Source organism: Haemaphysalis longicornis, unplaced genomic scaffold (genome assembly GCF_048455015.1).
Source record: "Haemaphysalis longicornis isolate Haplotype H1 unplaced genomic scaffold, Haemaphysalis longicornis Haplotype H1 scaffold_13, whole genome shotgun sequence".
NCBI classification, from domain to species: domain Eukaryota; kingdom Metazoa; phylum Arthropoda; class Arachnida; order Ixodida; family Ixodidae; genus Haemaphysalis; species Haemaphysalis longicornis.
The window spans coordinates 6,124,170-6,247,482 of record NW_027526233.1 but is presented as its reverse complement, the minus strand read 5'-3'; the positions used below and the strand labels follow the sequence as shown (position 1 = coordinate 6,247,482).

The 123,313-nt window shown below is 47.6% G+C and overlaps 3 protein-coding genes across 9 annotated transcripts; 1 reads left to right on the top strand and 2 right to left on the bottom strand.

Annotated features, from left to right (window-relative positions):
- Positions 1 to 2,998: 2,998 nt before the first annotated feature.
- Positions 2,999 to 45,679, bottom strand: LOC144164226 (uncharacterized). Of its 3 annotated transcripts, XM_077694741.1 has the most exons (10): positions 45,389 to 45,678; positions 37,681 to 37,794; positions 33,939 to 34,040; positions 31,747 to 31,839; positions 29,918 to 29,995; positions 28,177 to 28,218; positions 24,389 to 24,553; positions 15,274 to 15,455; positions 14,365 to 14,423; positions 2,999 to 6,849 (listed from the first exon to the last, which is right to left on the bottom strand). In XM_077694741.1, exons 1-10 carry the CDS (start codon positions 45,398 to 45,400, stop codon positions 6,602 to 6,604), a joined length of 1,095 nt encoding a protein of 364 aa, XP_077550867.1. In that variant the 5' UTR covers positions 45,401 to 45,678; the 3' UTR covers positions 2,999 to 6,601. The 3 variants fall into 3 exon arrangements, with proteins under 3 accessions (XP_077550867.1, XP_077550868.1, XP_077550869.1); XM_077694742.1 differs by lacking the exon at positions 28,177 to 28,218 and having other exon boundaries at positions 45,389 to 45,679; XM_077694743.1 differs by lacking the exon at positions 37,681 to 37,794 and having other exon boundaries at positions 45,389 to 45,675.
- A 4,817-nt stretch (positions 45,680 to 50,496) lies between these two features.
- On the bottom strand, positions 50,497 to 93,399 carry LOC144164223 (glutaminyl-peptide cyclotransferase-like). Of its 5 annotated transcripts, XM_077694739.1 has the most exons (10): positions 93,121 to 93,258; positions 89,044 to 89,091; positions 75,000 to 75,030; positions 66,302 to 66,451; positions 65,280 to 65,438; positions 61,718 to 61,828; positions 59,802 to 59,987; positions 55,624 to 55,723; positions 53,472 to 53,591; positions 50,497 to 50,705 (listed from the first exon to the last, which is right to left on the bottom strand). In XM_077694739.1, exons 2-10 carry the CDS (start codon positions 89,085 to 89,087, stop codon positions 50,560 to 50,562), a joined length of 1,047 nt encoding a protein of 348 aa, XP_077550865.1. In that variant the 5' UTR covers positions 89,088 to 89,091; positions 93,121 to 93,258; the 3' UTR covers positions 50,497 to 50,559. The 5 variants fall into 5 exon arrangements, with proteins under 5 accessions (XP_077550865.1, XP_077550863.1, XP_077550862.1 ...); XM_077694737.1 differs by lacking the exon at positions 89,044 to 89,091 and having other exon boundaries at positions 75,000 to 75,014; positions 93,121 to 93,399; XM_077694736.1 differs by lacking the exon at positions 89,044 to 89,091 and having other exon boundaries at positions 93,122 to 93,399.
- Positions 93,400 to 112,898: 19,499 nt separating this feature from the next.
- LOC144164294 (uncharacterized) lies at positions 112,899 to 115,698 on the top strand. The gene is made up of 3 exons (XM_077694796.1): positions 112,899 to 113,253; positions 113,687 to 114,657; positions 114,832 to 115,698. The coding sequence occupies exons 1-3, from the start codon at positions 112,899 to 112,901 to the stop codon at positions 115,696 to 115,698; spliced, it is 2,193 nt and encodes a 730-aa protein (XP_077550922.1).
- The last annotated feature ends 7,615 nt before the right edge of the window (positions 115,699 to 123,313 follow it).

Genomic DNA, 123,313 nt, shown 5'->3' with positions numbered 1-123,313 from the left:
AGTGCGCATGCGTGCCGGCTCGTTAGCCCGACAGAGTGCGGCGAGAGAGGCGAGAGGCATGGGAAATTCAGAAGCGGGAGCGAGATTGTGTCAGCACACCCTCCATCGCCCTTACGGACAAAGAAATCAGTTATTCAGCCAGCTAGCAGAATCCACGTGCCTCCGATATGTGGTGGACTGTTTGTGCTGGTCTGCTTTAGCTGTGCTGATTACTGTGTTTAGATTGCACGGCATTTTGTTTTTGTGTGTGAAACATTTTTTGATAAGTCTAGCGTCGCGTGTCACCCTCCTTTTTCCTATTTATTGCTGTCCAGCGATAATAAAACTTCAGTTGTTAGTCAGCGCTGTGCGAGTCTACTCCTCTGTTGTCCCGTCCTTTCGCGCTGTTAATCTCAGAAATATGTACCAACTGGCCCGCCTACAATCCATGCTGCAAAAAATAATGCATCACCCCACGGCCTGGTTGGCCAACTGGAAAGCTCTGATGAGATCTCTGGACGCATGGTGCGTGCGTGAAAATAGGCTTCTATTGTGTCAAATCAGTTACCTGAAAAGCGTGAAAAAGGAGTGGTTCCGGATAAAACAAATACACGCATCCATCATGAAGGAGTACAATGGCATAGCTTTGTCTCACGAACCATGTATCGGTATACATTTACAGTAGAATCTCGATGATACGAATCTCGCGGGACCGCGAAAAATATTCGTATCATCCGAAATTCGTATGAACCAACACAGACCAAAAAAATTGAGCGCTGAAAAAAGTTTTCGTTTATTTCTTTTCGTACTTTCGCGTGAACAAATCCGTGATTTTTTCTGCTTTTTTTAAACCCCCGCGTCACAAAGCAGTCCTTTCTGGAGCGCGTAATGCTTCGCCTAGCTTCGCGCTTGTCTCCTCACTTCCTCGCTACACGCCGCAACAGTCAAGCGTGAACGCGATTCGCACGCCTCGGCTTTGCGCGCGCTGTATTTTCACGGCCGCATTGACAATTTCGCGCCCGCGGTATCTCCGGTATCTCCTACCTCGGTCAGAAAAAGACGCTGACGACTTGCGAAACGATCGAGACAGCCCGCTGGCTCCGCCCGAGATGTTTAGGCTTAGCACTCAGGCAGATATTTTATGGGCGCTTTCACTAGCGGCGCGGATGGTGTTTTATAGTACCGCTTTCGCCAACGTTATCAGCTCCTTTACTGCACAAGAAACTTCGTGTCTGCCTTGAGCGGCATTTTAAAGAGCGGCTAGAAGCAGTCGCTCAAGCGGCCGTGCCACTTCGCGGCCGAAGCCGCCGCCATGTTGCCGCCGCCGGCCGCGGCGCGCGCAGCGTGCGGGAGGTTTCGCAGCGCGCATGGGGCGTGCGGGGCGCGTTTTCGCGAGCAGAAAACACAGCCCGGCCGTTTCTGGAGAAAGAAGAGTGACAAATGGGGCGAGAGAGCCGTCACTTGCTTGTTCGGCACTCGGGCGCCTCGCCGGCTCGTTCGTATCATCCGCCGGGCCGCGCAGGTCCGTTCGTAACAGCCGAAATTTTTCCCATTGCAAACAATGCAATTTTGCCGGGACTTTTCAGAAATTCGTATCATCCCGAAATTCGTATCACCCAGAATCGTATCATCGAGATTCTACTGTAGATTGTTTGTAGATGCGTTCACTTAGTGTGAAAAGTCGTCGCCTGGTTTCGTTGCTTCTTTGCCATTTGGGTCTTTCAAGGGTTGACATTTGATTGGACACCCTTTTGGCGAAGGCTGGACACTTCTTTTAGCTTTCACGCTTCTCTTTAAAAAAAAAAAAAAAGGAATTGTTTTTTTTTTTTTTTTTCACCTTTTTGGTCTTTTGCCTGAAAACCGTTGTTCTCCGGCCATGAAAATGGCTGCAAGGGTAAAGATAATAGCGCGGGTGTAAGCCGATAGCGCTCGAACCCAACTTGCCAGAGCAGCAGCCCAAAGCGATACCACTGTGCGATCTCCGCTATCAGTGCAGACCAAAAGGTTGTTGCAGTTCCTTTATTCATGGTACGTGGCCACTTGGGGGATTGTCCGGTAACCGGGAGCTTTGAGGGGTTAACGCGCCCGCCTCACAAAACATTGGAAATGTCAAAGCTGCAGGACAGGGCATTCTGGGCGACACACGACACCAAGTGAGTAGAAGAAAAGACGGCCGTCAAAGTAATTTGCGCCAAAAGACAAAAAGAAAAAGAAAGCAAAGAGATAGAAATGCAACCTAGGAGTAGCATGTTTTCACGGTTTCGTGTTTTCAGCATGTTTTTAATGCAGGTGATAGAAAGCGACCTTGCCTTTAATTTGCGAGTTTGAAAAAAATCGAAGATGGCCTGTTTTAATTGGCCCCCAAAATATACCAACATGCATTACCTAACTGCAGTAGTGCTTTTTTTTTTCAAATTTAACCCTCTTGATCACACACTTAAATTGGCAAGGAGCAAGGATGGAACAATAAAACGGAAAATTGTCAACTACCTAGCATGTTTAAAAAAAGGCCCACATTTGGGCAACTTTTTAATTTTTTTCTAATTGGCGATTTTAGAAGGAATTTGCTCTGCAGGCCAACACCAATTTGTTAAATTGTTGGAAAGTATGTATAAAAAGAACTAGTGAAAGAACCATTGTAAAACACAAACTACTGCAGTACTTTGTGTTTTACAATGAGAAGTTTCAAATTTTTTGCAAGTTGCTCAACACGCCAGTGGGTTTGGGAATTTTTTTTGAGGAAGGGAAACTTTTTTCTTGCAAAAATAGCTTCAAGTTTTCTTCTTTGTAGGAGGAGGTATCAATAAAATTTTCGTCAAAATTAAATATGTTGACCAGAGATGCCTGTACACTCTCGTGTTTTTCGAAGCATGTAAGCAGGCCCCAAGGATTGCTTTTGTTGTTGTTCGAGGCATAAATACCATTCTGCTTTCGTAGAATAAAACACGTTGTGAGCAGGTGCTCATGTTTGCTGCTGAGCCCCTCATCCCAAGCAGCAAGGAAGTCGCATACGCAAATGAGCCATGACAATGCTTTATTTTGCTACAAGGCCAGCACTCCGCAGCTCTCAGGAAACATAAACAAACAAAAAGGTCTGGCAACTCCCACCTGGAAGTTGCCATTAAATAAGAAATAAATATGACCAGAGAGACGTAGGAACCGTTCACCAAATCATTTGGGCACTGTGCCAACATCCAGTGCAAACTGTACACTGGCTTGAACACTTCACGCTTCACCGAGACTGTCCCTTCAAGACACTTACTGCCTTCCCGATTACTTCTATGGAGGATTAATTGCTTTGATACTGCGCAAACATGGGCTCCAATTCAAGTCTGCCCTGAATGGGTGACACCCTCGCTGCCTTATGCGACATAGCCTGCCATTGGCAAGCACCATATGTTATGTACAATGACCGTTCCCTTCTCCCAAGCCTCGAGTGTGAAAACATAAATACGAGAAATCGGCAGCAGCCAACCAGAGCATCGCAGTCATGAAGGAAACACCACCTGCATCAGTGTGGGCCTTATCTGCACAAGTGGTTGGGCATATTGAACCACACATAGTATCCGTTCATTTTTATGGAGCTTTCCGTTATTGCAGACATTATGAAAGCACTCGATCTTGCGGGAGAATGAAAAGTTTAACTTAAGGGGAGACGTGGGTCTTGAAATGAACTTTTTTATTAATTGGTCTGTGATAATGAAAATCACTGTGCATATGTGTTTTGTCTTCCTCATTTCAAATATGTAATCAGTTTTCAAGTGGTAGAATTATTTTTTGAGTTATAAAGAAAACACTGGAGCCTAATTAAGTAATTTCTTACGGGCCTTTAAGGAACTTTTTATTCAATTTTTTTAAAAATAAATGGTATGGTTGAGTAGCTTAAGACTTGCCATGCATGCTGAAGCTATTTATATTCCTGTAAAGATAGTTGATTGGATAGAATTAATCTAATTATGCCAAGTACAGTTTTCTGAAAACTTAATGACCTCTAATTATAACTCATAACATTTATTTGAGGCAAAATGAGCCAATTAAAATAGCTTCAGCATGCAGTTCATTTTATCCCGAATTCAACGGTATAACACTTGTAGAAATCCTTTGAAAAAAACTACCTCAAAACCCGTGTAAGGCTAGGCACATATGCAAAAAAAGGGAAGCTGAGAAAATCGCAGTTGAAGTTTTGATAGAAGTGACAGTTTTATCTATTGAGCATATGAAAAAAAGAAAGGTTCTAGAATGTAGCTCGCGTTTCGCTCAACACAAGCATACCAAGTTTGCTGAAATCAGTTGGTGGGAAAATTATGAAATCCTCTGTCTACAGATATCACCTGGCAGAAAAACTGAACAAAAGCAAAGCCAGAATGTTGCTCCAATTTTTATGCTGTTGGCAGCGCGCCGTCTCTCTTTGGCGACTAGGGCTGATGTGCCGAGCGTGCACCACAGTTGTAAATGTTTATTTTGTTATGTTACTGCTTCATTTGTAGCAATCAAATCGGATTTGCATCGCGTGAAGTAAGTTGCAGCGAAGGGGCTGGTAACGGAATGCCCGCCACTGTTCTGTGACGTGCATGCGCTTGGCTAGGTGGGATAACCACGTTTTCGGTTGAATCTACTCGTATATCGCGTCACCAACGCACATTGTGCACAGTGCGAACATTTATAATTCTCAAATCGCTCATCTATATGGTAACCTGCCGACGAGGAAGCGCACGCCGGAGTGCGGGCCGACCCGCCGCGGCATCGTTGATAACAGAATGAACACACTTCCCTTGCGACGTCGGCATGCGGCATCCTCCACTTTATCATTTCTTTTCTTTCTATTTGCTGCTGATCGAAAGATAGACGCACCTTAGTGCCCCCGCAGGCGTAATCATATCGCTACGCTATCGTCTCGGCGGCCCGCGCGGGCGCTAAGCCTACCTCCGTCTCGGCGCCGTTCTCGCGATAAGTCGTCGTCACAGGAGCAGAAAATTTTACTTCAGGTGCTTTTAATAATGCCTGTTCTTCCTTGCGGTTATCGATGGTCATTTTTACTTTATTTTTACGCCATGCGGGGCTTTTACCGGTCCTCGCATAGACGAATACATGAGACGTTGCACTGTGATGGAAGTGCCGAGCAGACGACCCACGGCGCCCAGCCAATGAGGTTGCGCCCTGCAGTCACGTGCAGTCAGTAGCCAATTAGGCGGCGCGTTCCGTCTCTTTTCTACCCCGGTTTTACTCGCAACCAACGGACGAAACGGAGTGGTTCTGGCGGGAAATTGAAAACGAAAAGACGCGCTTTCGAATGAGACCAAGATGGACGCCGTGGCGCATGTAGAACCCGAGAGGCGAGTCGTCGAAAAAATGCTCCTTTCGCGTCGAATCTTGGCCGATTTTAGCGGTTGTCGATGCTATAAATTGATAATATGGCTCAAATACGTACTCCTGGGTCTGGATATTTTGCTAACCGGTAGAAAAATAGCTCTACTTTCCGAAAATGGCGATTTCTAAAAATCGATTTTTTGGCCAAATTTCGGGATTCCAAGACCCGCGTCTCCCCTTAAATTGAATAATTTCTCAGTGAAGAAAGCATCATTCACTTCCGAACAAGCTGTGGGGGCACTGGAAAACATGAAATCTTTCGAATAAAACAAACTTGCATTTTGTCTCCATGGCCCCTTCAAGGGGGCCCCAATGGGTCTTTGGGACCAAACAATTGTCCAAAATTGATTTTTTTTAGGTATCACTTTTCTCTTGATTTGTGCAAATTTTCCTCGGGAAATTCCATACTTGGAACAGCACCAGGTACTTATAAAAGAATAATTCCCCACTTTCTCCGCCAGGAGCACTATCGCAGTGGCAGGAAATTCTCACATCACAGCATGTACTGCAGATAGAAAGATCATTTCTTTTGCACTGCGAAGATGAATGTTTAAGCCATCCAATAAGGGAAGCAGATTTTGCATTTTGTTTCAGTAGTTGTTTAAGTAGCATTATTTTTGTATGGCTAGAAGGAGTACTGTGAATGTAGAAGGTTGAGTTGATGTGAACTTGTATCTGATTGCAAAAAACAAACTGCTTCCCACATGTCATTCTCCACAACTTCACGTATCTATTCATGCCTTGCGGGTAATTTTTTGCTGAATTGTATTTCCATATTGTTCTCAACAACAATAAAAAAAAAGCATCCTTGTTTGCTGTCTGCCTTTCCTTATCAAAACAGATGCATACAGGCTCGCTGTGTTTCTTCGATCAAAGCCGTTGAAAGTCACAGCACTCGTGTTGTTATATTCTTCCTTTTTGTACGTGTTGTTCTGCACTGCAAACTTTTGCGTTGCCTCGAAATTAAGTTTAGGACCTTTATTGTGTTCGACTGCTTTGGAAGCCACCTTATGCAAGCAGCACGCACAAAGACACTAATAGCCAGGTACATTAAAGCGGCCCCTTGGCCAACCAGCACCAAGGGCGAGCCTTCAGAAGACATCACAGAACACCCAACTGCAAACCCAAGGAGAACACTTTTCCTTGAAACAAACCGTTCGTCAAACAAACCACCACTGTGAGCAGCCACAGAACCTATTGCAAGGGCAAGCTTTTCAGGAAGACCGACAACAGGGCCACAGCACACACACACAGCTCAGCCCTCTCCCTCCTCAGCTGCTTCTTCAAGATTCCCCTTGGCAGCGGCAGCAGCGGGAGGCGTCTTGGGGCCGTCCTCCTTGCCGGCTTCCTTGGAGGCGTGGGGGCGTCCCGACCAGCGCACGCCGGCGGCCGCCACTTCGCCGCCCTTCTCTGGCTGTCCGGCCACTCGAGACGCCCTCCCCCGACCGGCAGAGCCGCGGCGCAGGCGACGGCCAGCCACGTCGCCCCGAAAGTAGCCACCCCCTGCGAGTAAGACCCAGCATCAGCCACAGAGCTCCGTACTGCAGTCGAATCCCGCTACAACAAAATTCACGGGACGTGCGAAAAATTTCGTTGAAGCAGAAATTCGTCCAGGCGAAATCTGCCCCAACACACCCCGGAAAGCAAACAAAAATAGCCCCGTAATTATCCGCAACACTGACCACATGATGCAATGTTTAGAGAACGGAGTGACACGCAGTTACGTTGTGTTTGTTTGGATAACAAACGTACCAGTGGTTATCTGTTTCTTTCCAGCACGTAAAGAGAGCTTTACAGGGGTGGGGTAAAAATGCAGTCGCAACACATATTGCTTTACAACACAGCACATCTACTGAGCTGATTACTTGCCGATAGCTGCTAGGACACCCATTACCTGATCCTCTAACTTCTTATCTTATCCTGGTTGGCCAACAATCTTATCCTCTTACTTCAATGGTTAGCTGACAGGAAATTGGAAATATTTTGTTGATGCGGAAATTTAAGCAGTGCTCATTGCAGCGGGATTCAACTGTAATTATGTTCTCCGAGTAACAAATGCTTTACAGTTGAACCTCTTTATAGGAGACACGTACGTGGAAGCAGTTTTTGTCTCTTATATTAGATGTCTCTTATAAGCAGGGTACCACGTTTTCCCTTACTGATCAACCTCTAGTTAAATGTGGGCACCTTATGATTAAAATAAGCCCAAAAGAATGCTACAGGATGTTGCAAAAGGTTTATTTTTTTGTTTTTCACCACGTTTCTACAACATTCACTCATGTTTTCCACCACATTCACGTTTTGCAATTGCAAATAGTCCCCAATCTTTGTTTGCTTGAAGGCTGCATTCACACTGCTCTTCACAACAGCTTCTTCGAGTTGTGTGACGAGGCCAAGAGCTTCAAGGCCACTGGGCCACAGCTGTATGTGCTGGCGAACTTGCTGAAGTGGCGACATCACCTCTCCAGAAGTCCCAATCACCTTCGCTGTCTGACTCCTCAGTGGCACTATCTTCCCCGTCTTGCTCACGCACCATTCTGACAATGTTCTCGTCAGAGAGGTCTTCTGCCACAGGAAGATTGTCATCTGCTTCAACGAAGCCCTGGAAAGTGCCGCACTCTTCAAATTCACTCTGAATGAGCGGCCAGTGTTCCGGCTCATCGCACCCGAAGTCAGTTGAACAGCTCAGCTGAACAGCTTTCAGAGGCGGGGTCTTTATATGGGCTGAACAGCTGTCCAGAAACAACAGAATTCTCCTGTTTTTCCTGGCCATCTTTTCGTCAAAACTTGACAGCCATTTGTTAAAAATGTCGGCTGTCATCCATGCGGACTTGTTTGCGGAGTACTCTACTCCAATGGAGCAGTTCTTCAGGCAGCGTGGGTTTTTTTTACTTTCCAATGACCAGAATACGTTCTTTTTCTGTTCCGTCCATGTTCGTACAGAACATGGCTGTAAGGCGGTCTTTAGACTTTTTGCCTCCGCTACAGTCTTGTTTGGCAAAGGCAAACGTCTTCCCAGGGAGAATTTTGAAGAAGATCCCTGACTCGTTGAGGTTGAAGATGTCCCGTTTGTCCCATCCTCTTAGGAGCACTGGCAACGTCTCGCTTTTCCACTGCCTTACGGAGTTTCTGTCGGCAGCATTACTCTCGCCACAGACAGCTTTATAGCTGGGGCCATTGTGACACTTAAATCTGTCAAACCAGCCTTGACTGGCATCAAATTGTATGTCAAGAGCGAATGCAAGGTGCCTAGCTTTTCCTTGAATTAAAGGCCCGCTGAGCGCGACGTTCTTGCTGTGTGCATCTTTAATCCCCAAAAGAAGCGCTTCTGCTAGGGCAGGATGGGAGGACTTACGCAGTTTCAATCTGCTTTGGAGATCTGCTCTCGCTTCGCCCAAATCCCGCTGATGGTCTTTCTGGACAGCCCAAACTTCCTGGCGATGTCCGCCTGCTTTGTGCCGCAGTTGATGTCCGCTATGATATCCAACTTTTTAGCGACAGTGAGGCCAGTACGGCGCTTAACTGAGCAGTCCGCCATACTGGCAAGGCTGGCGGTGACACCAGTGACGCGCTAACGGTGTTCACAGCCAGGCGATGGTGCACGATCACAGAGCAAGAAAAATGTGCATGTTGGATAAGGCCAGCGTCGCTACGGCTAGCCTGATGTGAACCGAGTGAACTAAAAACAACCATGGCAGCATGCATGGATACATGGAGGCTTGAAGTCGATTAAAAAAAAAAGAGTGGCGATGATGATGGGTAAAATGCGCAAGTGGCGTTCTCTGCCCCTCTTCAAGGGATGCTTGCTTTGGTCTTGGCTTGGCTATTGGCTTGCTTCTTCTTTGAGGTTGGCATAATTGCCGACGCCTTTACTCGCATTTGCCAATTAGTCGTTAATGGAACACAGCGCGAGTAATGGGCGCAGTGCGCTCTGGCTATTCATTAGTGCTGTGGATTCGACATCTGCGGTGTTCTAGATCGGGAGCTACGCGATCGAAAGACCCCATCGCATGCTCTCGGTACTCTTGGCTCGCGCAGTAGCCCGCATGCGCAATCGCGCTAGTAATCTTGGCGGTAAGCTTTAACCACTTCTGTACGTTGCGTTTGCATTGGCAGAGCTTCTCGTCGTCGTTTCATAACTGAGCCACTCTGCATTTGCTGGAGCTATAATAAATGGCCACTGCGCGTGTCTGTCGTCCCCCTTTGTCTCCACAATGGATGCAACTGCAGTTCACGACTGGCGGCACTGCATCGAAAGTTAAAATGTCTGTTGCAAGCGAGATTGTTGACCAAAATTCAAGGATAACTTGTCTGTTATAACCGACTATCTGCTAAAGCGGATGTCTCTTATAAAAGAGGTGAAATTAATGGGAAAGATGGGGCAGCCAGCAATGTGGGTGAATAGTGCCTCTTATACCCGATTGTCTCTTACATCCGTGCCTTACATAACGGGGTTAAACTGTATTCTCTAGCGTGGCTACTTGAACTGCGACAGGCCACATGAGTCGACTCACTGGTGTTCTGCCTCAAAAACCCCGTTCCGTTTCCTGCAGCCACCACCTTGAATTGGTTCCACTCTCGTCTACCTGCCCAGAGCACACAGCGTTAAGGATTGTCCTTTCTGAAAGATGCCACTCCTTGACAGACTTAACAAATGACTAAAAGAAAATCCCACCCATGCTTTCCCGTAAATTCTCAGAGAATGTGTGTAGTGATTGTGCATTCCTGTCGACCTAGCAGACGGTCGCCACAGTACAACAGTGGCACATGTCTTCAACTAGCTCCTTCCACCAAAATCCTGCTCAAAAATGCCGTTTCGGGGGCGGCAGTGCCCTCTTTACTCTGCCGCACACAACAGCACTTGAACTTGCAAACCATTCTCAGTGCCCGTTACCAACACAGATGATGTGTGCACCAGCAGGGTGAAGCTAAAAGGTGATGACTAGCCCTCTCACTGTCAGGTGTTTCCAGCCCTGGCGCACCCCCAGTGTCTGCTGGATTTCCGGACTATTGGGGAAGGAGCATCTGGAGCGTAACGCGTTGAAAGGTAAGAGCGTGGGTGAGAAATCAACTTATTTCTAGATATTTCCAGTTTGCCATGCACGTTTCCGGGGCGATGCCCGCGCCGTTTCAACATCAGAATCTGACGCTATGGAACTTGCACCGCTTCTTCGGATGATAAACTCTGAGAAAGCGAATCAGCTCGGCTCGTGTTCGGATCGGAACCGGAAGGGCCATCGCCCCTGTCCGCAGTTGAAGGCCCCGCGTGGTGAGCGATCTGAAAGTAACGGCGCGCATGGAGCGAGCACTTCCAGCAGCCCGCACAATGCACAGAAATGATGCGTCCCGAAATCGTGATGGCAGATAGAAATAAAAAGCGGATACAACATTGATACAACCACCTCGCCTGCTGCTGACAGCAGCTGCTGAGGGCGCGGCGAGCGAGCGAAAGCCGCGACTGAGTCATGTTTTGGTCTATTGGAGCTGGGCTAACCTGGCGCGCCGTAGCAGGCGCAGGAACAGAATAATAAAGAAAACCTAGAAACTCGTTGCGGATGGCACAACAACCCTTCCACTCGTAATCACACACACACCGCATGGTCACTCATACCGACAGAGTACAGCGTGCGGAGCAACCATGCCCCCCCAGCAACGAAGGGTGGGCGCAGTCGCTCCGTACTCTTCAATATACCGTCGTAGAGAGAGCTTGCGAGTGAAAACCTGAGCTACTAGAAAGATTCAACGGATGCCGTAAACAGTCCAGGTGTGCCAGCTTTGTGCCATGGCGCGTATTTTTGAACGCACAATGGAGAACGTGCCGGTACATCAGTGACACTGCGGAGGGGAGATGCGAAAATGTACCAGTACATCAGTGACAGCAAAAACGTTAAGAGACAGGATTGTAGGGGAATGACTATTTTGTTCCTTGCATTCCTATTGCCTAACTTAGATATATGCGCATGAATTAACAGGGTTAACAGGGGCTTTTATGGTGGTATTACAGTGCCTATAAATGCCTATTTTGATGTTTCTGCCCACATGCGTATAAATGCCTATGACTGCCCGTTTCCAAAATTGGCAAATACCGTATTTACTCGCATAATCCTCGCACTTTTTTTTCGGAAAAGTCAATGCAAAGTTAGGGGTGCGAGAATTATGTGGGGAAAAAAAAAAATCCGGTGCACAGTGTTGCCAATTTGCCTTATGCCAGTCCCGCTAAATGTAGCGGTCGTTTTTTGTATAGGTAAGCTCAGTGTTGCCAACAGCAGCTATTTCTTTTTATTTTATTATTTACAACGTAAACAGTCTCCCGTCGATCAGCGATCATGAAATTGCCGCCTTTGCTTTCTGGCGCGCGCCCTATCTCATCGTCGTATGTGCGTGCCCTGCTCCAGTAATGCACGTTGAAGTCGGTGACGCCGAAGTGCCTGCCTGCGGCACGGTTGCCGTGTTCGATCGCGTACTCTTTCGCTTTCAATTTGAAAGCGGCAGTGTAGCTGGCGTTCCTCCCCATGGCGAAGCGGCGCTAAGCACAAAACAATTAGATCAAAAAGTTCTCAAAACGGCAGCGAGCTATCCACCACTGACGCGAATGACTCATTGACTGCTGCCGCTCAACGGCGGGACCACGACGGCAACACGACGACACGACAGCGGGCTGCGCGAACACCGTGTAGTTGCGCGCACGCGAAACATGCGCGAAACCGGCTCAAGGACAGTGTGAGTAGCGTGTTAGGGCGCCTGTTAGGGAGTAGCCATGCCGCCTCTCCCGCCGCCTCTCCGCCGAACAGAGAGGCGGCGGGGGAGGGCGCGCGTTGGAGAGCGCGTGCACCATGCGGGTTTCGCGAGCAGGCAACTTTCGCCGCTGCAAAGTTGGGGCAGTTGGGGGTGCGAGGATTATGCGAGGAACCAAAAAATTCAAGTTTTGGTGGCTCACATTAGGGGTGCGAGGATTACGCGAGTGCGAGGATTACGCGAGTAAATACGGTACATGACCACTCTTTAGGCTCAAGTGTAGATGTGGAGTGCAGTTTGAGATGGTTATTCACGTTGCCGAGCAGCTAGCATTGACTGTTCGGAACCCTAGTGGGTTCAACTTAGAGGACAACTTAGTCCTCTAGTTCAAATAACTTCCAAAAGACAACCACTAGCAGATGTGGAATGTGGCACACAATCTCAATCACAAGAGGCACTACTTTGAATCCAGAAATCTGGATATAGTGGTACTTTGCTATTCCTTCCACAATTTTACAGTGATTCTTAGGCTACATTCCACGTACTCTCCAAACATGTGCAGTCGCATCCTCATTTCTAGAAGCATAATTATATCCAACTCTATTTCGAATGTGCCTTCATTAGCAGATAACTCTCAGGCAACGGTGAAACATCTGTAGTTGCAATTTGTTACGCCTTAAAATTCACTCTGCCAACACGCTTTAAAATACGCTTTGCCATCAAAAAACCTGTCAGCTGCTCAGGAGCATGTTCAGGAGTGATGTGACATCTTTCCCGTACAATTCGGACATCACGGTGTTTAAGAAAATTGCCAGAGCTGTACCTAACAGTCCTCACATAAGAACATGTTCATTACTTTATAAATCGCCGTCTCTTTTGTGTTTTTTTTCTTTTGTTTTGTGTTTTTTTTTCTTTTGTTGTGTCGTAGTTTAATTGTCAGACGGACATAAAGTAGCGCTTTTTAATCACTATTCCCGACTTTCAAATATTACTTTTCATTCCTGTTTCACCATACGGGACTCTCGAGCAAGCGACAATGCCCACTGAACGTGAAAGTGAGCAGTGCGATTGCTGAACTAAGCCAATCGATCGCCACAAAATGCGGCAGTGTTAAGGGGCAATCGAACAGCCATGTTCAACTGCTGGAGCCTTTGTGTCATCATAAAAAATAACATTTTTGGTTTCCTTGTATAGATGCAGGTTGTGGAGGCCTTCATTTGAAACTATTTGCATTCATGTAAACGTTTATGGCGCCTATAAGCAGAACCTCGTTACAAGCGACACTTGGTTATGAGAGACATTTTGAAATGGTTTGGTTGGTTTTCCTGATGATGATGATGACGGTTGATGTTTAATGGCGCAAGGCGACAAGGGCAAAGAGCGCCAGAGAAAAGGTTATTTAGTGGTGGATGAGACCGTAAATACTAAGACCTGTGATTAGAAGTAAAAGTTTCCTATCCTCCTATGTTTTCTATGCTCACCACGTCTAATGTTTTCATACGGTATTCCTATGCTCACCACAGTGGTAACATTGCAAACGAGAGACATGGTTACAAGAAGCACTCCGTTACTAAGGGCAACTTTTTCGGGTCCCTAGAGTGAATTTTTCCCTATTTGAAAAAGGGGCCTTATGTGAAGGACCTGGTGGAAAGCTGCCCTGAAGATGAAGCTGGGGCCTGCATCTAAGAGACCGCAGGGGTTCCAGAAACTTCTGAGGAGTTTGTGCCTGCAGATGTGGACACTTGTTGTGTGCTTGAGGAGCCTGCAGATCGTGCTCCTCGCACAATTAAATGCTGCCCTAGAAGCTTAGCAAGATGATGAGGGTATTGTAGGACAGAAAGTGTCGGCAATTAGGGCTGACAACTGCCTAAAAGCAACAGGAGTGCTTCAATGGAAGCTAATATCCCTAAAACTACCATGAATGACTTTTTTAAAGCCATAGTGACAATCTTCGTGTCGACCGGCCTGAATACGCTTTGATACTGGTTCACAACAAATGGTCGTGCTCGACTCCGCACTGTTTCTAGACCGTGTTACAAGAGACCTTGGTTACAAGAGACACGTTTCCTGCGTCGTCCCTCGAGTGTGTCTTGTAACGAAGTTTTGCTGTATTTATGACATTGGAGGCGAAAAACGTTGTTTTGCCTGCCTGTTTGTGGCGCCTACAACGCACTTTTTTAATGCCCAAAAATCCGGCCTCCAGTGATGACCAGCTGTGCACAATAAAGTGATCCACAAGTGTCCCCCTTTGAACTGGCAGGCGAGAAGTGGAGAGGAACGTACTCTGCGCGGGGCCGTTGTCGCTGCCCGACGTCTGCCGAGTTCGCTCCGGCGATGGGCTCCTGGAAAGGAAGGGACGAAACAGAGACCGGCGCACTTGTCAATTCATGCAGGCGTTTTCGAGGCCCCGAAAATGCTTCGCACTTGGTGGTACGAAAGCTGAAACTGCCAATTTCTGGTGCCGACACAAAAAAAGACTCATCTAGAAGACCTCTGCACCATTCTCCTGCAGCATGAAACTGACAAAGAGAAGCCAACCTCCGCTTCACACTTTTGTATCGGGGGCGCCAGGCGTCATCAGGCAGCCCAGCAAGCAGCGTTGGTCGGGATCCACAGCAGAGAAAACAAACAGCTTCTTATTCTGCTGACACTACATTTCGTACCATCTACCATTGTCCCCGAAGAAGAAAGTGTACGACAGCTGCATCTTACCGGTACTCACCGACAGGGCAGAAACTTGGAGGCTGACTAGAGGACGACTCAGCGAGCAATGGAACAAAAGATGATACAGTGTAGACCATTTATAACGTAACCGCTTATAGTGCGGGACCGGATATAACGCGGGTTTTCGTGACCCGCAGTAAAATTGCAGTGCCACAAAACCCAGCCGGTGAACGTCTCTTGTACGTGTTTCTTCTCTTTCAAACCTTTATGAAAAGCAACACTGGAAGCTGCTGTTGAAAAGCTGGCAAGTAGTAGCGCCTTTTTTGCAGAGAACTTGATATTTCATTGCAATTTGCGCAACTTTGCTAATCTCATCTTGAAATATTTCCCGTTAATGAGTTAATGTCAAGTTAACGAGGTATTACTGCACATCTCCCACTGTTCTGGTCAAGAGTGCTTGGGTTGGGCCCTCCTCGTTTAGGGGTTTCCACACACTCCCACCACTGGTCCCTCCCAGAAGGCGCTCACCGGGAGGAGTCCCTGAGGTGTGCCTTGTGCAGGTCCCACTCTCGCACGTAGTTCCCCTGGGCGTCCAGCTGCCGCTGCAGCCGCTCGGCGTCGATGGAGCTCCGCTCGCTCTTCCACTCCTCATACTCCCGGCGCTGCCTGCCCGTCATGCTCAGCTTCGGGGGCAGCACACCCCCGGACTCCTGCACGCACGGAGGGGAGCCCCCAGGGGCTCGCTTTTACGCCTCTCCTGTTCGGGGGAGTCACAACACTGCCCCATAACATGCACACCAAGACCCCGGCCCATTTGCTCTCTTTTTACGCTCCCAACTTGCGAGCAGAGAAACTCGGGCAAAGTGGTCAGCTTGGGCTGCAGCTATCAAAAAACAGTGAAACACTCATGAGCAAGACAGTATGAATACACGAAAAACCCGAGACATCAGCTTACATGTGGGGGGCGTGAAAGTAAAAATACCCTTAAAAAATGCCAGTGTTTTTTGCACCGACACAGGCTTATGCCTGTTGGTCAACTGTTTATATGTTCTTCCTCATAAACATATTCCTCACAGCCATCCATCAGCGCTCATGCTTGTATCCTCTTTCGATCACGTTTTCCGAGGTATTTTTGACCAAATCACGGGCGCCCGACTAGCCGAACATCAAGTTTCGGCACCTTCCACCGAGTGCACACTAGAGACAACTCTGCAATCACTTTTTACAACTACACCACACACGTTCCAAGCTATGCAATGGAGCTTGTGCCAGCAGCATTGCTTACAAACATTTCACAGCCCGGGCACTGCCATACGTTACATGCACACTTGCGCTCTACGTATACAGACAGTGAAACTGGAACCACAGCTTTCATTTCTAGCCCTGCCAGTGCAAATATCTGTACTGCATAGAAAGCTGGGATACTGACTTCAAATAAGCAACAGAATGTTTTAAGCCCGTGCAGATATTCTGCATTTTTGCACATATACCATGTTTTCTGGTCTATAATTTGCACTTTTGTATAAGCTGCACCCCCCTCAAAATGGCAGTTTTTCGAAAAAAAAAAAAAAAGAACGTACAGTCTAATCCCGCTACAACGAAGTCCGCTTCAACGAAATTTCCGCTTCAACAAAATATTTCCAATTCCCCGTCAGCTAGCCATAGAAGTCAATGCAACAAAGTCCTCGCCACAACGAACCATTTGTCTGGCTTGCTTTCGCTTCAACGAAATTTTCGATGAATTGGGCTGGGTTTGAACAATTATTTCACAATAAAATAAGCATAGCGCCAGCTATTTGTAACTCTTTAAACATTCAGGACGCTTAGTTTCACCGAAAACATGCACGGTGCGCCCACGCCGCCACCAAAAAAAAAAAAACTCATAGGCGGATGCCATTGTTTGATGGTGATAACGATGTGGCTGGCCGTCTTTGCATGAGGAACAGGCCCGGTTCGCCAAGCCGGAGCTACAGCCACTACAGCCAATCTGTTACAGCCACTACAGCCAATCTGTATCCAATTGAAATCGCACGAATGTGCTCCGCTGCTGGCGCAGCGCCGTCATGTATGCGTTGTGGCTCGTGAGCAGCTGTCCTTGCCGTTTTCCTTCTACCATTCTTCATAGCCAAGAGCAAAAATCATGTTTGCGTGTTTGGTCTTGAAGCCTAGTCATCCTATCTTAGTCGCGAGCGCGCGGTCATGTTTAATGCAAGCGCGCGTGTCTTGCCTGCCAAGGTCAGTAGCTGCCGTGCCGTCAGAGGATAAGATAACGCCACTGCTCCTAGCAGCTATCTGAAAGTAATCAGCTCGGTAAGGCTCGGCAGCAATAGGTTTTCCGCCTGCATTTCTTCACCCCCCTCCGTAACGCGTTCTTTGCGTGCAGTGAACACAGATAACCATTGGTATGTTTGTTATCCGAATAAACGTGACGTTATTGCGCGTCACTCCTTTTTCTAAACATTGTTTTTTTGCTGCCAATGATGCGGAAACATACGGGGCTATTTTTCGGGCCTTTTCGTGGTGTGTTGGGGCGGATTTCGCCTCAACGAATTTTTGCTTCAACGAAAATTTTCGCTCGTCCCGTCAATTTCGTTGTAGCGGGATTCGACTGTATATAGGTCGCACCAATGTAGAAGTATGTACAAAACGCACTTGTTAATCAGGTAAACCCGTAGAAGATCAGTTCGTTAGAAAGTTCAGCTAAAGTACATGGTTGCGGCGGCCGCCACCTCTGAACGCATCCCCTGGTATGCGTTGCTAGACATGTGCATATACTGTCCATAGTCTAGACAGAACTTCTCAAAAATGGTTTATTGATACGCACAGATGGCATGTACTTACAGACGGCATTTAGGCGAAACAATCGAAGCCTTCTTCCTCTGACTTGATAACAGATAATTCATTCATCTAAACCACAGAGCTGTGTCTCTTAACGTGGGCTGACATCACGCAGCACACAAGGCACCTTTTCGAGTGCGGACCACGTGTAGCCGCCGCGTACCATAGTAATTCTATACATACAGTGGAATCTCGGTGATACGAATTCGGTTGATACGAATTTCGTTGTGATACGAATTTTTAAAATTCCCCGGCGAAAATGCATTGTATGCAATGTAAAAAAATTCGGATGATCCGTACGCATTTATCCCCAGGTGCGGGTGATACGAACACGGGAGCCGCGAGCAGACGACAGCGGCGTGGACGGGAGGCGGGAGAGTTGGTATGGCCGTGCGGCCTTGGTTGAGCGCGGGCACAAAAGCATGGAGCGTGAATCGCATGGAGCGTTTTCTGCTCGCGAAAACGCGCCGCGCACGCCACAGGCGCGCTGACCCTGCCGCGTAACCACCTGCACGCGCCGCGGCCGGCGGCGGCAACATGGCGGCGGCTTCGGCCGCGAAGTGGCGTCGGGAGCTCGAGCGACCGCTTCTAAGCGCTCTCTAAAATATCGCTCAAGGCACGCACGAAGTTGCTTGAGCGGTAAAGGAGCTTATAATGTAGAAGAAAACGGTACTATAAAACATCATCCGCGCCGGTAGTGAAAGCGCCCATTCAATATCTGCTGGGGTGTTAGGCCTAAACATTTCCGGCGGGGCCACCGGGCTGTCCGGAGCGTTTTCGAACTGCCGCCATGAAGAGCGCACCTCGCCATTGGCGCAAGTCGGCAGGCTCCTCCCACTGCCGCGCGCGTCGGCCGTAATTTTCCGAGCGAGGTAGCATCTGTCGCGGGGGCGAAATCGTCAACGCGGGCGTGAAAATAATGCGCGTTCAACGCCGACGCGCACAAATCGCATGCGGTTCGCGTGCGCACGTCGCGTCGAAGGTGAGCACGCGTTCTTTTGACTCCCGCGTTGACGATTCGGGCCGGCACCTTGGCGCCAGCCTCTGCTGGGGTGGTTTCTGCCCACGGCCGGGCTAGAGCGGCCGCGTGCGCACGTTGGTATCGACAAAGCGCGCGTCGCCGCCCTAGCTCGGCCGTGCTCAGCCTTGGTTGCCGCCAACGTTGCCGCGAACGGCAGTGGGAGGAGCCTCATGACTTGCGCCAATGGGGAGACGTGTGCCTCATGGCGGCAATTTCGACAGCAGCTGGCTGGGCCACCTCCGCGGCGCATATTTGGCGTGGATGATATTTTATAGCGCAGTTTTCTCCCACTTTATGAGCTTTTCCCCGCATGAGCAACTTAGTTTACACCTTGAGCTGCGTTTTAACAAAAGGTTACAAGCGGTCGCTGAAGCTACTTGCGCCTCTTCACGGCAACAGCCGACGCCATGTTGCCGCCGCCTGTCACATGCGCGGCACAATTCCATTTTTTCTCGTTTTCTGATGATACGAATTTTCGGGTGATACGAATATTTTTGCCGCCCCTTGAGATTCGTATGACCGAGATTCCACTGTAAGTCGCACCGGTAGATAAGACGCACCAACGAAAATTTCAGAAAAAAAACTGCGACTTATACACAGGAAAATACGGTAGTCCACACGGCACCCACAGAGAAAAAGAATGTCTCCAGATAACTGTAGGCGCGATGCAACCTTCAGTTATTGTAATAATAAAAAAAGGAGTACCATGCGAATGCGTCCCATTTACACCCATACGAAACACTCCAAAGCTGCATGTAACAATGCACAAGACCCCCACCACCACCCCTCTTTCAATAAAAAATTGGTGCAGCTTGCACTGATGGGGCAAAGCTTGAGAAAGTGTGGAGCAGGGGATCGACCTAGCCTCTTTCGGTGTTGCTAAGTTTTACTAGGCCTTGCTAAATTTTTTAGGTTTCGTAATGCTCTTGCTAGGGCCGGCCTAAGTGTTAAGGGGTAAGGCCAAGTTTAGCCACATTTTACAAGGTTGTTCCAGCCGGTCCCAAACACTGACAGAGGATCCCAGGGAGGGAAGTAGCTAGGTTGGCCCCAGCGCCGCCATTTTTCCAGCCTTGCACCACTAATGCAAGTTGCACCAATTTTCCTGGCATTTTAGTAGCCCAAGAAAGACTGCCACCTTTAAAAGGGCATAGTAAGGGGTGCCCATACACATGTGCCCCTTGTGCTCACACTCGAGCAGGTGCGAAAGCCGGCTTCACTGTTATAATACCCTATCTACGGTGATGCACCCTTTACAGGGGGCAGAGTTTTTTCTTGGTATTTTTTTTGCTAACGCCACCGGACCTAGCTCAAGCTTAAACGACTCCTCTATTAAAAATATCACTAACCACTGCTGGCTGACAAGATGCACCTTTTGAGGCGATCACTTGTACGCAGCAGCCAGGATGTGAGCAGCTCCCTGCTCACTTGCTCGCAAGGGTGGTGATCTGATCCCGACCCCCACTTCCACTGGGTGGCACCCGACTTTCGGGCAGTCATCAATCACGCTTGCGATAAAGATGGGAAACAGCACCGTATCCCGGACTGAACTACAAAACTGCATTCGCTTTTTGCTTTTGACATGTGGTGGAGTGCAATTCAGCTGCGACGATGCCAGCAGCTCTTGGGGGGAAAAAGTCCCGCAATAACCGCAAGCGCCCCAAACTCTCGAACTGGTGGCAAATACATGCACGAAAATGTGGTACTTGTTACATACTCAAATTCAGCAACCATCACTACACAAATGTCATTCGGCAGCAGTTGTAGGTCCCAAAATGTTTATAAAAGCTAGCTTTGGAACAGCAAGGCAAAATGGTTCTCGGAAACACATGCAAGAAAATTTCAGATCATGACAGCCCCCCAACAAAGAGTATTTGCCGCAGGACTTTTATATCTCAAACACTCCTGCTGCAGATGACAACAAAGTGTGCCGAGAAGAGGTGGAAGAGGGCTTGGGCCTTTCACAACAGCTCAGGGAGCAGGAGCAATGCTGTTTTGGAGCATCTTCAGAGCAGTAAAATGGGAGTTCTAGAGCAGCTTTTCAGAGCCATAATGCTAATTTTGGAACAGTGTAAACGTACGTCCTCACTTGCGGCGCAGCGCACGCGCAGGGCCGCACGCGCAGGGCCGCGCGCGCAAAAACGCCGCCGCTTTTTAGAGACCACACTACTGGGAGCGCGCGTGCGCAAAGGCGGCGGCGGCGGTGGCTCAAACCGGTCCTCGCCCTCTCCGACGGTGTAGCAGGGAAGAACGTTTCTGCGCGCTCGCCGGCTGTCCGCGCCGGCCCAGCTCCCCGAGGAGAGCACTGACCTCGCTCACGTGACCTCGCTCACGGGACCCGGGCGCTGATTGATTCGTTGAGTTTGGCGCAAAGCGCCTTGCCGCGAAAGATGGGTCCCGGCGCTATTTTTTTGTGGCAGAGGAATTTTGCCGCGAACGGGTATTTTGCGGCGCCGCTTTTTGCGCGCGCGGCGCTGCGCGCGCGCGGCGCCGCAAGTGAGGACGTACCTTAAGTCTGTTTGGGAGCAGATTTCTAGAGCAAAAAATCCTTTATTTGATTTTTTTTATTTTACTTCTGGCAAACACACATACACACACAAAAAATATTCAAATTGTTTTCACTCAACATTTGATCAAAACTGGGCATACCACTTTTTCGACACGTTAGAAAAATATACGTTCCCAGAATTGAAGCATCACAGTGAAAGAGCAACCACCAAGAAAAAAATACAAATAGGCGATGCTTTGAATAGCTGCACCTAACTAGACTTGATAAAAGTGAAGCATAAATGTTCCTGTTATTTGAGCATCATTGCAGCTGTGACAAACAACCCAAACAATACCAGAGATCGGCGAAATGGTCTCTCTAGCACCTAAGGTGAAAGGTTTACTATAATTTGACACCTAATGAGGCTCTAGGCAAATGAAAAAACAAAAAACAAAAAAAACACTAACAAAAACTAAGACAGGAAGAAATCGTGCGAAAAATAAGCCAACGGGAAACAAAAGATAATTTGATGCACTGCATGACTAACCCTGACTAGACTCTAGAAAATTAAAAATAAATGCTCATGTTCACAAAACAAACAAAAAAAATATCCCAGCGTATATCCCTTATGTTTATCAATGTAACGCATAAAAAATAGCATGCAACTGCGTCATGCTTAATCAAATAGCTACGTACCAGTATTTATCAACATTTTCTCGATCGTGAACAGCGGGCTTAGCGGACGAGGGTTGGGGGGGTAAACAGGAGCGAGCCCCCTCCCTCTCTTTCCCTTCCCCACAAAAAAGCAGTGCTGGACGTCAAGACACACCTATGGAGCTGATTACTCGCAGGTAGCTGCTAGCTCCATGGAATTTCCCGTCTAGACTGTTATCTCGTCTGTTATCTCGTTCCGACGGCGGCGTCACACCTTCGGAAAGGCGAGCACACTCGTGTTAAAGGTGTTGTGCCACCAAATTTTAAGTCTGTAAAAAGCCTGCTGTAGGCTTCCTCTGCATGCAACGACCCTCAACACGAAGTGCTGGGTACAGCAAGCGCTTAATATATATTTTAATTCGCTTCTAAAAATTACCTAAATGCTCTTCTGGAAATCGGGACCCATCGCTAGCGCCACTAACCATGACGTCAGTGAATTGCCAGCGCAGCAAAGTTTGTGACGTAATACAACGCTAGCTACTCGAGCGACGTGAACGTGAACTCCAGTTACCACAGTTTGTTTGGTCGCTTGGTCGTATCGACACACTATACCGATACGACGGCGACGACGACGCGACGCCGACGAGTCGTTAAAACATCGGCCAACTGCCGAATTGCCAGGCCGCGTTGTCACACCACGCCGACGGCGACACAAACACGTCGGCCGATGGAAAGTCGCCGTAGTGTGACTGACTCGCCGACCGAAGACGCGAACAAAACCGGTCGCCTGACTGGTCGCACGACGCGTCGTCAATCGACCGAGAAGCGAAAACTGCGCCCCGACAACATTCGTGCCGCAATGAACGCGGCTCTATTTTGTTAGTTTCTGGAGGGTAATAAACTCAGTAAGTTCCATGAAGCCCATACAACTCAACACTAGCGCTAATGCGATCCGTATTTTGGCGTTCGACGCTTCGGCCGTGCTCTTCGGCGACGCCGCTACCCCGGAATGCGTGTGCGATCGGCTCGCCTGTAGAAAATATAAGGTCAGTTTCGTGCAGAAGAACAGTTACGTAGGGTAATTTGGGTAATAAGAGATCAGTATCGGCAAAGGTTTTTAACGTAAAACGTAAAACCAAAGTACGGCAAGCACTATCCCTTCAGTGCAAAATCGCAGTCGCAGCCGGGCACACTTATTTTTGCGAGCGCTTTCGCAGAAGAGCAGAGTTGATGGCGATAAGCTGTCGCGGGGGCTTCGCGGAACCTTGCTGCGCAAGCGCTATTTAAAAAATGTGAGTTTGCAAGCCAGGAATTCTGTAAACTAGCTAGTAAACACCGACGTACGACTCCAAGGATGGGCCTCCATCTAGTACACCGGCTATATCGCGGAATGAAATCGTTTGTTCGCTGGCTTAGTGGTCTCGCGCGTTCCGCCCATCCGGTCAACGTTGCCGGTTCGATTCGCGGCGGGGGCAGCTTTTTTTTTTTTTTTTTTTTTTGAGCGTTTTTTTAGCATTTTTATGGTTTGCAAATCCGTGGTTTTCATTTGTCTGCATCCGAGGATGCAGACAAAGAATCCGCGTCGGAGCTGTCGCGGCTTGACGTGATGAGTCGGCGTGTTTACTTCCGTGGTGAAGCACGTATGTGGGGGAGCAGACGCCGCAGTAAAGTCGCAACGTACCGCAGCGCCGCATGGTAGACACGCGTGGCAGAGCGTCCGCGCAACCATAGCCTCCTATATAACCTACTAAAGGAGGCTATGGCGCAACGCTGTGACGTCACTGCTTGAATCGGCGCCCAGAAACCGAAACCGAATCCTGTTCACATGAATCGTGCGATAATAAATTCTTTACTCAGAATATGTGCATGTGAGAGCATGTATCATGCTTTCTAATGAAATATAAAACGTTTGCAACAAAGAATGCACAAGCAACAAATTTGGTGGCACAACACCTTTAAGATACAATGGCGAGGGTCTGACTGAACAGTAAAGTTATTTGACTTTTTGCTTTTGACAATAAGTGGGACGACTGCAACGACTACTCGTGACGGCACATGCATTGCGGCGCAGTGTGCCGTGCGCCGTGTGGTGAAGATGTAGATAGTGGCAAAGTTTGTGCACTGCCGGCACCCCAAGTTAACTCCCAAGTCCCATGAAACTGCGCCACCACTTCGAGACCAGAAAACTACGATGAGTGAATCTGAGCGTCGGTCCCTTACACCGGACTGATGGCCACACATTTTGTGGCCACACATTTTGACGGTGGCCACACATTTTGTGGCACCGCTTGGGAGAAGTGTCGGCGCAATACTGCCTTTCGGAGAAGGATGGCACAGGAAAGGCGGATTGGCGCAGCATGGCACAAATGGTGCAGCACTTCCACCCTGGCCAAGTGGCTTCAAGCACTGCCAAGGCAGATGTAGCTGCCACAGGCTACATCTGTGACTTCCTATTTCTTTTTTTCCCATAACCCCGCAAGTGCAGTCCCCAATGTCGGTGCTAAGCAAAGCAGTTGGCAAAGTGTGACCTTCAAGCAAAATATCAGCTCAAATGAATACACAATTAAATTGAAAAGGCTAGTAGAGAGTGACACACCTTGCGGGATACCACACCACTCTGTTGTGAACCGCATGATCCCTCGTACCTTCTGCAAGGCCCTGTCGTGGCGCATGGCCAGCCGGACGTTCTCAAAGTCCTGTCCCCCGTAGTTGTCCCGGTGGCGCCGGCTGCCTCCGCGGTCCCCACCCTGCTGGTCCCGCAAGCGGTCCGCCAGGAAACGGAAGCCCGGGTCCGGAGGGGGGCCCTCGTCCTGCCAGGGGGACGGGGAACGGCCGCTGCTTTGCCATACCGTTCTTCTTCAATGGCACGAAGCAAGAAAAGACGGATGTGCCCCATTTCAAAAACCCTTCGCAGTAATCCCACCTTCAAGCCCACTGTGAAGTTGGTACGGCTTTGACACCACAGTACCACAGCAAATCACACAAAAAGCAATGCAAACATGAAAGCCCTAAGCTCAATACAATTAAACCTTGTTATAATGAGACAGGCTATAACTAGATAACGAATATAACCAGCAAATTGTAATTCCCCTTGAAAGTCCTCATAGAAACCAACGTATTTAAAACCTTGTTTTAAAGACGTAAAATTTGCCCGTTACAGGATATAACAAACAAATTTCACTAGGAAATAGAACTTTGAGCCAATTTTATGGCAGTGTCAACGCAGATGTGAGGAGCTGCGTAGCGCGGCAACTGTATTTTGGCGTTCAAAACTCCCGCAATGCGTGCAGAGCTGGATGGCACGCCATGCTGCACTGCACCCACGAAGCTGTTCCCACTTTCCTCTCGCTGAAACACGGCATGCGTCCAAAGCACCCACGGCGGCGGTGCACCTAGCAGACTGTTGTCACTCGCTGATGTGCACCGCAGGAGCCGCGTCGTTGAAGTTGAGTGCGGGTTTCTTTGAAAGCATTTCAGCCTCATCTTTTGTCGTGCTGCGTCATTTGAGCAACTTGAATGCGCCAGTCAGGAAGTGATTGACTGATTATGGGGTTTAACGCGCCAGTGCTTCATAGGCAATGAGGCGCGCCGTAGTGGAGGGCTCCGGGTTAAATCTTGACTACCTGGGGATCAGGAAGTGAAAGAGAGATTATAATGCTAGACCAGAAGGCGGCTATGACAAAAGCCGTCTTATTGGGCACAAGGCTGAGCGAGCCATCGTTCGCATCGGGAAGACGCATCGATGTCTAATTACGGACTCCTCTGCAGCTAAGTCTGTCTGATATACGAGTTATGTATTGTGAACTGCAACAAAGTAGGCGTGCGACTTTCCCTTTTTACCTGCAGAATGTGGTTATTTTGTTGTGTACCGCCATGCAGCGAGATGCGATTTCGCCCGCTATTAATGAGCAAACCGCGGCGCCCCTTCAATAATGCTATAACGAGGCTTAACTGTACTACAAAAGCTATGCGAAGGTAACATCGAGTTTTTCATTTGGATGCATAGCCCCGTAAAAGGACAACTGAAGTCACTAAACCTCACAGCTGCTGCTGGTGATAACATGAGTACGTGCTCCCCTCTCGTGGTGGCACAAGGTACCACAATGGCATTTCAATAGATTTCCACATTTTCTTTTGATTGAATACTTTTGATAAAATTCCAGGTAAGATTCATAAAATCGTACGGCAGGTCAAAATTCGTGCATTTTATGGAAAGTTCAGAAGAATGGGCAAGTGTGCCACACTCCCCAAGCACACATTTGCAAAGCCCACACTCCACGCAGCGACACCCTGTTCCCCGCTGGGCATTCAGCAAGCCAGATATTTTTCAGTGCAGAGCACTTTAGGGGCACGCCTTGTTGTCGTAGCTCGCTTGCTGTAACGCTGTTCGATGTCAAGCGACTGCCGGAATCAGGTGGCGCAGCGAGATAACGGACCCAAGTAGAGCAAGGCGTACCATCGTAACGGCGTCCCACAGAGGCTTTGTAAACCAAGAGGTTCATATAGTCATAACTGCTCAAAACTCATAAACCACTGGCACTTTTCATACATCTCCCCAATGTATCGCGCAAAGAAAACTGTAGGTACATTTGAGGCAAAATATACACGTAATTACCGTAACTACCCGATTCTAACGCGCAGTTTTTTTCCGGAAAAACAGACTGAAAAATCGCATGCGCGTTAGAATCGGATACGAAACCGAAACTGCCGAAACAGCTGAAATTTCATTTCACCCATCGCCATCGCCATCTCAAGATGGCGCGCCAAAGCTTTTAGCAACAATTTTTCGGGTTTAGGCGCCTAGTACGCGTAGGGTTTTCTATCAGCGTTCACACAAATCGTCAAATTGTTCCACTTGCGCCCTTGATAGCAGCAACTGGAGAAGCGGCAACGAAGGTGCGCCGCTTCCACGGCTTGCGAGCGGCTCCCACGCGTTCACAGGGAGCGGTTTGCTGAAGCGTGCGCCTTCTGAGAAGCTGGCGGGATGGGCGTGCGAGGCGTGGGCCACGATCCCATTGACCATGGTTGAACATTCGTTCAGAAGTGTGGCATCGCGACGCGCTTGACGGCACCGAGGACGAGATGTCGCGGTCAGCGAAAGGCGACAAGGAGCTCTCGGAGAGCGACGAGGAGTGAGATGCGCGATATTACTTCGGGAAATAAATCGCCCGTTTCTCTCGCATTCGTTTTTCTTGCTCACAAAGTTCCGTGCGCATTACAATCGGAGGTGCAAGTTTTTTCATTTTTTTGCCTGGAAAATTGGGTGCGCGTTAGAATCGGGGGCGCGTTAGAATCGGGTAATTACGGTAACCGGCAGCGCCCGTGTTCATTTAGTTCGGAACGCTCGTTGGGTTGGTTTTTACGACAGTAAGCAAAAAAAAGGTGGCAGCGCAATGCCGGCACGTGCGGGAGGAAAACCAAGCACAAAAAGAGCACAAATGCCGCCGGCACAGTTTCAGGCAGGGAGCGCGCGATCACTGCGAAGGCGGGAAATTCGAATCGCACATTCACCAAGAGAGGAGTGAGACAGGGCGGCGAAGAGCACGATGGGTGGTATAGCAGTGAGCGAATAATGGCGCTACAGCCGATCATGGCGAATCACTGCTCTGCACTTCCGTCACCGTTCCGCAAGGCCGTTTCACACTGTGTGGAACGGGCTTAATTTTTGCTATGCTCCCACTATTCCGCTGAGCTGCCACTAAGGTAAGCTTGTTGTTCACCCCTGCAGCATGGCAGCTGAGCCCTGGGTTTTTACGCTGGAGGCCCAGGTTGAAGCCCCAGCCAGTCTAAAGACTTTCCCTGTGAACTATCGTGAATCTCTCTGTGTTGAAAACGTTCTCTCAGATCAGTTTCAGGCACTGCTTAGGTAAGCAGCATTCCCTTGCCACCTTTTTGGTGTGGCACACAGCCTGTTAGCTCACTTAATTAACCAGTGTTGCGTATTGCACCCAACAAGCTGGGCTTGCGCCTACCGATATAAAGTTGCTTCCGCACAATGTGTCGCCATTTCAGTTTTGGCCACTCCATGCTTCCCGCTACAGATGATGGAAGGTGAAGCAATGTGTCCTTACACTCGGATGAACCAGATCACCTGGCCTCACAAAGATGCAAAACAAAACAATAAACAGTGTCAACCATACGAAGCCTGCCAATCATGGGAAAAAAAAAAGGATGCAGACAAGGCCAAGGAAGGCACTCGTCTTTCCTACGCACTCTGTCCAGTAGGTTGGCAGGTTCCCCTGCACAGCCCCCACAGCCGCATTCCTTAGCACACGATTACCCCTACAGCTAAGTTACTGCCCCAGAGAGAGTTCTTTCCATGATGCACATTTTACGAACACTCAACACTGAATGGCTGCTGCCTGGAAAAGGCAAAAACATGGGGCCATGCGGAAAAAAAAAAGAAGCAGAGACGTGTGGGGGCGGGTCTCACAGAGCTGAGCCTCTGCTGCCGCTGCTGATCAGTGGCCTCCCTCTGTAAGAACAAACAGAAAAGGGGGCGGGGGGAAAGAATGGCACGGTCAGCACCAGCAAGAGCTTTACCCGCAAGCAAGCAGCAACCGTGCGGTGACTGCATCCTCAAACAGAGCGTCGGTTTGCAGACACTGCTGTGCCTGCAAATATCAGCCTGAAGAAGTGAAGAATAACAGCAGAGTAGGAATAAATGTAGAATAACAGACTGCTGAGGAATAATAAGTGTAGCAGAAGTGTAACATAATAAGTGTAACAGAAGAATAAGTGTAGAATAAGAGACCGCTCCTCCCCACACAGTGGCAATCAATGAGTCAAATAACTGGCTACATGCCCAGCAGACGGGGCCGGATTGCGCGACTTGGTAGTCCACCTTAATACCACACTGCGGCAAAAGCAGGGACAGGCATGCAGGACGAGTGCTGCATTAAAAAAAGCCACATCGCAGCGGGGTTTCCAACCTGCTCTCCACGGCCAATCCAGCACTTTGGACCCCCAGCGTTCGTCCTCTGTGCCTTGCCTTTTCTCCTTGCTTTTGCTGCGCTGTAGTATTAAGGTACATGCACGGAATTTTTTTAATCTTTTCCATCCACTGCGCGTTTCACGTGCACTTCATACGCACACGCATCAGCAATGACAAATTTATACAGCACGTGCAGGCAGCACGGGCTTCAACAACCCCATGCTGGCCACATGTGGAACATGGAGGCATGCCACACAGCACGCCACATCTGCTCCTTACACACACTCCCCACCCCCGTTATAGAAAGAGATGAGTTGAAACCTAACCATGCACAGTGGAACCCCAATGACATGTCCCCCGGTTTCACGATTACCCGCTTCTCACAACAGACCAGCACAGTACCAGCACACCACCCATAGAAACAATGCCTTAAAAAACCCCGATTATGAAACGCTTGGGCGCACACGGCCCACTTCATACGACGAACCCTGGCAGGGATAAACCGGCATTTTCCCCACCTTCCCACCAATCGGGACGGGGCAGCCACATGGCTGCCCCGTCCAGATTTTTTTTTATCCAGATATCCGCAAAGGATATTTGATGGGAGCTTTCGTAAGCAGCGCGTATGACATTTTACAGTGAAAATTTCGCCCGCGTTATCCGCTTTTTTTTCTCGCTGCCCCTCTCGTTTGCCCCCCTGGAGTTGCGTTTCGGGGAGCAGCTAGAAGCGGTCGCTGAAGCTACCTGCGTAGCACCAGTGGTCTCTGCAGCTGCATCAGCGCGCCTGTGGCTTTTGGGGCGCATTTTTGCGGGGGAAAACACTCCATGTGGTTCACGCCGATGCCCGCGTAGACAATTAAGCTCTAACAGAAACAGAAACAGTGCACCAGCCGTGTATGCGCACCACGTTTTCGATTGCAGGAAACACTTTACGCGATGAACACTTCATTACAACCACAAATTTCAATGTAGCGAAATTTCAATGTAACGAAGTAAATTACGAATTTTACGGACTTCGTTACATCAAGGTTTAACTGCACAATGGTCACAGAGGTTCTTTGAATTTCAACGCATCTGACCGTCCTTTTTCATCTTTGAAGTTGCTCGTGTGAAAGGTATCATACACAGATCAAGTCCATAAGATCGTGACGCAGTGACGCGCACCTTGCCCCATGTGGAATGCCACTGACGTTCCCAAGTTTCCAGAAGGCCTCCCCTGTTTCACTAACGAGGTACTCACCGGTGCCAGGGGCTTCACCCGAGGCTCACGCTTGGCCGGGGGCTTGCTCTCCACGGGCGCCTGGTCACCTCCGGCTGCCTGCGAGGGCATCGTCACAACACGTGCCGCGAATTTGGCACAGCTGCCGACAGTTTGTCCCAGATTTATTTATTTATTTATTGATACTGCTAGCCTCAACTCTGGAGGCTATTGCAGGATTGGGGGATACATGAATAATAAGCCTGCTCTTTTTGAACAATTCACAAAAGCAGAAACAAGGGTCACGGTTAAAACAACAATATCAGCCAAATAGACTACACACATAAACACGAGGCAATTCAAAGGATAACAATAACAAAGGATAACAATAATGAAAGTTACAGCAGTAGGGAGTGCAGAACAGATATCAAGAAGGATTATTTACCAAAAACTTAGACAATTTAGAAGCATAACTATCAAGGAATGAACTAATAACAATTTCATTAGGAAGCCAATTCCATTCTCTTAATACGCATGGAAAATAAGAGTATTTAAAAAGGCTTCATTGTGGAACCTGTACTCAACAAGATGTTTGTCGTGGTTTGTTCTTGTAGACCTGGAAACAGATGGATTAATGAATTTCTTACAAGGTATTTTTAGGCCGCCATGGATTAGTTGAAACAAAAATTTTAGGTGTAAAATTTTGGCGCATTGACCTAATGTAGGTAGCTCAGCTCGTCTGAGTAATTGTGTGTGGGAGTTGTAGCGTTTATATTTATTGTAGATTACAGCTGGGAGAGCAATGCCAACACAGGCACATCAACTGCCACATTTTCTGGCTCTCTCGACGGCACAAACAGTGCAGTAGTGAAAATCTCATCGAACCACGTGTGGAGTAATGTGTTCATTGTGAAACTTCGAAGCACTGACTCGGCATCGATTGTAGAGCATTTATTTATAGCGACCAGGTGACCAACGGCCAAGCTATGTCCCACTTGATGCATGGAAGGGGCTCATGTGGCCCAGACAAAGTGCCTGTGTTTCTCCACCAACACGGCACGGGAAATACCTTTCACTGAAAATTGGCGCGAGAACGCAAACAGTGCAATTGGTAGAGAGGGGTTCGTTGAATGAACCATAGGCTGCCCTTCTACAGTACAAATGTGCAAAGCACAGATGCAACTGCTGCCTACACACAACAGTAACATCACGACGGTTGCATAGGACTCTAGAGCGAAAAGGACACTGGCCAAATGAAACCCAGGTGAACTGCCGCACGTTTCCTGGTCCCTTTAGGTTCTGCCATACACTAGGGTGTTCGACATGGACTACGGGCAGTGCATCCAATGCTCCCACCCTAGTGCCAGGATAGAAAGCAGTCCAAGTCTGCACCCTGCCCGGCTCCAATGCCCAATCTAGCCCCATCAGTGCAAACAGACCCGCTCCACACAACACTTGAGACCTCATGTCAGGCCTAACACCAGCATTTCTTCAAAAGCACAGCTGTGAATTGCTGACAATACGACAAGCGCTGCTGTCAGAGTTAGAGCCCTCAACTTCGCAGTCAAGGAATTTGCACTTCTGATTGATCAAGGTGCGCACATATTTCCGTCCACTAGTGCACTTTCTAAGGTCTTGCTGTGGCCTGCAAAGCGACTAGTGCCTTGTTTCTTGGGTACATCCCTGTTTCGTCTGTGCCGCCTCTTTTTTTTTTACCTGGTTCCAATTTCTACGCTAACGGTACCCCCACCCAACAGTTGGAGGACATGCCGGCCTGGTGACTCAACAGGGCCCCCTTTTCGAGCTCAAAGTTCTGCAGGAGCACTGCTTGAAACTCCCAAAGGCAGTGCTGGGAAGAAGTAAGGACTTACGGGCGGTGCTGTTGCGGCTGTCTTGCGCGAGCCTGAATCCATGACTGCCGTGCTGCTGAGCAGGTCTGCGTTCCTTTTGTCCGCTTCAATCTCCTGCACGCAACCAGGGGGGCTTCTCTTGTACAAAGCACACAGAGGAAAAGTCTAGCGCTGAATGCAGAGCAGAGCACCCACGCTTTCTTTCTCACGCTTTGCGATGACGATACAGATCACTGGATTCTTGGAACCTACTGGTGATGCTACTCGGTTGACAGACGAGGCACTCCCTCTTCTGCACTCTCTAACCTTTCCGAGAATACGCACTCAATGCAACCAACGCAAAAGCTACTAAGCTCGCAAAACCTTTGCTTTGGGTGCAACCAGACTTCACTCCATCAATGTGGTGGTCACTCCTTGCCAGACTGCATCATCAAATCATCAGCCCCACCTTTTCCCGAAGCGCAAACTATTCCACTCGCAGCGAATCATCCGCAAACACAGTTCCCCCCTTCCAGCAGCCGTGAAATCATTGCCGCATTACAACGGCCAGCCTCTTGGTTAGCTCACCCGGTTAGCTCATTACAAAGAAGGCACAGCTGCAGCAGGACAAATCTCCGTTCAGAGCTTATTTGCTTTCAATTTTCGCGGGTGTATCGCCATGCACACAACCATTTCCTCTTCGAAGTAGCAGCACTTCGCACTCTAAGTAGAAGCTATTTGCGGGATTCCATTTCCACAACTACGACTTACGTTAGCACGGTACAGAGTGGATGCGACATATAGCTGTTAGAAGCAGGTGCATTAATCGCTGCTCAAGTGCGTCCCACAGCCCTGGGGTCAATGCTGGCCACAGTTCTAACGCGCATGCTTTTTCGCTAAAAGTAGCCTTCAAATTTGTGTGCGCATTATACCTGGGTGCAAACCTGAGATCAGCTTCAAAGCATCCAGTGGCAGCGCCGTAGGCACAAACTCCTCCCAAAATCCAACTCAATCCAATCCAATCCAAGACCAGCTGTCAACGACAGGCGAGTAAATATTGCCGTACTTACCTTCCATTGGGCATACCTCATCCAGCTGTTGCAAATATTTATTTGTAAGTTATTTTTAAAGATGATAGTCTTACTTGGGCTACTTAAATGCACAAATTCTGGTGTCTGTCTCTATGCGACTTTATTCAGCCACCCGGCCAAAGTGAAACAGAAGCTGCACAATAGTCTTTTACCCACAGCCAAATCTAAACGTCTAAGTCCGGTGTCAATGTTCAAACTTGTCAATATTGTTGAACAAGAACAAGACATTACACAAGCATATGGCAGAAAATCAATACAGAAGTGATACTTGCAGTGTTCCTTTATTAAAATATTTATGGACGCTTGGTTTTTGTGATGGCAAATGAAATGCTATGCAGCAAATGAAAGTGCAGCAAATCGTCGCTTGCTGTTGCCCACGCTATTATAGCCCCTGGCGGCATTTAAGAAATCAAACAGCAATAGCAATGAAAGGTTCCACTAGACAGGCTCCATATTCCACTTGAAACGCCCGTGGAGTAGGGCAAGACGGTTCTATAAAGGTTGCAGTAGGGTGCCTCGATTCAAGCGCGTCTCCGCCGTTAGGCAGCGCTGGCATCGAGGCACCCGACTTGGAGCAGTTGAATGCAGCAAATTTACATTGACTTGAGCAAATCTCTAGCGTGTTTATCTTTGGGAGAAGTAAGATGGGAGAGCAACAGCATGAGATGTGAGCGGGAAAGAGATGGGAGGCATTTACTTGGCAGGGGCACCAGTAGACTACCATCTTTCGTAGACATTTGCAACGAAGGGAGCCGATATGCAGCCATTTTTTAGATTAAATCTTTTTTCAGATTTTCGTGAGTAAACTTACTGCGTGTTACAATCGTGCAAACAGGCTACTTAGCGTACCCACTGTTGTTGTCACGACGGTTTTGGCAGATGCCTCTGCACTTGCGGCGCCACAAAACGATCCAGTGAAGGGAACCGTGCCATCCGTGCACGAAATTAGAAAGCCGGTGCATCTGCACTGGGTGCTGGCCTCTAAAGCCCACCAGACACAGTGGTGCTCGAAAGGTGCCCCAAAGGGAGTTGCCCAGTTGGAAGACACGCACAGCTGAATGGCAGCACAAAGACTCTGCAGCGAACAAGACGCCACCCCTCTCCCATCCCCAGCACCGCTTTTCGGAAACCGGAGAGACTCACGGCGTGCCGTCGGAGCAGCTCTTCGTTCTTGATCCGGATCTGCTCCATGCGCTCCTGCAACAGCCGCTCCTTCTCCTCCCGCGACAGCTCCCCATTGGACGGCTGCAAGCAGCAAGAAGGCAACAGCATCCCCTCCTCCCCCTCAGGGTACGCAGGGCTTAAAGTGTTCATGCAGCAAAATAGAAGTTTGTTTTGGTTGAAAGATTTGGTGTTTTACAGTGCCCTCAGCGCTTGTCCGACAGCTTTATTCACCGAAAAATTAAACATTCTTAGCCGAAGTTTCAATTCTCCCGCTATATTGTGCATTTCCGTGACGTCGATAATGACGTATCCAGAGCAGGGCCTTACAACTAAAGCTGGCCTGCTGACCAGGGCTGCTGCCACTTCACGCACTGCCATTTGGTTATCTTGTTTACCGCACACTTTCATAGATGGCGCTGCAATACTGCTCAAGTGCCAGTGTTCGCACTTTGCTTCTGGCCGGACTTCTATACCTGCCGTATTTTTATTATGGTTCATACTGGTAATTGTTTTCTCACACTTAAGCTATGACACGACAAACATGGTCGTCCAAGCGACCGTGCCACTTGTGTCCGTTGGTCAGTGTTGTTTCAGAAAAATCCAGCGCATCCAACGGCTGTGTTAGGCGGTGTCAGCCGGCAAATTCGCGCACTAACTGCTCCGGTGTTAATGTGTTCATCCGTAGGTTTAATATTTCACCCCCAAATTCACCGCAGACGAGAACGGTCCAACATCCAGTTCGTCGTCGGTTGTCCTCGGAGTGCCTGAGTGATCAGGCTCCTTGGACAGCGCATCCTTTAGGGGGCGCTTTGCCTGGCCCGCAACCGCCGAGTGCTTCAAGACGCCTCGGATGGCGCAGGCGGTGTGGCGGGGTTGGGAGCTGCCACGGGTGCCTCCGTCTCCATCTCCTCTGTGCCCTCGTGTGTGCTTTGGGCCGGTGGAGAGGAAGCAGTGGATGCAGCGGCATCCCCAACGGACGTGGTTACCACCACAGCTGCTGCTGGCTGAACAGGCAGCGTGGTGATGGGTTGGGCTGCCCGGGGCAACCTTAGGGGGGGGCGGGGGTGGGACCAGGTCCGACTTGCAGTACTGGGTCCCCGCCGAAACCAGACGCCGCTCCGCCTCCGGCGTACCTCCCCAGAGGTACGCTGAGGCGAACCTTTTTTGTGCCTCTGGGAAGGTGATGTCCTCCATGACCTTGATGTTAATTATCTTTTTTTCAAGCTGAAATCTTTCGCGCTTTCGGGAGTATGCAGCTTGTGGTCCCTGGCAGTTTGCATAGATGAGATTTTGTGAGGGACAGTTCTCTGAGGGATGATCATGTTGTGCCCATTTCGCGCATGTTAGTGGACCACGGCAGGTGTTAGTGCCATGCCCAAACCAACGGCATTTAAAACACTGGTGCGGGTTGGGGATGTATGGCCTGACGGGGCAATGAATGAAACTTGCATTTACCGTATTTTCCGGTGTATAAGTCGCGGTTTTTTTTTCTGAAATTTTCGTTGGTGCGTCTTATCCACTGGTGCGACTTATGTATGGAATAAATCTGGTTCGCGATGGCCGCGCGTGCCCAGCGCACGTTGAGACACAGCTCTATGGTGTAAATTAATCTCAAGCCCACCGTTACGGCATTTCTCATAGCCCATATGTCGCTTCGGGACGTTGCACCAAAGAATTTACAGCTTTTTCTAGTCAAAAACAATGATAATGGCCTGCGACAACCACGCGCCACTTTAGGCCATGCGCAGTAACTACAGTTCAGAATAAATTCAAAGTAACATCAAACTGGGTTGCAAAAACAAAATGCAGCTCATGAATTATTACAGACAGTTACTCTGAAGGAGGTAAACGTGCTGCTAATCTTTAAAATGACAGCTTGGATATAAGTTTTGATTTTCGGGCCACTTCCGGTAGCGTCTACTTCAAAGCTACTTTTACCACACCAACCCAGCCGGAAAGTTAATATCATCTGGACTCCTGGCCATTCCTCCCTGACGGGCAACAACTTTGCTCATCAGCAAGCCTGCGCCCTTTCTCTCCAGGCTTCCGAGGAAACCACATCGTTAATCCCGCTCGTAACGTATCAGGACATCACTCAATATTACCGGTCCGACAGACAACACTTCCCTCCTCCTCACCCTGCACTATCCAAGGAAGAAGAATCGCTGCTCCGCAGACTACAAACCAATACCTTTCCTCACCCAGTTCGCCTGCATCGTATATTTCCAACTCAATACTCTGCTATATGCCAGTTTTGTTCACAACCCGGAACTCTAGCTCATGTTATAATACAGTGTGTGTGCAATCCCAAACTTCCGCCTCTCCGATCCCCTCTTCCCACCCCTGAGCTGTGGGAGAACCTGTTGACCAGCGACCGTCTGGACGTCCAGCAGCTCCTGGCATCCAGAGCAAAGGCTCTCTGCTCACTTGATGGATTCCCGGACTAGGGAACCACTCCCACTTTAGAAAGCTCAAATAAACGCTCTCTCTCTCTCTCTCTCTCTCTCTCTCTCTCTCTCTCTCTCTCTCTCTCTCTCTCTCTCTCTCTCTCTCTCTCTCTCTCTCCCATCCGCCATGACACCTTTATTGCGCTGATTTACGACAGCACGCAAGAGACGCGCGACGTTTGGAGAGGGGGCCAAATGGGTCTCCGACTCTTGGGACTCCATTTCTACAAAAATAGTTGTAGCTGGGTTGATAAAGGCCGGAGTAATCCGGTCCGCCAGTGGTAACAATGTTGGCGAAGAGGACGTCAGAGAGTCGGAGGACGACAGTGATGCGCCGTAGGAACTCCAACTGACGATACTGAATTGTTAGAAAGTCTGAGGAAAAAGACTTCGATGGTTTTGCCTAAACGCCGTCCGTAAGTACATGCCATCTGTGTGTACCCATAAACCATTTTTGAGAAGTTAGTTATGTCCAGACTTTGGATGTTATATGCCCGTGTCTAGCCCTCCTTACAAGGGGATGCGTTAATAGGCGGCGGCCGCCGCAACCATGTACTTTCGCTGCACTTTCTAACGATCTGATTCACTATGAGTTTACCTAATTAACAAGTGCGTCTTATATACCGGTGCGTCTTATACACCGGTGCGACTTATATACGTTTTTTTTTTGGAAAAACTGTCATTTTGACAGGGGTGCGACTTATACAAAGGTGCGACTTATAGACCGGAAAATACGGTACTGATTCAGGAATTGTGGAATGGTCGAAAGTCAATATTAGATATTTTGTTAGGATTCCCTTTTTATCTCTACAAATCATGATACGCCTCACTGCTGTCACACCTTGGTCTTTAAGGCCTTCCAACAGATTGGTTTCAGTTTCATTCATCAGATCCGGCTCAGAGATCACACTCTGGGAGCTATTAAGGCTGCGATGCGAGTTTGAGTCAAGAGATTTGTAGCTTGTTATTGACTTCTACAATAGCCTCTCCGGTTCTAAGTTTTTTGGCTTTGTAGGATTGACCAACAATTCCCTCAACAAATTTGGAGATCAGAAAGACAGACTTTGTGGCAAGGGGGTTCGACGTATCAACAGATTCCATTACCGAAAACCTAGCATAGTTTTCCGGCTTTGGGAAACTCGTCGTTGGCAACGGAGGAAAGGATACTTCGGTGCGGCCCCTTTTAGGGGGCCGATCTTCGGATTTAGAAAATTTGGATACCATATGGCATGTAAAGAAACAGGGGACGGGGGTACTTTCTTTGTCAGCCTTACCCTGATAGCTGAAGAGGTCCCGGAACTCCCTGCCTGGTAAACAGACAGGGAGCCCACCTGCTGGAGCTTGACCTGGGCTCCGACGGCCACCGTTTGAGGTTTCTCACCCTCCACCTATAAACACATCGCCACGGTTGAATACAGTTTATGTTTGGGGTCTCGGGGTCCGCGGTGTCGCCAATACTGTCACCAAGATTACTCAAGGTGCCCTGTGCGAGGTGTATGTTGGTTATAATGAATTTCATAGCTCACAAAGGCGTTTTTTGGCGTGACATTAAATTTTGTACGAATAAAACTGGGCGGCACTGGCAACACCAGAACATGGCGGGTGACCGCGGAAACTTCAGCTGCTTTTGTTTGAGAATTGCAGTGTAGGTCGGCGGAACTCCTTCCAGTTTGAATGGAATTCCAAATTTCAAAGGGCATTCGACTCAAATGTCCTATCAAACGCTCGTGTAGGAAGGGCATTATTCTTAGAGACAGTTTTTTCAAGCCCAAAAACAACCACATGCAAGAAGTAATACAATTACCCAAGTAATCCGTGGGTGACGAAAGGTTTGCTGGAATGCATGGTAAGAAGGAAAATGCGTATAGAAACTCAACGGAGATTCTTCAAGCCGTCTCATGCTAATCACTGCAAGAACTTTTGTGAAATCACAAATCCATTGCAAAGACGGGCAAAAGGCACGACCGAACAAATGAACAAATTCAAGAACAATCCAAAGAAAGCAACAGAACAAACATTTGCCACTAAAATTTATTGCACTAGTAGGACCTAATAGCAGCCAATTGAAATTGCTAATGCTTGAGCAACTATTTCTTCACTCGTCCTAAACCAGACTGAGGCCCCCCACTCCAACGCCTGATAGACCAGCCTGCAGTAAATTTTAATACACGTCATTCGCCATAGTACTTGGACTGTCCCACGCACCTAAACTTATTCTATGATTTTAAAACTTGTTATGCCTTCCTTAGACTCGGATAACGCCTGGGCCAATCATTAAAACTTGTTGCTCACTGCATTCCAATATTGCCAATAACTTATTCGCACACAGCCTTTCCCCGCGCTTCTTGAAACGACCTCAGATAGTTTGCATTTAACTTCCAACTGCAGACCAATATCTATCCCTGTATGTCTTAGCAACATCATCGAGAAGTTGCTCCCCTATCAACTGAATATTTTCAAAACCCATCAATTTGGTATTCATTCCAGGAGTTCAAATAAAAATGTGCAACTCACAGCTATTTATTTGCAGGAAAAGAGGTTGCCTTAAAGGGACACTGAAGTGAATTTGTCAAGCTCCCGTTTTTGCTTGCACTGCGTAAACTGGCTCAAATTAGCACACTTTTCATCGTTTATCCGGTTGACAAATCGGTAATTATTTTACAAAGCGCGAAAGAAGAAAAACTACCATGCGCGGTTTGCGGCGGCCGCACCAACTAAGGCTGTGATGTTGAGAGGAGGGGCGCCGTGATTGGACGATGCCCAAGGTTAGCAATCAAACAAGTTTCGGTTTCGGTTCTGTAAAACATAACCAATGGCGTTGTTGGATGGGCATTCTCAATGTCTCAGTAATCATCGTACCGCGCTTCTGCCATGTTGGCGGCTGTAAAATGCACAAGATAAGCCTCCCAGGACGGCTTGTAGTCGTAGCATTCAGTAGCCGAGACCTACGCAGTGCATGAACGCCCTCCGCGTACCCGCAGACGCCCAAATGTCATGCGCTTTTCCCCCATATTTGGAGCTTGCCTCCCTCATGCCTGTATCGTAAAAAGCGTGTTCGCACCAGGCCAAGGGTCTGTTCATTCTGGCCTGTGCCCACTGCCTGCAAGCAGTCGGTGCTTATGGCAACAGCACGCCAACGAGAACTCGCTAGCGCGTCAGTGCCAGCCAGCGCGTGTTTTGTGAACTAGTTCGTGTACACAACGTTGCGGCCCAAAAAAAGGTGAACTCAATATAGAAAACATCGGCGGAAAACAAAAAAGTTAACTTACAAAAAAAAAAAGCACGTACCCGCGGAGATTCGAACTCGCGACTTTTAAAACACTTGCGGTGACACACCTAGCGCCCCAGACCACTGAGCCACGGAACGGGGCGCGAAGGCCTTTCTAATATAGGGTATATATTGCACAACCGGTTTACACTTTTATTTAGTTTTGGCATTTCAAGCAGCTTAGGTGACTATTTGTTGTACTGCGCTCGTGCAGTAAGCGTCGCCCGAGTTTCCACAGTAGCTCACGTCTAGCAATTCCATTTCGTAGACGGAAAAGCGTTCGCAGATGCGTAGTCGTGCTGCTGACCGCTGTGCTTGTTCGCCCAGCGCAAAAAAGTGCTTCCCGCGCCCTAGTTTTACGCTGTACGGTAAAAATATCAGTTGATTTTATTTCTTTAGTACCTATATTAACTTCGCTGACTCTTCTCCCGCCTTCAAGAGGCCTTATATTTTCCTACTGGCGTACCAGTTAGCGAAGCGTCGCATGTGCGCTTGTGCAGCGCTTGTGTGAAGCGACCTTGACTTGGAGCTAGATATAGTGTACAAACAAACCAAGTAAAGAAAGGCACATTCTTCCATTCACAAACGTGTCCTGGCTTCGTTTCAACTAAGCGAACGAATTGCGACCAAGCAATTTGTTTTAACTGCCTTGATTGCGACGACCCGCCGGCGGCCGGCGGACGAAACGCTGGGCCGACTGACTCTGTCTGAAGGCCGGGGAGCCGTGCAGTAGCGCAGCCGTGGCGCAGCCAATTGCCAGCTCATCCCCTCCTGACGTCACACGAAAACGCCGCAGAAAATGGGCGAGCGTAAAGAGAGGAGGACAGCATTTTCGAATTAGTTTTTCTACTAAATAAAACTGCGTAAACGCGCCTAGAGTGGTCGAAACATGGCCTGGGGACTCCGGACTACAATTTGCGCTAGTAATCCCGCAATGTTTACATATCACTTCAGTGTCCCTTTAAATAGACTTTGACATACACAGAAAAACCATAAAAACCAATAGCAACAGCGATAACAACACCACAATACTCATTGTCCGCCTACCGCATGCTGTCTGGAAAACGGAATGCATTGCCAAAAAGTGATAATAACCGTTCACTGATGTACCCCTCGCGATTTTTTTTAATTGAAATACACTTCTGAAAGCTCATGTGCCACAGTGTCACGGCTTCTGTCAATGTTCATGCGGGAAGGAACATGCCATGCATTACGTGGGATGCAAAGTTGGTATTGTTTACCAGATACCGCTCACCACACAAGTCATATAATGGGCAAAGTGGACATTGCTTAACCCTTTCAGCCACGAATTATTATATTCACTGCAGAAAAATTCCATACTTGCAGGTTTAACAGTGTCAGGTGCCTATAGGTAAGAAATAAAGTTCAGCATCTCTAGAATACTTATTACGCAAATGGCGTCGCATCCTCATACGGAGACACCATTACTCAATCCTGCTTTTCCAATAAAAAATAATAAATATCCTGAGGCAGTTTACAAACAACGCGGTGAAATAATAATTTCTGCACATGAAAGAGGTGTTTTTAGCCTTTATTTAGCCTTTAGCCTTTATTCAGCCTTTAGATTTACGCCACAGTAAAAGAGAACTTAGGACGGCAACACACCGGAGCTCCCACAAAACTTGGTGGCGTCCATTTTGAAACAATGTTTATAAGTGCGGTTCCGCCATTCCACATCACATGGTGCTACCTTTCACTTCCGTAGGTTTCGAACATCAACCGCGCCGCTCTGCAGCATGAACTCTTCATTTTCACGAGGAAAACGACGAAGAAAGTCGCGTCTCCATATGGAGACACGGTGACTGAAAGGGATAAATGATCGCCTCAGCGAACACGATTTATCAATAAACAACAGCAATGGATCCCACTTGCCCATTCATTGTACTGATTGTGGTTCTACACTGCGCCTCAAAGAAACTGCTATCATTCACAGAAGCCAAGACACTGGTGTGTGAGCTTTCAGAAGCGTACTTCATCTTAAAAAAATCACGAGGGGCGCGCCAGTGAACAGTCATTATCACATTTTAGCAATCAATTCCGTTCTCTAGACAGCATACGGTAGGCAGACTGAGTATTTGCAGGGGTGCTATCGCTTTTACTATCTGCTTTTATGGTTTTATGTTTATGTAGAAGCCTACTTAAGGCAACCTCTTTTCCTGCAAATAGATAGTTAGGAGTTGCGCACTGTTTGTCTTCTTTCCCCTGTATGTCCATTTAGTGCAATTTTCGCAAGGCAAAAAAGCAGTTGTGCATCCGCGCCTCTAAGCACAAGACAGCTCGCGCTACAGACGCCCAGTTCGCAAAGCCGGCTGCAGCCAATTCTTGCGCGTGCTGACAAGTTCTACTTTGGGAGAAATGTGAAAGCATGCGGACAAAACGATCCGGGCCCGCCAGTCAGGCTTGAGGAAGACGCTGACACAGATGGATATGACGACGACTGCTACTGCCACAGTAAAAAGCGACAACGGAACGTGTAAATAAACAATTTCTAAATGAATGCAATGCGCGGTGGTGCGTCCTTCAGAGCTTACGCAGAAAGAGATCATCCAGTTTCACTGTGGTTCAAGCCTTGCGCGACTTAGTGGAAAGCTCCAATTTTTTTTTCTTGTTTTTCTTCGCCTCAAAATATATTTAATCTACCAAAAGATGCAACTCATTTCTATGCTGCCGTGCCTTTTGACCTAAATGAATAAGCTAAAACTACAAAAAGAAAAATGCCACAAAGTGCGAAGGTGCAAATGCACTCCCATGTTTAAGCAAAGCAGCTTTCTGGGCAGAAACCGCAGAAGCATATTTTTGTATCAAGAAGGCGGTTGAAAAGAGCATCACTACTGGAAAGAGAAGCTGACTTTCCAGAAAGGGTCTGATTAGAGCTTAACACTTCATCTCATGCGTTCTTGAATTTTTTCACAAGTCCTAGCTGAAGTGGCACTTTCTGTGCTGCGTTTGTTTCTTCTTTCGTCTGCGTTTTCTGTGCCTTTCAGTTTTCTAAATAACAGCTTCTAGCATGCCATGCTTTTTCACTTTAGAAATCTTGTGTTTTCCTTCTCTCATTGGGAAACCCGTGCTGATAACGTCAACTCCATCAAACAGGCACTTGGCAGCCAAGGCTGCAATGTAACAGACCAAAGGAGCTTCCTTGCTCTATGCCCAACTGGGTCACCACGTTTGTCCCCCACTTGACGTGCTGAATTTTGATTTGGATTGTGCTGTACTCTGTCCTGCAGGAAAGTGCACGTAGGGCAAAATTAGGGGCTGTATCAGTGAGCATGGTGCATTTTTTAGTGCCTGTGCGGAAGATAACTTTTATGCTGGTGTTTGAAGAATCTGGTGTCAGCATCGGCAGGGAGCATTAAATGCAACGGAGGCTTTTTAAATCAACAAGCCTGGCTAGATGACGACAGTATACCCTGTACTCCAGCTGTTCCGACTCGTAAAAAGTTAACATTCCAGATTCTGCCACTATAGCGCATGCATTTAACGGTCTTCAGAAACAGTGCGTTCATTAACCCTTTAATACCCAGCAGTGCCGAGGAGCAACCCAAACATTTTTTTTTTTCTCGCAGGCTTTGTGGGGTTTTGGACTTTTAACACCTTATGTGGACAGACGAGGCTACGCGGATCTTCAGAAAGTGAACAAGAGGGGGCAGCACCTACTTTTGCCCACTCGAAAACCAAGTTAGGCAGAATCTGAGCCAGTTGAATCATAACTGAGCAAATCAAAAGTCAGCGTTGGTGCTTCATCTTTCGCCTGTGTCCTGAGTTAAATTTAGGCTGACAGGCATTTAAATCAATTAAAAAACCAAGCTTGTTTAGGCCTCGACTCGCATTGAGCCCGGCAGCTCAATTGACTTGTGACAGGTAAGCAAAATCGTGCCATTTGGCTGTTAATACAAGCAACACCAACTTTACGTTTATGGTCTCCACTTGAACCATAAACCATGCCGATCAAGATAGCATTCTTGTTCAACTGCTAGATGGAGCCGCAAATGTCCAATGTTCCACAGGGCAGACACCACATTGTGTCCATCTTAATGGAGCTCATTTTTTTTATGACTTCACTTTTGTCATGTCCAGTGTCCGCTAAGATCATCAAAATCATGACCTTAACCAAAAAATTAAAGTTTTAGGCGTCAAATGTTTAAACGCGGTTGTGACTGGTGAGAAAATTAGAGAGCGACTAGGACATCGACAACTTGTCGCCGTTACCACACTCTAATCTTTTTCATTAAACATGCGCACCAACTTGCCCAACAATATGTTGTGCGTTTGCGAGTATACAGCGTCCAACCAGTCTGCTCAGCTCTCCCTCTGGTGTCTGTTCAACTAGTGTTACAATACTAAACAATGCTCGACAAACAGACCCCAAAAACACTTCTTTTTTTTTTCTTTTCACGTACTTTGGAGCACAAATGGGGCAGCGAAGCCCCTCAAATTCTGGGTGTGCCACTTTCGGGCAACGTTCCTCAATCTGGAATATGACAGAGGCGAAGTTAATGGACCTTTTTCCAGAAGCGATCTGCGCATGCGCGGGCTGCCAGTCCGCCATTCTTGGCAGGCGCCTCGGGCAAAATAAACAAAAGGGCGAAGCGACTATACTGTCCAGCGCTGCACGTTTTCTTTATTTCTCTTTCGACACCTCGTTGTGGGTTTATACGCGCACACAAAAACGGTTTTCTAAGAAACTTGATTGATTCTGGGGTTTAACGCGCCGACGCAACGCAGGCGATGAGGCGCGCCGTAGTGGAGGGCTCCGGATTAATTTTGACCACCTGGGGATCTTTATCGTGCGCCGAAATCTCGTACACACGGGCGTTTTTGCTTTTCGCCTCCATCAGAAAAGCGGCCGCCGCGGCCGGGAATCGAACCCGCGACCTCGTGCTCAGCAGCGCAACGCCTTAGCCACTGAGCCACCGCGGCGGGTGGTTTTCTAAGAAACGGGGCAAAGACGTTTGAGGCTGACCATGCTGCGGGCGCACATGGCTGCCAGTGAGGGAGTAACGAAACTGGAAAAAAAGAAAAAATTTAAGGGAGCATAGACCACTGCTGATTAGTCACGGCAACGTGCGCCTGCTACCTAAGGTCCCTGAAAAGGGACCTTACTGCTACCGTGACATTCACGCGAAAAGTATGGGTGACGGGTAAGAGCGGAAAGGACTGCAGGACCAGGATATTTTGTGCACGAGTTCTCCGAAGCGAAACTTTCTTGGGGGTGTGCCCTACTGTAGTTTTTAGTTCGCCGTGGCGGCCACTAGCGGAACCGGTAGTGGAAAAAGGTGCATTTCGTTGCGCGTTATAAAATACCCCCCCCCCCCTTACTTCCCCGAATTGCCACAGAAAAGGAAAATATGAAGAGAAGGCATTCCGACCACAGGGGCGATTCATTCAGTGAACGCCGCGTCCTTTTCGCTGAAAGTGCCTAAGAGAGTCGTCATTCGGGCGAACTTTACTGTCACCCATACGCAGCGGAACTTTCAGCCGGGGAGTCTAGCCAGCTCAGTAACGGTTTAATAACTAGCAATGACTACAAGACGAAGGACCACTACAAACCACTCGACGATGTGTTGCGAGCACCTTCCCGATTCGTTCTGTTGCGAGCGTTGTTTCGTCAGAGGTACACGAAAGGCGCCTGGGTCGTCTATTTCTCGGACGTATCACCAACTCGCCGAACTTTCAATTCTGTTAACTCCTACCTGTGCCGACATCGCGGGCCGCCTCCTCTGGCTTGCTCGACGACGCCGCTGGAGGTTGTTGACAGCTGAAACCGCGGTCTTTTTTCCTTTCCAAAGATTGTTCCCAAGCACTCTGGGGTCTAGATGCGAATGAAACTAAGTCTATGCACCTGGAAATGAGGCACGAAAACGAACGTTCACGTCTCGGACGCTTCGAGCGACTTGGCGTTCCGAATTCAGCACTGCAGAACAGTTCTGAATAAGCTTAAACAGCACGTTTCTTACAAACCATCATGCAAACCATGCTCACAAACGTTCTCCGTTTGCATAATATTGATGATGATGATTAGAATGCCTTGTTCGAGACATTTCAACACAACAAAAACATTCAAATGTTTACAAATAAACTAATGAGAACAATAAAAGGCAGAAACCATACGCTTTTTGAGTGTTATTAAACCATCGCTTCCTTATCTTAGCCCACTGCTTTCTGCGCATGCGCCATAATGTAGGCGCGTCGTCTGCTTTCAGGCCGCATTGCCGCGCGCCGCGGCCCCGATGAACGGGAGGACGCAGCACATCTCCTCCTGGCATGTGCGGCATAGGTCACTCGTGTACACGTCCGGGCACACGTGCTTTATAGGGCTGGGGTGGGTAGCGTCCCCGTCTGGAGTTGCCGATATAGTACCAAAAGTTTCCAAAAGCACCGCAGTCATAAAAAATATACCTGCTAAAAAATCAGAAAATCATAAAAATAAAAATCACCATAAAAATAATATAATAAATGCGCAGATAGGTTTACCAACATGAGTTCGCCGACATACTCTGCAGAAAAGGCCAACTGCATGCACTCAAAATGTCAACCTCTTGAAAACGTTATTTTTGTATACTCTGCCTAAAAAGACTGCAAGATACAAGATATTGCAGCTGAAATACGCGTATCCGCGGTGCAAACGACCATCAAAAATCACACATTTTGAAACCGAATTGAGCGCGGCCATTACGGCCAGGCTGACGTGACGTTCCAGCCGGCCAAGCCAGCGAGCGAGCGGTGGCAAACCTGCACGCAACGTTTCGCCCTCGCCGCAGTTCTTAGAAGAAGCGCGGCCAGCGGCCTCAGCTCGCCCGGTTCTTCCGGCTGGCCACAGGAAAAAGCGCAGGGCCGACAGCAATGTCACTTCCGCTTCATGGCTGTTCGGGCGATCCGCCGGCAAGTGCAGCACCGCCGGCGACGGAGCTATTTCGGATGCTCAATGAACCGCGCAGTCCACGGGGCTACCAGTCATGTCCGAGTATGTTTGGTTGTCCGTTCATATTAAATCTGGCCGAGGTGAAATTTGAGCGCAGTTTTAAAGTACCTTGGGGCTTCGCCCTTGCCATCAGTCCTGCACGACAGTCTTCAGTTACTTGGTAGCAATGATGTCAGAGAGAGAGAGAGAGAGAACCACTTTATTTACGGCTGGGTCAGGGGGAGGAGGCGGCGGGTGCCCAGAGGGTCTCCGCGATCTGTTGGGCCCTGGAGACGAGGGTGGCCTGGGTCTCCAGGGTCGAGCTCCACAGGGCCTGCTTCCAATGGGTGGGTGCGGGGAAAGGGGAGCGCGGGCAGTCACAGAGAGTGTAGTTGATAGTCTCGGGCGCCGCAGAGTGGGGAGGGGAAGAGGGAAGTGTGTGAGTGGGAGAGGGACGCTGTGCAGGGGAAGGAGTGCGTTTGGAGGAGGCGCCAGGTTCTGGCCTCCTCCTGTGTGAGGCTGGGGGGGGATAGTGGCGGCGGAGGAGGCGAATGCTGCGTGATCTCCCGGTACGAGATGAGAATGTCCCGGGAAGGCCGTGCTTGGTCTCCAACAAAGGGCCTGCTCAGGCAGTCATGGCTCGAGCTTCTCGGTTGGCCGCCTCGTTGGCACCTATTCCCGTATGGGCGAGAGTCAACGTGAAGGCGTCCTCCAAAGCGAAGCGGTCAGAAACGACCCCATCATTCACCTCCACGCTTCTTCAAGGCCAGCCCAATCGTCTTCCTCAGCGCAACCGAGTGTATTGGCAGTGAACGCATCTCCTTCATTGCCCTACGTGCTGTGGCGTTCTTTGGGTGCACTTGGTGATACAGCCACATAACTCTCGAATCCCGACGTTTCGAAGCATTTGGATAAGCCGTACCCCCCATGTTGCTAAGCCTAGAGAACTATAGGCTTAGCATTGCGGCATACGTATATAGTTGGCTGCCCCATTTACTAGCTGCGGCTGGGTGGCAATCCATAATGCATTTTTCTTCGCGCTATCATACCCATTTCTTGTAAATTTATTTTTTGTCGGGGTGCTGCCCACAAGCTGTTCTATAATAAAACCGGCCCAGACGGCAAACTAGCCAGTTTTCTAGGTTTCACATAGAAGGATGTTGCATGTTGACATCAGGCCCCCTTGGCTTTACCATGAACCTCAATCAAGTGCTCGAGAAGTAATAGTTGTAGTTTTTCATCACTATACTGAGCGCAACCAAGACCAGCGATCAGGGAGAGAGTCGAAGGCAAGTGTGCCTCAACTTGCACTTCTGTGTAACTTTTCTCTATAACAACGGAAGCAGCAATTTTCCACCAACCGTGGCAACTGTCTGTTCCCCGTTGCGACTGCATGCGTACGTTTTCTCAAGTGGAGATAAAACGCCGCAGCATCTAGCACAGAAAATTCTCAAAAGACGAACAGCTAGCCATAAGAATTTGCGACGAAGGTTTCTAAGGAGACTCCTTACTTGTTGCGAATACGAAAACATGAATGTATGCCGAGTGCTTTTGACCCCTTGGTTCCACCTTGCATTTTCAAACGGCCTTGTAATCTTTCCACCAGAGATGCTCTGCTTTGTGGTGCTCCATCACGCTTTTGAATGGCTTTGATCTGTCTCCTACGCGTTGTGTGGCTGCTTGTTTCTGCTGCATTGTGACAGGAGAGTTGGCGATGGTGACCATGGTAAATTTCACTGTCTGCTCACTCATTCAGCTGCATTCTTAGTATGTGGTGTACTGGCATGGATGGCCATCTGTCACTACTTTAAAGCTCACGCTATGGAATGCCTTGTGCCTTGGAACGCTTTCCATGTAGCCATTCCATTGTTATATGCCAAGGCCAACAATGATGCTGGATTTTTCACTCATTGTGTAATCTCAAGTTAAGACGGGAATTCCTTCGCTCAAGGTTTCTCCACCAATTGTTCAGTAAGCTTGGGTTAGACCATGCTGCCTATCTTAGGCCCCTTCGAACAAGAAAAACCCGTTACACGCGTGGCCTTTCTTTAACCCCGTTTTTTTGCCAGAACTAACATAGTCAGGTTCTCGTTTCATCGCTTGCACCATCGAAGAATACAGTTTGAACTCAAGCGTCACTGTCCCAGACTGAAGTTTGCAGCGTTGATACGGTTGTCTTGTGAATTATCTAGCATTCTTTAACTCCTACCGTGTTTTTCTTTTTGCTGTGCCACTGTAATTTACGTGTTTCAAAATTCACGCTACTTTTTACCACTGTTTTTACCCTGTATTACTGTATTCCTTTTTTCAGTATACTTTTGCACAGAAGTGGCTTTTGTAAAACTGTACCTGTCTTGCCGCTCGTGCTCGGGCTTTGTAAGCCTGCAGTATTGAATAAATGAAATGAAATGATGCTTTTGTATTCAAAACAGACAACAGTAACCAAAATGCTGTACTTTTTCAATGCCAGTGGTGCTAGCTGCTGGTCTTGGAACTGCGCACAAAGCATAAAAATGTGCTGCTGGTTTAGTTGGCACATATTGCTTCAAGAAAAAGGGTGCTAAAAAACCACGACAGAAAAAAATGGAGGATAAAGAAACGGGTGCGCTGTCATGGTTTTTGCTTCAAGTTTTCGCTTCATATTGCTTCAAGAAAAAGAGCGCTCAAAACCATGACAGCCTACCTGTTTCGTCGTTCTTCATTTTTTCTGTCATGGTTTTTAGAGCCCTTTTTCTTGAAGCAATCAAAAACCGGTCCACACCATGCCGGCGCATGTGTCGTCGTTCTTTGTTTTTTCTGTCGTGGTGTTTAGCGCTGTTTTTCTTGAAGCACTTTGGCCCACTGCTCTGGGGCCAAACAGGGGTAAGTTGACTAGCCTGCCATCTGTCGACAGAAAGTTGAACTAGTACTCAAGCACTTGCGGCTGCTTCCGCAAGTCAGAAAAGAAACATAAGTGAAGATTACCTAATTTAATGTTCGGCAATTTGAAAAGCAAGCATTATTTTGTGGTAAATGGTTAGCTGAGTCCAGTTTATGCCCCTAACTGGGGGCCAATACACTTGCTTGTCAGCTTCATCGAACCAGGGCTGCTTGCACTGCTTGCATTCCGCAGCAGAGTTCCAGAAGTGCTCTACTACTGCGTAAACCATTTATAACATAACTGCTTATAGTGCAGGACTGGATATAATGCGGGTTTTTCTGACCACCGGTGTGCCTCCAATAGAACTCAATGCATAAGCATACTGCTTAAAACACAGCTGGCCGAAACACAATACCGTTTGCAGTGTGGTTTTTCGGCGAGTCCTCCGATCGGCTGGCGCAGCTGGGGCAACGTTTTAGCGTCGTGAGAAAGAAGCAATCAGCCATCTGACACACAGCGCGTGTTCCTAGCTCTCCACGAACTTAGACATATAAAAAAAAAAAATAGTGTGCGTCTTCCGTTTGCACTCACGTGATAACCACAACTGCCCTTTGGTTGATGCACCTTGGAAGATAGCGGGAACCCGCTTCCCCTCCCCCACAGGTTAAGTTGTTTCTGTCAGAGCATTGCGCAGGTGATAAACAAACACGCTTTTTCCCTTTTTGAACATTTGGAGATAGTGAGCCAAGACGCCGAGGTTATACGTTGTGCAGATAAGCAACTGTCTCGGAATCGCAGACGCAAAGTGTGGTAGAAAAAAAAAAAAGAAAAGTCTCACTTGTGTTTTTTGTCCCACAGTGTCCGTCCATAGACGCTAAGAAATGCGGCCGTGCTTCCTGGAAACACGAACACAAACGAAGTTAAAGCTGTGTTCGCCTTTCGTAAGACTGCACTTGCAGCTACATTCTGAGAGGTCTAGACATCTGCCATACGGAATAAGTGTTCGTGCAGAGCAAAGCACGGGTAGTGGCAGCCGGGGGTAAAAACGTAAACGCAGCTTTAATACAAAATAGCGACACGTATTTATAAATAGCAGGTGGGCTTCACAGCTGCAGGTACTCGCTGACAAACGCCTTGAAGATCTTGTTCAGGTTGTTGATGGTCGGCTGGTGCAGGTTGGCCTCGTTGTCGTCCAGCGTGTGCCACACGTCCGGGAAGGGGTTGGGGATCACGTGCACGATGGGGACGTCTGCATACAGAGGGGGACAGCCGACTGAGAACCTCTTGGGAACCTCTCAAAAGGGACACTCACCCGTTCACATTCCCGCGAGACTAACCACTTCACAACCCATCGTGCACTTATAAGAAAGGTTTTGCGGCCCCTGAAGGTCCTCCAAACAGCCTAGTTTACTTACTTACGAAATATGTCACTTGTTTACTTAAATAGATAAATAAATAAGACTTGCTGGACAGCTAGCACCACCCAGTGACAGGCTCTGGATAAACCAAAACGTGTTTGTTGTTTATTTTTTTATTTCAACAAAAAATTATATTTTACAAAGAAAAAAAACTAGGCCATTGGGAACATTTTCACGCATCTCTGAAAAATTTTGTGTCTGTACCCGATGCTTTTCAAGGCCATGGGTGATGAACATGTAAGGACCCTACGAATGTGGTGAGCTGAGTCCCCCTTAAACACAAAAATTTTGGCCTGTCTGTCATTGGATTCAGCTGCTGGGCCAAACGCTTACAATTCATGAAAAAAGAAGTGCATATGGGCAGAACCAATCCAAACAACTAAAGCTGCTGACTCTAGTTATACGTGTCCCCATTGAGGCAAAATGTAAGTTAACATAAACCGGAGCTCCTGTGCTTATTTGACGGGGTGGGGGGAAAGAGACGACGCATTAAAATTGGCACCGAAAGGCTCCAGAAGGTTCGAGATAACAGCAAGCACAAAAGGAACAGAGCTCTTGCTCGCACTGTTGCAGGCGCAACAAGAAACAAAAAAAATGAGAAAAAGGTTGCTCCCTGTCCCAAAAGCACAAGCAAGTGCGGAGGCAGCAAAATGGCTGAGAAACACTGGAGATCCAATTGCACCAATTGCAAGTGCAACTGGTCCAGCCAGAATCGCAACTGTACCAATCAGAAGCACAACGGGTGTGATATGAAATGACCAGTCCATTTGCTCCTCCCAATTGGAAGCCCAGTTGGTCAAAAAGGGACCGTTCAATTCCAATCAGACTTCCCAGGGCACGACACCGCGTAATGCATTCGCAAGTCGGCCCTCGTTACAACAAAGTAGCATAGGGGCAGTAAATTCGTTCGTTATATCCAATATTTGTTGCAACAGCAGAGGTAAAAATTGGCTTGAACAAATCGGCAATCTCGGTCATGCAAAAATCCTGAATACTAAGCGCATTATAGCAGGCTTCAAACCCGCTATACCTGAGGTAATCCTTAGCTGACTCTTTTTGGCCTTTTCAAACTAAATGGACTGGAACATGGCAATATTAAATTACGACAGAGCAAAGTGCGTTTGACAAAATAGGCCTGTGTTCTAATTTATTTGGAGGAACCTGCGATGCTCGCCTGGCGGCTATTCACAGCCCTGCGGTATGAAGTTTTCCACACTGTCCATGCACCAAAGGGCCTTGTCGACTTCTGCAGTTTTACAAACTGTTATCCTCCACTTTTTATATTCTGCTTTTTTAACCTAACTACCAAGTTAAAAGCCGCGCGTGAACCAAATATTTCTTCGCTAGAGCCGACATCACGCGTGGCTCTGGCGGTTTCGGCTTCCTTATAAAAAAAAATAAGTGTCGCTGAAATAAAGTGTGGCCAACCAAAGGTCGTATTTAGTTTGCCGTAGCTGGTAATTCGCTATATCAATGTTCGTTATACAGTCGAACGCCGCTACAACGAACTCCGCTTCAACGAAATTTCCGTTTCAACGAAATATTTCCGATTCCCCGTCAGCTAGCCGCAGAAGTCAATGCAACAAAGTCCTCGCCACAACGAACCATTTGTCAGACTTGCTTTGGCTTCAACGAAATTCTCGACGATTTGGGCTGGGTTTGAACAATTATTTTACAATAAAATAAGCATAATGCCAGCTATCTGTAACTTTTTATACATTCAGGACGCTTAGTCTCACCGAAGACGTTGCGTGGTGCGCCCACGCTGCCATTTACTTGAGACGCAGGCCCGGTTCGCCAAGCCGGAGCTACAGCCAATCCGTATCCAGTTGAAATCGCACGAATGTGCTCCGCTGCCGGTGCGGCGCCGTCATGTATGTGTTGTAAGCAGCTGCCCTTGTTGTTTTCCTTCTACCATTCTTCATAGCCAAGAGCAAAAATCATGTTTGCGTGTTTGGTCTTGAAGCCAAGTCATACTATCTTAGTCGCGAGCGCACGGTCATGTTAAATGCAAGCGCGTGCGTCTTGCCTGCCAAGGTCAGTAGCTGCCGTGCCCTGTCAGAGGATAAGATAACGGCACTGCTCCTGCCACAAGCAAGAGGGGGGCTTCCGACGGCCTTGCAGCTATCTGCAAGTAATCAGCTCAGTGGACATGCTTTGTTGTGCAGCAATATGTTTTGCGCCTGCATTTCTTCACCCCCCTCCGTAACGCGTTCTTAGCGTGCAGTGAAAAAACAGATAACCATTGGTATGTTCGCTATCCGAACAAACATGACGTCGTTGCGTGTCACTCCTTTTCCTAAACATTGTATTATGCTGCCAATGATGCGGAAACATACGGGGCTATTTTTCTGGCCTTTCCGTGGTGTGTTGGAGCAGATTTCGCCTCAACGAATTTCCGCTTCAACGAAATTTTTCGCACGTCCCGTCAATTTCGTTGTAGCGGGATTCGACTGTAACAAGGCTCCCAAAGTGCTCCGCACTTAAAAGGAAAGAAACAAATGGACGGTTGGCCCCACCCTAGACGCGAAACGGACTAGTGTAGACACAAGACGTTCCCCGGAGCGGACGACAGCGCGAGCACAGTGGGTACCCACTTTTCCTGAGGAAGGGAATGTGGTCGTCCTCAATGAGCGCCAGCTGGGAGGAGTTGACGAAGTAGTTGGTGCGGCGACCGTAGCTGGTCTCCATGGCCCCCGCATCATTCAGGCGGTTCTCTGAACAACGAACAAGGGAAAGAAAAACCATCCTGTGGTCAGAGCAAAGTTTTCGAGCGCTTTTTACCGTATACAACTAGGATACAGCAGATTCTCTCCCGCTTAGACTGAGCACTATAGACCAACAACCTTAAGCACATGAAAAAACATTCACAAAAAATAGGGAAACGTTTTTACTAATATAAGAGGGCCGTTAATGCCCCCAAACAATGTCTTTCCAGCAATGCGTTTGTGTTCAGAGGTGAAGCCAACTTTAAGAGGACTATGCAGACAAAACACAAGTTTGGTTCATTTCAAAGGTTGCCTCGTTAGAATCGTACTGACACCACTTTTAACGTAAAATTCACCGAAATAAGCTACATGACCAGCAAAAAGGGGATGGCCATGCAATCAACTAGCTCATTTCCAGCAATAGAACGTATGATGTCATATGTGCCAGCTCTGTGATTGGCTGAGGCCGGCAAAAGCAAACGAAAATTAGGCAGGGCCTATAAGCTTGCCGAACGAGCTATTTGCGTTTACATTTAGGGTACATTATTGCTATAGCAGTAAAAATGGTCGAGTAAACACAGTGGAAGTTACGAAAGTACACGTAAGCATAGAAGTACTGATGCGTACTGCTGTTGGTACTGTGTGCACTATGCTTGTTTTAGTTGCAAAGCAGTCCAGCGCTTTGGAGTTGCCTCAGATGACACTGGCCAATCGGTGTAAGCAACATTGCCTTACGTGACCATATTTGCCGAGTGAACATCATGTTTCCCGAAAACAATTATTTTCCACCATAACAAAAACAAGCCACGCACAAATATGGTCAAAAAACAAAGCAACGGCAGAAAACCGCCTGTCACGGTATGGTGGCGCCATCTAGGTTGACTAACGGTAAACAAGGCTCCACAGCAGCTTCAAGACCTGCTCTTGTGATGTCACTGCAGACGTTGAAAACACACGATTTGGCGGGAGAGTCAAAGTTTCAACTTGATTACTTTCTCAGTGAATACGGCATCGCCTGCTTCCGGACAAGCGCTTGGGGCACTACAAAGCACGAAATCTTTCGTATAAAACAAACTTTCACTTTGTCTGCATGACCTTTGATCTTTGTCTGCAAGCTTGATCCTTGCACGCTGGCTTCCCCACATCCTGTGTTGCACAGCCACTTACGGGGAGGGTATGGTTGCAGCCCCACTCTCCACCACCATGACCTTTTTCCCAAGCTGTATACCCCTCGCCACATGCCTCCCCTGACACAACGCGGCCACCTGTACGGCCACTGGAGTCGTCACTGTCCCTACCCACCAATCGCGCGTCTTTTGTCTGCTATGTAGAGATCCCAACACTCTCTCTTATAATTCCACCCATTAAAATCTTCCTTGAATGTTCTTAAAAATAGGAAAAAAAACTATTCAAGAAAAAATTACCTCCAAGTCATGAATACGAGAAGCTGTGGGGAATGAAATGTGGGAAGCAGGTGTTTTTTTGTTGCGCAATCACATACAAGTTTACATCAATTGTAATTCTCCTGTTGACCAATTAAAAATAACGCTTATTGAACAACTACTGAAACAAAAAATGCAAAATGTGCTTCCCCTGTTGGATAAGCTAAACATTCAGCATGACAGTGCAAAAGAAACGACCTTTCTAGCTGCACTTCATGCTGGGGAGTACCTCTCGAGAATTTCCTATCCCTGCGATACAACTCGTGATGAAGAAGTGGGGAATTATGGAAAAATTATGTTTTTGTTGAAATTGGGCCTGTATGGCATTTATAAGTACCCGGTGCTGTTCCCAGTATGGCATTCTGAGAAGAAAAACTGCAAATAAAAAAAAGTCATACGTAAAAAATGCGGTTCTGGACAATTTTTCGGTCCCATGTGTCCCTTAAGCGCGTGTTTGCAAAATTCCGCCTTAGTCCCTAGCTAGGTGTCATGCACATACACTTGCCCTTAAGCCTCAATAAAGCTTAGACAGCCCCATGTTCTGAAGCAACTGGTAAACACGGAAGAACTCTGAGAAAGTGGGAGGCCGTGCGACCCACCTATGTCGACGAACCGCTCGTAGACGGGCCTTGTGTCGGCAAAGTAGCTGTAGAAGCGTGGGTTGGGGGCGCCCAGAAGGTCCAGAAGCACCAGGACCTCCTGCAAGGGAACAGCATCCTTTCAGGGATAGTACCTCACAAGGCCCTTACAGGGCAATAGCGGTTCAAGAGCGTGAATTCAACAAAAAGAAGCAACATATCTGCTCGCTTTGCTGCAAATGTCGTCGGAAGACAATCCCATCTTGCTAAATTCAATTTCCCCTGCTCTCACACCTTTCAAACCAGTTGTTGCTGTTGCGAGCCAGAAGCCCTCCTTGTATTTTTGGGTAAATATATATATATATATATATATATATATATATATATATATATATATATATATATATATATATATATATATATATATATATATTTTAGTTTGGGTTCAGGCTAGTCGGTATCAATAATTCATGGCTTCTATATTTTATGACTGATTTGCCAATGCGTATTTTTTATTTACTATCACAAATATCAAGTACACACTGATTTTCAAAATTAAGAAAACACTGTGCATTTCTGTGTTGCATCATATACGACTGATGATATTTTTTTTTGCTCAACAATTTTGGGAAGTTTGAAAAGTGTGTTTCCACATTCAGCGGTTCGGAAAGCTTTTGCCACTATAAACGTCTTGTTCAGGAATTCTTTTCACTTTGGCTGGGTGGCTGAATCGGGGGACAGACAGGCAAAAATTGTCACGTTCAAGTAGTCTTTAACCCCTTAAGGGCTCATTAAACGAAAGAATTATATTCTAAAATGGGCAATTTTTTTAATGATGTGATATGCTTCAGTAACATGTTCAAAACAAAAAGATATTATATAAAATATTTCACAGCACATGATAGTTTTATTGCTCATTCTCCACTCCATATGATACGCTATACCTGGGGTATATCAAATGTATTCACAAATAAATTTCTGCACTTCCCCAAAGTGAAGGCTGGGTTTCAATTGCCGCGCAGATAATGCACTATTCCTCGATAGTTCACCTGAAGCTAGGTGAGGCTAGTATCTGCGAGGTAGCATTCAGAGCGCGGCACTACGCAGACCAGACAGCCTCCTCAGGGTCTATGCGGTACTATTCACTGGAGCTTTCCATCGTATCATAGCGGCTGTCTTCCCCTTCGGAGTCGCTGTCCATAAAAACGTCATCGCTATCCTCTTTACTTGAAGAATCAAACACACAGCCGATATCCTCATCCCTCTCACTTTCATCTTCTGAAGAAGACAGACTTTTCGCACCAGGACAGCGCCTGGATGAGGCCATGTTTGTAAAACGTGCGAGAAAGAAACCACCCGTTCCGCTATCTAGGGTGGAAACTCATTGAATACAAGCACCAGTGGTGGAACCCGTGCTGCCATCTATGTTGTAAATAGAAAAGCACCGTTTGACGAGCAGGGCTCGTCAAAAGCCTCTTGCAGCATCGCAAAAGACCCGTGACGAGCACAGCTCGGCATAAGCAAAATACTGGCAACTGCTCACGACGAGCTTAGGTCGTCGTAAGCCCTTAAAGGAGCCATGAAGAGAAAATGCAAGTTGGTTCTATTCGAAAGATTTCGTGTTTTATAGTGCCCCCAGCGCTTGTCCGGATACAAACGGTGCTTTATTCACTGAGAAATTAAACAATTTAGGTTAAAATTTTGATTTTCCCGCTCAATCGTGCGTTTTCGTGGTCCCAAGTGACATCACAGGAACCGACCGCTCTGCAGCCTAGAGTACCTTCATTCACGCATCCGCCGTACAGGGTAGAGACACGTAACGCTGGCGCCGCCATGTTCGGTTGCTCGCTCGCCGCCGAAGCAAGTCATTGTGTCAAAACCGCGCTAAAATTATCGCCGCAACGCGGTTTACTGAAGAAGTTTGAATCATATTGTCTGTTTCGCGTTGCTAGGTCTCGTGGGAAACGAAAAGAATAACGCGTTGAGCCCGTTGGCCCAATTGCGGCGGCACGGGACCGTTCAAAGGTTGTCTCCACACTGTACAGCGGTGTGGTTTGTTCCCGCGTTTCTTTACGTTCCGTTACCTAGATGGCGCCACCATACCGTGGCAAGCGTTTGGTTTGTTTTTGTCCGCATTTAAACCTGGCTTGTTTTTGTTCTGGGAGAAAATATTCGTTCCCTGAAACAGTGCTCGCTCGACAAATGGGGTCACGTAAGACACCGTTGCTTGCGTCAATCGGCCAGTGTCGTCTGAGACAACCCCAAGCCCCATAGTGCTGTGCAGCTAAACCAAAGCATGCTGTGCGCAGTACGAACAGCAGAACGCATCAGTACTTCTATGTTTACATGTGCTTTCGTAACTTCCACTGTTTGTCCCATAATTCTTATTGCTTTGTAAAGAATGTGCCCTAAATTTAAGCGCAAATCGCTCGTTCGTCTAGTTTGTAAGCTCTACCTAATTTGCGTCTGCTTCTGCCAGCCTCCGCCAATCGCAGAGCTTAGCTCATGTGACATCACAAATTCTGTTGCGGGAAATGAGCTGGTGGGTCGCATGACCATTCCCGTTTTTCCTAATTATGTAGCTTATTTGAGCGAAGTTTACGTTAAAAGTGGTATCAGTATGATTCTAACGAGACAATCTTTCGAATGAACCAAACTTGTGTTTTCTCTTCATGGCTCCTTTAAGGAGTTAAAAGTGAGACCAAGCAAGCAGCACATGCAGAGGGTCCAGAACAACAACAGCAAACACGACAGCCACAACGTCCACTGCATACACCCCCCAATGTTTGTGGCCTGTCTGCAAAAAAGCTTGCACGGATTCCTAATGTAGTTCCAGATATGTTTAGCACTGGACCCTTTCGTCACGCAGTGTATGCATAACAGGGCAGGACTGAGAGGCTCACACTGGATGCCAAACAGGATAAGCCTTCAACCACCAGCTATTAGCGCTCTGTGGTCCGAGTCGTCCAACTCACAAACTGAGTCAAACTGTCTCCTAGCACAAAAGCAACCTGCTCGTCGTTGGCCTTCACTTTCCTGGGAACAGTGCATTGCGCCCCCTTTGATAACAGAACGCTTGGAGTGGAACGGCATTACGCCATCAGCCACACAACTGAACAGCAGCAACGGAAGTTGCTCCCACGGCTCTTCCTCTGCCTGGTGCAAAGAGTGCGTTATACAGCGAGCATGTTGAACGTGACACGAGTCGTTTCCTCAGTTTTTTTTCAGGCTTAAGTGGGCAGATGGGTTTTTGCGGCCGAAAAACGGTCACAAAAGCGTTTTCTGAAATATGGCATTTTCGGCATCCACGGCCGCTTTTCCATCAGTTTGGGAATTTTCTCATCAAAAGGCACCATATTTTATTGTAAATAGCATTTTAAAGTGCACTCTACAGTTCAGTTCGCGCATAATTCGATGGCAAAACGGCACTTTTCCTGTAACACAAAGCTAGCATTTTGCCGGCTGTTATCTCGGCACCCAGAGCAGGTACAATTGTAATTATTTTTTGCTTCCGATACCTAAACGTGTGCAGAATACAATGTTGGAAACAAATTTTCAGTGGAGGCGTTGGAAAGTTATTATTGCGTTCAACTGACACCACCTGTGAGCCATTTCTGGCAGAGCAGTTCAGTATGCTGTGAAACGATGAAAAATGGCTAAATTAAAAAAAAAACATACATTTTAGTGATATTTCTGCCCAGCAACGTGGCAAGTACTTATTTTGTAGTTGTGACACAAAAAAGTGAAAATTAATCATTAATTAGCTCAGAAAATATTCACCTTGCACAAAAATATAATTGCAGATTTCAAATCAGCACAGAAAACTCCATAATGCTGCGCAGTTTTATTGCTTAGTGAATAAAAAACGGCTTTAAGACCAGTCTGTCCGCTCAATCTGCTCGCAAACTACAGCAGCATCGACAGACAAGTTATGCAAGAATAAATACACCATGTCAAGGGTTAGGCACAATCTCCTTTCAAAGTGCACAAACACGTTGACTGAAAGGTTTGCAAGTGCTGGGCTTTCCAGCACTGCGGAGCCATCGCGTGGTGAAGCCAACTTTTCCGCAGCTATCATTCGTAGTTTCTCGTGCCAGACGCACCCCCAGATGGCGCCACGCGTCACTTGGCTGCGCTTGCTAGGGACCTGATAGTCACAAGTGGGGCGGGGGGGGACGAGACCGAAATAATGGACGCACCATGCGGTCGATCTGAGTGGTGATGTCAGCGTTAAGCAGACAGTTCTCCAAGGGATGACCCTCGGTGCTGTTACGGTGCCAGGCGGCAGCCAGGTGGCGCGAGCCGTACAGCGAGTCCTGGGAGCTCCAGCGCACAAAGGCCTCCTCGCCGTCAAAGAAGACCAGCTGCAGCGTCAGGCCATCATTCTGCGGTGAAAGAAGTTAAAGTACAGTTGAACCCCTTTATAAAAGACACGTACCGGGGAGCAGTTTCTGTCTCTTATACGAGATGTCTCTTATAAGCAGGGTACCATGTTTTCACTTACTAATCAGACCCTAGTTCAATGTGGGCACCCTATGACAAAAACAAGCTCAAAAGAATGCTACAGCATGTTTCAAAAGATTCATTCTAATTTATGTTTGGCCCCCAGAATTTATGAAACAGTTCTGAATCTTTGTTTGCTTCATAACTGTATTTACACTGTATATTTTACAACCGATTCTGCAAGCTTTTTTTTCTTTCCCCATTTGTGAAAGATGAATCGTACATGTTGAGTTCACAAGCCTGATGAATAGGCGGAGCGCACAGCTTCTTCCGCTGTGTGCTCAGGCTATTCATTATGCTTGCAGGACTCAACATCTGCGATGCTTTTTGATTGGGAGCTATGCCAGTGGGAGAACCCGCATGTGCGATCGCGCTCCATTGGATGGCAGTAAGCTTCAACCACTTCTGTAAGTTGCATTTCCATTGGCAGGGCTTCTCATCGTCATTTCATAGCTGACTGAACCACTGTGTGTTTGCTGAAGTTATAATAAATAGCGACTGCAGGCGTCTGTCGTCCACCTGTGCTTCCAGGATGGAAGCAACTGCAATTAGTGACTGGTGGCACTGCGTCTGAAGTTAAAATGTCTATTACAAGTGAGATTATTGATTAAAGTTCAAGGATGACTTGTCCCTTATAACCAATCTTCTACATCCGATGTCTGTTATAAAAGAGGTCGATTTAATGGGAAAGATAGGGCAGCCAACCATGTGGGTCAATAGTGTCTCTTATACCCATTTGTCTCTTACATCAGTGTCTCTTATAACGAGGTTCAGCTGTAATTGGGAATGCTTTTTGAGCCCACCTCTTTTTTTTAACATCGGAGTCATTTAAGCTTGAGCTAGGTCCGGTGGCGTTAGCAAAAAAAATACCAAGAAAAAACTCCACCCCCTGTAAAGGGTGCATCACCACAGATAGGGTATTATAACAGTGAAGCCGGCTTTCGCACCTGCTCGAGTGTGAGCACAAGGGGCATATGCGTATGGGCACTCCTTACTATGCCCTTTTAAAAATGATAGTCTTTCTGGGGCTACTAAAATGCGAGAAAAATTGGCGCAACTTGCATTAGCAGTGCAAGGCTGGAGAAATGGCGGAGCTGGGGGGGGGCTGAAGAACAGCTGAATTAGGGAACAGCGTGAATTAGGGAACAGACCCGTGTGGAAGACATCCCAGTTCAAAGTACGCAACGAAACTGGGCATGGGCGGGTCACATCACACGCTTGAGGGGCAACGGGTGAACCATCCGTTTATTAACGGAGCGCCTGCCAATAGACCGTAAACGCAATAGGGGTAGGCCAAGGACTGCCAGCCAAGGTCGGCCAAGGAAGGATGAACTACGGGGGCAACGGGTGGACTCAGCTCGCTGGTTCATGATTTTGAACAAACCATACAGCACACACAAAACAGGGTGGGAGATTAGAAAACACGTAGGACACAGACCAAAGGCAGAACCGTCTCTGTCCTGTGTGTTTTCTAATCCCCTGTCCTGTTTGCTCTGTGTGACTTTTTTTTTTTTGGACTCGGACCGCTCACGGCAGACGTGGCTGGAGATCTGTGCAGCGGGCACAAGGCTGATGATGATAGTGGAGAACAGTGGAGGGGAAAGGGTGGCACCTTGCGCTTCTGCTCTTTCAGCCTCCGGTCCAGCACGGTGGCCAGGTAGATGAGCTGGGCACAGGGCACGGCCGAGTCCGTGGCCCCCAAGAAGACGCCCCGCTTGTGAATCTGTGGTGGAGGAGGAACAGCACAGGAACAACTTGGGCGTTACAGCGTTAAGGGCTGCCAGGAAGACAGTACGAGTTCAGTTCATTAAGAAGACTGCTTTGTGCCGATAACAACAATGTGGTCTAGTTTAGAACATGCATGTGGGGTTTGGGATCCAAAAGAGATAACAAAAATCTTGAGAAAATTCAAAGATCAGCGGTTCGTTTTATTTTCAACCGCTTTCGTCAGTCTGACACGCCAATTGAACTGATGATAACAACCAAATTCAAACTTTAGAGTGCCGAAGAAAAATAGAAAGACTAAAATTTCTTTTCTATTTATCTAGCAACAAAATCATGCTAGGCCTATCAAACGCCCTTGCTCCCCTACTCTTCGTGTCCTACAAGACGATATCATTTACACAGCCTCGCACCTATCTTTGCCCGTACTAACAATTTTAAATACTCTTTTTTTCCTCGCACAATAACAAATTGGAACGAACTGCCACAACAAATCTTTGAGTCTGGTAATGTTTTAAAATGTATCGCAGATTATTTTGAAGCGGATTTTGATTTTGTGTAATACTGTATTGCATATGTGTCTTATTTTTCCGCGCTTGTATTGTTAGCAATTTGCATTGTAATACCCCCACTCCTGCTCGGGCCATTTTGTGGCCTGCAATATTTTCCAAATAAATAACGATTTTATCACAAACTCCAAACAAAAAATTACGAACCCCTTTGTCTGACGACGACGATGGTTGAACGTCAAGCGTTCGCGTGAGGGATTCTTTGGTTGTTGTCTCAGTTTTGACTTTGACTCCCACACAGTTTGAACTTCTGGTTACAGCAAGTTTGACTTATGAAGCCGCTTTGACCCTTCACCATTTGGTAACTTTACCTTTTGGCACCAAGAAGTAACGTTTATGGGGAGAGATTGTTGCAATTCACAGGGATAAAGAGCTGGAAAAGTTTGCCCACTGAATTGAAGAGATCACAAAATGCTGTGGTAAAACTAAAAAATCAATTCTTGATCAGGCTGTAACTGCTTCATTTTTTTCTTTGGTGGTAAACACTTCTATTTGTATAATTATACACTGATGAATCTTGTAAACCTAGCCTTTTTTTCCTCTTCCTAAAACCCGTGACAGTTATAGCGTTTTTTTGTATTTTAACTGATGTTGCTGGGTGTGTCCACAAAGTGATCTGTCATAACTTTTTGATTGTATGCACACGTGTAGTTTTGTTTTTTGTGACCCGATTGTTTAAGGAGAGAAAGACTTCTCTACTCTGTAAATGATTGAGCTCATAATTACGTGGAAGTATATATTTACAGTGTCTGTATAGCTACATCTGTTATACGCGTAATTGATATTTCCCGCTTCTGTCCATTACTTTTCTTATTGGACCCTGCACTAGCCTCTGGCTATGGGTCCAATCAGTGTTTGTAAACTTCACGTGACAAATGCTAATAAACATTCAATTCAAACATTCAATTAAATTTCGCATGAAGAAAGCTTCACATTGATCCATGGCCATCTTTAGACAAAGGGGTGTATAATTGTTCTGCCTAATTTTGCACGTCCATCCACCCCCCTCCAAACCCAAACTGCTTTGATCGTGCAGAAATGGTGCAGTTGGATGGACTTCATGATGCGAAGAACCCAGGTTGATTCTGACCACGGGACGCATTTTTTTCTTTCCCTTGACCCACGATCATCGATCATCGATCATCGTCATTGTCAGAGAAAGTTGGCTTTCCTGCAGCGCATTTTCGACGCAACATGCACCATCAGTAAGACATCCAAAGCTTCGCTTGAATAACACAAAATGTTATGCAAAAAAGATGAGGCAGTGGCACCCCCACGGCCATGTACTGGCAATTTTTTTACGACGTAACAGGATCTTGTTTTATTTTGCGTGTAAATGGTGGCCACTGATCTACGCCACCACCACGAAAGAAGAAAAGCACTTTATCCTCGCTTCTTTTCTGAAACAAAGATTAAGGGCCTTTGGCCAGATTGTGACGTCTTGAGCCTGTGTGTATCACCAAAAAGTTCTCTTTCACTTTTTCCCCTTTCCATTCGTACCTCGTAACTCTTTCTGCGTGTTTGGATTCCCAAGAAAATATTGTGCTTGTAATAAATCGTTAGTTTGCACTCGAGCTCACCACTTCGTTCGTTTGTCCTCTGTAATTTGTGTACCTTGCAACCAAAAGCACAGTCAACAATCATGCAAAACCAGCTAGCCCAATTCCTTAGTGAAGCTCTATGGAAGAAAAAAAAAATGTTACGCCTTTTTGTTGATCTTGGCTACAGGAGCAAAAAAAAGCCACGTGGTTAGCCAAGCCAAGTGAAGGAGGAACACTTGCAGCTGCTATTACAGCGCCCATGATGGCACGACCTAGTATATCCTGCAGGTATATCTTAGTATGAAAATATATGGTCATGGCCAACCCAAGAGTCAAAGCAGGCAGTGGTGACATGCATTTTCATACTAATACAAGCAGTACAGGGAAATGCCATTAAGGACACCGCCCTAGCAGCTAGTAACATTCCTCTCGTACTTGGCTTGGCTAGCCACGTGGCTCCTCTGCACTGCTGTAGCCAAAATCATCAATAAAGGGCAACATTTTTGTTCATGTTCACTTTGCATGGAGCTTCCGAGTAATCCCTGACAAATAAGCTTTCGGAGCTCCACTATTCTACAGATAAGACAACTAGAAATAATCATTTGCAATTATCAACAACACTTAGCAATCATTTACGTTTACATTTTTTTTTTGTAGCCACAGACAGCCATGTGGAGCGTTCCTAGCCAGTACATGACAGTGGCACACCAGCCGAAGCACGACAGGCCAAGACCCCGGCCAGAATTATCCGATGCGGTAGAACCCTGTTGATATGTTCTCAGTTCATACGATTTCCTGATTACTGTGCTCTCAATTGTGAACACTTAAAATTCCTCATAGTACGTTTTTTACCAAACAGCATGTTTTCCCAGATTGTGTCTTTCTCCCTCGTGCTTTCTTTTTAAGCGTATCAACGAGTTTTTACGGTACACCCCAGTTGCGAAACCCATCATAGGACCCATACGATATCAAAAGCCAGTCAGTAGTTGGCTCCCCTGTACTGGGGCAAACAGGGTCACACTGAATACGGCTACTGCCATAAGTCACAGAAAATACACCATGAAAACGTAAGCAACTGTTCCATCATTTATGTTTTGTAACTTGAAAAACAGGCTTTACTTTATTAGGTTGTGTTATTACGTAAATGCTTCCCTAGGTTGTTCTTGTTCTTGTCCTTGTTAGGTTGTTCTCATCCCCTAGGTGCTGTGCCATCTGGATTTCGAAGCGCAGTTTCACAACTGGTGTCTAATGAAGAACTGTGGACCCCTGCGACAGATTTCCCCCAGTACTAAGAAAGAAAAAAAAAGAGATGGATGGTGTCAGAGCCAGTGGTTGTTTGTACCATAGAGTCGTAGTGGCATGCGAGGACAAGGCGGTGGCAGGCGTCGGGGTCCAGGGTGGCCACCACGTTACTGAAGGCTTTGCTCCCGTGGGGCGTTGGGGCCTCGAAGTGGTCCTCCTCCACATGCCAGCCGAGCTGGTCCATCGATTGCTGCACAAACTGCACGTGCCACCGGGGGGGATAAGAAGAAAACGATGACCGTCCACACTCGCCCAATAAACGTCTACCAAGACTTCAGCGAGAAGTGGTGGGCAAAGAGCCAAGTGGGCTTGCTCATTATACACGACAAAAGTTTGCACTGCAGAACAAGAGAACAGAACAGAACAACACAAGCGCTCGCTTTCAAAAAATTTCAATCGGAGAAACAGGCCCAATTACATTGAGCTTACATTTTACATTGAGCTTATATGCGTCAAGTTTGAGAAGAAAAGACAAAAAAAAAAAAAACAAGTAAAAATGGCTATAAAGCACGAACTATTGCTAAATCGGCAAAATACTGCTGATATGACATGCAAGAGGAAAATTTACCCAAAAATTTCAGTTGTCCATCCAATATGTCCCATGAAGAGGCACTGACACAGTGTTCCTGTAGCCACGCTATTTCGGCCGCTTCTAAGACCTCCAATATCTGTTCTTGTGATGACTGAGCACGTATTAAGGGTATAAAAGTGGCAGTGTGAAGGGCCCGGTGAACTATTACTTAACCATGAATCATTGTGCACATAACACAGCCAAATGCAGATATACCACTATTGCACATATCAAACAAGCTAAACGTCGCCCAAACAAGAATGCCATGCAAATGCATAGCGTTGCTGTGCGCATGTATCGAACACCCATCTATTGGAACATTCGATCTTCCTAACACTGCACCATAAGTGTGCCCCTGCCATCAAAATTTTCATAACAGCAATCCCAGTGCAGCATTCGACAAACGGCTGCCCCCAAGGCCTGCCACTGGGCACGCTGCTGTTCTTGCTCACAGGCGACCTGAGGTTTCCTCCAGTCCACTTCCCACCCACCTTGCGCACTTTGCGGTGTCCATCGCTGCCAACGGTGCGCGGCACAAGGATGTTGCGCAGCACATCCTGGAAGGTCTCCTGCTCACCCAGGGGGACCTCGGCGGCATACAGCAGCCGCTCTTGCACCAGTGGCCGAAGCGGCCGCACCCACTGAAACAGCACACACACGGGCCGACGACAATAAGCACAATCGTTTCTCTTCTTTTACAGCCAGGCTGCATGTGGCTGGGATCCAGCAGATCGTCTCCGATGACATGAGCATAGACCAACAATTTACAGGGCATAGAAAAAAACTCATGAAAATAACAACAGGTCTGTATTTTGATTTGACAGCTCATACTGCCCCAGGAAAAATGCCTTCCCAGCAATTCATTTGTGTTTAGAGGTGAAGCCAGCTTTAAGGGGGGACACTCCTTTTAAAACCATTTCTTCTAATTTTTAGGTGAACTCTGTGAAAATTGTCAGCCTTGCTGCATTTTTCTCACTGATTTCAAATATGCCATTATTTTTTGAGTCAGTCAATTAGTTCCCAAGGTAATTAAAGATAACTAGCCATTTTTGGAGGAATAGAGGAAACAGTGTTAGTCACAAAACTGCAGTCGTTATATTTTCTAATAGTACTATGAACCCTAGTGAGTGCAATAAGAAAGCGGTTTTTTGATGTAACTCTTGGAACTAATTGTACAGCTCATTAAACTTTGGTGCTTCAAATGGGCATTCGAAATGGGTCCTGGCCACTGGTGCCACCAAAGTTTAATGAGCTGTAAAATTACTTCCAAGAGTTACATAAAAAAAACGCTTTTTTATTGCACTCACTAGGGTTCATAGTATTCTAAAATATAACGACTGCAGTTTTGTGACTAACACTGTTTCCTCTATTGTTCCTCCAAAAATGGCTAATTATCTTTAATTATCTTGGGAAATAATTGACTGACTCAAAAAATAATGGCATATTTGAAATCAGTGAAAAAAATGCAGCAAGACTGACAATTTTCACAGAGTTTACTTAAGAATTAAAAAAATTGTTTTAAGAGCAGTGTCCCCCCTTAAAGGAGCCATGAAGAGAAAATACAACTTCGTGTAATTTTAAAGAACTATAGGATCCAGTATTTCACTCAGCTCCATTGCAGCCCCAAAAGATGTTTTTTAACGAAGAAAAAGCAAGAAGTATTCAAAAACTTTCAAATTTTGCGCCACAGTGACGTGTTATGAGCAAGAATGACGTCATACGGGCCAACAATAAAACATAATTTTCAGTGCGTTAACTGCATGTTAGCATTCAAGTGATGCGGTCAAATGGAACTATAGGCCCCATTACAGACGTCCAGTCATGTGTCGTCGCGACAGGTCAGTTAGGCAGCCGCCAATCGCACAAACAAGGTTCCGTGACGTCATAGAAAAGTTGCGGGAAATTGGCTAGGGGGTCGCGACTGCTTCACACGTTTTCTTTCATATCTCCGTTATTTGTTGAAAGATTGCGATGATATAGGTATCATTGTTATCGGGACTAAGCAGTCTTTCTAATAAACCCAACTTGTATTTTGTCTTCATGGCTCCTTTAAGAGATCAGAGTAAGCTTGGTCTTTGTAAGCTGGCTTTCCAACATTGTGTGTCGCGCAGTGAAGCCCGAAAACCTACGGAGAGAGTATGGTGACACCGCCACTCTATACTTCTCTCCACCATCATGGCCTCTTTCCCATGTTGTATATGCCTCTCCCCACTGACGTAATGCCACCCACCCTTCAGCGGCCACCTGTGCAACGCACTGCAGTCGTCACTGTCTCTGCCCACCAATCGCGCGTGTCCTTTGTCTGTGATGTAGAGATCGCACCACTATCTCTTATAATTCAATGTACCATATTTTCTGATCTATAAGTCGCACTTTTATATAAGTCAGCAGTTAAAAACAGTTATAGTTATATAAAGTCAGTCAGCAGTTATATAAAAACAGCAGTTTTTCCGGAAACAAAAATGTACATAAGTCGCACCGGTGTACAAGACTGTGAACAAAACGCATTTGTTAATCAGGTAAACTGTTCGGGGAAAGCACATGGTTGCGGCAGCTGCCGCCTGTGAGCGCGTCCCCCGGTAAGCAGTGCTAGACTTGTCTATGCACAACAAACTTCTCAAAAATGGTTTATTGATACACACATGTATTTACGGACGGCGTTTAGGCAAAACCATCGAAACCCTTCTTCCTCCGACTTGCTAAAAAATAATTCATTCATTTAGACCATAGAGCTGTCTCTCTTAACGTGGGCTGACACCACGCAGCACACAGGCACCTTTTCGAGCGCGGACCATGAGGAGGCCGCAACATACCAAATTTATTCCATACATAAGTCACAGCGGTGGATAAGACGCACCAACGAAAATTTCAGAAAAAAGAAAAAAAGCGACATATACACCGGAAAATACGGTAATAAATCCCCGATATAGCTAAACACCAACATAGTAAATCCACCACAGTGACTGGACCTTTCGCTTCACCGGGCTGAAGGGTTGAGTTTTTTAATTGTATAGCAGGATGTGCTGCTAACTAAAGAAAAATGGGGCCTTTTGAAAGTTAGCTTCCTTTTCGTGACCAAAAAAGTATTACTCAGCACTTGCGCAGAGCTGTTGCGCAGAGCTCTGAAATGCATCAGGCTCAGCACAGAACTGATAACCGAACTCGTAGACAAGGCTGTCCAGCTTGCGTTATTTGTGCATGTGTTCCGGAGACAAATGGTCCACCTTTTTCACGATACCAATGGGGGCCATTTCAGTTTGTAACTTTCAGTGTACCATTTGCTCTGTGCTGGCATCTCTAGTAATTTCCTTCAATATGATATGATTACAATTTGTTCTAGCAGTTGAAACTACATTATAAGCAAGATTTTGTGGTCTGCCATTACGAAGCAGAGATGAGATTTCCGGTTCCAAGAAGGAATTACTTCTCAGCTTTATCTAATCAATGCAATTTTGCCCGAAGAATCTTCTTTGCGTGCAGATGGCAAATATGCGTGCAGATGGCAAATTCTGTTGCGGGGAAGTCCGGTTTAGCCCAGTATTTAGAAATGCTGTCCAAAAAGCGGGGGTACCACGTGATATCAAGTTTTGTCCAAAAGCAAAGAACCCATGAATGAGCAATGAACCTATAAACGACAAGTCCATTTCACCTGGCAGGATCGTAACTTCTCTCTTTGCTCACAACATACTGCGCACCTGTGATCATATCCTGTGTGCGTCCCAACTTTATTAACAAAAGAGAGGCTTGAGCAAACATGCACTCTACGCGCACAAATAGTGAAATCCCACAGTGAGAATCACAGAAGGGAGACTAATGCACAAAACAAGCCTGAAAGCCAACACGAAACAATCTAGAGAAGTTATGAGAAAAACAAAACCACAACAAAGTGTTGCAATGGGTGTCAGGGGTGGGAGAAAATTTATTTTACATTTCACGTGGTAGCTGCTAAAAAAGGGTTTCCCCCGCTCTTTCTTCCTTTTTTTTTTTTTGTCTCAATCTTTTTGTGCAGAAAGATAAATAAGTGTGCTACAATTGTGTTCAACAACTGTCTGTCTGCTACGAATGTACAAACGCCTATGTCCTGGTACCTGCCAGCGAGAACTAAGCTTCGAGCCAAATTTCCGTAATTCTAAACACTGTTTTCTGCGAACATGCCAGAAATACCGCGGCTCATTTGTGTAAGCTAGTAAATTAACATTAGTGCTACAAAGGCATGCTCATGCATGAGGGTCAACTACATTCCAAAATTAACCCTTTAGGCCCTGGCTTCCTATATTTAGGACATAAACCAAGAGACTTCTAGCAATTTGACAAGAAAACCAAAACAGCTAGTTTTCTGGGAAATAGCTATTCAAGGATGCCTCTTTTGGTACATGTCTCCCTTGTTTGTTTTCTGCTAGAGCTGAATGCTAGAAAGAGGAAAGCATTGCAGTGAAGACCAAACGAACGTCAACGTGACCCCGAAAACCAAAGTCTTAGTTTGATGGCATGGCTGCAAATCTATAGCTACTTGCACTAGCAGCCTTATTTTTTGTGTGTGGACTCACGGCTTTACAAAAAACAAGCACAAAAAATTTTTCTGCAGAAAATTTAGAAAGGCCTGATGACCTAATTAGATGTCATACCTGTAAATTGCTATATGCTTGCATCACAAGCTCAATTTTTCGTTTGTAAGGTTATAGGGTCCAAATATTAAAGAAAACACACATAAGAAATTTTTCCGATAAAAAAAAAAATCCAGGGCTGGAAGGGTAAATTCACAGCTCCCGAGTGCAGCAAAGTTCCTTCACAATTTCTGCGAGAAAATGCAGAAATGGCAGCCCTAGCGGTGGTGACCGATACACACTGAATTGAGGGTGGCAGTGCGCTTCACGTTCTGACTGTGGTCACTCAGTGATGACACTAAATTAAAAGAAGAAATTACGGTTAAGGGGGCTGTGACGACAAAGTACAAGCTTGGCTCATCCAAAAAAAAAAAGCCCAATTCGTCCCAATAACAGTGGTACTAATTTTATTACAGATTTAAAACGAGTGATGGAGATACCAAGGAAAGCGCACCAAGCACCGGTGACCCTTCAGCCATTTTCTGGTGACTCCTGTGTGACGGCACAGAATCTTGTGTGCACGATCGGTGAGCCATCAGCAACAAACGTGGCTCTAGTCATGTTTCTAGTTCTAGGCCCCCAGTTCTATTCAATCGCAACGTGCTGTTAATGCACCGGTAACGGTGTTTTTAGTGGTGGCGCATATCCCTTCACTCCTGCCCATATTAATATTGCCACCGTGCCGTAAAATTTGAATGTTTTTCAATATTTCTCGTATTTTCTCAGTTAAAAAAACAAGTCTTTCGTGGCTGCAATAGAACTACCCAAGGGCTTGCGCTTAAAAACTGAATGAAATTATATTTTGTATTTATGGCCGCTTTAAAGCCCATTTCCCGGGAATCAGTTACAGTGAAAGGCGTTGTGAGCAACGACCCTACCCTTCCTGCCACATTTCACAAACATTAGTGAGGTTGTTAACCCCTCAGTCGGTGAGGAAATCGTAAACCTTCTCTTGCAGCCAGGTACGAATAGTATTCCATGATAGCACGTGTTTTGACTTTGTGGCTGGCTGCATATGGACACATTTATGTAGGTATGTCGAGAATCAAATGAGAATTCACAAGTATAATTAACGCCTTCTAAGCAACTGGGCCCCCGCAGCAGGCACATGCTGAGAATCAGCCACTACTGAATGCACAATCCAAGTCCAACCTTTCCCGAATCAAAGTGTAGAGTTCGTTGTTTAATACACAGATACAAAATTACAGACGAGAATTCGGGGTGGACACGCACAAAGTCTATGATTTACGGTTCTGTGGGACAAGCCTGGATAAAAATTCTGAAAATTCCAAAAAAACAAAGCCCAAAGTGGGAAGCTTGTGGCAGATAAAAACTACGTCTGATGCCTAGCCTGCCACATGTGCCGTGTATGGCTTATCGCACATGACAAGCAGCTGTGAGCAAGGAAGGCTGGAAGAAAAACAAAAGTATGTTGCCAACGAAACACAGCGAGCGAAAACACGTTACCAGCGACTACAACCTTACTCTCAAATAAAAAAGCGTAGCTATTATTGGTACATATAAATGTGTCCCCTTGTGCTTAAAGGTCACTGTAACAAAAAAAATCTCTTCTCTGTACTGAGCTTGCGTTAACCCTTTCAGCCCTTTCTGGAAAAAAGAAAAAAAGACTTTTTGTGTGTGTTTTCCTTTTTGCCGTGATCCTATAAGCTTACAAACAAAAAATCCACCTTCTGGTGCAAGCAATAAGTGATTTAGAGGCACTCAATCTAATTAGGTCATTACGCAATTAAATTTTAAAATTCAACATAGAAACATTTTTTGCTTATTTTCGTAACTCTCAAAAATCAGTCAGAATGGGCACATGGCCATGGTAAGAAAGTATAATAATAGCTCCACAACTACTTTTAGGCCTAATGCAACGCACCACATGTACAATTTAACTTAGTAGGCTGTAGGATTGGGCGAGTTGGTAATCCATGCTGTACTTCAATTGCGCAAAAACTAACGAAGACTGGAGAGAGACGACACGAGACAAAGCGCACACTTTCAACAAACTTTATTAAGAAGAAATCACAGATTTATACTGCCCGCACTCTCTCCCACACACTCATCCAAAAAAAACCAATGAACAAACACCTCCTCCCCTCTGTGCCTTATCACACTCTTAGGGCACGTGCCGCTGCTATTGCGGTTTCACGATAAATCGTTGTCTTGCCCAAGGAAGTACATCTCTTTTTCCATGAGTGTGAGGGAGGGAGTGCTTACACAGCTCTTCCCAGCACGTGCTATTTCATTGGCCTCAATGATCTCGCGGGTCGTTCGGTTCTTGTTCATTGCTACGATATAACACTCGTCAAACAGGGGGGTACATTTGCAATCCCGACAGTGGGTAGCCAAAAGACCTGAGTTGGCATTTTTCACATTGTTGGCATGTTCCCGCAGGCGATCATTGATGCACCTCCCCGTTTGCCCCACGTATATCTTTTTGGTGTCTAACGGAATGACATACACTACAAAATACAAAATACAAAAAACCATCTTGTGAAGTCAAGCACAGGGTTATGTTTGTTGACTGCACTACGTGTGTAGTGTATGTCATTCCGTTAGACACCAAAAAGATATACGTGGGGCAAACGGGGAGGTGCATCAATGATCGCCTGTGGGAACATGCCAACAATGTGAAAAATGCCAACTCAGGTCTTTTGGCTACCCACTGTCGGGATTGCAAATGTACCCCCCTGTTTGACGAGTGTTATATCGTAGCAATGAACAAGAACCGAACGACCCGCGAGATCATTGAGGCCAATGAAATAGCACGTGCTGGGAAGAGCTGTGTAAGCACTCCCTCCCTCGCACTCATGGAAAAAGAGATGTACTTCCTTGGGCAAGACAGCGATTTATCGTGAAACCGCAATAGCAGCGGCACGTGCCCTAAGAGTGTGATAAGGCACAGAGGGGAGGAGGTGTTTGTTCATTGGTTTTTTTTGGATGAGTGTGTAGGAGAGAGTGTGGGCAGTATAAATCTGTGATTTCTTCTTAATAAAGTTTGTTGAAAAGTGTGCGCTTCGTCTCGTGTCGTCTCTCTCCAGTCTTCGTTAGTTTTTGCGCAATTGAAGTACAGTACAATTTAAAGGTGTAAAAATCCACATTCCACAAAACAAAAAAAAAGGAAGGAAGGAGAACATTTTCCCGCGGAATTAGAACCGAGAGAGGCCCAATTCTCACCCTGTGTGTTTTCTAAGCGCTGCCAGCAACAGTGTCCATGAGTGCATCAGATATGAAAAGGTTGAGCAGAAACACCGACAGACCTAGCTCCGCCACCTGCCACCGGTCACCTGACACGATCGGGTGGTCAACAGCAGTAATTATGATTAGGGCAGGCAGGTCCCCAGGTCTACCACACCCTGCAAGCCTTACCGGGAACTGCATGCTCCGAGGAATGCTGCTTTTTTACATTCAGAAACAAATACCTCAATAGATATATGCATCGTTTCCCACCCTTCAAGGAAAGATTGCATTCAGCGCAATTCGAAGCCTCATATAGCCAACTGTGTGCATTCCGTAGTGATTTGTTTCTGAACTGTCACCTGAAGTACATTTTTAATTTAAAAACAAACATGCCATCTCTTGCACTTACATTCACAGGTTTATTATGTTATCACTAATCGGTCAAAGCATCACACTTTCGTACGCAGCCCTGAATTCCCCATGATAGCACACACCTAACAGCCCCCAGTTTTGGGAAAACAAAACAACTTCGGCAATACTAGAACTGTTTCCGATCCTCTCTGTTTGAACACAATTGTGCGATTGCTAATGCCAGCCGAGAAAAAGAATACCGCACTCAAAGGAAATACTAGTGCAGCGCAGAAAAAAAGCCAGTAAACTTTATTGCAAATAAATATTTGGAGGAAGGAAAAAAGCTCCTAAATTTTATTTTCTGGCACCAAACAAAAAAGGTAAACCGAATTCCCAAAGAAATAAGGAAAAATCAAGGCCTCCCACATGCACCTAACAGCGAGCGCTTTCGGCAAACCAAAGTAGCTTCACTTGTACTACAACCATTTCCAATTGTCTCTGGTTGAACGCAACTGTAAGCAGGGAAAAAAATAGTTCGCTCAATGGAAATAGTGCACCCTTCACGAAAGCCAGTAAAAGTAAATGGATGTAAGTATTTGGAAGAATAGAAAAAAAAAAAAGCCCAAAAAATCTCATTTGCTTACAACAAACAAAAAAGGTAAGGCAAATTCGCAATGAAATGAGAAACCACAAACTCCGAACACTACGGCATCATTGTGTGCAATCTTCGAGTGGCATACGTTTGGTGCGACTGCACGAAAACGAAAAAGAAAGGTTGCCAACAAGTGTTTGCCTCTGTCAAAGTTTAACATGCCAACGTTACACAGCCGATGAGGCGCGCCGTGGAGGGCTCCAGGTTAATTTTGACCGCCTGGGGATCTTTAACGTGCACCGAAATCTTGAACACGCGCGCGTTTTGGCCTTTCGCCTCCATCAGAAAAGCGGCCTAAGAGAGACGTTAGTAGGAAAAACGGTGCAAGCTCAGACAGCATCACGATCGCGGCGCAACGCACTGGATAAGAGCCAGGTCCAACGGACTATTTACCTGGATGTGTCTCCGCTTGCCCAGAGCAGCCAGGAGATACGGAGGGAGGGGGGAGAGAGAGACAGACACGAGGTCACGTCAACAGGCCACAGGGACACACACGGTACGCACCGATACGCACGCCCAAGTAAGTTTTCAGCTGGGAGCACTTTTAGTAGAAACACAACAAAAACATGCTTAATTAAACACACTGGAACACGTACCGGAGCTTCACACAGACCCCAATGCATGCAGAACAAGACTGCACGCAAATCCACCCTGTGGAGGTGGTTGGCAAGTGACACCCACAACGATTACCCATGCAACTCCAACTGAATTCCCACACGTGGCTTGACAGAGTGAAACCAGAGACAAGGAAAATGCAGTTAACCACACGCACCCTCTATGACTACTTCAAAGAGATATTCTTTGCTAAGGTTAAATCAGTACATGAACGGTGGTTGGTTGAGTTGTATTGAAGAAGCACATTGGTGGAAACGCTTTTTATAAAACTAAAGGAAGCTCAAACCCGGTGTTAGACGATCTCACTTCTCCTCCATCTCTGCCGCCGCCGCCGAGGAGATCGGCGGCAGAGACGCAGGAGAAGCGAGATGCCATGCGCTGGTGTGAGCTTCCTTTAATTTTTAATTTATACTTCCTTAACTTTACTTTTACATGCCGTGGGCGGTCGCAAGACGCTATCAAGAGGTCGCACGACGCTATCACGTGGCATTCAGCGAGAACGCAGGGGGCAAACCCGCAGATATGTTCAATGAGTGCACCACCTGTCTCCCCTGTCTTTGTGTTTGCTCGTAGATACATGGGTAAAACAACGGGCTCTCACTCCGTTTCTCTATTCGTTCCAGGTTCGATTCCTGGTGGTGCCAGCAGCTTCTTTTATTTGTTCGCGGGTGTTTTCTGTTGACGCCAACGGTTGCGAAATAACCCTTGAGGGGTAGAGGTAGAAAGCTTCGCTTTAAAAGACTGCACACCAACCGGGACGAAGACAAGGCCTTCTCTGTAAAATTAAAAAAAAAAATTTCCTCAGGGCCCTTTAGCCAGCTCACCTGGTTTGAAGGCAAAAGCGTGGCTGCACTTATTGCACAAGGTGGCCTGCTTGCTAAGGCAATTCGCATTGTAATGAAAAGAAATGACAGCGGAGAGATGCAAATCTAGCAGGAAAAAGGCCAGTCAAAGTAATTCGCGCCAAACGACAAAAACACGAAACAAAAGAAAGCGAAGCAGCTTCTCTTTCTTCTGTTTCACTTCATTGCCTTTGGTACAAATGGTGTACGAGAGGGGAAGGCTGCAAAGAAGTTAAGACTGACGAAAGAGCCGACCGAATGTCATATTTGTGATTTACTCTTTCACTTCACCTCTCATTGTTGACAAACAACACCATCGTTTCATTCTCTCCCCCTCCCATTTGCCATTGGAAAAAATTCGGTGTGATTCTTTTTTGTCAGATACAGAGATCGCATTTGATTTATTTAGGTCAATACTGTTGAGCAGCCATTTCAATGACTGAACGGTTTTCAGAAATACCTTTTCTCAAATTTTTGTCAAAAATTTACAGCACTCCCACCAATGCCAACAAGGCAACCAGCGCAGCAAACAGTCGCGACTTCGCTGCCTGCCACAAACACTGTTTACGCAATCCCTGATAGATGGCAGCACTAATCGCGACAGCAGAAATCAGCCACGTGCCAAGGGGAGCTCCCTACACCTTAGGCAACACACACCCTAACCAAGTGTGGTGCGTCTTTTGACCCTCTCTCCGTTTTGTGGCTTCAAAACGACCCTCCCCAGTTAAGAAAAAGAAACATGCCACATTGGCATGTTCACTTATCAACACCCGATAAACAACTTCTCCCTGTGCTCTGTCGCAAGTTCCGACAAAACAGGTAGAACGCTGCCAGAAAGAGAGCTCACACAAAACACAGGAGCCACATTAACGTGCAGAGAGCCAGCACCGAGACAAACAGACAGGTTCACCACACTGACCATTAGGCTGTGTTAGGCGACTCTGAAGTGTCGCACCTTTTGAATACACGCCGCGCTTTCGAGGCTTGCTCGCACATCATATCGATCGTGAACGCAGAGCTTGTCTTGCACTGAACCTGGCCACCGCCAGCTCCCATTCATTCCAGCTCCGAGCTCTCGGACCAGCGCCGACTGGTGGAATGGGCCCGGACGGCCAGCCATCTCCAAGGCATCTTGGAATAAGGATGCCTCTCACTGGGTGGAGGCCCTAAGAACATCCTCCTGCTCATTACTAAAATAAATGTTTGTCTCTCTCTCTCTCCATGAGGGGTACCCTTAAGTGCCTTGAAATGTTAACTAACCAACTCAGACAGAATGTAAGAACTAAAGGCAGCCATGCTAAGATGAATGCTCTTGTGAGTGGAAACCCACCTATAGGTTCGTTTATGTGTATCTGGCATGGAAACCAGGAAATGGGTGAGGTGGTGTTGGAATCCATCCCCCCAGAGTTGGCACACGGCCAGCTAGGCTGTCAGCAGAAGCCTCTCATCCCAAGCAAGTCTTGATGCAATTGCGATTCCGACTGCACACTCTGAATGGTCACAGTAGTGGCTAAATTTGTGCCCCGTGTGCTTGCTGTGTAGTTGGAAAGGAAGGACAGACGCTGCACTTTCACTAAGGGGTACCAGTGATCTGATATAATAACGCTTGCGGAAGAATGCCGACACTATCAACGCCGTTTGACAATACCCTCGCACAAACGATTTCTTTCAAACGTCTAGTCCATTGTCGCGTAAACGCCACTTAAGGACCTATTACAGTAAAACCTCGTTACAAGAGACATTCAAGGGAACCAAAAAATGTGTCTCTTGTAACCAAGGTCTCTTGTATGCAATGTTGCTAACATGGTAAACATAGGAAAACCAACCAAACCACTTTCATTCAAATGTCTCTTAGAACCAAGTGTCACTTGTAACAGTGTCTATTGTAACGAGGTTTTACTGTAACAGTTTTTGTTTCTCATTAATAACATTGAGGTATGACAGTGTGCATTACAGTGCACGCATACAAGGTGGAACTCAAATATGCTCATTAGCTACACTTACAAGAGTACGAGGCCAACACCCTTGTCTACAACACAGGTTTCGTACTTATAGGCTTATCTTGCCTTGGCAGAAAAGTGTTTGAAAAAAACTAGTGTGTCACTCTGAAGTCCTGGCCATATATTTTCACCTCAACGTTGTTTGTGAAAAGTTTGACTGTGCAGTTTTGAGAGGGAACCAGTTCAAGTTGAACTCAGTGTTTTAGACAAGGGTGTTGCGCACTGTACTGACACGAAATTCTCATAATACATTTTTTTTCACTGCTATGGGTGCCTATTAGCCGAGTAATATCACAGAATGGCACGTTACATGGTCGATCCCAGCGTGAATGACTATTTACAGCCTCCTTTATTTGTGCAAGTTTTCGACTCGATCAACCGAACACCGAGGCGGCCGCCATGATAGGAGGGCATTCATGACATCACTCCTGTAGTCGCACGCGCCCAGACAGCATGACGTCAGTCACAGGACTGTGACATGACACAAAAAAATGGAGCAGCGCACCCCAATAGAAGTGGAAACCTCGACTACGGCACGGAAACCTCGGTGTCAACCATTTGGCAAGAGGCAATGAACGCATCACGCTGACGCCGACGTCACAAAAGGTATCCACCCTGAGCTCTCTCGTGCGTGCAATGACCAAAATTGATGTAAAATGTGTTACGGCTACGGTTGAAACTTCCTAAGAGATATCTCCACATACACAGGTAGCTATTTGCGTGGTTATTTCAGCTTTAAAAATTTGTTTCAGTACTCCATTAACAACCGGTAACCACGCATCTGCACGGCACTCACTAGCTGACTAACCTGCTTCCAAAGGTTGTAACATTCACTCCTGGAATTAACGTACCACCTGATTCGTAACCACAAGGACACTGATAGTTACAGCTCGTTAACTCAATATTGTGGTTAAGTTAAACTTTCCAAGTTTTTTTGAGTCACGTAAAATGTTGTGTGCAAAAGTTCACGAAAGGCCTCCACACAGATGTACAGTGCACAACACACTTGCCTATAACAGCAAGTTCAACTTCAACTATCTGAAAACTGCCAACACAGCTCTTTACAAAAATCCTCGGGACATAAGGCTTATAGGCCTCAGAACGCCCCGGTAGTTTGCTTCGAATTCCTCTCGGGCGAGGCAAGATAAGGCTGGGGGTGCCGAAGCTGCATCATAGAAAAGTATGCTGCCCTCTGTACATTGACACAATAGTACGTGCCAAATAAACTAGTTCAAATTAGCCACTCAGCCACCAGCACTGCAGGCAGATCTGTGAAATCTCTTCAGTTGATTAGTGTAAGAGCTTCAGCATGTGAAGTACTGCCACATTACAATGCCCGACATCGGCCTAAACTCAATCATTCACAACTACAGCAGCACCCCAGTATCACTGGCAAACCCAAGGTCCACCCCCCCTACCCTCCCCCCAATTTTTAAGTTAACCACTAATTTCTAACCACTAACTCTGCTTTTCAGCAAATAGTCACTACCATTTTGCAACGTGTAAAAAACAGACTAAACAATGAAGGCGTCATCTAGGGAAGCCCTAAGGTGCCCTTAATTTTTTTATTTCAAACTGGTGCAAGATGTGTTCAGACATTCTTTTTGTTACCCCCCCCCCCCCCCCCCCCCAAACAAAAAATCGTCCATAGAATAAAAGAATGTCTTACATGTAATAATGTTCTCGTAAGTGCTTTTCTGTACGGTTGACTTTAACGGCAAGATCTTAATTTTGGAACTAACTCAGCCTATGTTTAAAGCAACATTAAATACACCGTACTATTCTCTGCTATGAACCCTAGAAGGCACTTCATTATACAAGCACAAAAGCACCAGCCCCGCGTTGCAACCACAGAAATTTTTTTCCACATAATCTGTCAGCAACGTCTGCTTCTCTGCAAGCAAAGAATGAACCAGGCCAAAAGTGCCACTGGCTGATGCGTTAAAAAAAAAGAACCCAAAACACCATCCAAGCATGTTTGAAAGCATATCGAATAGCCCTTGCACTCTTAACACATTAAAGCTGAACGCCACAAGTGCCATTGTGTTCGAGCACAAAGCCGCACTGCATCAAAGCAACCTGTTCTGTTTTAGGCAAGTAACAATGCACCGTTGCCTCCTCCGAGATATATTCACCGCATTGCATTCGTCGCCAAACCAAACCTTCCCGGTTTCGCAATCGGCGTCGCCGATCCCACTGTACCCCTCTCTGAAACGGCCCTTGCTTAACAACTGCAGGCCGACCGGCCACTACGAAATTCCACGTACTCTCCAAACCAGCTGTGCTAACAGTTTGCTTTGGGTGCACATCAACATCTGCGGCTGCTACTCAAAATAAGTCAAAGTGAGGGTGAGGCCACGAGGTACTTTGCAAGTTCTTTGGCGCTCCTGCAGTTGACGTGTCAGCAGTCACCCTAAATGAAGCAACGCTTCTACAAAGGAAGGCAGAGAGCACAGCTGCTTCCCAGTCACACGACAGGAAGAAATGTGATGTGACTGGCGGCTTAGGCGAGCCTGTAAAACCCCCCTGCTGTGCGTAAGGTGCCTGTAAAAGAACATCCATCCACACAAGCATTCTTCTTTACACGAGAATGGCCCATCCGAAATGTGGAATTTGAGGACAACTACAGTGCTAGTTAAACAATGTAATCGCATTCCACTGCCCTGCCTTCACTACAGGGGCACTTCACAGTCTAGCTAATGACACAGCTATTCATTCATTCATTCATTCATTCATTCATTCATTCATTCATTCATTCATTCATTCATTCAATCAATAAATGAATCAATCAATCAATCAATGTTTATTTGCCAGAAATACACCTGGAGCCCTCTCTCTACATCTGCATCCCAGGCCCTCTCTCTACAGTGTAAAGAACTCTTACAACTAACAACAATACCAATTCACGGAATCAGCAGTTTGTCATGATGACCATGTGAAGGTAACTGCACTAGTCATGAACATGGGAAGAGTGCAGTAAACAGTGCACAATGCAGAGGTTACAGTGCAGTAAACGCAAGAGGGAAAGACAGTGGAGTAGCCAGAGAGTAGGCACACCGTTGCAGAATAAAGAAAAGCTAGGGCAACAGTCCTTTCCCACCTTTGGATGCAAAAATGATGTTAACTTTCACACCTGCAATTCAGACGGGTGTTCATCACTGAACCGCACCCCTCCTTCAGTGTGAAGGGTATGCGTTCAAGTGCTCACTCACTACAACTCCTCCTTTTTGCTGTTTTGCACCTTTAGGAAGTTTTTTCCAATTTTTTATTTTTTTTATCTCCTGTAGAACTGAGGACCTCCTTCAGTTTGAAATGACTTTTATACTATAACGTGTGGTACATGATTTAGTGATTTGGAAAGGCCTTGCCTATACAGACTGTTTCAGAATGCTCTTATCCTTTGGCTGGGTGGCTGAATCGAGGGGCAGACAGACCCGCAAAAGTTTCGTCCTTTCAAGTAGCCCACGAAAGACTATCGTCTCTAAATGTCATAATACACTGCCACAGACATGACAAGCTCTTTCATAACAAACGTATCAGTTTTACCCCAGATGGAGATACCAAAGAAAAAACAGCGGGGTAAAAGAAAAGAAATATCACAAAAAGAAATTGCCAGTCACTTTCAGGCAATTTCTCTCTGACATTGAAGAGTGTCATGCGTGCGAGCGGTGGCCCTCAGCCACTGATAAAAAACATGACCAGGTGACTGTAGCAGGGCCTCTAGTTCCGTTTGAACGCACCACTTGAATGCTATGTGAGATAAACACTGACAAAAATGTTTTAAGTAGTGGGCCCTATCACGTCCCGCCTGCCTATATTACACCACTGTAGCGCAAAATTTGGAAGTCTTTCAATATTTCTTGCATTTTCTGGGGAAAAAAAACATCTTTCCCGACTGGACTGGAGCTGAGTGACTTCTTTCAGGTGGAACAAAACTGCACTTTGCCTTAGGGGCCCCTTTAAAGCAAATAGAGCAACCCACAATGAAGTCCGTCATCTGATATAACAACCTGTGCTCTGAAACAGACATTAGCGAGTAGGCCCTATTGGGTTCCAAGCAGGCAAGCCCCAGACACGAGCGGACCGGAAGCATCTCTCAAACGCCTGCCCTCAAGACCGAAATACATGCGGGATGCAAACCTTGTACGCATTCCAGCGTGCCGGGCTTTCGCCACACCCCATTGCCCATTCGGCAGAGTACCTCCATTACGCCATCCCTTTTGCAACGCTCCACCGCTTCAAGGCTGCATGGGCGTTCCATGTGCGTGCCAAAAGGTTGACTTAAGTAAACAAACTGGACAAGTCTTATCTCCCAGGACGGTAAAAATTTCAGACCATGCATTTCGATCAGGAAATTCACCTAGGAAGGAGCCAAATGAGCTAGCAGACAATCAGAAAACTCGCTTTCACATTTTCTGATCGTCTCTTACACCATTTGGCCCCTTCCTACTGGGAATCCCAAACGTGTGTTTCGCTCTAAATACCCCAGGTGGCACCGTCGTTCCAAGTTCAACCTGCGCTGGCTCGCACGTCCAAATCGGCCGCCATTTTTTTTTGTTTCCAGAATAACCAGGTAAGTACCGTCGTTGTTCCTGGTGCCAAACAAAATAGACCACGAAATGCGACCTTCGTGTGAAGTTTCAGCGTGAACAGAGTGGCGGTTCATTCAGGAAAAATTTTTAAAGTGTTCCAATTATCGTTGCACCAACCTGCATCACAGGCTGGGGAGTTTTCTCCTTTTCTCCGCAACGTGGAGGGGTCTATTTCCAGTCTGGTACCACAAAAAAGCAGGCATGGCTGCCTGCTCGCAAGTGCACGCTCAGGTTGGTAGGGTGTTTTTGAAGCAGTAAACATTTGTTGTCGAGTGGTCTCGTCAAAAGGGGAGTATTGAGTTCATCACTCAAACTCCACGCGCACTCAAAACACAAAAGAAATTCCAAAACTGTTCGTTCAGGTTCAGGCATAGAAGATGTTGGTGCACAGCGCCGTCGATGGTGGATCGTCACAGGAAATGCAGTCGTGAAGTTGACCAGCAACAACCACCGCTGTAATGACGTAATTACAGCGTTGCCTGTGGTGCATAATGAGGGAAATTGAAGAGAGTGCGTTTTGCTTCGCAGCATCTTCCACAGCAATTTGCATGCTTACTCTTCACGTGCACATGTAATAATGCACCGTATTCCTGGCAGTGTAATCTAGACATTGTGCAGGATTACTTGCACTGCTCAAACCGTGTTTCAGGGTCCTTTAAAAACTCGAATTTCACGGTAAAGAGGTGCGCGATACGAGCAGGAGTCGCGCAAAAGACGCCAGCACTAAAAGCATAGTTATGACTGTGTAAACTTCACATTAGCATTCAAGTTATACGATCAGACGAAACTAGAAGCCCCTCTGCAAGTGCCCAGTGATGTTTCCTGGTGATGGCTTCAGCTGGCGGCCGCCAAACACACAGACAAGATCCCGTGGCACCTCACACAAAAGTGGTTGGGGAGTTGCCACTGCTTCTGTTTTCTTCAATATCATGTTCGAAGTTTGCGATACCACTGGTGCTATTGTTACTGAACGTGTAATTGGTCAATTTGACACGGAAATTATTTGACTAAATCAGCCTTACACACACAGTACTAATAGCACAGCACAAGAACTAGTACCGCATTTATTCGATTATAAGGCGGTTAGATTATAAGGCGAGGGTGCAGTTTGGAGAGTCGAAAAAGAAAAAAGGTATATTTCTGAGCTTCAAATATAAGGCGGAGTATGACTTTGAGACTACGGATTTTGGGGAAAAACCTCGCCTTATATTCAAATAAATACAGTAAATAGCAAAAGCTTACTTTGGCCTTTTATGGAGAGTGTAATAAATAAATACACAGGCATAGTCACGCACAAGTGGTATTCCTATATTATATGAATAACCTCGTATTCCTGTCATTTATTACAATGCCCGTTCCACACAGGGATTGAAAAAAATTTGGTGGGTGTTTAACTCGCTGAAGCTACCTCTGGGCTGTAAGTTGGGCCGGAGTGGACGGCTTCTCCGGATGAATTTCAATCACCTGGAGATCTGCACCATTATGCCACACAGATGCACAGAACTTGTGGGGCAAATTTTAGACCCCCACTGGAGTGCATGTTTCTTCATCCACCCTGCCTCATCTCGTCTCAGAAGCACAGCCACGGAGAATCAGATGCAACCAAAGCTGCAAAAGATACGCCACTAGCACCTGCACTGTAGGTGCCAGCAGTAACTTTGTGTTGTTATGAAGGACAGCATACTGAAATGCTTTCGAAACACCTCGACAAACCAATTATCAGCTACTTTGTTGCCTAGTTTGGCGTTAACTTGTTTGTATTCTGCGCAACGTTTTCATTGGGTAAGATAATCATGCATGAAATGTTTAAATGTCCTGCAAAGCATTGCAGTGCGTCATTTACACTACCATAAATTTCCAAAGAAGGAAAATGAAAAAAAAAAAAAAAATAAACCTAGCAAAATAAACCTATGTAAAAAACTTGGCCGTGAAAGGGTTCGTGCTCAAACTTCCCAATTCGCAATCTCTGGGCGCCTTCTGAAATGGCGTTGCTGTCCCCATAAAGCAGCAACACTGCTTATCCAGCCTACTTAAGAGGTAGGGTTGCTCAAAGATAAGTATAGTCCTAGCAAAGCCACTGCCCAAGACCTTGAAGCATTGTCTTAACATTTCCAAGACACATAACCAGGGATATGAAAACTGCACGGCGCGTGCTCGAACACTCACAAGTTCTTACGCTTGATTGCCAGCTCCTACAGGTTTATAAAAACCAATCTTCCAGCATATTCAGAGCAACGGTGTACATTCATGGTAAGCTTTCTTGACTGCACTGCATCAACTGAAGCTTTCCTGCTCTTGTGAACACACTGCCATCACGATCACATCCACCCTGACTTTAGTAGAACCCCAGTTTGGCAAGTTGGTGCACATCTCGAGCGCAACTAGGTCAACGACAAACAGAAGGACAACAGGACAAGCGCTCTTCTGTTTTGCTGCACCAGTTGTAAACCAGTGCAGTGCCAGCGGTACACCCGAGTGCAAAAATAGGTGCACTTCTTCACTCTCCCACAAACTGAAGTGCACAAGACTCCGGTTCCGCACCCGCCCCAAACCATCCCGAGCAGCTCCAGGAAACACAAGCAAACTGAATACCACTCCACCGTCACGAACACATAATAAACTTGACTTTTGTCGCTGACTGGCCTGCAGTATAGAAGAATTTTTTGCTTATCCCCGCAGCCACTGACCTGTCGTGTAGGTTTTTCTCGAATCTGTTTTATGCCGTGCTCTTTCCCCATTTTTGTACGACTGTACGCACGCACTCGCTCAAAAATATAAACCAACTTCCTTCTATAAATCTTCAGCCCTGAGGACGCTGTAAGTAAATAAAGGAAATAAATAAAAGGAACCGGCCATGTGTTCTGCAAAATCCCCGAGACACGTCCACTCTAGGTCGGAAGTTGCTCAAGTGTGTTGGATTGAACGGTCCACACTATATCGACAAGAACAATGAAGTCGAAATAGAAATTAAACACCTAATGCAATGCTAGTGTGAAAACGATGCCCAGAAATTAAAGGCCTCTAAAATCATTTTTCTTTTTTTTAATTTCTTGGCGGTGGCATATGCTCACCATTATCATTATTATGAAAAAACACTGCCTGTAGGAAATCCACCGATTTAGTGGCACATTTCCGAAGCGGTCGTACATCGTTGCAGCCGGCCTCCATATCTGAAGCTAAACCTATTCGCCACACTGGCAGCTGCAATTTCTTATTCATATGGAAAGGAAATATTTACGTGCCCCAGGCGTCGTTCTCACAAAGCCCGTGTGATTTACGAGAGCATGTAGTTCTGACACGACTTCAACGTGGTGTGTATGGCGTGTGTTTGGGAACAGCAATAGTTTACGTAGTGTACCCCTCCACCGATGTGAATGCAAGCGCACATTTTGGTGGGAGATTTTGCCTATGTGTGACAAATTGCCTCACCTAGTTTGTCTGTCGTCGCTGCAGTAGTTTATTAAGCGTAAAAAATCCTGGAAACTACGCACTCTTCGGATCGCACAGAGGAACAGCTGGCTGCAATGATGAGGTGCGGTGTTCTTAATTTGTACCCAAGTACAACACGAATTACCCGAATTAACACGAGTGATGATCATATTTTACTAAATGATTCTTTTGCTCAATTGTGCAGGTGGTGCCAGACATGGCAAATGAATATTAACTTCACAAAAACAGTCACTTTATCTTTCAGTACACGCAGTTCCGTTTCTCTGTTTAATTATTCTTTCAACGGCTCTTCCCTGCAGCGGGTGAACGAATATAAGTACCTGGGCGTCGTCTTCACACCTACCTTGTCTTGGTCAAGGCACATTGATTATACATGCAACAAAGCTCTAAAAGAGTTAGGCTACCTAAACCGTACATTGCGGGAAGGTCCACTCGAAACGAAATTGCTAACATATAAAACGCTCATCCGACCCATCTTGGAATACGCCTGTACCATCTGGAACCCTTATAAAGTATCTGAAATTAACACACTTGAATCTGTTCACAAAAAAACCTCCGTTTTATTTCCCGCCGTTTCGATTGGAGCTTTTCGGCATCACCCCACCTTGCCACACTAGAATAACAACCCCTGTCCGAGCGCCGTGAATGCGAATGCCTTAAACTTTTACGTATTCTTACGAATACTGCGCGCTACTCATTACAGAACAGCTATTTGTCACCCAATAAACTTAAATGTACTAGAAATAGCCACAAACTCAACCTTGCAACTTTTCATCCCCGAACTAATCTATTTAAGTGCAGCTTCTTCCCGCGAGCAATTGAAAAATGGAATCTACTACCAGGTGAAATTAGGCCGTTGCCTTTGGAAAAATTTTTGCAAAATTTAAATTCATTGTGCTATGTCAGTTTTGCATAATTTCAATGTCTTGCTGTACTTATTATCTACGTATTATGTCTAAACTTTATGAATAAGTGAATTTAAATGTGTTGTGTTTTTATGTGTTATTCTGTGCAGAAAAGTTTTTCATTCTATGTACCAACCCACTCCTGCGATAGCCCAATGGGGCTGCAGTATGTATAAATAAATAAATAAATAAATAAATAAATAAATAAATAACATCGTGAGGCCAGCTGGTGATGGTACACTGATAGTGATTCCGATTCCCTAATTCTTTCTAAAAATGCCTAACTAAGCTGCAAGTCCTCACATGGTCATGGTACTACAACTTACCTGCACCGTCAAGCACGGCACTGACACCCTTCTTCCGTTATCTCAGCACTGAACAATCCACTCTCGTAAGTGTGAATACATTTTCGGACATGCTATGGAAACGTTCGGTTGAATACTGCAGAATGACAGTTTGGAAGGAGAACGTTTTAAACGGGCCACAACGACAAAACGCTAAGCCGTTTAATTTGGAACTATACTAGCTTTTGGTAACTCACTCAGCTTGCATTAGAGTCACGAAAGACGTTTTATTAGCCGCAAAAAAAAAAAAAAAAAAAAAGAAGCAAGCCCACTAGAAAATCTTTCCAATGAAACACAGGAGACTCACACAACAGAGGCCAGCTCTGAGAACATAGTTATAGATGTGTTATACCCCTGTCACACGGCAAATCTAACGTCATTCAAAGTGAAGGACATTAGCTGTCAACGACATTTGGGTCTGGCCATGCAGGTCTGCGCAGCCAAACAAATGTCATTGGCTGCGTCCATTTGGTAGTGGTAGCGGTTGACGATTAGCGAGGTCGCAAAACCACTAAATTATAGTGCCTCTAGAATGTTTTCAAACATGACATTTTTTACAACATAACAAACTATTATTTTTCAAAAATAAAAATAAGAAAAATCACTGGCTTAGGTGACATCAGTAGACATCACAAGCCGAGACAAGTCCACAAAAAATCTGTATTAGCGTAGCGCACGCATTGGGGACAATGTTTTCTTTTTTGTTAGTAAGTACTTGTTTGTCTTTTTTATTTGAAAAACAACACAAAGAAGAAAATATAAGTTTTTGACAGTTTTTAGAAACAATATTCTTTGGTTTATTACTGAATTTTTCTGTCTAGGGACGCGCTACTGCTGTCGAGGCTACTCATTTGGTCACTAACTGAGGTCCAGGACCTCAGTTAGCCGCTGAATGTCATTCGCCTCAAATGTCATTCGGTATTCTCGCGTAGCGTCGAATTAATGACATTTGCTCTAAATGTCATTAGATCTGCCATGTGACAGTGGTATTAACTGCACGCTAGCATTCAAGTGATATGATGAAATGGAAGTACGGTCCCCACTACAACCACCCAATCATGTTTCGTGGCGAGGGTTTAACTTGGCAGCCGCTGCCAATCCCACAAACATATTCTGTGATGCCATAGAGACATTGCCATAAAATGGCTATGGAGTCGCCACTGCTTCATAATGTTTTCTTTAATATCTCGGTTATTTGTTTGAAGTTTGCCGTTTTCAGAACAGAGCAGTCTCTAATTGGAGGACCCAACTTATACTTTCTTTTTATGGCCCTGTTAAACGCCTCAAGCCTGCTGAGAGCGCCTTGGGCAGCAGCAATGCCTTTCTGCCTGCGGGCAGCCTGTATTATATACTGGGCTAAACAAACAAGTGATCTCACAGAAGATAAAGCTTTTTTACTCTTCCCCCTGTGAGGTGTTGCAAGTAAAAAATAAAAAAGCGAATGCGCCTTTGGCAGTGCTTGCAAGAATGTTTATTCTGTCATTTATTCCACGTTCCGACGTAGTGATAGTCAAGCGTTCCGGCTATGTTCTGAAACGACAGCGAAAGTCATGTCCACATAGCCCTGCATGACTTCACGTGAAGAACACGCAGCACCACTTCTGAAGATGCACAGGATTTTCTCTAAACCCACTTAAGCTTTTGTGTTTCTTTCCAACTCAAAAAGAGGTTACTTCCTTTTGCCTTACCTTTGCAGTTTTCATGGCTTCTTGCTCTGAGGTGCCAGCTTGCATATACCTGAATGTGCATGAATTTTACAGCATGTCTAATCTTTCAGTGGCTGTCAGCTAATGAGTCATTGCATCCCTACAATGAAATTTTTACGTTTCTGTTCTACACAAGGCCACGATCATTCCGGCTCAAGCAGACACTTCAAGGCTAAACCTTTCGTCATGTTCAATTACCATAACTAAACTGGGTAACAATGAACATACTCGCTTTCAGCATCAAACGGCAAATAACTGCTGCTGTTGTCGCGACACTTGAGGGGACAAGATGTCCAGAACAGCGCTTACAGACCCCTCCTGTTGGTGCTTGAGCACTGAACCAAGCCTCGGATGCTTTTGCATGCGCCCTAAACTGTCTTATTTGTGTACGCACAAGACCAAATGACGGTTTTTGTTGGACACAGACAGACAAAAACAGACTAGAGAAAGCCGGAACACAGTGCGAGTGCTCGTCAGCCCTGAAGTCGTACCACATTGTGAAAGGGCGACAACAGACAGCACAGCAATGCGGAGAATCAAAGACAGCTACAACAGTGTTGCAGAGGTAGCGCTCCAGAATTGGAATCACTTCGGACTCATTCCGCCTTTTCGAGATGCCGGAACGGAATTGGAATGGAATGAAGACAACGCTTAAAGGAATTGAATGGGAATGGAATGGCGATTATTGGAAGACGGCGCCACCATCCCTGGCGCCGCAAGTGACAGGCTGTGCACGAAATGGGAAAAGCCGACATCACCGTAGTAGTTGTTTCATCTCGCATAGTGCAAGAACAAACCATTAAAGCATGCCACCATGCGAATACTGTAATAACTGGTGGGATCCTGCTGGTTATTACGCAAAAACGTCACACTGCCCCTTTTTAAAGTGAAAGCTTTCTCAGCGAGACCGATGGCATCCCATCAAAAAACTAACACATTTCCCCATAGACCGGTTGCTCGACTGAGATGCTCCGACAAGATCTCTGGACATGTAAAACCGGGCTTCAATTGTGTTAGAACGGTTGCTTTAAAATATCTAAAAAAGACAGTTCTAATTAAGACAATACACGCGTCGATCGTGAAGAAGGAGTACAATAGCATGCCTTTATTGCATAAACCACATATCGGTACACATTTAAATCGTTCGCAGATGCGAAAAATCACCGCACGGGTTCGTTCTTCGCTTACAATTTGGGTGCTTGGAGGTTTGACAATCGGTTGGACGCACTTTCGGAGAAAATCGGACGCAGTTTTGGCTTTTGCGCTTCTTTCAAGTTTTGTGAAAATGGGACGGTAAATTTTTGGATAAGAAGGGCGGTTGTGCTGCACAAGTTATGTAACCAAGCTGCTACCACCGCCCAACTTTGGTGACAAGTGACACATTTTGTATACTTTTGCAATTTTCAACGTGTATGATAACGCCAGGTTTATGTTGCATTCCTCGGTAACTCGAAAGGGCACCTGAGGCAGTTTCTACCTTGAGGAATTAAAGGAATGGAATTGAACTGCCCATCCATTCCAGGAGTGGCAATGGGCTAACCTCAGTCATTCCGAGGGGCTCAAAGGAATGGAATCGTGACAAGTTCTAATTCCTTGGAACAGAACTGGAATGGAATGAGGATTCTCAGGCCGCACTACTGGTAGCTAAAAATGAAGCGAGGCAGACAGATACATCAATGAGGGGAAAATGGAACTGAAAGTTGTTAGAAACGTAAAGAAAAAAGACGTAAGAACAGGCAGTGCTTTGCCTTCTGAGGCTTGACAACAAAGAGCTTTGCAAGGAACTATACTCAAAATGATGCAGCTAGTGTGGTCTGTGCAATAGAAACAGAAACGATTCGGTACATTGTGTTGCAATGTGATCATACCCATTCAAATCTATATGTGGATTTTGTATATGGGTTTTTCTACGTATTTGTTGGAGCATAATTAAATTTCAGTTTATATGTGGGAAAAATTTGCCTTCTCGGAGCACTAGAGTCTAAAAGCAGCACAAAGACAGCAAACTGCAAGGCTGTAGACATGATTGAAAAAAGATTGGTTATGGGCTGGTGAAGGCAGCTGCCACCCGTAATGAGCAAAATTTATTTTGAGCCTGCCGTCAATAGCAGCGCTAAAATTAGAACACTAGCTAGTACAGCATACACACATTAGATCGCTTGGTGAAATCACGTACTGCCTCGTTAGAAAAGGGAAATCACTAAACGTCAATTAACCAATCAAGGCCTATACGCACTGCTTGGAAAATTTCGAAAATTTGAGGAGTATTTTTTTAAATCAAAGCTGTAGTGTCTTCACTGGTGCTGTTGTACGCCAATATGCCCCGCAGGAAAGCCAGCTTTCTCTGACGATGATGATGAATGATCCCGGGTGAAGTGAAAGCAAAAAACAATTCCCGTGGCCGGAATCGAACCTGCACCCGTTGTGTTATGAAGCCGGCGTCCATCCGACTGCTTCATTTCGAAATTTTTTTTTCTTTATTGCCTGCTTTGGCACATACAGAACACAGACATTCATAACAGCCGTCAACCTGACTTTGGTAGACATCATGTGTTTCCATGTCTGCAAGACATTCGGGCGGATTCGACACATATTTTTTTTTATTTTCCACGTATGCACTCATTGCCTCTCTAAAATACTGTCTCGCGCTTCGCGCATCGATATCAGAGTACCTTGCGGCCATTCTTGCTTCAGCAGGTACTGGTTTGCGCCGTGCACCCCAAACACAAACGTTGGGCCTTTCGAAATGCACACACGAGAGTTGCTGCAGATATTCTATAAAAGTAGTGCATACCTCTTTCAACTACCATCATCATTACATGGAGGTGTGGATTTTTTTTATCCCCTCTGGGTGCAAAGCAGCATAAAAGATTCAAGTCCACTCCAGCTTATACAAATGATATGTGGAAGAATAACTGGATAATTATTCGCTTTGAAAAGAAAACTACCTACTGGAAAAAAAATGCGCCATGAGAGAGCTGTCTATCAGTGTTCTGGATAGCACTATTACAATTTTTCGGCAGCAGGACATTTGACAGGATTTTGTTGGAAAACGTGGAGAGGAAGAAATAGTCAAATGCGCTCGCTGCACGATCAAATACAAAGTAAATACGACTTCTTAAATAAAGGCAATCATGATCCACACGCAGCCCAACACGAGCAGTTCGATTTAAATATCCTCAAACCTTACCATGAAGAGCCATTCTGGGAAATGGAAATGGTCTCAGGACTGGTTATTTCACGTATGTTCATAATCTCCGAATCACCCGTTATTGGTCCCCAATTTGCTTTTTTTCACGATTTTACCCAGGAGCCGCATTGTTAAAGCTCCTTAGCAAACACCAAAACTACGAAAAGGAGATGTGCCGAATGCAAATTTCACAGCTCCCGTTGTTTATAATTTTCGAAGCAGCTGTTTCCGGTCTCCAATTTGCATGGGAAATAAATTCGCGACCACTTTTCACGGTTTAACTCCGAAAGCCCTATTTGTAGAGCTCACCAATTGACATCAAACGAAATTAAGAACAATCATAACTCTCGTACCTGACAGCTGTTTCCGGCAACATTCTAGTCGCCAAAGGGGTCACAGTTTGAAGCGTAGAAAATAAAAGCAAAGGTGTCCACACTCTAGCCGTCCACCGGGATTAGCGAAAGTGGACCGCGCTATCGCCTTCTACGTGACGCGATTATTCGAAGCTCGCGATGAAAAGCAAGAAAATACAGGCACCGGCGCTGAATAAACAAGGCCACGATCCCCCGCGCGTAGTAACGTAGTGAGCTCGAAACGTGACCGGAGTGTTACTAGCGCACGCTCGAGATCGAGGCATCTGAAAGTACGATTGGAACTAACCTGAATACGGTGATCTCGGCTGGCGGCTGACGAACAACACAAATCCGGCGCAAGCGAGCGCTTCTCGGCCTGCCAACTACCGCGGTTCGACCAATTACCGCGGCTCGGAATCATACAGTGCTCACAGCCCGGCAAGAATAATTGGCCCCAAAATCACGCAAAAGAGCCCTGGCTTTCCAGAATCGCGGGGTTCAGGCAGCATTGGCTTACCTTTAATTCGTGCCAGCTGACTGCGTCGGCGCGCGTTGTGAGGAAAGCCAAGAGCAACTCGACCAGCAAGCCCGTGACGACGAGCATTACCGAAGTCCGCCTGGCGTTAGCGCCGCGCTTGCGAGGACCGGACTGCTGCTGCGACCGAGCTGCTGTCGCCGCCCAGCATGCGGACGATGAATGCAGGCCAACACGGCCACGACAGCGACGGTACGGCGGCGCCCACGACGATGGGAGCTTGGGAGGAGAAGGTGGAGAAGGCATGCATAGGTGAAAACATGACGTCAGAAGCGAGCGGTGGCGCGGCTCTCAACAGCGATGATCTTTCGCTCTTTGGCCGCGCGCGTGGGCGAACAGCGGTCGATTCAGCTTTGGCGATGCTGCAAAAACAGCGGCTGATGGAGAGGGAGGGCCTTTTATTAGAAGAAAGCCAGTGTGTTGTCGCCTACGTGCTGCTCTGCGGGGATGCGGCGTAGGGCCCTCAAGGGAGTAGGGCGGAAGTGAAAGGGAAAAAAGGACGACACAGAGAGAAAAGTTCACGCGTCGCTTTGAGTGGGCGTCGCAAAAGTTCGAATGGCCGCACAGGAAGAGGAGATGTCGTCTTAACTCAGCGGCGTCCATCTCGTGCGACCATGGAGGAAAAAAAAAGCTTTTCTTTCCTCCATGCGTGCGACTAACAGGTTCCGCTGAGATGACGGAGTCAGTTTAAAGATGGCCCCGGTCTAAGAACTTTTAAAGATACATAACCGCGATTGAGATGTGCTAGATCTTGTATGACGTGTTCAACTGTCCGGCTATCCACAGTTAGGCGATGGCGGTTCGTGAGCGCTGTGGCTTCGGAGTGCTAAAATAAAGCGACGCATACATCGAGAGTCAACTGCAAGCGGCAGTCACCGCCATCGAGCAGCACCTCGATCGTTGGCACCGACCTGGTCTGTTCGCCTAGCAATTAAATTAATGTACTAAAAAAAAAGAAAAACTCGCACTCGCACAGAAACCAGGGGCAATACGCCGCAACGCGAAGCCGACCGTATCAGGATAGTCACTGCATCAGGGCAACGCATGCCCGAAGTAGCAAGACTCGAGGTTTTGGGTATGGCAAGAATTCAGCAAGGGCGACACCCTTGCAAAGCTCAACAGCAAGACGGCCGAGGCCATGCCTCATTCACCGCATTTCTTCGAGAAGAGCGGGCATGAAGGAGACTCGGGAGACTCGTCCAGTCCTTCGTCATCAGCCACATTACGTACGCGGCCGCGTACCGTAACATGGAGCGGGCCAAGGTCAATTAAGGCACTCGTACGTAAGGCTTACAAATCGGCACTGAGCCTCACTGAAAGCACGAGCACGGCGTGCTTACTGCAGCTAGGAGTGCACAATACCCTGGAAGAAATCGTGGAGGCGCAGTTGGCGGCACAGCTGAAACGAGATCTCCACGACAAAGACGGCCGGGACGCCAAATCCTCGAGAACCATGGCTACAACCCCCGCATGCCGGACCGGCAACAGCGCGACATAAACGAGGAAGCGATGGCGCACATCCGTTGACCATGGCACGTACACGTGACGGTGGGGGGGGCGACCCAAGGTAACTTTTCTATGCAAATGGGGGGGGGGGGGGGGTGAGGGTACCGACCGTTACTAGTATACAAACAGGATGAACACCCAGCGTTAATTCGCCATAATTGCACGTAAACCAGAAATGAAATGCAGTGTATCCGCTTTTGTGATGGTAGCGAAAAGCAAAAACGCCCATTTGTTCGACATTTCGGCGCACGTTAAAGATCCCCAGGTGGTCAAATTGATCAGGAGCCCTCCACGAGGGCGCGCCTCATCGCGTGAATAGCCGCGACCCGTTAAACCCCACAATCAATGAATCAATCAAATTAAGTGTATCTAAAATATACGCCTGTAAGATACACGTACCCTTACTTGGAAAACAAGGAACCAGATCGAATGGACTCGCCACAGAAGAAACGCAGGAACGACACTGCCGAGAAAAAGTTAACCTCAAGCGAAAATGTACCTACCTATTAGATATGTATTAGCGGTTTGTTGAGTTAGAATTATGGAAAATTAGTTCTGGAAAAAAAAAAAAGTGTTCATCCCAACCAAAGCCTATGCGACGCGAGCCGCTGAAACCGCCACCCTGGCGAAACAAGCGATAAGTTGCTCCTAGCTGTCCGAGAGGACCCAAGCCCCGATTGCAGACAGCAGACAAACAGGGTAAAAGGGTTGCAGGGAATGACAAGTGGCAGGCCGGCAGTAGAGCACAAAGCCAGTGTACAGCGGTATTGGCTTGCGTATAAGCGGAGCAAATAAACCTCGCGTGCTGTTTTTTTTTTAATCCAACGTTGACACCCAAATGAGGCGTTTTTTTTTTTTTTCTAAATGAGCCGAAATCCGCAAACCAAAGCTAAATCAGATAAAACTGCACTGACAAAAAAACTCCCGGAAAATTTCCCTTGAAAAAATATGGCAAGAATATAGTCGAGATAATGCCCTGCTAACGTGTACTATAATATGTGTACGCAGATCGTAGTTCGTATGGAAAATGAGCCAGATCCTGCTGTGGCACGGATCAAAATGAGTCAAATATTTGGCTCATTTTGAGCCCACTGGGATTTCGCTTTTGGCGTGACTGTTCTGGCTTTTTTGTGGGTGTTTCCATATATATATATATATATATATATAGAATAGGGTTGGCAGCCAAGAAAACCTCGGAAAGCAAAGGGGAGGTGTGGTGGGTCATAGAAAGAGATGAAAAATTTTTTGAGTCGAAAAGAAAGTGGTGAAAAAATGCCCGCCGGGTGGGATCCGAACCCACGACCTCCAGAATACCGGTCTGGTGCGATAACCACGCTACTGGCGGGGCTGTTTCCCCTCCACTTTCTGGGGTATTTATGCTAAGGTATTTTTGTTTCCTGTGCTTGGGCGTGGTAGCCAGCGCCACTCGGACTACTCGGGGTGAAGGAGACCTTCTTTTAAATCCCCGGACCGTGACTCGAGTGTCAACAACATGTCGAGAGCGGTCGACCAGCGTTGAACCCTCTTAAGCTACCTTTGGCACCAAGACTGCCTGAACAGAGGCCTCGCTATGCATGTAGCGAATCAGAAATGGGAAATGAGGGGCTCGGTGAATTAAGACAGAATAAGGGTTGGCAGTCAAGAAAACCTCGGAAAGCAAAGGAGGGAATGCGGTAGTTCATAGAAACAGCAGAATTTTTTGAGTCAGAAAGAAAGTGGTGAAAAAATGTCCGCCGGCTGGGATCCGAACCCACGACCTCCAGAATACCGGTCTGGTGCGATATCGCACCAGACCGGTATTCTGTCTATTCAGTAGTTTTATTTGTTTCATTAGTTTTTACTGCCTCATTCGTTTATATTCTGTAACTATTAACCAGTGTGTATGTGAACTTCAAAAATTGGCGATTTTGTGAACTCTCATGAGTGCGAATGTGCATCTTGTTATAGAGATGTGTATATGGTGTTTACGTTTTTGTTTTGTCTTTGGCAAAATAGTCGCCAAACTGAGAGATGTGAAACTATCATTTCCTCTCGTCTCCCTCGTCCTTACGGAGTAAATCTGGTTATTATAAATATTTTTACTCCCATATTTACCATTTACGTACCTAACAAATTAGTAGGGGCGTGTGAATATTCGAAAAAATCGAATATTACTCGATTGTTAAATATGTACTATTCGCATTCGCTTCGAAAACTATGTATTGGAAACATTTCGAATATTTGAAAGGGTTCGAATAATCGGCTATTATCGAATATTTGGATTGATTTAAATGGGAGGACGCGGCTTTCAACTTCTGAAAAAAATGACAAAACATCGTTTTTTTTAAAGCAACATACATATTCGGTTTCTCTGTTTTCTATCCTGTGCATTTGCAAAGTTTTCCCCCCGAAAACCATCGCAAAGTGACATAAAAACATACTTTTGCGAGCTGCAGTGATACAATGTCAGCGCAAAAGGGAGAAAAAAACGGCAATTTTCGGAGCGCTCTATTTCCGCAACGGTGCCACCGGGCGCGGCCATTTTAATTGGTACCATTGCATTGGCCAAGCGATCCTCTTTCCGGTCCCGGCCATCTCTTTTATCTTCGTTCATTCACAAACGCACGAACGACAGAAAAAGACCGACGCACAAACAAAGCCAGAAATAGATTCTGAAGCGCGAATGGCCTTCCGGTCGGCGCGCGCTGAAACGGCCCTCCTGATTGGGCGTCGCCACGGCAATGCAAGATGGCGGCCGCCTGAACTGCGTAGTGCGCGTTTCAGAGTTCGATTTCGCTGCTTCGCTCGGCCAAGTTTCTGTTCACTCATTTTTTCTGCTGTGGTATTCAACACTGACATTATCGAGATGGGAATGCCTGAGATTATAAGCCACATTACGGGAAGTTGGCGTGGCTCGAAAGGCGGAGGTCATCGAATGCTTCGTGGTGCGCGTTACTTTACACCGGAGGCTGAAACTCGCTGTGCGCGCTTGTGATAGCGGTTCGCGAAGTGAACTTTTATTTGCGATGCTTACACGCTAAAACGGCCGACGCGCTGCGGCGCGTCGGCCGTTGCGGCGCGCACGGCGTAGCAGCTGCGCGTTGGAGGAGCATCGCCTGGCTGCGCAACCGGGTACGACTGAACACCAGTAGTGATTAATTCTTGTGACGTTAGATTTAATCTTAAAAGTGACCTGAAGGGCTATTTCAGGGATAACCAAAGTATGACGTGTCGCAGTTGCGATATACTAGCGCCGCGATGCGGGCGAGCCATATCGTTTTCTTGTGCAACGTGTCCTGTGCACTTCGAGAAATCGTGCAAACAGGTCTGAGTCAGGAATAAAAACGTGTTGACGGCGTTAAAAATGTACCTTACCTTCGTAGCATTTAAAAAATTGAAAATTTTAGAGGAAATTATTAATACGAATGCGTTAAAAATGTACCTTACTGTCGTAGCATTTAACAAATTGAATTTTTAGGGAAACTATTATGACCAATGTTTAGTACATTGGTTTAGTACATTGTTTAGTACATAGTTTAGTACATTGGTTGTGCTGCGAGGAATATTGGGTGCCCTGAATGCCAAGAGTACTAAAAAATGTGCATCCATTGAAGGTGGGGTTACGCATGAACACCTGCGCGTACGAGTACGAAGTTGCTGCTCCAGGCAAGGTTATAATTAAACCCTAAAATAAGTCAAAACTCAGTCAAGTAAAGTAAATTGCAGTAAAAAAAAGAGTGCTTCACTTGTTGCCATGGTCACACCACTGCAGAGGGAAGTTGTCCAGTGCAATACAGGCAAATAACATACTTTGCGTTGAAAGCTGTCTCGCGAACTGGGCTATGTACTCTTCACAGAGGAGCTGAAAATGATGTTTTATGGAAAGAAAAAGGCTGCAAAAGGCGCCCCAATTTCAAGGCAAGGCATCCAAAAAGCCCCGTGTTCAAAAGGACACGAAAAGCAACAACACTTGCGACTTCTCATGAATGATATCTATGTTGCAACCTCGGAAGCCGTTTTCTCAAAACGTTTTTTTTTTTCGCCACGTACGTCGTTTATTCCAGTGATTTCTTCGTGACCGCTACCCGTTCTTAGCGTTACATTCCTTGATGAATAGCTGCGGTCGTGACACGCTTGGTTTTTCAGGTTAACTTCTTGTGAATTTTTTATTCAAATAGTTGGTCATGGTCTATATGCCTTTTGTACATTCACCTCTAAAAACTGAGAACGAACAAAATTGTGCTTTAATAAAAAAAATCTGACGGTCACGACCTCGTCCATTCATTTGGGAATGCAAAGCACTTCGAACAAGTTTTCTATCATGTTTTATAGGCTCCTCAAGCTCGGTACAAAGTAAACAGAAACGAAATTTTATAAATACAGAAAGATTTCAAAACATTGCTTTGAAATTTTTACGGTGCTATCATACAAGCATTTACAGTTGCTTTGCCAATTGTCATCAAAATACACAAAGAAATAAAAGAGTTGGTTTTGAAAGCTATGTCTCCTTTAATTACTTGATATTCGATTCGATATTCCAAGCTAGATATTCGTATTTGATTCGTATTCGAAAAAATTGATATTCGCACAACCCTACAAATAAGCCGGCGCTTACATGGCGAACCCCCCTCTTGTGAAGCGTCTTATAAATTTATGCTAAGGCAATGAATAGCTTCATGAGTGTCTTCAAGCATGACCAAAAAAGTACCCTACGGAACAATTCGAAAAGAGCTGCTAATGCTGCCAAGAGGTCTCACCGGCTCTTCATGTATAGCTTTGCTGTTCTTGAAGCCATGTTGCATATGTTTATTTCCTTTTTGCTTAAAACTCCATCGTGCCATTCTTAAAAGTCAATTGCAATAGTTTTCATAAGAATGCCGCACCAACTTGACTGCTTCAATTCAGTACGAGCCAAATTCGAGGTTATTAATATTGCTCAAATTCTCCGCATAACGCTTAATTTCCTGTCGCCATAAATTTCCCCTAGATGTCATGTAAAATATGTCATTCAAGCGTTTTGACAGCATTGCATTTAGGTCCGCTACCAAACTTCCGTTTTTTTCTCTCAAATTCAACACCAACCGTACCGCCACAGTGGACATTGGTCACCTCCCAGGGACTCCGGAACTATTTTGGGAGTGGGGGGGCAAGTACTGCCGTATTTTTCATCATCATCATCATCATCAGCTTGTCTACGCCCACTGCAGGGCAACGCTTCTCCCATAACTGCGACCAATTTATACCCGCAAGCTTCTTGATCTCATCTGTCGGCTTTGTATGTTTTGTTTTCTTTTTATTTCTCATATTTGGCCATTTTATATATTTTTATTTCATTATTTTATTAATTGGTATAATTTTATTGACGTCTATTATTTTTTGTTTAAATTTATTCGTATTTATTTCACATGTTTGTATCCTCGTTTATTCTGCATTGATATACACTTAAAATAGTTTCAGAAGTAAGGAATGCTTGCGCAGACTGTGCAAATGATGAAACGGGTTCGAAAGCTGGAAAAACATGTTTTTTAATATTTCAGCATTCGCTCCTGCAGTGAAGTAAATTTGAACGGGCGAAACTCCAGAAATGTTACAATAAACAAGAAAGTAGACATTATAGTTACAAAGCTATTAGCGCTGATAGACGAGCTTCATGGCTGGCACGGGAGGGACAGGGCAGGGGAGGCTCTCAAAGGCGGCCGAAGGTTGAGGTTCGTTCTGCCGTTCTACACACAAACTCTCTCATAACGGCATTCAATTGCAGTTCCGCAGCTCTCTTCTTGTGCACGTGGAGCAGAAGAAGGTGTGTCAGCCTCCTCTGCGCCATTCGATTGCGTAAAAATGTTTTTACTCGCCTCAGAGCACTGAAAAATCGCTCTCCTGAAGCAGCTGACGCAGGCACAGAAAACACGAGTTGCAGGTACCGCAAAACCTGGTCCATCATCTCTCGCAGATCTGCAGACTTACCCTGCAGTATCTGTAGAATGCGTTCACTTGCGGCCGGACCCTCGTCACGCAGGAGCGTTGGGAGAAGCACGAGTTGCGCTGAAAGCCTACTGATGTCAAAATCTGCAGCGTGTACTCCTAAAAGATCCTTTAGGTCGTCTGCCGCGAAGTATCGACCTTCAGCAGCGTCGGCGAAAATGCGCTCGAGGCCAATCAGCTGCTCCATGCCAGGCTGTTCGAATCGCCGTCGGATCTCGTTGGTAATACGATCGATAGCGGCAAAAAACTCTTTTCTCTGTGACGACTTGGTGTCAAGCACTGCAGGCTCCCGAGGCTTGTCTGTGAACTGAAGCCTTCTGGGCGGCTGCGAAACTCTAGGCACACTAGGTTCCTTTAGACCTAACTCTCTTGCCCTTGAGTTTGTGCGCTGCCATAGGACGTCAAAGGATGCGTCAGACCGTAACTTTGCCAAGCGGTCACAAAGGACTTCTGCTGCTTCTTTGGCTCCTGCAGCGCGGTAAACTGGGCATTGAAGAATCCTCGCTAATTGCTCGCATGGGCCAAACAGTGCTATAGAAAGGCTAATCCCTAGTAAAGTTTCGAACTTCTTTAATACCTTCGCATATCCCTTCATGACTGTCTTGCTTGTGCCACTTAGAGAGCTTTGAACTTCTAGCAGTTCCTTCAAAGTCGCCTGCACCCTTTCATAGTTCTCAACGAACCTTTCCATTGATTTTACTCTTACTGTCCACCTCGTTGGGCACAGTGGTAACAGTAGGGTGCTTGGCCCGGAACAATCCTGCTCACCGCCATCATTACCCGGAGGAAGTACGACGCTTGAATAAACAGTCTTCCTGTTTTTCGATTCCAGGATTGCATTGGAAACATCCTTTACAATGTTCAGGGCGTCGCCGACGACACCGCAGTTCCTTGCTACCTCCTGGAGTGCTAAGAGATCTAGGCAGTGGTTGCTGCAGTGCACAAATATTGACCGTGGTTCCGCTTCGGTAATCCTTTTCTGCACGCCAGTAAATCTGCCTGCCATGTTCGCGGCCCCATCAAAACAGTGCCCCCTTAGGTTATGGAAGTCCAAGCCCAGACGCAAAATCATGTCCCTCACGGCTTTATACAAGGTCTCAGCCCTGCTGTCGGGTGCATTGTACATGCCAAGAAATTCCTCGCGAACTTCCAGTGTTATTCCGTCTACCCAACGCACACAAAATGTGAATTGCTCATTCCCTGTTACGTCAGTAGTACCGTCAGCTATGATTCCATAAAATGGACTGCATTTGATGTCTTTGATGATGTCCCGCTGCACAGTGTGCGCCATGATTTCAATGAGCTCGTTCTGTATGTCGCTGCTGAGCCATTTATCTCGCTGCTCCAGCCATTTCTTCAAAGCAGGCACGTCTTGTGATCGTTCATCTAGCAGGTCAAGAAGATTTCCGTCATCCTTGGTTTGCCCTTGCAAAGCTTGTCCCGTACGGCATAGGTAGCGCACTGAACTCACTATTGCGCGCAGAGCCTGCCTGGCTTCCTCCTGCTGTCTGCTGCTGTGTTGAGATAACAACTGCACTACACGGATTCCCTTTTCTCTCGACAGTTGGCGGCTCGCGGAGAGGCAGTGAAATTGGCTCTTTTCATGGCGCTGACATTTTTCAATACCCTTTTTCCAATTATTGAACCCGTTGCGAATAAAACATTGTTCCACTGCTGCAACGTCTTTTTCTCCTGTTTCCTTGAAGGCTAGTTGACATAAATGGCAAAACACGACGTCGCGTTCGTAGTCGTACGAGAGCCACGTGAATTTCTCAAACCATGTATATTTACAGGACCTTCCACTGTGGTTGCTTGGGAATTTGTAGCTCTTTGGCGGCAGTGATCGAATATGCGAGGGCGAGTCGTTGTGGCTTGCCATTTCAATCGGAGCGCAGGCGCCGCAATTCGAGGTTGCCTGACTGAAGTCTGTTGCCGAGCGGGCCTCACCACCTGGTGCCACCATTTCTGGGGTCTCTGTAACAAGTGAGATAAAAATAATTGTTAGTCGATCCACACTGTATGAGTCGTTTTTATAATGCGTTGAAAAAAATAGCGAGAAGTGCTAAAAATGCGCGACACGCACAAAAGAGTACGAAAAGCACATGAATAGCATGGTAGAAAAAAAAAAAAAAAACATCGCAAAGACGTACCGTCAATATTCGCTGCTCCTTTCGCATGGTCATCTGGTTGACTTTCATGACAGTTGTTTCCTGCTGCCAGACCAAGCACAAATACGAAGGGTCATTATAAACACATTAATAATCAAACTGGCGACAAAAAAAAATGTGTCGCAATATACCTTGTGAACAGGCGCGTAGCCAGGATTTTTTTTCGGGGGGGGGGGGGGGGGGGGGGCTAAGGTTCAACCGTCCGCTCGGGGGTTTATAAAGCGCGTTTCGGGTCTCTTATGCTAGTGACGTTGATTATTGTGGTTGTATTTTGCCGTGCGCAGTTGTAATCTCCCGCAGATGGCGATCGTTCAGAAAAGAATTGTAAAGTTCTAATTCAAACATTCATGGCACCGCTCATGTGGAAAAGCCACTAGGGGAAGGTGGCGGGGCAATGGTAAAAATAATGCAGTTTTTAAAATATAAGTAAAAGAATAAATACAATGCTATGCGATGTGTAACAAAAAGATACGACATTAAAGTTAAAAATTGAGGGCGAGACATGACCATCAACACAAACAAGTGTGAGAAAAACCTCTTACATCGTAAAACAGGTTGTGAAAGAATGTATACGGGCGATATGTCATGGAAAAATACAAAATGCATGTACGAAAACGAAAGCGCGAACAAAGCCATTGAAATAGTTTGTTAGGAAAGGCGATGTCTCTCCGAAGAGGAAATGGCAAAATTTATACAAAAGAATGTGGAAGTGGTGGAATAGAAACAAGTAAAATGAGGCAAAATAAATGAACTTCAAAATTACTATGAACTCGCGTAAACATCATGAAGTCAACATGCATATATTTCAGAAAATTGTGCACATTGCCAGCCAACACAAGACATCAGTTACAATGTAAAGTAAGATCAGTTGAAGAAATTGACTTACAGGTCGAGGCTTTAATGATGAGCTCTCCCAAAACCCGGAGAGGCGTTTCTGTTTTTTAGACATTGCCGTTGTTGCGTCCGGAGAGCCTCGGCACTGCCATTTTATAGCACCGTTCCCTAGACTCTTAGGCTAGGGATAAACGCAGCAAAACAAAATTACCCAATCGCAAGAACGAAAATGCCTCTTTCTGCAAAACCGTCCTCGGGAGGGGTTCCGCCATACGGGGATGTGGGAACCGCATGGTACAGTCAACACGGGCACGGCACCCTTGCCGGTTCGTAAGAAACGGGAGAGAGGGGTTCAGGGGTGACACACACAACGAACATGGGCATCTTTTATTGCGTGCTTATTCCGCAAAACCTCCATGAATTTTGCCCGCGCTCGACTCATTTCCAGCTAAAGCACTCATTTGCAGGATACATTGACCCATCACTGTTCTGCCGCTTGGGAGAGCTAATTGGCCACTTATTGTAGCAGTCTGCCGGTGCCTGTGCTGCAGTGTGCTTGTGCTTCACGCAGTGCTGCATAGACAGGGGAAGATTACCTGTCCCCTTCGGAGAATATATCACAGCGCTCTTCAGCAATCAATGACAAGCGTCCCTCTCTTCCCCGCCTCAAATTACTCCAGTGCTTCCTTGCTTCCCCCTCCAAAGCGTGACGCGCCAATTTTCCCCGCTGAGATGAAGCCTTGCGTTTCCCTTCCGGGCATGTCCGGTGGCACGTAGCGTCGCCGAGGTGTGGTATTAGAGAGGGCATTCGTCGCGGTTGGGGGATTAGTTCCGCGCGCGCCTCCTCGCCCTTCCGCGCGCGCAGGCGCAGACGGGTCTCGGTCAGTACGGGCACAACATATTACAAGAAGCGGGGAAAAGCGAAATGACGCCCAGGCAAGCCCATCTCCCGACGACCTCCCCGCGTCTGCTTTACGTGTACGCCGAAGCGGAAAGCAAGACGATATCCCGAATTCCCAAAAAGGAAGGCCTTCTTGTAGCCCACAAAACCATAAGAAAAAGCGCGAGGGGTTATTTGCGAAATTCCTTTGGGCAGTGCCATACCATTTACAGCGGTGAAACGCAAAACTTCCCGGAATAACTCCGCGGACACACAATGACGTCCTGATGTCAAGCAGCGCAGCCCATTAGCTTAACACTGCGAAACATAAGACCACCGCATATACCTCGGAAGGGCGCAGGTGACTGACACCGAGAGAAATTATTTCGAGGCATTCTCCTCAGGCCAAGCCGGGGAAAGATGAATAGTAGTTTTCTTGGTGCTTCCCCCTCCAAGGCCACGCACGACCTTCGGTGCGCCATGGGGAGAAAAAAATTTTAAAAGAAACATTTTCTGTATAACTGCCGTTCATGGTCAAATTTTTAGTCAGTTCTGATAAAGGGAACCTATGAAGCTTTGAAGAGGTATTTGGTTGGATTATATTTATTTGTTTTCATGTATGTTGTGACCCGACCACACATTGAATTCCTTGAATTCCGTTAATTCCTTGTACAGAAAGCTGCAGTTTTCTGTACAAGGAATTCACCTTACAAACGAAAACGCGTGGCGTTGGCGTCCCTTGCGCTGAGCGTGGTTGGGGCTGAGCTGACCCGAGGGGGCCGTCGCCTGGGGCTGCACCCCTCCGCAATTATTTTGATTGCTGTGCTTCGTTATTTGTAAGCCCATGCATCTGATAGGTGTTTAGACGCGAATTTCTTTAATGGTCGCACGCTCGAAGCAACAACGTCAGTTCGAAGGATATGCGACTTTGTCACACGTGATCTGCCGGGCTGTTGGGTCCGACCGGTTTTCCTTGCCAGGAAACGGGAAGGGGTCTACTGGCCGGCACTAGTATAAACTTCCTTTTATGCATCCAATTCTGCCTTGCATGAGTATATTCTCGCCTACATTTCGCACTTGCTTTGCCCGGACCTATTCTCATTCTGCATTTTGAAAGGGGGTGCATTTTACGATGCCGCACATTCTCCCACCCTCCAGACAGATCTTTTTTCCTTATTTTTCAGATGCGGCTCATGCGGGAGGGCGACCACGTTTTTTTTTTTTTTCAAGTTTTACAGGGTGACACCGGGGGTCTTTGACTTACTGCTGTCGTTTGTGAAGAACGACCTCACGCGGCAGTGCGCAGTGCGAGAGCCTCTGGAGCCTGGGGAGAGACTCGCAAAGCTCGCAAAGAGAGACTTTTGGAAAGCATTGGACCACACAACCGCCAGTTTGAACACTTAACTATAGGTTTTGTGAAAAATTTGATTTCAGAGTAAGCGGTCGAAAAGTGGGGGGGCCCTGCCCCCTGTGCAAAAATGTTGGGGGGGCGACCGCCCCCCCTGCCCCCCCGGTTCCGGAGTCCCTGTGACACCTCCACTCGAACACCTTCACAACCATACCGCAGGGGACCCCGCAAGGCTCCGTTATTTAACCACTACTTTCAATATCGCGATGAAGGACCTCCCACCACTTCACTTTAGGTCGAAAAAAACGCCTAAAATAGCTATCAACCCCGGATTTATCAGCCGGCGCTTTAGAATGTGTGCGAGGAGAGAAGAGAGGTGGCCGCGTCACCTGGGTTCGTCCCTCGCGTTGACCCAATACCTAGGAACGTGCACCATGAGCACAACAAGGACAGGCGTGCAGCGCGGTCCAAAGCCTTCATCGAGATGCACGCCCAAGACGGGCGCGCGCGTTACGTCGACGCAGCAGAGTACCAGCATGAAGGCTACGCCGCGGTCGCCGTTAAAGGAGCCATGAAGAGAAATCAAAAGTTTGTTTTATTCGAAAGATTAGGTGTTTCATAGTACCCCAAGCGCTTTCCCGGAAGCAAATGATGCTTTATTCACTGAGAAATAAGGCAATTTAAGCCAAAATTTTACATCTCCCGCTAAAATTGCACATTTGGTGACGTGAGCAATGGCGTCACACGGGCCGGTCCATGAAACAGATACTTAGTATGTCGACTCCATAGAGCACCCACATGCGGGAGTCGACCCAGACAGCGGCCATTTTAAAAATACTAGTAAAACCTAGTGCACCCGCAGCCCTAGTCATGGAATCGCCTGATCCGGAGAACAAAACTCTCGCCGAGGAGCTCGGGCTTGCATTTAACAACCTCACACCACTTGAACGCTCAATGCTTCTAAGTGCACGAGCGGCAGGAGTTGTGGGATACGCGGTGGACGGAAAAGCGACCATTCCGCGATAGCCACAACAGACGAACGCCCTGCCGTCGGCACCGCTGCCTGGTCAGCCCCGTCGCGACGGACGAATACAGACTGGTACGTATGTGCCGTATTTTTATTACGGTTAATAATAGTTCAACTTCAGTAGCAGTAACGCTTATGCCAGTTGGCCGGTGTCGTGTATGGAAAGCCGTTCGCGCGAGCTCTCTGCTTCGACGAGAAAGATACGAGCGTCGATGCGCGGTGTTTACGGCATTTTTTCCCCCAAGGTCAGAGCGCCTCGAACCCGAAAATTCGTCTGCGCGACGGCGAGATGTCGAGCTCGGCCAGGCGGTAGTTTCGTACGCATTGGCGCATACGCTTGCGTGTTCGTTCGGAACTTCAACCGTTTACTCCACCGTTCTTTGTCATAAAAAGAATGTGCAGTATGTTTCACGGGCATTTAGCTCGCTATGCAAACTGTAAGCCCTGCCTAACATGCGTTTGTTTTTGCCGGCCTCCGCCAATCGCAGAGCATTCTCAAGTGACATCATAGGTTCTGTTGCGGAAAATGAGCTGGTGGGTCGCATGGTCATTTCCTTTTTTCCTAATTATGTAGCTTATTTGAGCGAAGTTTGGGTTATAAGTGGTGTCGTTATAGTTCTAACGAGGCAATCTTTCGAATGAACCAAACTTGTGTTTTCTCTTCATGGCTCCTTTAAGGCCTCCACTGGCACTAGCACCACGACTGCGAGTGTACGGTGCACCGATGCCACGGACGGCGAGGAGGTCGCCATTGCCCCGGCCATCTCCGAGGTTGGCCGTACTCGAGAATGGCCGTACGTAACTACGCTAAAGGTCGCGTTTGCGCCAAGGTGGCCGCCATCATGGGCAAGGCCAGGCTTCAGAGCAGGGAAGTGTGTGTTAAGTGGTTTCCGGCGCACATGGGCGAATGTGCAACTGCACCTAACCACAACGAGACGGCACACTCGGAGGCGCGAGACCTTACTATCCGCTCTTCCGAGACCGACCATCCGTGGCGGTTCGCGAACAAAGATCGCCTCGTGATAGCTACAACGAGATCACCAAGGCCTACCGCCTGGCTCAAAGAATCATGCCCCCCCCCCCCCCAGCCCTGAGCCGGGAGGAGGCAGTTCTACTACGGCAGCTCAAGACCGGGTCCATCCTCGCTCCGGCAACGCTGCACAGGTTTCATCCGGAATTTTATTCGACGGGAGTGTGTCAAGTGTGTGGTGTGGGTCTGGCAGACCAGTGGCACATTTTCTGGGACTGTGCGCGGTTTCCAAACGAAGCTCAATCAAGGACTTATCCGCCGCAGCTCCAAGACGGTGCGCGCAGTAACGACAAGGACACTCAACTCTGGGACGTCCAGCGAGTCCGGGGTGCGCTCGAAAAGGACAGAACAGGCGACCCGGTAACGGGAAGCGTTGGCGCTGAGCCTAGTAACGGCAAACCCTAGGACTACGCCGGGCCCGTGTCGACGCACTTAGTCGTTTCGCCAGCACAAATAAAGTTTTTCCTAACCCTAATCCCAATAAAGTATTAAAGCTGCAATTGACGGATGATACCTCCCGTTCGAACAATCCAAATAATTTGTTTAGGGAAAGTTTCGGTGAAACATGATTTAGAGCTGCCGTTTTAATCTGTCAATGTACTATAAAAGCCGCTGTATTGGCGGCAAATGGGAATTTCAAAGCACTTTTGCGATGACCTCATTACAAGTACATGAAACTTGGCGTTATGGTAGAACCGTCTCAGTGGCCAATTGTCAGGTAATATGTCAAGCAATAGTTCCGATTACGCATGAGTGAAAGTCGTTTCCTATGTGCCTCCACCCCCACTAAAGAAAAATAGGCCCACGTATAACAGCAGACGTACGAGAGTTCAGAACTGAGTAATCACTCCGCGCTTATGAGAATTAAGGACACTCATGTAAGTATGCAAAGTCATCTAAGCATAATTCCTTTCGACTGGGCATAACTTATGCCTCCCCTCCTACCCCCCCCCCCCCCCCCCCCGCCGACAGGAATTACGAAGTATTTCAATCCACTGTGAACGAGAAATGACAAGAAGTAATTAAAAATCGGCGCAATGGGGCAGTCGTGCTTGTGGCCAGTTGGAGGGTTGTTTTTTGTAGCGAAAGCTACACTGCGCTACCTCGGCCGCTCTTCGCGGGGTGCCAGTTTTTACCTTGAGAGCTAGAGGTCAAGCCACGCCCCCTTCCGCAAGCGTACGGCACGCAGCAGCGGCGCGAAGGTGGGGAGAGATAGGCGGCAGGGGCTTATTCTTGGACGAAACCAGCACGAACTTAAACAAAGACAATGGAAGTGGAACACAAGGACAGCCGCTGGTCTAAAATCTAAAGTTTAATATCAAGAAGGATGAATTTAAACACAACACAAAAGAATAACACTGCGCATGAGCAAAACAAGTTCACAAAAGCCATCTTGATAAGGCAACTAAATAGACACCAGCTACAGTCAAGGCCCATGCAGGTATGCAATCTTTGGGGCAGTGTTGCCAACCAATTTCGACCAGATCGCCCCACACCACACCTCAAAAAGCCCTACATCGCCCTACACAATATTCGCAATAGCCCTACGCTTCGCCCTACGCCAAAAAAATTGCATTTTTTTTTAACGGTTTTGTTTTGTTTCCTAATATTAAAATTTTTGTTTGTACTAATTTTAGTTGTTTAGCTTCGGCTACAGAATCAATACATCTGCTTGCTGTGGAGTTTCGGGTGCCCGTGTTCCACGGTCATGTTAGCGCAAGTGCGTCCACTAGCTGCGTCCACTTGATGATGCGTCCACTAGCTGCGTCCACTTGAAGTGCGTCCACTTGATGACCAGCACGGAGTTCAGATTCTCATTTCCATGTGCGTCGGCCATGTGCGAAAATCCTCTCAGTAGCGGCATTGGAGTGGGGCAAAGACAGTATCAGCTGAGCCAAGGTTACGATGTTGGGAAACTCCTGCTTGTCTCCTAACGTTCTCATTTGGTGGAGATCGGCCCAAAACAAAGCAGGTGGTTTGACTTCCAATGACAACTTCTCATCTTTGCTGAAGTAGGAAGGCAGCATTCTCCATTCTTCCTCGACTGTGTGCGTAGCGGTTCTGTAGCGTCGGCAAGGCAGGTAGCTTCCCTCCATCTTCTGTGCTGAGGGCTGTCTTCGGGGTCACGAACTGACAAAGAGTCATGGCAACCGGGGTCATGACAAAGAGCCCGGAAACTGGAAGCCTCTTTTTGACCTCAACGGCGGCTGTCTGATAAAAAGACAGACAGTGAATACGAAGGTCGCAAACCGGCACACTTCTTCAGCACAGAATTGCACCCTTCGCCCAGGTATACCTCTTTAAGGGGCAGCAGAAATCTTGGGTCCATGTTATTTATGTCATCCCTCTCCATAGCAGACGGCTGGACAAAATTTTGCAGCAGACATCAGATGAGGCGTTGACTCTCTCTGCCTGGAGTTCTCGGATGAGGTTTCCGTTGCCTTCCGTTTCCGTAGCCTGTTAAAACATTTGAGCACGAATTTCATAAACCTGAAATAAGAGGTCTATGACACTATAGTTCATGTGGTTTAGAATGAATTCGGCGGCCACTATTCGGTCTTCCACGGAGGCTTGCACGAGAAGGAGTCGCAGGGTTTCCCATTCTTTTAGTACATGCTCAACGCACGCATAAAGCACTAGCCATCGGGTCTCGCATGGCCGCAGAATCTTCCGTTTTTCAATAGGGAGGAACTCCTGTAGTGCAGCTACTTGTGCTTGTCTCTTGCTGTTTTGATGTTTCGCTAAAGATCTTCCAGGTAACTGGGACGCTTCATTGCAGCTTCGCTGGCAACAATGTGGGTGGAATGGCATATGCAGCGAATGAGCACGAAACTCCTGTCTGCCTTGTGCTGAAATTTTTGGGCCAGGGAAATATGTTCGCCAACCATAACGCTGGCGTTGTCACATGCCAGGCCCAGGATGTTTTTCAAAGGTACCTTTTTTTCTGAGAGGCAGTTTTCAACAACTGCTGTAACAATCGAAAGTCGGAAATTATGGAGCAGGCGCCCCGCGATCTGCGAGATCTCAAATCGGCGCCTCATCACGGGAACACAAGTTCCGAAATGGTTTCGACATGTTTGGCCGCGGCGCTGGCTCGAAAACACGCGCTCCACCGTTGGGGTAGCACTATGGAGGCACCGTGCATGCTAGCCCCCATAGCAACCGTTGTACCGCTGCACTGGTAGCAATTCAAATCGCGCGCGCTCGCCTCCCGCGCCAGCCCGGCCATGCCCTCACGCTCTTCATTATAGCTACACCCACTACCAGCGGTGGAAACCAACTTTGCAACGCAGCAGCCTGTTCATGCCACAGGGCATCCACAGGGCAACACCAGAGTTTGATCTTTTGTGCCTTTCTGCTGCGTCTGCTCTTCGCAAGCTTTTCTTTCCTCCATGGCTCTTCATTTGCTCCCTCCGCTCCCTCTCTACCGAAAGATCGGGTTGCGGAAGCGTAACCTAGCGGTCAAAATTTGCATTACAACCAGTTAGTTGAGGTGATAATTTCAGATTTTCGCGGCTTCATGTGGTGCAAAATGGAATGTTCAACACAAAAGTTTAAAATCGCCCTACGCTCGGCGGAAAAATGGCAGAACGGCCCTAAGGCCCTACGCCAAGAAAAAATTTCCCTAAACGCCCTACATGTAGGGCGAAAACCCTACACTTGGCAACACTGCTTTGGGATGAAGACATACGCTTGATTGGGTGACACTCTTGTCTACTCTTTCTGCTATGTGGAACGCTTCCATAATTTCACGGGGCGTTTGTTGATTGATTGTGGGGTTTAACGCGCCGACGCAACGCAGGCGATGAGGCGCGCCGTAGTGGAGGGCTCCGGATTAATTTTGACCACCTGGGGATCTTTAACGTGCGCCGAAATCTCGTACACACGGGTGTTTTTGCTTTTCGCCTCCATCAGAAAAGCAGCCGCCGCGGCCGGGAATCGAACCCGCGACCTCGCGCTCAGCAGCGCAACAAGCCACTGAGCCACCGCGGCGGGTCACGGGGCGTTTGTTCACGGTGGCTAAATAAAACTGGGTTTACATCTGTGGCACTTAGTACAATGTCAAGAAAGATGGGATGATGGAGGCCACTTTTAATGACAATTCATGCTCTCTCAAACGCACGCTGATACAACTTGTGTTCCACTTCCTTTGTCTTTGTTTAAGTTCAGGTAGGTTTCATCCAAGAATATGTCTTTCCAACCAGTTGAGCTTGCAACTCTTCTGGCGAGAGATAGGCGAGGAGGGAACGGAGACGTGCGCGGAACCCGGGTCGCCACCTGGCGGAGAAAGACGACGAGGCCGCCGCCACCGCCACCACCGCAGCGATAAGCGCGCGCCACAGGCCACGTGCGGCACACAGCCGTGTGCGATTGAGGAAGACGAACATCCGGCTGGGGTGGCTCGTACAGCGGCGAGGCTTAAAAATGCCGTGAGGCGAAAGAAGATGATGAATAAGCAGTGTATTTGTTGCAAACATGTCTGCATATTGCCGCGAACTAGGCATTGGGTTTGTTTGTTTATGTTTTGTTTTTACTGGCCGGCCGCGCCCGGCTGTGTTATCTGTGTCCTAAGCGAAGCGCGTGTTCCATTCTTTATTTTTATGCCGCACGGGTTATCTCATTCTTATACGGAGTGCGTTTCACGCTAACGTCACTAGCCTCGAATAATCTTCTGTGATCTACAATGTTCTAGATGTTAATCGACGATTCGAGAAACACTCGCGCCGAAAGATAAAAGCCTGCAGAGCAGACGCCGCGGCATTCCGATTGTTGTGTAGTGTGACTGTGGCCGCTAGGTTTGGCGGCAACAGGAAAGACAGCTACGAACATGTGACGTGTGGCCGCTCCACCTGGCGGCCTGGCGGCTATGAAGTGTTTTCAGAGTTGTTTTGATACGTATGTTCTCAGTTGGTGTTTGCCGGTCAGGAGTGTGGCCTGGTAAATAAACATTCGTGTTCCTCAACCCACAATATGTAATACTGGCGACGAGGATGGGATAGGTCGGCATGATGTCCAGCGCGGCAACGGAGGACGGGCGGAACCCCGGACAATGGGAGGCCTTCAGCAATGGCTCCATCGAGCAATTCAACTTGTCACAGCCGGACGAGTGGGAAGACTATGCTCAGCGGTTCGAATTCTTCCTGGAGGCGCACGGCATTACGGACGCTGGAAAGAAAAGGTCGACGTTTCTCAGCCGTTGCGGGGCCGCGACGTTCCAGTTGGCCAAGGCACTCGTCGCGCCGGACCAGCTGAAAGATACTCCGTACGAGGACATCATCGCTGCCCTTCGAAATCATCTTTCTCCGAAACCACCGGAGTTGGCGCGGCGGTACGAGTTCCATCGCAGAGAGCAAGCAACCGGTGAGTAAGTCGCGGCTCTGCGAACGACTGCACAGCACTGCAACTTCGTTGACCTTGATAAGGCGCTCCGCGACCGTTTCGTTTTTGGCCTGAGGAACGATAAAGCTAAGCGGCGCATTTTGGCGAAAAAAGAAGTGTCGCTCGCCTGCGCCGTCGAGGAAGCTACCGCCGCTGAGGCCATCGACCGTGAGGCCAGCCAGTCGCGACTAAACGCAACCGCACCGCGTATCGAGCCAGTGCACCAGGGAATGGTCGGCGACTGTGGAGAGGACCAGGACGGCCTCGAGGAATGTGTTCTTCAGTTACGTGCAGATACCAGTCAACGCAGGGACGCAGGACTGGGGGGGCGGAGCTTGTGCCGGTTGTGGGGGCCCTCACGAGCGCCGGTTGTGTCGTTTCCGTGATGCCCAATGCCGAGGTTGCGGAAAAACAGGGCACATAGCCAAGGTCTGCTGGTCTCAAAGAAAGCGTGACCGCCGTGAAAATTTCGAGACAAACGGCAGAACGTACAACTCGCGGACCACTCCGCGTGCAAACACCTCGTACTGCGACAACCTCACGGAGACCGCCATCCACGATGTGCCGCAGCCCGTGACAAAGAAGATTCACGTTGTTGTCGAAATCGAAGGTGTGGAATGCGAGATGGAAGTGGACTCGGGATCCACGTTTTCGCTCATCTCCGAGGCTACGGCCAGACAAATCTTCCCGAATGGGCGCATCCCGAAGTTGAAGCAACTCGACATCGTTATGAAGGACTATCAGGGAAACTGCATAGCAGTGCAAGGGATGGCCACAGTTGTAGTAAAATTCAGGGGGTTTGCTGGCCCACTGAAACTTGTCATTGTCAAAGGGCAGCGTCAAAGCCTCCTTGGGCTAGACTGGTTTCCAGCATTAGGAATTAAGGTCACAGGAGTGCATCGCATGGACGAGCTGGCCACGGCATTTGACAAGCTGTTTGAGGAGTTTGCTGTTGTCTTTGACGGGGGCCTGGGGTGCTACAAGGGACCACCTGTGAAGTTGGCCTTGAACCCGGAGGTGGTGCCAGTCCGCCTAAAGGCAAGAAGGGTGCCCTTTGCACTGCGCCAGAAAATCGATGCCGACCTTGACAAGCTGCTACAGCAGGGTGTTCTGGAGCCAGTGGACTGCGCGGAGTGGGAAACCCCTATTGTCACACCATTGAAGGGAAATGGAGACATCCGCATCTGTGCCGACTACAAGTGTACCATTAACAAGGCCCTCCAGCAGCATGCATATCCAGTGCCGGTGGTCAGCCACGTGTTGGCTTCTCTCTCAGGCGGAACCATTTTTGCAAAGCTCGACTTGGCCCAGGCTTACCAGCAGTTGCCTGTCACCGATGAGTCTGCAGCAGCACAGACCATCGTAACGCATCGTGGGGCGTTCAGGGTACGCCGATTGCAATTTGGTGTCAGTGTCGCACCGGGTATCTTCCAAAATCTAATGGAAACCCTCCTACGTGGAATACCAGGTGTAATTCCATATTTTGATGATGTGCTAATTGCAGGGGCGTCAGGTCAAGAATTGCTCTCTCGCCTTCGCGAGGTCCTTCGCCGTTTCCAGGATGCTGGGCTCAAGGTAAAGAGAGAGAAGTGCCAGCTGGGTGTCGCCCAAGTCGAGTTCTTGGGGTTTCGAATAGACGCCGAGGGCATCCATCCGACACCAGAAAAAACACAGGCCATTCTTGGTGCACCTCGCCCGTCAAACAAGACCGAACTCCAGGCATTCCTGGGACTGGTGGACTTCTATCACGCGTTCTTGCCACACAAGGCCACTGTTGCGGAACCACTACACCGACTTTTGGACAAGAAGGCAACCTTTGTGTGGGGCCAAACACAACAAAGAGCTTTTGAGGGCGTGAAAGAACTCTTGGCATCCAATCAAGTCTTGACGCATTATGATGAGAAGCAACCTCTCATCCTTGCCTGTGATGCGTCCCCATACGGAATAGGAGCGGTGTTGAGCCACCGATTGCCCGGCGGCACAGAAGCACCGGTCGCCTTTTATTCAAGGACCCTGTCGAGTGCAGAGCGGAACTATGCACAGATCGATAAGGAGGCACTTGCCGTGGTTGCAGGCGTCAAAAAGTTTCACGACTACCTGTTTGGCCGGCCTTTTCAGATCCAGACGGACCACAAGCCACTGCTCGGGTTGTTCACGTCTGACCGCCAGACACCACAGATGCTGTCTCCGCGGATGCTGCACTGGTCTATCTTCCTGAATGGTGTGGGGAGCGCACTCGCGCCCTGCCCCCTCTCCCACTTCGAGCGCACGCCGGCGGCTATGGCCAAGCCGGCTGACGCGGCCGGCACGGGGGCAACCTTCTCGCAGCAATGCGCTGCGCTGTACATTGCCAACCACCCCGGTAACAACCCGTTTCGGGTCTCGGTTCCCGTTTCCTGCGCGACGCCTCGGAGGGCGCGCTCGTAGCTCCGGGAGGAGGTTGGGGAAGAACCGGTCCTCGGCAAGAGCCGAGGTCGGAGGTTGCGAGCGAGGGCCTGCTCTCTTTCGACTCATCGACCTCTTGGGAGAAGGATCCTCCCTGCCCCGACCTCGGAGACCACCCGTCCCCGCGACCTTCACTGGGTAAGCCAAACCCTTTGTCTTCCCTTGCGAGAACGTTGCAGTAGGACAGGACTATCCTCCCTGCTGTGGCTGCTGGTTTGTTTGCACGCGCAACGATATTAGCTATAATAAACCTGTTGATTGTTTGTTGCGAGTCCGTGGTGTCCTTTTTCGCCCGAACCCTGAGCCACGCGCGACTTTGCGCACGGCGGGTTGGGAGTCGCGTGAGAGCCGCCAAGTTATACTGCGGGACGATTGCGTAAACGCTAGCAGGTGAAGTTCGCTTCGCAGGCTAGCCTTACGTAGGCGACCCCACATCTTGGCGCCCGAACGTGGGGCGAAATCGGAAATCCGGACTTCGACTTTTGGCGGGGAACGACTGTCGGGACCCGAACAAAGGATGGTAGACGGCGAGTCGTGTGAGGCTCTACGCGTCTTGTCAGAACTAGCAGCAGAGCGTCGGGAGTTTATGGCCGGGGTCGCAAATTTGCGAGATTCAGCTGCTGACGCCGGCGGTTTGCATCCTCCCGTTTCCGTGGGCGGCCGCAGCTAAAGGCAGCAGGACACCGCAAGCTCCGCAAGTTTCTTCGCTTTTTCGAAGAAGTTCCACTCTTCAACCTCACCGGACCAGCGGAACGCATACCGGAACCGATCAGGACCATTCTCAACAAAGTTTGGATCCCTACCTTCAACGAAACGGACAATACCAGTGATTTTGTCCCGACCGGCATGTGAGTGCGTGCTAGGCCTACTAGGCTTAGGGCGTGTTCCACAAACCACCGACACCGACAAGCCGGCGCCGCCGCGCCAACCACTCAAGCATGGCTCCCAAGTTCTACCAGGACGAAGACGGCTGGAGGCATCCTATATCGCAACGCCCGGTGAGTCCGAAAGAACTGATCAAGCTCATTTTACGACCCGCCGACGGGCTCAACCTTGCCTTCGCCAATCCATGTGAACTACACCACCAGCCATGCCAAACCGCGAGACTCTCACCTAACGAGGCAACTACCTTCACTGTACGTGTCGACCCGAGCAAAAACCTAGCCTTCCTGAACTGCCGAGACAAACCGACAGCCGAGAAGATCGGAAGTATTTCGTCGATAAGCACCAACTCAGTAACGGGCCGAGTATCCATCTACATATCGGCCGCGCACGACACCTGCAAGGGAGTAGTTCACAACATCCAACCAGGAACGGACTAAGATTACCTCTTGAAGCACCTATCCGCCCCAGGTTACACTATCACCTCGGCACGCATGATGGGCAAAACAGGCACAGCAATTATCACCTTTATGGGCACCTATATCCCACGTGATGTTTTGTTGGTAATTCGGACATATCACGTCCCGGATCCGTTCTTCTTTAGAGACTCCCGCCGCAGCATAAATGGCTCGGCCAACTTCCACATGGCCGACCTTGCTGATGTTGAGACCCCCGCGTGGCCTCACCACAATCTTAGTATCTTCTCGCGGCAACGCAGGCATACGCGCTCCCTCGATTAACTTGCATTTGGCATTCTCGGGTCCACGACCAGTACTGGAGAGTTTTGACTGAAGTTCTTTGGACAGGCCTAGGTCTCGTTGACGCGGGCGCGACTTGCGTTCACCGGCGATGCGCCATCCCAGGGTCCTGGTGACTTCTTCGGGGTTAATATCCTCCCCCTCTACTTCGAAGAGAGAAAACGCTAACCGATACGTGAGAGTCACCCAAATTGTCGTCCAAGGCAACAAGCACGAGGTCAGCGCCTATGAATCGGCCCCACACGGCATGAGCAAGGGAGTCATACGAGGCGTCCCCCTCGGAGACACGGTTCAAGAAATCAACGAGAACATCGTCACCGAATTTAATCCCACTGCTGTAGAGGCCAACCGCATCGCCAATACGACGTCTGTGGTGATCGCCTTCAATGGACCCAAGGTGCCGAATTACGTTCGATACGGGGGCCTGCTCGCCAAATGCTCGTTGTACAGGAAGCAGATAGATATCTGCTACAAGTGTGGTCGCCTGGGTCACCGCATGGATGTTTGCCCGAATCCGACAGACCGGATTTGCCGAGGATGCGGTACTCCAAATCCCGATGAACTGCATACGTGTACCCCCCAAGTGTGACCTCTGCGGAGGCAAACATTTGACCGCAGACAAGGTGTGCAAAGCTCGCTTCAAGATCCCGTACGTGGTACGGAAACGTCAGTGGGAGTGGAGGAACGCCAACACGTCACCAGAAGCCTGCAAACCACCACGTCAGGAGAGACCAGCTACGTCAGGGAACCGGAGCCGCTCTCTATCCCGTGACGACAGGAAAGGGCGGAGCAACAGCTGTGCCTCAAGGCCGGGCTCGAGAGCGTCGTCGCCGGGTGACGTGGCCGGGAGCAGCTGCAGCGGGCGCCGCCGGGAGTCGCGCTCAAGGTCGAAGACCCGGGGACAGACGCCAGCCAAGAACGCCGCTAAACAGGTGGGCTGGGCAGATAGATCTCCTATCGCTCTTAGCAACAATGATTTCCCTCCACTTCCCAGTACCCCTAAGAAAGATTGTGAGGAATGCACGCAACTCAAAGCGCTTATAGTTAGGCAGAATCAGCAAATCAGCGAGCTTCTTGCGCGCATGGAGGCGTTAGAAAAATAAAAAAGCAGCGAGGATGACACAAAACGCAAAATTGCCAAGAGGGACGCTCAGTCAGAGCCCCCTGTGACAGCTATGGAGGCAGAGAAAATTGAATCGCGTCCATCGGAGGAGCCAGCGTGGGCCGAGCCCATTCAAGCCCTCACAGCGATGGTCGCACAGCTTACCAGCCAGCTCGGCTTGGTAACGTCCAGGATGGCCAAGTTCGACACGCTCGAGGCTAATGTCAACCAGTTGATTCTAACCACCCAGAGAGCCAAAAAGGGAGCGCCGTATGGAAAACCATGCATGGGAAGTAGTCTCACGACCACCAGCCTGAGCCAAGATGGAGGACAGTCGTAAGAACAGGAAGGGAGATACAACGACCTTGGTCCAATGGAACTGTCGAGGAATAAAGGACAAAATAGGGGAATTGCAGCAGTACATATATAATGCGGAAGACAAGCCGGATATCCTTGCAGTACAAGAAACGAATTCGCGACCGAAACTCCCTGGGTACATCACATACACCGATCCCAGTGAGAAAAGCACGGCAATCCTCGTTAGAAGCAATATAGCTGCTACGCAACACATGACTGGCCAGAGAGGGTGTGAACATGTTCTATTGGAAATCCACAGCAGAAGCATAGGAAGCAAAGACAACATCTTTATACTCAACGCGTACTGCCGGCCCTCTAAGAAGGACCTAGACATAGAGGGCACGTTACTCGACAGCAAGAGAGAGGCGGGCAGCCGGCCTTTATTGATATTAGGAGATTTCAATGCGCCTCACTCGATATGGGGCTACAAATTCTGCTCAAAGAGAGGCAGGATGCTGGTGAACTTCATGGATCAGCACAACCTAGCCCTCCTCAACGAACCAGACACTCCCACCCGCATGGGTACAAGTACGTCCCGTGACACCACTCCAGACCTTACCCTGCTGAGTGGAACTTTAGACGTGTCGTGGCGGAACACGGGGGTAAACCTGGGTTCGGACCACGATATACTAAACATCACGATCAGGGGGCCCATGTTCAAGGCAAGAATGGGAACAGCAAAGCTAACTGACTGGGACAAGCTTCGACAAAGGCAAGCAGCCGACGAAGATGAGAACATGAACAGCACCAGACCATATGGGGAATGGGCCAAGGAGCAAATCGAGCTGGTAGCGAAATATACCCAGAAAATTGCGACCACACTACAGACACCCTTTGTGGACGCAAGGCTTGCCCACTTCTGGGAAGCTCGACACAGCCTCACCAGACGCTGGAAGAAACAACGACACAACAGGAAACTTCGCAGACGCATCCATGAGCTCAACAAGCAAGCTGCTGAATACGCGACCCAGCTGTGCAAAGAGAACTGGCTGAGCGTGTGTGACGGTCTACAGGGCACCCTGTCTACCAGGAAGACGTGGTCTCTCCTCCGTCACCTGATCGACCCTCTCAGCAGCAAAAGCGCCACTAATCAAAGCCTCATACGCACCCTCAACAACTATACTGGCGGTGTCGATGAACTCATCAACGACCTGAAGGCCAAGTACCTGAAAACTGAGAAGGGAGACATCGCACCTCAGTACTATGCAGGACCTACCAACGAAGCAATAGACAAACCATTCACCGACACCGAATTGGTCGCGGCAATCTCCGAGAGCAATAAGGCCAGCGCGCCAGGACCCGATACCATTACCTACAAGTTACTCAACAACCTCGGGGACAAGGCCCGCAGAGAGCTGCTCCAGTACACTAACCAAGTCTGGGAGACTGGCAAACTCCCACCGGAATGGAAAGAGGCAGAAGTCCGCTTCATACCCAAGCCTGGGAAGACACCTCACATTGACAACATGCGACCGATATCCCTCACGTCCTGCGTGGGGAAGATCATGGAACGTATGGTACTCAAGAGGTTGCAGCGACATCTGGATGCCACCGACCAGATGCCGGAGACAATGTATGGCTTCAGGCAACACCTAGGCACCCAAGATGTTCTCATACAACTTAACGAGCTAGTAATCAAGCGGGCAACGAAACAGGCGCCCCGAGCGATACTAGCGCTCGATCTCAAAGGTGCCTTTGACAACGTCACGCATGATAGTGTCCTCCGCAACCTACGCAACACGGGTTGTGGAGTGAGAGCGTACAACTATATCCGAGACTTTCTTAGCAACCGAACGGCCATGATCAGAATAGGAGAGAAGACATCCCAACCGATCTTACTGGGGGATAGAGGAACACCGCAAGGTTCAGTTCTCTCCCCACTCCTGTTCAACATTGCTCTCCTGCCGTTGCCCAAGCTTCTCGAGTCCATTGATGGCCTGTGACATGCATTGTATGCCGACGACATCACCCTCTGGACTGCGAGAGCAGGATCGGATGGATGGATCGAAGACACGCTCCAAAAAGCAGCTGAGACGGTTAACAGCTATGTGAAGGCCTGTGGCCTTTGCTGTTCGCCTCAAAAGTCGGAGCTGACCATTGTTAGACCACGTACATCAGGGAAACGATCAGAAACCATTGGAATCACTCTAGAAGGGATCCGCATCCTTCCGGTGCCTCAACTCAGGATCCTAGGCCTCTTGATCCAGGCAGACGGCAAGGCAACGGCTATGATCAGAAAAATCAAGCTCGCGTCAGACCAGATCTTGAGCATGATCAGGCGAGTGGCCAACAGGCGGAGGGGTCTGAAAGAATCAGACACATTGCGCCTTGTTCAGGCCTTTGTTACCTCAAGAATTATCTACGCAGCGCCGTATATGAAACTCCTGAAAAATGATGTAATACAACTTGACACAATAATCAGGAAAGCCACAAAGCAGGCCCTGGGTATTCCCACAAACTCGTCCACAACAAAATTACTACAAATGGCAGTCCACAACACAGTAGCCGAGCTTATAGAAGCCCACCTGTCCAATCAAAGGGTCCGCCTTAGCCATACCAAGGCGGGCAGAAGCGTCCTCCGCAAGATCGGATGGCAGCAATCCCACTATACCTGTCACGGCCAATTACCCGAAGAGTGGACTGAGAAGATGGAAAGCAAACCATTACCGCGCAACATGAACCCCACAAGGCACGCCGGACGGCGCGACGCCCGGGCCAGAGCCCTCTCCAGGACCCTGGAGGAAGACGACACTGTCCTCTACACAGACGCCTCCCTGCCCAAACACTCCACAAGGGCAACGGTCGCGGTCACCGGGTTGGACAAGCTGGTCACCTGCGCATCGATCAACACTCCATCTTCAGAGGAAGCAGAAGAAGTGGCGATAGCCCTCGCACTCCTGCAACCTAACGTCACCAAGATCGTTACGGACTCACAAGCTGCGTACAAGAACTACAGATCTGGCTGGGTGTCCCTTGCGGCTCTAAAACTCCTCGAAAAAGCTAGGCCTCCTAAACAAAAGATCGAATTAGTTTGGGTCCCGGCCCACTCCTCTGTTGGGGGCAACGAATATGCTCATCAACAGGCCCGAGCGCTGAACTCCCGGGCCACCGAGGAGGAGGGAAGGGGATGGCAACCCATCACCAGCTACACAGATATAGTCAAATATTACAGGGACGGTAGGAAGACATTTCCACACCCCCACCACTCCTTGACTAGAGCAGAACAAGCAATATACAGGCAAGTACAGGCAGGCTCCTTTCCTCACCCCTGCCTCCAGAATAAAATGTACCCTGAAATCTACAAGAACAGATGCCCTCACTGCAATCTACTAGGCACTCTCCAGCACGTCATAGGAGAGTGCAATTTCTCCAAAGACCGCCCCCCACCTATACCCATAAGTAATTCGCCTACTATCCTCACCGTTGACGAGCGATGGGAGATCTTGCTATCCAGCCCCGCCCTGGAAGACCAGCTCCGACTGATCCACAGGGGCCAGGCGGCCCTGGAAGCATATGGAACCCGTGAAGAGGGAGCCACCCCATCGGGCGCTTAACGCGCTCTGTCTGACAATAAAAGTTGTTGCCTCCCCCGTGACGTGATCTACGCCGGAGGCGAATACCGCTGCCGTCCACACCGACCCCGAGCACAATTCTGACGAAAATGTCTCGCAATCGGGCACAGGGCTGACGTATGTACCAAAACCAGCGAAGCACTCTGCCCGAAATGCGGCAAAGGCGGACAAGAAGAAGACCACCAAGACTGCCTGACGCAATGCATTAACTGCGGAGGCAACCAGAGCGCGGATGACAAAACCTGCGAGAAGAGACAAGCTGCGGACAGCGCAGTACGGTACCAAGCCTACCACAAACGAATAATCCGCCGTGGGAACCTCAACACCGAGCAAAACTCACAGCAATCCAAGCAAGAAGAAGCCCAACAACGTGGAAGAAGGCACACACGCTTCGCCGAACACGAGACCCACAACGGCATCCGATCGCGATCGAAGAGCTCCTCACGGCAACGAAGCTCATCGAGGCCTGGAACACCATCCCGATCCCAGGACCTGATCAAGCAACAATCGCCAGAAAACGCCGGTCAACCACAGGTGAGCCAGTCACTCCTTAAATCAACACACATACGCACAGCCAAACAAGCTAATAAGTCCTACAGAGATGCAGTTAGGACGCAAACACATGCCCGACGAGAACAGATGCTACCCCGGCCACAAACACTCGCACAACAAAGCTCCCTTCCTCCAAACCACTCACCACCAGTTACGGTCACTACACCAGACATCCAAAGCGACATGGACACTGAATCTAACGTCGCAATAAATCGCTCTACACCGGGCCCGAAACGCAGCAGAACAGATGATGAAGGAACCTCTGATGGTGGAGGAATGCCACCGTCGGCTCACAGCGACTTTGACCTCCAGATACACTCTCAAAGGCTCCAAGAAGTAGAGGCAAAGGTGGACACCCTCCTCACAACACTGGA

What these genes read in the sequence shown, in the direction of transcription:
- LOC144164226 (XM_077694741.1), bottom strand. An exon ending in GGCAGCAGAGGCTCAGCTCT is followed by an intron (nt 24,554 to 28,176) that starts GTGAGACCCGCC and finishes TCCCCCTGGCAG; the next exon opens with GACGAGGGCCCCCCTCCGGA. An exon ending in CACCTCAGGGACTCCTCCCG is followed by an intron (nt 14,424 to 15,273) that starts GTGAGCGCCTTC and finishes CTTCCTTTCCAG; the next exon opens with GAGCCCATCGCCGGAGCGAA.
- LOC144164223 (XM_077694736.1), bottom strand. Translation starts at nt 93,384, where the DNA reads ATGCCTTCTCCACCTTCTCCTCCCAAGCTCCCATCGTCGTGGGCGCCG. An exon ending in GTCAGCTGGCACGAATTAAA is followed by an intron (nt 75,031 to 93,121) that starts GGTAAGCCAATG and finishes TCCGTATCTCCT; the next exon opens with GGCTGCTCTGGGCAAGCGGA. An exon ending in TGAAAGAGCAGAAGCGCAAG is followed by an intron (nt 59,988 to 61,717) that starts GTGCCACCCTTT and finishes CTTTCACCGCAG; the next exon opens with AATGATGGCCTGACGCTGCA.
- LOC144164294 (XM_077694796.1), top strand. Translation starts at nt 112,899, where the DNA reads ATGATGTCCAGCGCGGCAACGGAGGACGGGCGGAACCCCGGACAATGG. An exon ending in TCGCAGAGAGCAAGCAACCG is followed by an intron (nt 113,254 to 113,686) that starts GTGAGTAAGTCG and finishes GCGGAAAAACAG; the next exon opens with GGCACATAGCCAAGGTCTGC. An exon ending in CGCATCGTGGGGCGTTCAGG is followed by an intron (nt 114,658 to 114,831) that starts GTACGCCGATTG and finishes CGCCGTTTCCAG; the next exon opens with GATGCTGGGCTCAAGGTAAA.